This window comes from Nelumbo lutea, chromosome 1, assembly GCF_056320005.1.
Source record: "Nelumbo lutea isolate HS-2025 chromosome 1, American lotus-T2T, whole genome shotgun sequence".
Classification (NCBI taxonomy): domain Eukaryota; kingdom Viridiplantae; phylum Streptophyta; class Magnoliopsida; order Proteales; family Nelumbonaceae; genus Nelumbo; species Nelumbo lutea.
Window position 1 is genome coordinate 210,023,664 of NC_142684.1, and position 144,179 is coordinate 210,167,842.

Consider the following 144,179-nt stretch of genomic DNA (forward strand, 5'->3'; position numbering starts at 1 on the left):
CCCCTACATAATACTATGTAGGAGGATAAGATCTCCATGTGTGACTAGGATGTTATGTGGGTAGACAAGGGCAGAGTTTGTGTGGGCAAGAGATCCAGACTCTATGTATATAGACAATATGGTCATTCATGATATGCCATGTCAGCATGATGTGTAAGACCTATAAGTATAAAGTTATAAACTAATTGTGGTGTATTGTGATCGGTATTGGTCCATTATTGCAAGTATAAAACTGTGGATTCGAACTCAAGAGTTCAAAGCTCAATTTTGCTAACATGTCCATATTTCCCTAGGAGTGTTCCCTTTCCTCCATGGTTTTTGAATCGCTATTGACCTGAATGGTAGGACCATTCAACCCGGGAACTGTTCAGACAACCGGTTCTGTTTTACCCCAAGTTTGGTCATTGGCCAAAAACCGTTAAATCAGTCAATAATCCATTAACGAGGGTGGTAGAACCATCGACTTGTCGATCTGTTCAACGAATTTAATCATTTTTTTTTTTTAGTTTTTGTTATCAGAATGGACCATCCCTTTGAATTGGATGGTCAAACCGTCGACCCAGAAACGGTGGCCAGAACGGTTCCATTTCTGGTTCGTTTTTAAAACCATGCTTTCCATATACAGATCGATGGGGTGATCCCACATCAATTAATGTGTGGTCCGCATCAGATTAATATGCACTAACCATTTAACCCATCAACAAAAAACACAGTCATATCCTCGTCAAATTTAAAATTTGAAGAATTAGATTTGAGTCCAAATTTGATGGGAGGACAAGTAGACCACCCTTAATTTGATGTGGGATCACCCCAGTGGTGTGTATGAGGAAACGCTCAGATACGAAGGACCCAAATTAAGCAAACTCGTCATGTCTAACTCTAACCTTCAAACCTTCAATAGTTCAATTTCCACGTTCATTCGTTAATACTATAGTCTACAGAGAGCACAGACTACAGTCTACAGATGTCTTGTGTTGTGCATGGTGCATACATGTGAAGGAAATTCCACAACTAAAGAAGAAAGAGCTTTTTCTGATTGACTTCTACGAACCAAGAGAAGTTTTGAAGAGAAGTAAAGAAAGAAAGAAAGAAAGTAGAAAGAAAAGGAATATTAACCTAGAATCAGTTGGTGATGTCGATTCCACAGGCATTTGAAAGCGGCATAAAGGGCACAAATGGCTCTGCTTCAACCAATGAACGATACAGTCCTTGTGGAAGACATGAGAGCAAGGTAACTTCACAACCTCCATCTCTTCCAAGAAGTCCTCCAGACAAATTGTGCAGGTTTTAACCAAATCGCTTTCGATATCAAACCTCTTTCTCTTCAGTGCTTTGATTGAAACGCTTGATGCCGGTGTCATGCGATGTCCTACCTCTTCAAATGCATCATCATCATCGTATGCCTCTATCTCTTGAAACAGATCAGTTAAGCCCACTTGTTGAAATCGTTGTATTAACTCTCTCATAACAGGAGAACCCTCTTCTTCATCACAGACTTCTATCGTCGCCACCATTATACGTACAATAAAATCCACCCTCTTTGCCTTCATCTGCCAAATGCTCGGCATATGATCACAACTAAAACTGGAGATATCTTTAAGGAGAGACTCGCATGTCTGTGTGTGCAGATTGTTTATGGAACGGAGCTTTTCCAGAACAAGTGAGTCCATCGTTTGTTGGCATCCGAAATCTTCAAACTTGACAGACAGCTCTTCATATGCAGGTTCTAAAGTATGGCCTAAGCCCTCGAATTCACCCGCATCCGTGGGAACAAGCTTCAGAAATTCCTGTACAATGAAAAACTTGAAGAACACCTCCGGTCTTTCTCTGACCACCGGAGTTTCCGTCGTATCTCCTGATGGTGAAAGATACATTACTGGTGGATCGGCCAGTTGAATCAAAACCATGATTGATGATTATTAGGAACACAGAAACCGAATAAGATTTAGTTGTATGAATTGGAACGACGGCAGCGGCAGTGTCTACTATGTATCTAGAGAAGGATCGTAATTATGTATATATCCATATCGGAATGGGAATAGAAATCGTAATTATCACAACTTCTACTAGTTTTGCAATTCGAAAAGCGCGTAAACGGCTCATTCAATAATCAATATGTTCTGGCATTCCACTTCCACCTGGGAGTTTGGTTGCCGTTTATCGGAAAATCGGTGTCAATTCAGCCCACATAGGCATTTTCCTGAAATACTGTTAATTTGAGTTTGCAACAATAGTTAAAAACGTTTCTTTTCGTTGTTTTACTGTTTAGCTTATGTGCCTATGTGCCACGTAATGATCACCTGCCAACAAAATACATCCCAACAGCTTACCAACATAATCTGTTACATGGTGGGTCCCAATCACATAATGAGATAGATCAAGTTGGTAAAGGGTTGGAACGTGTTTTGCTGGAGATCCCAGCTCTCTAATCACACCTACTAGTGCTTAACTGTCAAAAAAAAAAAAAAAATCAACAAATAAACGTTTTGTCCTGATTTTCAAGAGTAAAATAGTATAAAACGTTTTACAGATAAACGGCAACGCAACTAAACATGGTTATTGGGTAACGGTCTTTAGTAGCCACAAGGCCCACAACCCACAACCCACAACCCACAACCAGTCGGTCTGGCCCAAGCGATCCAAGCAAGCCTTTACTTTCCCGATAATTTTGGTTTGGGAAAAGAAATCCTTGCCATAAAATGGGTCTGGGCCTCCATAACCTTTGCCCACTTGTACATGTGGTAAGAAATATGATGGCCCTGAAAAAGCCTACAAAAGTGAAATTAGAAACCAAGGTAAATAAAGCCATAAAGGGGAGGCTTGACATTTGGGCGGGTCATGTGAACCAACCATCTACCTCTAAATCCAGCCAAACCTAATCTATACCTTAACAAAATTTGGGCTGGGCTTAGGCCTAGGTGAGTTACTCAGTTGCACATGTTTGAGCATTTTCAATTTTGCTCATTCTTTGTTAGTTATATAGCCAATTAGCCAAATTAACTTATTATTAGTTAGGTTGTGTTTTGTAGCAGTATGAATTTTATTTGCACTACTTGTTTTGATGCATGGGAGTGCAAATAGGTTAAGTGTAAATTCTACTTTAGTTTTGCTTCATATTTTATCTTGTCTTATTTGTTTGTGAGAAGTAAAACCGTGGTTCCACCTGATATGAAATCAAATGGAGGTAAGAAAAGGGTTATTTGTCATTATTTTAACTTTTAAAAGGGCGTGAGGCGTACGCCTTGAGGCGAGGCACACAAATTTTGCCTCAAGGTTCTTTGATGTGAGGTTTTTGTCAGAATGAAGCTTAAGCCTCAAGCCTCAAGGTGTGAGGCATGTCCTAAGGTACAAAAAGGTGTAAGCCTCAAATATCAATAATTACTTAGTAAATTATTGCGAAAACATATATTTTTATAATTTAAAACATATAGAAAAAGCAGAAAAATAACTTAATAATTATAGCCCAAATAAAAAAGGAAAATTTCTTAAACTATCCTTACTGTTTAGCTAATTGACCAACTCTATCCTTACTATTTATATATTATCTTAGAGTACATCTAAATTTTCTGAAAATTGACTAAAACCTCCTCTAAGTTTTCTGATTATTTGCGTTTCAGTTTTGTTCAATCAAAGTCGAAGTTTCAAAGTATGTCACGGTGAATTCCAACTTTGTAAGTTGTATTGTATCTTTCTCTCCTTGTTAGGGTTTCATTTTTGGATAGAGCTTCGGTTTTAGACTTTGAAAGTTGTAGATTTCACTCGTTTGACTATTTGGAGAGTTCGTATGGTTTGGGTTTTATAATTTAGGGCTTGATCGAGGAGGTTTTGATTGTTATTTTGACGATTGAATGCTTGTGGATACGGTTTTAGTGCAAGTGATATTTCATTTCATTGTGGGTTTTTGGTTTTCGTTTTCGATGTAAAGATAGAATTTTGAGCTTCGGGTTTTGTGGGAGAAATCCAGTTTGATTAGGTCTCTTTTATTTTTGGCATAAAGTAGTTTTCACTAGGTTTGAGCTGGGTTTATGAGGTTTTCAATTTGTATTTTCCTTGTGTGGGTTTGATTGCACTGATGTTGGAAGATCGGTTGTAGTATTATAACTTTTTGTATTCCTTGAAGCTTCTTTTGATTCTTGCGTTGAGGGTTTAGAAATGTACGGGTTGGTGTTCGTAGGTGTTGTATTTGATTGAAGAAGATCGATTTTGTTGTTGCCTGGAATGGGCGAAGGGAAATAATATAATTACATTTATGAGATGAGGGCTGGCTGATGTGTCGAAGGGCTATTAGAGCCGGGGGCTTGTAAGTCCGACCTGTAGAGGAAGAAGTACATTAGAGGCCTCGGGTGTTATCACAGGGGCGAAGACTCTGACGGTTAACTTAGTAAGGGCATAACAAGGAAGGTAGGACGAGGCCTAAGAGAAGAGAGCTTAGACGAGGTCATCATGAGGCTAGAGAGGTGGGAGCAATAAATGCCAAGATGTCTTACCTCATTGTGACACTACTTATTTATACTTGAACCTACCTAGAGTTAGTTACGAGTGGACAGCTAGGATGCGATCTACCCTATGCCATGCGTCGCCTTCTGAGGATGCCACGTGTGTGCGCGCAATTGGGCTTGCCATGTGCTCCTACGTCATTTGCCCCCCACTCTTGAGGTTGTAGTGGAGGTATGTGAGGTTACCTTGACTTCGGCCAAAGAGAGTGTATCATCCTTGCTGGGAGGCACTAAGTGACTTGCATTTGTGAGGACCTCGGCTTTGGCTTGGCTAGGGAGAGCCTTGTCTTTAAGTGCAGAGGCGTCGGTCTTGGCTTTAGAGGGCTTCTCTGACTTTCCTTGGTGGCAATTGTTTTACTTGTTCCGCCTTTTGAGAGAGCTATGGAGGACCGAGAGTGTGGAGGCATCGACACTTGGTGGCAACTGTTTCTCTGACTTTCCTTGGTGGCAACTGTTTTACTTGTTCCCCCTTTAGTTATGTGCTTTGCAATTGAGTTGATGAGCCCGTGCATGGGCCACCAGGTGTTGGCCTCGGCTATTGGTTACTGTATGAGGTACAAGTGACTAGCGGGCATGCCGTGGCCATGCACGAGATGAATGCTATCATTGACAAGTTGGTGTCGTATAGGAGATGGGTCTTTGCACTGGGTGTTGACCATGCGCACTATGGGTCTCAACATCAATGGGTTAGGTCCATGCCCGAAATGGGCGTTGGGTCATGAACGTATGTGAGATGCGTTGGCGCATTGTTCCTGTACACAATATGAGCACCGGGTCAACCGGGTTGATTTGCTTCTGCCCTAGGATCGTCGGAAGAACTGTTTGACTCAGTGAGTGCACCGATAGACTCACTCGGTGTCATTTCATCTTCTTGAGGACAACAACACATGTCAGGTGTAGGTTCAGACCATTAAGGCGGTCGCTCCATTGCCATTGGACCGGAGATGATCTGAGCCGTCCATTTTCCCTTAAATAGGGAACTTAGTCGAGTGAGTCTTCACCATTTGACTTTGAGAGCTTGAACCTTCAAAGACCTTGACCTTCAACTTTGCTCACCCCTAGACTTTTTGAGACTTTGTCCTTTAGGTAAAAACATCAACCATTAGCCATGTCTTATTCCAACTCTGGTCTCGAGTTCTATGACCTCCTTGACCCCTCAGGAGCTAGCTCATCTTGTGGCACCACCTCAGCTAGTAGTAGAGAAAGTTACCCTAGCAAGTTTGAGGGCCCTGCTCTAAGGCCTAAGATCTGCGTATTGAGGGAGAGGATTGCCTCTGTAGGTGTTGAGTGTAGCCGATGGGGCGATGACTCTCTCCGGGGGAGTGCTAGGTCAACAAGGCTGAGAGATGCCGAGAGTGCCTTGGGGTCGCTCGAGGTGGTCGAGGGCGAGGAAGTCCCCGAGCCCAGTCCAAGGATGGTGGCCGAGTATGTGGTCCAAGGAGGTAGTTGTGGAGTGCCTTGCACATTCCGAATTGGATAGGGTTCTTAGCATAGATCAAGTGAATGCTCTTGCTAAGAAATACCATATATTGAAGATATTTAGGTTTAGGCTCACCAACACCAGTGATTGGCCATGGTAGCCAGAGGAGGGTGAGATCTATGTTCATCAGCATTACCTTGAGTTCGGCCTTAGGTTTCCGCTTCCTCCACTCATCCCCGAGCTTCTAAGGTGGTATAACATCACCCTAAGCCAGCTAACCCCCAACGGGTAAGAACCATAATCACTATATTGGTGATGGCTCAGCCTCGAGGTGTCGAGCTGACTGAGAAAATCTTTCCTGGGATATTTGTGCCGAGGTTGTACCCCGACGAGACAGGAATATATTATTTCTAGGCCCGCCACGGTAGAGTAGGCGATAACCCATCGTTTGTGCATAACTAGAAGAAGTACTTCTTCACTTCTTGCCCTGAGGGTTGGTTGCTCAGGTCAGGCTGGGGGAGGCTGAACCTAGTGGTCAAAAGGGCATCCCCATATTTTCAAGATGAGGAGGCCAAGGTCATTACCCATATCTGGGTGTCAGGGAAGATCTGGGTCAAGCCCTTGATGGCTGGCCTTAGTCCAGCTCGCCTCGGTAGTAAAACTCCTACTGTTGGCTTAACATGTTAGTTTACTTTCCGTGCATAAGTACTAACATACTTGTTGTTCTTTTTACAGAAATGCCTCTCAACACCAAGGAGATGCTTCTAGAGAAGGCTAAGTCATTGAAGAGTACGTTGGGTGAGGGCCCATCGCGGAGACAAGCACCGAGGGATGGGGCGCCAGCCGAGAGGACGCCTTGGCTGCAAGCGCATGTTGGTGGTGAAGGGAGTCCGGTCAGAAGAGGACAGTTGACCCGCCTCAGCCCCCAAGGGGCAAGAGGCTGACTAGTAAGAACCACCAACTCGGGGGCGGTGACAAAGGCGACAGCACGCCGAGGGGGCCCTCAGCCGAGGGTGCCACTAGGGGGTCTCACCCTTCAGGACCTCACGCATCGTCCATTGGCTCGGACGATGTGCAACTAGTAATGCAGCGTACATTCCAGCCCCAGTGGAATGTAAAGGAGGGAGGCTCCATGAACAAGAAAGGGGTTGGATGTGCTCTAGTCACCGGGATGATCCCTCAAGGGGATCATCTCGTCATGACGAATTTGGGCCTGTTGGAGGTCCGAGACATTGTGATGGATCATCTGGTTGAGGTATGTTGCTTTTTTGCTTAGACATTCACTTAGGAAACTAAGTTAAGGGAGTTCAGCCGAGGCCAAGCTATGCCGTTGAGGGCTGGCTCGGCGCCCCTTTCATTAGCGGGAAGGAAATGGAGGCGAAAGCCTTAACATTTTCAGCATGTTCTCCATCCTTGTCAAGGTCGCTAAGCCGAGACCGCATTGTGCCGCCAAGGGGTCGGGGCAAGGAGCATGCCTTAGCTGGCATGGCTTGGACTATAAGGTTTTCATTCTACTAATATCAATCATATTTCACTTGTTTAAAAAGAATAATGATAAGATATATGGAAGTGCTCACTTTGAATGAGTTTGAGAGCTTAACATGTTGATCACTCATTAGCTCCAAATTTCTTTTAGTGCATTGATTTTTGAGCCAATAAGCAGCAAAAACATTGGGCTCGTATATTAATGCAACTCTTTCAATGTGAACCTTTGTGCCTTAGCCCCCTCTTAAGATGGGGACGTGGTTTTGAAAACCGGACTAGACCAGATGGCTTGGATCAATTGGCCTGGGAACTGGTCATGGGTTCGGTCTAGTTTTGAATCCCAAAACCATATGATCTAAGTTTTGATTGGATGATTAGATTGTTTGACCTAAAAACCGGTGACCAAAACAATTCCATTTTTGGTCCAGTTTCCAAAACCATGGATGGAGAACTTCTAAGTAGTGGACTTATACATGTAAGATGAATCTAAAGAAAATACAAAGCAGAGTATGAATGTTAATTATAAGGAGATTCTATCTAACATAAAAAAACCCTCAACTTTTCCTAAGCAGATCTTTGCTGCAAAAGTTAAAACATTACAAAACCCACAAATCATAACAGAGGGTAGAAGTTAAATTATGGGTTGGGTTGAGGTATGTATAGCCCTAAAAGAAGGTTTTGTTTGTATTGATATGATATTTTTTAGGATGGATCACCTACCAACAAAACACATTCCAGCCCTCTACTAATATAATCTCACACTACACATCTCATACATGGAGGGTCCCATTTTTATGGTGGGCCCCAGCCTCATAGTTAGATGTGTGGTTCTAGATTAAGTTGGTAAAGGGTTGGAACATGTTTTGTTGGCAGAAGATCTCAACTCATTTCTTATTACCAAATGGTTTGCGTCCCACCATAAACATGTTGTACAATATGGTGATATTTTCTAACTCTAAAGCTTGAAAGAGGCAATGGAAACATGAAGAGGAAGAGGAAGAAGAAGAGGATGTAGTTTAGATTCTTTTAGGGGTCAACACAAGTTGAGCTATTCACAAGTTACTCAAGCTTGGCTCGTGAAAATCTCAGCTTGGGTCGGTCCAAATCGAGCTTCGAGCCGAATTCGAGCTTTATATACACTTTGTGTGTAAATCAAGCTGAACTTGAGCATTTTGAAATTCGGCTTGTTAGGCTCGTGAGCTTTTAAGCTTATATATATTAAGAATATATATAATGTTTTAATGAATTCCATTGGTGAGGTACAAATTACAATCATGGTCCCTGCTACAGGATGGTTCTGTCTCATTTACCAAATAGAGGGAAATCGAAAAAACCCACATTCAATCAAGCTTCTCATTTCTCAAACTCTCACCTCTCAGCTCTCAGCTCTCATAGTAACAGTCACATACAATTGCAAGTGCAGAGTCCAAATCCAAACTCCGATGCTTTATTCAATCGAAGACAAGATAAATACGACACGAAGACGATGTCACTCATTCTTCTTCTCTATTCAAGCTACAAAACTTAGCAGACAAAACTCATTCTTCTTCTTTATTCAAACTACAAAACTTGTTTAACAGAGATTCAACCTACGGAAGTTGTTTAATAGAAATTCAAGGTACGAGACTTCTTCTTCTTCTTCTTCTCCTCGTTCTGCGATTCTATGGATGATTTGGGTTTGGGTTTTTTTTATAGTTGGGACTTGAAGGACCACTTTGGATTCATTCATGAACAGTAAAGAATACCACCCCATAAGGAAACAAGAGCATTTGGAAATCAGAGGTAACACCCCCGGTTCAATACAAAAATTAGTAAAGATTTGGAAGTTGTAAATAGCCATGCTATTTTAACTGTTATTATGGAGACTGTTGGAAAAACAAAGATTTGGAATTTGCAAATACCATTTCTGTTTCAGCCTTTGACCTACCTCCAACGGCAATGGCTGAAGGACTTCGTACCCATTAGAAGTATTCTATTGCAAAGATTCAAGTTGTGGTACTTGAGAGTGCACAATTGAGCATTGATACTTTGGAGGATTAGGAGTAGTGTTTTGTTTGTGTGTAGACTCAATTAGTGCCCAAGAAGAGAGAACTGTCAACTTATCGAGCTCGAGCATATGAATTATGCAATTGATCTGTACTCGAGCTTATATTTACAATTCAAATCGAGCTTGAAACTTGCATTTTTCTTTTGAGCTGAACTTGAATACTCAAATATTCGGCTCGGCTCGGCTCGAATCCACCCCTAGTTTCTTCATATAACAAAGAAGAAAACTCTAACAAAATTACCTGAATTGCTTAAATTAATAAGGAAATATGGTGATTGCAGTTAAACCATTGAACCCGTGATGGTTAGACAAAAAGGTTTCTCATGTGTAGAACATAAAATAACACAAATAAAGAATAAATTAAAAATAAAATAACCACAAATTGTATAAGTTTACTAGATAAGAAAAAAAACAACCTAGACCTGTTCCTTTTGTTATGAATTTAAATTTCAATAATATTTGTAAATTTATTTTATTTTACAAAATTTCAGCTATGATTTAGTGTTTTGAAACAACAATATCATGAAATAATAAAATACTACTAAAATAATAAAAAATATGATTAAAAACTCATTTTAGTTGTAAGATCCAAAACAACCAATATTTGGTTTTGGTAATCTGTTTGGTGTAATACCTAATTTAAAGGGAAAAGTAATTGTTAATCCTCTCAGCCCCAGTATTTGATTTTATTGTTTTATTTTAGGGAAAATTCTTGATAGGTACCCTATACTTTAGGCCGAGTGCCAATTTAGTACTCACACTTTAAATTGTGACAATCTAGTACCCAAACTTTCAATTTGCGACAATTTGGTACTCGACATTAGATTTCCGACGGTTAGAAGATAAAAAGTCTTAAATACTCCCCATTGCTATTTTGACCAATTATAATTACTAAAATAACCCACCGAGCAATGCAAGTAGAAACCACTGCTCAAACTTGATTTTGATGTACACGACACCAAAAAATTATTGCGTCGCCGAGAATCCAAGAACTTGTGTTGTTTTTGGAGGACAACTCCTGTTGCCTGTCGTCGGAACACCCACTATTTACTCAGTCGTTGCTAGAGAAGACGACTTGTTGTCGATGCCAAAGAGACAACCAAGGTTGATCTTGTTATTCAATGGAGGCCGGTTTAGAAGGGGAGAAGAAAAAGCCTCTTGAAGGAGGAGGTAGCAGAGGCAGGGGAGAATAGAAGGTGAAGCGCAAAATGAAGACAACTTCTCAATTGAACTTCTTAAGAAAACCTACGTTGGTTTGTTAAAATTTTGAAAATTTTTGGTTCTTTTTAGTTTGGTATATTTGTGTTTTTTGATTTCTTAGGGTTTTGATTTATTGGGTTTGGATGTGAACCAAAGGAGACGTATCCATTAGAGTCTCTACGAGTGGAGCTATTGGTGAAGCTGGGGCTGATGGATTAGCAGTTGTAGATGTGGTTTTGTCATAGGAGGTTAAAAGATAGGAAGGTTGCGCCGGTGAAGCGACATAGGAAGGATGTGCCAGTGTTAGTTGGGGTTGGAAATGAAATAAAGGTGGGTGGTGAGTTGAGTAATGAGCCTAGGTCAAGTGACGTCTGTTGTGCCGAGGAAGGTTGTTGCTCGAGCATCATCCACTCTGCTGAGGATTAGAGCTGATATGCTAATGATGAAGAGATATTATGAACCACCGCAGTCCATAATCGAGCTACGTGCGATTGCTTTTGTGGAATGGAAGTGCTAGGAATGAAGGCAACATGGGTTCTTCTCTTTCGTTCGTCGGCCTCTCTTCTCCTCTTTTGTTCGTTCAACCCAAAACGAAGACAACAGGGGATTAGGGAAATAAGAAGGGTAAAGGGTAATTTTGGTATTTTGAAAATTTTAACCCACATGTGAGTCTTCTAATTGATGGAAATCTAATGTCAGGTACCAAATTGTCGCAAATTGAAAGTTTGGGTACCGAATTGTCGCAAATTGAAAGTTCGGGTACTAGATTGTCATGATTTAAAGTATAGGTACTAAATTGGCACTCAACCTGAAGTACAAGGTACCTATCAGGAATTTTCCCTTTATTTTATTCTTGGAAACACAGCCACACACTCCCTCACCTTCTTTTTTTACTTCTCCCTCTCAAATTGTTTGATTTGTTTCTAAACTTGTTCAAGTTGGACTGAGCTATGGGCCCATCTTGAAGCCCAAGCTGAAAGCAGTGTAAAATGTTAATGGGCCTATCCCAAAACCCAGTCCATGTACAGATCCATTTGTTACAAACCCAAGCTCTTCTATCAATTAATTTGCTTTGCCTCTTCTTTGAAACCAAACAGCAAGTAGAGGTGATCATGAGCCAGGCCAGGCTTGGCACCTATGATAAGGGCTATAGCCTGGCTTGATTTTAGGGCCTATATTTTTTATAAACATATGCATAATATATTATATTATATGGCATATGATATAAACACAATTTATTTTATATACTATATAATGTAAAATATTGTATAAAATATATAGTGTATCATAATAAGATAGGTATATATATATAAATTATATAAAATACATAATATTAAACATATGCAGTCTAAGTCTAAACCAGACATAAAAAAACTAGGCCCAAGCCTAGAATTTCCAGGCAAGGCAGGGCTGAAAATAAGGGATGAGCATAAAAACCCGAAAAACTGAACCGACCGAAACCGAACAAAAAAATCAGTTAACCAAACCGGTCGGTTCGGTTTCGGTTAACCATTTAGAAAAACTGACGGTTAACCGAACCGACCAATATATATACAATACTATATATATTATATTTTTTAATTTTTTGAAAATCGAATAAAAAGGTTCGACAGTCTGAGAGTCTGAAACTTGTTTCAGGTTTTCAGCCTTTCTCTTCGAAAGGCTGGCAGACTAGCAACCAAACTGACTAACAAGCAAACACTACCAGACTGGCAGTCTGATCAGTGTCTAACAGTCTTTTCGTCCCTAATAAGCCTCCTACCTCCGTCGCGCCTTTCCAGTTTCCCCCTTTCTTTTCCTCTCTTGAGATTCTGAGTTTTCTTTGTCACTCTCTCAGCTCCTAGTGTCTCAGATCTCTTCTTCTCCGATGGACCAACAGCCTTTGGCGCTCCGCCTTCTGGCCGGATCACCAACGGCCTTTGACGACCGAGTCACTGTCACCGTCATCCAACCAGGCGACCAATTGTCTCAGTCTCTATTATTTCTCTTAGACTCTTCTTCTTCCCCAACGTCCTCCTCTTCTCTCTTAGTCTCAATCACTCATCTCTCTCAGTCTTAGTTCTTCACTCTATCTGAGACCATCGTGACTCTCATTCAGTCTCTTCTACAAGAGGGAATGTTTTCTTCTTCTTTTTTTAATTTTCAGTGCATAAAAAATCGAAAACCCAAGAGGTTAGTTCGGTCTAGAAAATTACTCACGGTGGCACCCCTACATAATTGAAAATGATGAACCTCTGCTCGGTCTCAACTTTCAAAGCCACAAATGATCACCTTTCTTTCTCTCTCTAAGCCTCAGGCCACCATACGAATTATATGAAAAATTAAAAATAAATTTTCCTTTGCCGGGAATCGAACCCGGGTCTCCTGGGTGAAAGTCAGATATCCTAACTGCTAGACGACGACGGAATCGTATGAAGATGGTCGAAAATAAAATTATGTAATTCTTAAAACCGAATTCCGCATAGAACAATCTATGGACTATGGGTTTTCAAAGGTTCAAATAAATCGGGACAACTGTCCAACAAATTTTATGTTTCATCATGAACAGATCAACTGTTTGTGATCGTTGGATGTGTTCATGATAAAAAAATTTCAGGCATGACGCAGCTAAGTTTATTTTTATTTGATTTTCTCTACACAAGGATAAAATGGTTATATTAAAAACAAAAACGCTAATGAAATTCCGTTGCTGGGAATCGAACCCGGGCCTCCTCGGTGAAAGCTAGATATCCAAACCGCTGGACTATAATGGAACCATTTGCAATGCTTCGGCCTATGTTTTATTTATATGAGTTTTCCTCTCCAATTCCTGTACACACGAGAAAGCTCAGAAAGCAAGGTCTAAATGTTAAAATAGTAAAATAGTGATAAGAACGTTTATGTGATATGTACAGAAACTTTATTTGTATTTGGATAAATTTTACACAAATTGTTTTTAGAGCTTTTTTAAATCTCTCTCTCTTACTTTTCAGACTTTGAATTTACTGAATGCCACATAAGCCTTGTCTTACTTATGGTTTATTAGCAAATTCATGTATATTGATGTATTTTTGGAAAGGTCACGAATACAAATTTTCGAAAGATATGGATAAATACATGAATAATTAAGGAAAAATATATTATAGTTTAATTTTTTTATAAGATATGGTTTAAAAATTTGGGATTTTTTAATTTTATATGCATCTTAAAAATTTAAAACTATCTATATTTTTACATATGAGTGATGAGTCCATATAAGCTCACACTGATGGAATTATAATTTTATAATTTTAAATATAAAATAAAATATACTAGTGGAGCTCCAAGTGATTCACAAAAAAAACTTGATGTCCAATATGATGATAGGAGGGATCAAGGGATTAAAATGAAATATAAGGTGGTATTTGATAACACTTTTCAGACCTCTGAAGTCTAAAAATGTTACTTTTCAAACGTTAGAGGTGTTTGGAAGTGTATCTGAATTTGAGTTTGAAAATTGTTTTTAGATCTAAAATAGTAAGACCTAGGCCAATGCGTTTCAAACCTGTCCAAAAAGTCCAAAATACCCTTAAAACTCGGCAAGTTCCGACCTTCTCTCTCTCTCTCATCTTTCTTCTTCTTCTTCTTCCTCTATGGTCTCGTGGCTTCTATCCATTGTTTTTTTCATTTTTGATCGCCAATACAACTCTTGATGATGGCGGCAAGTGACTCCTCCGGTGAACCAACAGCGACTCCCCCTCCGCTGCAAGTGACTCCGGCGAACCAGCAATGGCAAGTGTCTTAAGAAAGTGACTCCTCTGATGCAACTCCTCTGCCATCCATGAACAACTTTTGTCCACTGTTTTTCATCTTCTTCTTCCTTAAGACATTATTTTTTCTAATTATTAAATATTTTTATTGCTTTATGGGCTTTATTACTATTTTCATTATTATTTTAACTTTTAATAATTTATTTTTAATTTATAAATTTATATATATTTTCAAAATTTTCTTATTTTAATAAATTAAGTTTTTTATTTTTATAATTTATTGTTATTTTTCAATATTATTTTGAACTTAATAAATTATTTTCATGAAATAGTACAATTTGAAGTCAAAATTATTGAATAGTCTAATTTATGGGTAAAATAGTAAAATTAGTGAATTTCAGATGCTGAAGGTTTGATCCAACACAAACAACCTTCTTTATTCAAAACCTCTAAAAATTCAAAAAACTACTGTCTCTTTTAAGATTTCATGGTCCATTTGGTTCATGGTCGGAATCGGAATCAAAATCCTTCGAAATTGGAATCGAAATCCTTCGGAATCAGAATCGGAATCATCCATTCCCATAATCTGTTTGGTTCAGACAGGAATGGGAATGAGAATTAAAATTAGCAAGAATAGGATTTCATTGCCAAGGGAGGGGCAGAGAGTGGCCATTCCCTCAAATGGGGGAATGTCATTCCAGTAAGAATGGGAATCAAAATCCTCCGGAATTGGAATCGAAATCGGAATGATCCATTCCCATAATCTGTTTGGTTCAGATAGGAATGAGAATGAGAATTAAAATTAGCAATAATAGGATTTCATTGCTAAGGGAGGGGCAGAGAGTGGCCATTCCCTCAAATGGGGGAATACCATTCTAGCAAGAATGGGAATGGGATTCCGATTCTACCTAACCAAAGGGTTGGAATCAGAATAGCCCATTCCGATTCTGATTCCAGACCCCTATTCCTACAAACCAAATAGACCCTCAAACACTTTTAATATCTTTTTAACTTTTCAAATTTCAGATTTTAGATTTATCAAATGCCACCTAAGTTTACATCATTTGTTCAAAAAAAAAAAAAACATAATGAAAGAAATCATTAATTAATGTAAGCCAACAAATGTAATTCAAATTCTAAATTGATGTAAATAAAAAATTATTGCTCTTCGACTAATACTACAGATTAATTTTATTAAATGTTTTCAAACCGCCGTTGACCCGAACTGTTCAGTCTGGGAACTGTTCAGGCAAGCAGGTCTGTTTTACCCCAAACCCAATCCCTGGCCAAAAATTGTTGAATTGGTTAGCGGCCTACTAACTTCGGTTGTCAATCCGTCAACCCATTTGACCCATTCAACGGGTTTTGACATTTTATTTTAATTTTATTTTGTTCGCAATGTCTATATATATGAATTTTGTCTACAAATGTTGATTATATTTTGTTAAAAGCTTTGCCTCAAGGTGACTGTGATAGATCATTTGAGGCTCACCCTGAAGGCACAAAACTTCCTCATTTTATGGCTTGCCATGGCCCTTTTACAGGTTGAGTTTGACAAATCGTCAGAGTAGTGGACAGGTTCTGTGTAGAGGTGTCAATTGGATGGATTTGGTCCAACCCAATCCAGTCTAATGTGAGTCCACTTATACATGGACTAAACCCAACCCAATCCAAATTCAATACAAACCAAATCCAATCCAATCCATTAAAATGTAAATGGATTGGATTGGATCCAATCTAAATCGAATAAAATATCAAAATTTATATAAAAGCACTTTTAGCATTGAAAAAGCACTTTTGCAAAAGTAATTTGATAAAAATATTTTTGTAAAAACACTTTTCGAAAAGTACTTTCATAAACTTAATAAAGTATTTTTGTAGAAGTGCTTTTGTAAAAGTACTTTTATTAAGGTACTTTCATAAAAGTGCTTTCATAAAAGTACTTTCGTAGAAGTGTTTTTTATAAAAGTACTTCAAAAAAGTACTTTCATAGACTTTTACAGTACTTTTGTAAAAGCACTTTTCGAAAAGTACTTCCATAGACTTTTACAAAAGTACTTTTGTAGAGGTGCTTTTGTAAAAGTTCTTTTTATAAAAGTACTTTCATAAAAGTACTTTTGTAAAAGTGCTTTCGTAAAAGTTTTTTCATAAAAATGATTTTCTAAAAGTTCTTTTGCAAAAGTACTTTTATAAAAGAAGCACTTTTCGAAAAGTACTTCCATACTTTTGCAAAAGTACTTTTGTAGAAGTGCTTTTGTAAAAGTTCTTTTATAAAAGTACTTTGAAAGTAAAAGTACTTTCATAGAAGTGTTTTTATAAAAGTATTTTCATAAAAGTGCTTTCGTAAAAGTTTTTTCATAAAAGTGATTTTCTAAAAGTGCTTCCATAAAAGTGCTTTCATAAAAGTGCTTTTATAAAAGTACTTCTATAAAAGTGCTTTCATAAAAGTACTTCTGTAAAAGTTTTGTAAAAGTGCTTTCGTACAAAAGTACTTTTATAAAATACTTTTGTAAAAATGCTTTCGTAAAAGTACTTTTGTAAATGTGCTTTTGTAAAAGTGCTTTTATAAAACTACTGTAAAAGTGTTTTCATAAAAGTACTTTTATAAAAATGCTTTTATAAAAGTATTTTTATAAAAGTGCTTTCGAACAATACTTTTCATAAAAATACTCTTATAAAAGTGTTTTTATAAAAATGTTTTCGTAAAAGTACTTTCATAAAAGTGATTTTATGCTATTTTCAGTTTTGATTGATTTCAAATTGGGCAAGAGTTTGACCTCATGATTGGATTATTGGAAATTTGGTTTAAGTCAAATTCAAATCAATAAAAATATGAACCAATTTATTTTGGATTGGCTCAATCCAATAGTTATAATAGATTGTCCAAATCCGACTTAATAAGGTTTGAATCAGATTGGATCCAAGCCAAAACCGGTCAATTGACACCCTAATTATGTGAATCTACAATCCGTTTGAAATCATCCTTCAATGGCAAAAGCTTCGTTGTACGCAACTTCTCTCCAGCAAAATGAGCCATCTCCTCTCTTTCTCTCTCTTTCTCTCTCTCTCTCTCTATATATATATCGAGTCCCATATTTAGAGGATCTGGACCCGCCATTAAATAGGTCTCATATGAAAGAACACTACTTGCCTTAACAAAAAGGCAAAAAGATCATGAAACTTTAAGCCATTTGATTATTTTTTAATGGAGAAAACATTCTTCGATTCGGTTTTGAAAAGAAAAAATAAAAAATACATATGTAATGTAACCAAAAAGAGCCTGATTTGTATATTTTTATTTTAAGAATCAATTTGTTTTCAAACCAATAACTGGCTTTATTTTGTTGTTGAATCTCTCAAAATAATTAAAGAAAAATGATACACATTTCCAAACACCCCCTAAGTGGGCAATTAACAGTAGAACAAGGAAAAAACAATCAAAATATTAGAAAAAGACATAAAATAATTAAACTTCAAATCCACCGTAACGTCGATGTGGACTCTTTCCTTCTCCCACCATTGATTGGCATGATTTCCCACTTAATCTGAAGTAAAATAAGTAAATAATCATGGTTTTCAAAATTGGATCGGATCGGACAGTTGAACTGGAAAAATTGGGAATTGGTCACTTGTTTGGTTCTGTTTTTCCCTAAAACCATTGATTTTGGTTAACAAACTGCTGAACCAGTTAGTTAACCGTTCGAACTGTTTTGACCACTTTTCCATTTTTATTTTTTTTAATTTATTTATTTATTTGTCAGAACGGACTGATCGTTCAAGTCAAATGGTTGGACCATTCAAACCGATAACCGGACCCTGACCGGTTCGGTTTTAAAAACCATGTAAATAACCATTGATGCATATAAATATGAGGGTCATTGAAAGGCCAAATAAGAGGGGGGGGTGATGGTCAAAACTCTTCCGTACCGCTCCGGCATAATATATTTATCTAATTGGTTAAGAATTTTCACTCAACTTCCTATTTCTCTCTATTTCTACCAGGTATTAACCAAAGTACCAAACATAGCCTAAGCATTTCTTTACAGGTAAATTAAATTCTACAAACTACGAATTCCTTCCAAGGTTGGACTACATACTACATAAGAACCACCGGTCCTCTTTTTGAATCCTCTAGAGTAAGGTTTTCGAATTGCTATTGATTCGGATGGTTGGATCATTCAGCCTGGTTTCGTTTTAACCTAAATCTGGTATTTAGTTAAAAATTGTTGAAAAGTCAACAATTTGTTAATTCAGGTGGTAGAACCATTAACCCAATTATTCATTCAATGGTTTTTGATATTTTTATTTTTTATTTTTATTAATTTATTTGTCAGAATGGGTTATTCATTCAAACTGAACGGTCGACTTAAAAATCGGTGGCCAGAACAATTTTATTTCCAGGTCATTTTTTAAAACGTTGCTCTAGAAAAGTAAATTTAGATAATAGTTTCAAGTTGGGGATTGACAGCATAACCTGTGATTTCCAAGCTTTAACCCAAACCCACTTCAAGAAGAAAAAAAAAAAATAGACAGAATAGCTAAAATATCGCTGTAGAGCTATGTTAACAAATTGTAGCTTACCTGCAACTTTACTTACCACCAACCATCCATTACCTTTTGTTATATAAATATGTTAACTTTTTATACTTCAGAGTTTAGAGGCCGTTTGATATCCGTCCGCTGAAATGGCTGAACTGAATCCCTTATAGCTTTTGTCTTTTCAGTGAATGAAATTATTAAATAAATAAAATATTTTTTTGATAAATATTCAAGTTTATAATAATCAACCCAACTTCAATTTTAACCTTGTTCACAACTTCCTTTATAATTTATTCACTAAAGTCATGTTTGGTTTGAAGGAAAAGGTAGAGAAAAGTAAGGAAACCTTATTCCTTTCCCTACTTATATATATATATATATATATTTATTTATTTATTTATTTATTTATTAAGCAGAAATGTGTACATAAGTAGGCTTGAGAACGAGGGAAATTGAATATGATAGTATTTTTTTTCATTTTTTTCATAAAAATTACAAGAATGTCACTTTCTCTCCTACCAACTCTCTCTCTCTCTCTCTCTCTCTCTCTCCTTATAAATTACAAGAATGCCACTCTCTCTCAACAACTGAGGGAGACCTCAGTTCAGCGTCTCGGCTATTAGGGGACCTACAATCAAAAGTAGTCAAGTTCGAGCCGAGTCAAGCTCTAACTTCTGAGCTCAAGCTCAAGTCTCTAATTCGAATTGAGCTCAAGCTAGATGATACCTCGACCACTGAGGGAGACCTCAGCTTGGAACCTTAGTCACTAAGGGAGATCTTGGCTCAACACCTAGACAACTGAGGGAGACCTGTTAAACAGTGTATGCTCTTAGCTCCAATCAGAATGATGTACCTTATGACATTTAATGTAAATGAATAAAGTACATATTTGATTCATGTTATTATGGTGTGCTTATGTGTACCCTTAAACTGGACACATATGAGACTTGTGTTAGTTTAGAATGTTCATAGCCGTTGGATAAGTCTGGGGAGATTTATCTTGCTAAGGCTGACACTGGCGTGCCGCTAAGTGTTGGGGTGGCCTGTCTTAGCTGTCAGGGTGAGATCCGAGGTACATGTAGTGTAGGTTTACTTGAAACCCTAAACCGAGCCAGATTTTTAGTATTGTCCTGGACCTTGGAGATTAGTGGGCAAAACTGGAAAGTTACACCTGACCCGTAGACTCAATTATGATGTTGCATTAGGTGTTGGATTGGGATGTTTTTGATATGCCAATCAGTGAGATCCTTAGCGGGGGTCAAAACCTGGGTATGTTGGGACAGTCCGAGAATTCATCTGAGTGGGTGATCATAGTGACATGATCAGCCCCTTTGCCGGACAAAGGTAATGATCGGGGATGCACTCTCTTTGATGGAAACCAAGACTACCGGCAATCGATTTCAATCGTTGAAATTTGTTTTGCAAAATATCTTTTATATACAAATATATATATATTTGTATATATATATATATACAAATACAGATTTGGATCAGGAAACTCCTAATGAGATTAGAAGCTCTCTTTAAGGCTATAAAAGGAGGAGGGGGCGAACCATTCAGTTCATCCTCAACATCCCAAGCATCCAGAGATCTGATCTCTAGAACACCCAAAGAGAAGACAACAATAGTGTGACTGCACCATCTTCTCCCTGTGTTTCCTCCAGTTGCCACCATACTGCCAGTTCGATCTCCTTCCTTTGTAGGAGCGATCAAGAGGTGTCTTGATATCAGTCTTTGGAGAAAGGCTGATTAGAAGTCGTGCTCACTGCCTCCATTGAATTCTTGTTGAAGAATTCGGTTCATTGGACAGACCTCGCTGATTCTGCTCCACCATTCACTGAGTCATCTTCAGTGAGAATAGTCTTTGGAGTCTTTCTTTGGGCGTGAACACCTTCGTTGGAAGATATTGCATATTCGTATCAGGTATATCCCTCTCCTACAGTTTTGGTTCAGATAGGTTCTTGGTTCAAGATTGATCCTTGAAAAATGCAGTTTTTCTAAAACAGGGAATGCGGTTCCCACATGGGAGAGAGAAATTTTTGAAAATTTGCCCTACCTTCTTATAGGGTTCGGCCATCCATATGATGGTCTCTCATCCCTTCAAGACCTCAGCTCGACACCTTGTCAACTAAGGGAGACCTTAGCTCGACACCTCGCTTGCTAGGGAAACCTCGATTCGGAACCTCGACTCGGCACCTCAGTTGCTTGAGAGACCTGCAATCAAAGGTAGTCGAGCTTGAACTTTCAAACTTTGACTCGAACCGATCTTGAGCTCGAGCTTAAGTCTCTAATTTGAATCAAGCTCGAGCCTGATGGTTTATGAGCGAGAGCCCCTACAACACAGGAGCCCCTTCGCTAGTATATATATTAAGGTGAAGTGTGTACTTAAGAAGGCTTGAGGATGAGGGAAATGGAATCTAATAGTATTTTTTGCCTTTTTCTTAGAAATTACAATAATGCCACTCTCTACTCTCTCTTTTTTGCCTTCTTTTTTTCTTTCAAATTATGAGAATGTCACTCTCTCCTACCAACTCTCTCTCTCTTGCTTTGTTTTCTTTCAAATTACAAGAATGCCACTCTCCTACAAAGTCTCTCTCTCTCTCTCTCCTTAGAAACTACAAGAATGCCACTATCTCTCTAACTGAGTGAGACCTCAACTCGGCATCTTGGATGCTAGGGGACCTGCAATCAAAGGTTCTTAAGACTCAGCTCGAACTTCTAAGCTCAAGCTCAAGTCTCTAATTTGAATCGAGCTCAAGCTAGATAGCACCTCGACCACTGAGGGAGACCTCGGCTCGACACCTCGGTCAATGAGGGAGATCTCGACTCAGCACCTTGACAATTGAGAAAGACCTTAGCTCGGCACCTTGTCAACTAAGGGAGACCTTAGCTCTACACCTCGCCTGCTAGGGAAATCTCAGCTCGATACTTCAACAGTTGAGGGAGACCTCAGTTTGGCACATTGGCAATTGAGAGAGACCTTGGTTGCTTGAGAGACCAACAATCAAAGGTAGCCAAGCTCAAACTTCTGAATTTTCCACTTGAGCCGAGCTCAAGTTTCTAATTTGAATCGAGCTCGAACTTGATAGTTTATGAGCGAGCCCCTGCATCGCAGGGCCCCCTCCGCTCGTGAACCATTAAGTTCAAATGTCCAATCGCTTGACTTGTTATCAAAAGGCCTCTAAATTGATTGTACCTAGGTAGTATAAATTCCAACAACTTAGGGGGTATTCTTCAATATGAATGTTTCTGTTTTTCTTGTTTGTAGAAAGTAGAAAACATCACATAGTGAAAAATAACAAAGCATTATTGATGCTCAATTTGAGAAGAATACAAATACGAATGTGTACATCGCAAATACAAAGATTTAAAAATATTATATGCAAGGTTTTTTACACTCTCGCAAGGTATCAGCAGGTTGATAAGGTCTCTTGGTAACTATAGCGGAGACTTGGAATAAAAAAACACCATGTTGTGTGTTGCACTATATGCATTTGCAAGAAGCAACTCAATGTAATTGAGTATTGATGAATTTGAACCCCATGCAATGATTGATGAAAAGTTGTTAGTGCCGGGTGCCACCATGAGTAACGCGAAGTACAACTTGCCTTTTCACAAGGTGAAAGCACTCTTTCTCAGTATGAAGACTCGTATTAGCAACATCTTATTTTTAGAAAATGAGCCATATCCCAGGTTAAAAAAACAAAGAAAATAGTGATGAATGTATCTTGTTTATCAAAAATTAGGATGTGAACATTGTACCTGTCAGTAGAAACTGCTATAGAGATGCTCTATAATATTTTATTTTACAATTGATAGGAGGAAAGAATAAAGGACCATTGAAAGGTGGAAAGGTTGAATAGGGTTTAATTGGTTTTACAAGTAATCCAAAGATGACAGTTAATTACAATTATTTTATGTATAAAAGCCATACTTTATGCATTAAATACTAAAAACTGTTATAGACGACTTTAATTGATTTTTAGATAAAATATAAAAACCTTCCTCTCAAGTTTCTGACCCCTTTTCACTTTAGCAAAAGCCTCCCTCAATGATCAAAATGAAAAATGTGTATAATTATATTTTTACGCTTAGACGTTATGGATACAGTGATAGATTGGCCGTTAGTGAGGAATTCTCAAATCGACGTCATGTGTTTCAGTGGGGGAGAGGGAAACACTTATGAGAATTTCTCACTAACAGCTAGTCTTTGTTTTAGCGAAAATGCGATGGATGATAATCTGAACTATCAGACGTCCAACGATGGTACTGGGAATTTCCGGGGAGGTTTTTGTATTTCAGCCTTAATTTTTTATCGTTATAGTGGCCGTTATTAAATTTACAAAGTTGGGTCCTATTAAATTATGCCTTAAAAGGTGCAATTAGAGCACCCTTTGAGTGCTATTTTCAAAGTGATTGTACAGGGACAGTCATGGCATGCCACATCAGCCTGATGGGTGGGCCCTGCATTTTTTCTACTAGCTTAGTACCTTACCCCTTGAGTAAGCATTTGCGTATACATGTAGTTCTATATATTCTACAGCCTCCAATTGATTCTACCTTTTGCCTGCCGACAAAAGTTGCATCTTTGTTCAAAGCTTTTCTTTGAACCCATACAGACCCAGGGAAACTGTTGGATATTGGATTCCACACTTGTACCAGTGGATTAGTAAGCTTGCCTCAGAATGCAACCAAAATACTATAAACCATATTGTTAGATCAGAATCTTCTTAATCTTTGGGGGCTACAACCCTAGCTGTAGAGCTCCATCTAATCTACACACAAACCGAATCTCCATAAAAAGTAGTTCTACTTGGGACTTTAATTTGTTCCTTGCAAACCGTCGGTTCCCTTTTGTTATTATAAGTTAAAACCATGCTAGCATTACCATTACATTAATTCTCCACTTGGCTTTTCTAAACATCAACACAGCAAGATAGCTCAATTAGAGAACGAAATCACAGACTGAAGAAGAACACATGAATGAATGAATGAATCAAACCAGCAAAAATCTGAAAACCAAACTGAGATGTTTACAAAGACTAGTGTGTGGCTGGTATGTTGTAGGTGCTTTAAACGTTTTTCATGTCTGGAAGTAGTAAGCTAGGTAATAATTGAAGGAGGGATAGTCTCTATTGAAGAGAAGAGGAGGTGAAGGTGGCTGTTGGCTTTATGTGGCTTTAATTTGTTAAATGGTTCAGTCATTCTCATTTAATTGTAAGTATTATGGATCATTGAGCCGTCTGAGTCCCATGGCTTCTCAGTCATGGAAGACAAATGGCACAGCATTGACAAAGGGGCGGAAAGCAAGGACTTAATAGCGACAAGGATAAGGTGGCCAATCCATGCATCACAGAAAACACCAACCCAATTTCTTTCTTTCCTTTATTTTTCACATTTTGATCTGTGATTCCAAAATCAAAAATTGATATCTCATCTTTTACTTTTAATCTTTTCTACAATCTGGTTTCATACCTACTACCTTAGTCCTTAGCTTGCAATAATTCGATCTCTCTAATAAGCTTAACTAACTATTCCTCTCCTAACTCCAAAAAGAGCCGTCACAGTCGCAGTCGCAGCAACCACTCCATTGAGGTTGAGGCTTAACGCTTAAAAGAGACAAAAGCACAATTTGTCTTTTTGTTCTTACAGAGCCATGGGCGCAGCGGCTCGTAGCTTGTAATGCTATTATTCATCCTTTGGCTGTCACTTGATTACGCTTTATTTATATCACTTCCAGTCTTCCACCTTTTTGGTTTATGTACTTGGATTCTTATTTATTAAGAGTTACCTACCTTGACGGTTGACGCACTCCTGGAAGAACTAACTAGACTCAGTAGAGTAATTTTCCTCTCATATCTACAATCCAACTTCCTTTTGTGCAGGAAGGAGCCTGCATGTCCTAGTTGCAGTATGTACTTAAGTATATGGTTGAGAACATCTACATCCACTAGGACAGTAAGTAGATCGGATTTGAGTTGGAATCTTATCAATCGTACTTATATCGATTTCAGATTGATATATAGCAATGACATCTTTCCCATTTGTCGATCTCACTTTGCCTCAGCTCAGGCTTGTCAAGCTAAATGAACTAAACATTTTGAATTTTAGATATGTTTGAAGATCACATAATTGAGCACTAGCTCGGAATTTTGATTATTCAAACTATCTTTTTAGGAGCAGACTTTCTAATTCCAAACCTACCATCAGTTAAAGAAGTGTGAATAGATTTGTTTAGCCACCTCCAAATTGTAGCATAGGAATTTGCTGAATTGATATTACAGATAATTGGGTTTTCAGATTTAATATCATCAAGATGTCCAACAACTTTGTTTAATAGAAAGCTGAAATTTCCTTGGACTAAAAGCCTTGGATTCACATTTAGAGAGATGCAAAATCCGTGGCACTCAAATATAATATTTGAACAATGCAAAATGCCTTTATTGAACAAAGACTATGGGCCAAAGAAGACTAAATAAAGTACAAAATGTTTTGTCTGATTCATTGGCGGTACTTAATTATATGGCAGGGTGTAGAACTTTGGTGAAGAGCTTTTGGGGCTTTGTGGGCCTCTACTTTGGAATTTTGGTTGGCTTCAGACAGTGAAACTTTAACTTTCGGTGTTTTAGTTTTTGTACTGCTTCACCCCCCAAATCCTATATAACTCTCACCAATCCCTCATTTCTGCTCTACCAAATTGTTCTTCATAATTACACATTAACGGTCCTTCTTCAAGACTTCTTAGTGACTCAGTTTCTGAGAGTCAGCCATTCAAAATTACAAATACTATGGCATTTTGAATGGTTCTAGGCTTTTAGTTTCTGGGAATCGGAAGCAATTCCATCTTTGGAAGTACTAACTGTTCCTTTCTTAGAGTTCTGATTTAGACTTCTTGTATAGGATTGTGTTTTTGTAATTGCTTTGGGCTTCTGCTCTCCTTAAAAAATTTGTATTTTTCTTTTAAGAGTTGATTTTTTGGGTGGCGAGGGTGGGAAAAGCTTCATTGTCGGAGGGGAGTTGAATTTAGGAAGAATGATCCTGTTGCACAAAGGGTGCATTCTCTGGAAGTTCTACTCCATTCTTGATAAGAAATTCTGTGTTGACAAAAGCTTTTATTTTTGGATCTTCCAAATCTTCAATAGAAATACCTGGGTACTTGGGTGAAGATTTCAATCATCTGGTTCTTCTAGCTGTGTTCATCTTTGTTCTTTTTGCCATTTTTTTTAGATTCAGATCAGATAGTCAGGGGGTTCAGAAAATGACATGAGCAATGCTGCCACCAGGCTTTAGGTTTCACCCCACCGATGAAGAGTTAGTGGGGTATTACTTGAAGAGGAAGATGGAGGGGTTGAAGATTGAGCTTGAAGTAATCCCGGTGATTGATTTGTACAAGTTTGATCCATGGGAATTACCAGGTACTCTTTAAACCTTTTGAAAGCTCAAAAGATCATAATAGTATAAGGGCTCTCCACTCTTATTAATCCTTTTTAATGTTATGCTGGCTTGGATTGAAAATACCTGCTCATTTAGTTGTGTTAAAATCAGTGTGTTGCCAGGTCTGTCTTCATCCACTAGCTTAGCAACCACTTTCTTTCCCATCAAAAGTAGAAGCTTGGATTCTCCATATCAGTATCCTGTCAAATTTCAGGAAATTGTCAGGAGAAAACTTCACCATTGTGATCTTTTGGCAATTAAAGAACATAGGAGATGAACTTTTATAGACTGAAGCCACCGGACTGCTCTGGGATGATTAATGGTTGGATGAATCATAACTTTGAATGGATTCATCCATGACCTAAGAATAGTTTAGTCAAAGTTGATACATTAAGTTTTCTGGCTAGTCAAAGGACTGCTCCTTATGGAACCAATATTTACTCTCAAAAACAGAAATTCCCTCACAGCCTGAATTGTTTAGGCGGTACTCAATCAAAACTTACTTGTCTTGAAGTGCCATGAGTGGGAAAACTCAGTGGTGCTAGAATGGTTCTATTTATGAATTTTGTTCTCAACAGAAACTAAAACTAAACCAGTTGAAGAGTTCTATTTTTAGGGAACCTCACCTTTTTCTTTTAAAAAGTCATTTCACATAGAGTAATTTCCTTTTTCTATCAAGATAATACAATGAAAATAAAAAAGCAACCACAACACCTCCTCTGGCGTATTTTCAATTTTCACTTCACTGTTGGGGTCTTATTAAACATGAAACCTGAATTTTCTTTATGGTGTTGCAGACAAGTCATTCCTCCCAAAACGTGATATGGAGTGGTTCTTCTTCTGTCCCAGGGACCGGAAGTATCCAAATGGCTCACGCACAAATAGAGCCACAAGATCTGGATATTGGAAAGCAACTGGAAAAGACCGGAAAATAGTATGTCAGTCTGCTATGACTGGGCTTCGGAAGACCCTAGTCTTCTATCGTGGACGGGCCCCACTAGGAGATAGGACCGACTGGGTGATGCATGAATATCGACTCTGTGATGATCCTTCTCAAGGATCATCTAATTTTCAGGTATGTTTTAAATTTTCATATAGTGGAACAAAAATAAATTCTACATTTAATGCTTAATATTCAAATTTGTCAAATATTGACATAATATTTGCTTATTCCAGAAAGCTTTTGCTCTGTGCCACGTAGTTAAGAAGAATGACCAGGGACAGAAAATGGGTGATTTCCAAGAACCCAGAGGTAAGAGGGTAGGAAGAACTTCTGCCGATGGGAAAATCATGCCAACAGTTTTCTCAAGTGAGCTCTCAAGCAACTGCCACAAAGGTCCATCTCAAACTGCTAGGCTATATAATGGAAGTAATTCTTCAAACTCTGTTACTTCCCCATATGAAATTACAAGAATTTCAGACTTTGAGCCAGCTTTAACCAGGAACAACCACACGGACCTCTGGATCTCATCTGATCTTATTCTTGATTCTTCAAAGGTACTAAAGTTCTTAAAAAAACAACAATGACGACCAAATTACTGGATTTACATTCAAATCTAAAGAAAGATGTTTATGATAATTTTCCCACTTTGGATTTTTATGTTTACTATTTTTATTAAGCTTCTCTGACTCTTCCTACAGGATTACTCGCAAGGACAAGATGCTGCATCTGAATGTTTTCTGCAGAATGAGTTTCAAAATTCAGTAACTTCACAGCAACATTGTGGTTCAGCAGAAATCTCTCCCACTTCATCTTATTGCAACCTCATGGATGTTGAGCCAACAGATAATTTTGATGCAATTAGTTGTATGTCACCTTACACAGGACCCATGAACTACATGAGCTTCTATGAAGATGAAGACATGGAATACCAGAATCTTGAGCTGATGGACTTACTAAGAGATCCAAACCCATTCATCAATGGTTTGAGACTATACTAAACATTTTCTAGTGGGTGTACTTAGAACTTAGGAAGGAACCTTGAAGCTCATTTTTGCTTTAAATGCAGGGCAAGAAGCTTGGAACCTAGCCCCAATTTGCAGACAAAGCAGTGGAGATGGGTCTTTGGGGGAGTCAAGCGGACTGTGGTTGCAAGAGGACAACTTCATGGTTGTGAAGTAAAAACTGCCACTAGAAAAAGGCTAGACTACTAGTTTATCCTGGTGTCTAGTTATGGATTTACTACTATGGCAAATAATATGGAGTGGGATCTCTGAGATGTCGCCTTTTAACGATTTTTCTTGGAGAAGAGAATCCCAAGTACCACCCCTCCAAGTATCTCAAGTAGAAGATCTTCCTGTGACAATCACTTTTAACGATTGCACTTGGAATTGAACAGTACATAACCTACATTTCTGTGTAATAAACAAACTAGCTCTCTTAGAGGCTGTCCCCCATGTTTTATGTCGTAACTTCTTTAATGGTACTGGTTTTTCCCTGGTCTATATCTTGTCTCTAGATGTTTTGATAAGTGGGTTCTTGGTTTTGTAATGTGTCTGCCTGATCAGGTAGCATGCTAGATTATTCTGGTATATGGTTATGGGTTTAAATTTGTAGTTGATCATCAGGATTGTTTACATTGCATAATGTGAACATCTTGTTATCTCTGTTCTTGTGTAATGATAAAATCAGCTTTAGCAGGATAAAAAAGGATTCTCTCTATATTATTAAAGTGTATATTGGCTCTTTCCTAGTTGATATCCTTTTCTTCAGAAGATCTGACAAAACTATGAATGTGCACTACAAATATATGCAACATGGAAATGCCTATGAGATAATGACTAACAACATTGAAAATTTCCCTAAGCAAGAAAAAATAACTCATAGAATTCGAACAAAAGTACCCCAAATGGTATCACCCAGATCTCTGCTGTCCAATTACTCCAACCTGACTAGTAGCATAGCATGACAGCATATCATTTCCCTTGGACTACTGTTTACTGTGAAGATCGATTTCTAAAATTTAACTCTGGTCCATGTCTTTCCAATCCCAGCATCAGAAAATTGCTTCCTGGACATATAAATTCGTTCCTGAAGTTATTCTTATGTCAATGCTTAAACTTTTGGGTGCATCATACTTATTTTATGTAAGAAAACTTTATTTCTACAGCCAGAGGTTTGAGCCAAATGACAGACCTAAGCTGAATCTAGCAAAGTGAGTTTAAAATCTGTCTCTTTGCATTTTGCTCATACTGCTTGTGTTTGTGAATAATGGAAATGGAAGACCGTCAGAGGATACATTAATCAGACTAGCACAAATGTGCCAACTAAGGTGGTTTTCTTTGGCTTCAATATACCAAAAAGCGAACTGAAACACAAGGCACAGCCGCACAGGATGATGAGGCTCCAGCTTTGTCCCATTGATACAAAGTGGGAAAATAGCAACTCCAGATGTATGAACAGGAGTGCCATGATTAACAGAGCATTGGCCTCATGCTCAATCCAAGCCCTTAATACATAAACATAAAGAATATGGATGTTATCCTCAGTCCTCTGGACTCATTAAATTTCGTACAAATTGGCAATTAAGTTCTTTATAATAGAATGATTATCATTTTCTTTTTGTCTCTAAAACTTGTTAGAGCTTCATGCTGAATCCAAGCCCTTAATTCATAATACTTGAGCATGAAGAATATGGAAGTCGTTCCCCTCAGTTCTCTGAACAGATATCACTTTCCTAAAAATAAGCACACTTAATGTCTTTGTAATAAAAAATTATGCTTTTCTTTCCGTCTCCAATAACTATTAGCTTGGAAGACCAGACTGAATACAAGTATACAACAGTCCCACAGTGTCCACTCAAAGAATTAATTAATTGCTTTAATTTTAGTCCAAGAGAACTAATCACAGGATTGAACACTCGAGAAAGGAACAAAATCGAACTTCAAATTGCCACCAAATATTCTACTAAAAGAAACACAAAGCAGAGCCTCCTTGAAGCTACCAAAAAGGTGACAAGCACAAAGAGTCATCAAAGAAGCACAGATTGTTCTCTGCTGAAGCTTCCAAGGAAAAAACACTTATTTCTCACCACCCCACCTCCTTTTTCTATAAGAATCTCGATAAAGGAACTACACTCATGGACTTTAAGCATTTTATTAAGGTATTTGCTTCTCAAAAACACCCTTTTTGCAAAACCAGTTAACATTGTTTAAATAGATTCTTTCCCTCTACTAGACCACAACGCCTACCAGTAGGTCAAAATTACGATTAGGTTAGCAACCGCCAACCGCCCTTCTTTCCCTTCTGCTAGAAAGGTTCTCAGGTTTTCACGGAGAAAAAGGAGTTATTTGTTTATTTTAGTGGTGAGATCTAATTTACTGTATCAAGAACATTAATGGTATTCAGCTCGATCTGTCAGTTCTTCACCAGAAAAAAGCCAGACCAAGTTAATAAATACATTCATTGAAATAATGAATAACAGATATACTGGCGGAGATAATCCTGATTGCTAATGACAGAAACAGGAGAACATATACATTTAGTTCGATTTGTGGTGGTAGATACAAACTGTTATCGGATCATAATTCATAAAAAAAAATGCGTGAAACTCTGATTACCACCGGAGTTCGGGCTTGAATCCATTTACCGCTTCTCTCCATCACTTCTTGTTACCACCACCTTTTACCTTGAATCAGCTCACACCCTGAGGTGGATAACAATAACAGATAAAGAAAAGGCAAGAAGCATGAGAAGAAAGGTAAAAAAAAAAAAAAAAATCCGTTGAGCTTTGACGCCAACATTGAAAAATATTAACAACGGAGCTGATTCTGGTTTGCTGATTTTCAAGTATTGGGTAATTTTAAATTAGATTAGGATTTAAGCACGTGCGGCACGTAAGAATATTTTATTTATATTAATAACTTGAATATATAATATAATTAAAATAGAAAAAAATTACAAAAGTAATAATATGATTAAAATAAATTTAAATACTTGTAGTAAATATGTATGTGCATTGCATATGAAAATTTTAAATTATATTTACAATTATAATTATTATTATTGAATTTTTATTTTATTTATATCATAAATAAAAATATTGTTATTGAAATAATTATTTTTATTTAATATGATGAATATATAACATTAGAAATATTCCCAAATATTTTCAACAAAATTCTTTACTTTTCATTTTTGTTTCTTATACTTTTTTAAGGGTAAAATACAAAAATTCCTCTAAAGTATCTAACAATCATAAAAAAACTCTCCTTTAATCCCACTTTAACAAAAACCTCCCATCTATTTTTTAAAAATTCAATAAATATCTCCCTTCCATCAATGACCAGAAAACCTCCCATTTATGTTCAAAATAAAAATAACCCGTCTCAACAATTCCATAATTTGCTCGAACATTGTTCATCTTCTTCCTCACAATGCACAGCGGTAGAATGGCGGTGAACTCCCCCCTCCAATCTTCCCTCTTCTTTAATTTCCCTTCGATTCTCTCTCCCCCCAACGTTACGACCTCTGCTTATCTACTCCTCGCCCTGGCTATAAAAACCACACCTGTGGTTTTCCCCAGAGAACATCGTCACCGGCACTGTCTCTAGCAGCGAGCTTACAGTAGATGTGATAGCCCTTCCCTCTACGTACGGATTAAAGCCTGGCCCAATTGCTACCACCCATCACTTCCTCTTCTCGTGTGCCCCAACTCCCCTCTTGGTTCATTTAGCGAGTGGTGTCAAGGGAATGGCGGGCTTCGGTCGCAACTGAATTGGATTACCGTCGCAGCTTGCGATATCGTTTAATTTCAATCGAAAGTTCGCTATCTATTTGTCATCGTCAACCGCATCGGACGGAGTTGTTTTCTTTTACAATGGGCCTTATACAGTGGTTCCAGGCATCGACCTGTTGGAGACACTTCAGTTGGAGAAGAATCTTGTATAGTTGGATGTGGGTGCTTCGAGACTGGGGTTCAGTTCTTCGCTCTTGACCAAACAAACGACGTGCTCCGCTTCAACCTCCATCTGATTCACAGAGGTTCCTCATAGTTTTTTTTTCTCTCTTTGATTTATTAGGATTTGTATTAACAATCCTACACCGTTTTTTTGGATTAAACATGTGAATTTTAATTTACAGACGCGTAATAGGATATCCGTCACATGTGAATGAAATTTTACATTTTCCATCAAAGGAGATGAATGGGTTCAATAATTCAGAGGCAGATTCCCAAATAACAGTATTGCACTGAAAAATCTAGGAAATTCATTTGAAATTTGACATGGGTTTTTCTTATTTGGCCTAAAATAATCGAACCCATATAATTTTCTAGAGTTTTTATTTAATGCATGTGAGAGTAGAAGAATTTGCAGAAATCAGAGAAAATTTCATGTGGGGAATTTTGGATTAGTTTATCAAGGGACTCTAACAGTTTGTTGGACGACTGACAGTTTGTGAGGCCGGAGGTGGAGATTGACAATTAATCCACCATCCCAGTACCATCATTGGACAACTGACAGTTCGGATGGTTGGAGGTGGAGATCGAATTCAATCGCCATCGTGTGTGTTTTAGTGGGAGAGAGGGGAATGATGAATAGTGCTATTCTGTGTTGGTGAAGAGAGAGAGACATAGGAATATTAAAGAAGAGGGAAGATTGGAGGGGGAGTGCACTACCATTCTAACACTGTGTTGTGAGAAAGAAGATGAACAATGTTGGAGTAGATTATGGAGTTGTTGAGACAGGGCTATTATAATAAAAACATATGTACATTAATTCATAAAGGGTAAAATAAGCATTTTGAAAAAATGATCATCTCTTAAACGTTTTCTGTCTTGGTCATTGACGGAAGGGAGGTATTTGTTGAATTTTTTCAAAAATAGAGGGGAGGTTTTTGCTAAAGTGAAACTATAGGGGAGGTTTTTATGATTGATAGAAATTTCAGGGGAGGTTTTTATATTTTACCCTTTTTTTAAATATTTATTATTCAGTTATGACATCAAGGGTTTTTTTGAAAAGTTGGATCATCGACCCACCATATAGATAAGAAAATAGCTTTGCTTTCAAATCAATTTTAAATTTTATATTTCTTCTACATTATATAAATGATTTTGATTTATACTTAATTTTTGTTTTACATAATTAATATATAATTTTTATATATATTCTTATTACTACTGGTATTTTTTTAAAGATTTATTATTTAACTATCATATCATCGATTAATCCGTTTGACCCAAACCACTAACCCACCACCCAAAAAGGAAAAATAGTTTGATTTCTAAATTGACATTAAATTTTGTATTACATATCCATCATTAATAAAATTATTTCTTATGTATAATACTTACTTTTGTTTAATATAATGAATGCATAATATTAGAGATGTACCCAATATTTTTTATTTTTTATAAATATATAACGTTAGATATGTGCCCAAAAATTTTTCTATTTTTTTTATTTTTGTGATTCTTTGTATTTTTTAATTTTAGAATTTTTATTATTTGACTATGATGTCATTTTATTTCTAGATTGATTTTAAAATTGACATTCCATTTTCATCATTAATAAAAATACTTCTTACATTTCATATTTATTTTTTTTAGTATAATGTATCTACAATATTTATATATATACCCAATTCTTTTTTGTATTATATATTTTATTTATTTTAATTTTTCATTATTTAATTATGGCATTATTTATTAACTAATTTAACCCAAAATGGTTGAATTGCTTACCTAGAACTAGGAGGGAAGAAAATAGTTTTGCTTTCAAATAAATTGTCAAAATATTTATTTTTATACTATTAAAATTAATGCTATGGATTTAATTAGTAGAATTTAATGACGAGAAAAATATATCTTAAATATAGGATTTAATGAGAGAATATACCTTATATACAAGATTTAATGAATACTGAGAGAATATAAGAAAATATTTTTATTTCCAATTGATTTTAAATTTTACATTCCATTTTCATAAGAAAAACATTTCTTATTTATTATACTTATTATTGTTTAATATGAAGAATAAATAATGTTAAAAATGTTCCTAATTTTTTAATCATACATTCTTTGCATTTTATCTATTTTTGAATTTTATTATTTAATTGTGACAACATGAATTTTTATTTTAAAAATTAATTTTATTTAATATGATTAATATAGAATATTAGAAATGTTCTCAAATTTTTTTAACAAAATTTATACTTTTTCATTTTTTGTGTTCTATCTTTTTTTAATATTTATTATTCAATTATGGCATCATGAGTTTCTTTAAAAAGTTGAACCATTATAAAACCCATTATCTAAATAAGAAAATAGCTTTGCTTTCGTATCAGTTTTAAATTATATATTTCATCTACATTATATACATAACTTTTACTTATCACACTTAATTTTTGTTTGACATAATTAATTCATTCTTTTGATTATTTGTACTTTTAATCTTTTAAAGATTTATTAATTAACTATCATGTCATCAATTAATCCATTTGACCAAATACTAACCCACCACCCAAAAAAAAAAGTAGTATGCTTTCTAGGTTGACATTAAATTTTGTATTACATTTCCATCAGAATTGAAAAATTTATTTCTTATGTATAATGCTTACTTTTGTTCAATATAATGAATGTATAATATTAGAGATGTACCCAATATTTTACTTTTTATAAATATATAACATTAGATATGTGCCCAAAATTTTCTCTATTTTTTATTTGTATGATTCTTTTCATTTTCTATTTTTAAAAGTTTTATTGTTTGACTATGATATAATTTCGTTTCTAGGTTGATTTTAAATTTGGAATTTCATTTTCATCATAATAAAAGCACTTCTTATGTTTCATACTTATTTTTGTTTATTATAATGCATATACAATATTAGAGATATGCCCAATTCTTTTTTTGTATTATATATTTTAAAAATGCATTCATTTTTAATTTATTTTTATTTAATTATGGCATTAATTATTAGCCCTTTTGACCCAAAATAGTTGAATTGCTTACCCACCACTGGGAGGAAAGAAAATGGTTTTATTCTCAAATTACTTATCAAAATATTTATTTTAATAGTATTAAAATTGATTTTATGTCTTTAATGATGAGAAAATATATCTTAAATATAGGATTTAATGAGAGAATATATCCAATTGGTTTTAAATTTTACATTTCATTTCCACCATTAATAATAATATTTCTTATTTATCATACTTATTATTGTTTAATATGTCGAATATGTGATGCTAAAATGTTCCCACTTTTTTTCTTTTTTTATTTTTGAATTATATTATTTAATTGTGGTAGCATGGGTTGGCCCATTTAACCCAAAATGATTTAATTTCTTACCACCACCTAGATGAAAACACTATTTTTTTTCTGGTAGATTTTAAAAGTATAAGTTTTTATGTTATTGGAATTTTTAATTTATTATCTATGGATTTAATTAATAGAACTTAACAATGAAAAGAAACCAAGATGTTTTAAATATATGATTTAATGAAGGTGAATGTAAGTTAATTTCTTAAATGTTGGATTTGATAAGAGAGAATTGAATGCATTGAATGTCTTAACATTATCTTTTTTCAACTCATTTAATATTAATAACCGATTACCCTATTTTCCCTCATTTTTTATCAATAAATTTAAGGGTAAAATACAAAAACCTCCCCTGAAGTTTCTGACAATCATAAAAACCTCTCCTCGAGTTTCACCTTAACAAAAACCTTCCCTAAACTTTTTTCTCCCTGAAACTCCATTGAGTTCAAAGTCATGCTATCCATTTTTCTCCTTGAAACTCCATCGAGTTCAAACTCGTGCCTCCCTTTTTCTTCCTGTAGCTCCATTGGGTTTGAATTCATGCCTCCCTTTTTTCTACCTAAAACTTCACCAAGTTAAAACATATGCCATGGAGACAGTATGCAAATTAAACCCGTGATGGTAAAAGCAAGTAGTTATTACTATTGACAAATCAATTTGGTAGAGAGCACTCCATTTTTTTATCTCAACCATGCCCACTAGTTCAATGGAAATCCAACAGTTAATACACACATAATTCTTATACAAAGAAATATGGACAACAGATCTTAGATCCCGTGTTCACTTTCAATCCAGGCACTAGAATAGTCATGAAGAAAGAACTTCACACTCATGCGTGCAGAAAATGCTTTAGATCTTCCACAATTTCCTCAAACACCAAAAGAATTCTAAGGGTATCTTTAGATGAGGAGGAGAACATGGTAGAGTACTTTGGTTCCTCATGTTCTACAGTTGGCAGCCCATGTAGTGAACAAATTGTAAAAATATACAAAGTGCTATAAAATCGTCGAGTTGGAATCTTCCATTCTTCTTCTGATATAAGCTCTCACAGACTGTATAAAAAGCAAGAGAGTCAAGGGAAAACCCAACCTTTATCAAAGCCACATAAACAACATCATCAACAAGAAATCCACCACCTCTTTCTAGGTCTGAAAAAGCTTGTTGAACCTTAAGAAGAAACTTGTTAAAAGGAACAAATTCTTCAATGCTCATTGTTCCATTTCGATCAAAATCATACGTTCTGATCATCTATGGACAATGTAGAGAGGGAATTCTAGGTTTCCAATTGCTAGAGCTCTCTTGAGCTGAGGGCAATTATGCTCCCTATCTTGTCTGAATCAACCAGTTTGAACCACAAGTACTCCTTCAGAATCGTCATGTTCTCCATTTTGCACCCTTCTCCTTGGTTGTTTGGCAGTTTAATTATATGTAATAACCACTCCAATTTCATTTGCATTCGCTTGAGTTCAAGACATTATTTATCTAGTAAAATAAGTGCTTGGATGCATCTCTTGTTCAGATGGAAAGTTAATATAACACCCATGCATACTTTTGGAGGCTGCTAAAACCGACATTGCTCAAAGAGAGATAGAGAGAGAGAGAGAGAGAGAGAGAGAGAGAGAGAGATTAAGGCATGCCAGGCCACAACATCAAGGGGATATCCATCAAGAAGCTTTGCCAAGCTAGGGGCATTTGAATTTAAATCATATGTGAAAGGCCAAAAAGAACTCTCAAAACATTCACTAACAGTTGGATCTTGTTTGTCAAACGCTTCAATAGTGTTTTGAAAGCTTAGTTCACTTTGGGTTGGACGGGCTTAGAACTACTGCTGTTACCAGTAGTTGAAGATCAGAATTTGAATTTGTGGGGAGCTTGAGAACTTCATCTATTTGATTGCATCTTTTCAGGGTTGTTAGTGATGAAGAGACACCAAGTTTTCCCTTTTACTTTCTTATCCCAAGCCTCTTGCTCAAATGCGTGTTCTAATGGTTCTTCACTTGATTGTTAGTTTGACCTAGCACTCGGCCAGCGATTAGAGACCATTTATAAAAGATGCATCGAATGCCATGATTTTACCTATTTGCCACTAGCAAAAGAGCAAAATGGACATTTAAGTAAACTAATGCATCAATCAAACGTTTTTCGTCTGGGATAGTGATGGAGGGGAGGTCTATGTTGAATTTTTCAAAATTTCATGGGAGGTTTTTATTAAAGTGAAACTCAAGGGGAGGTTTTTATTATTGTCAGAAAGTTCATGGGAGGTTTTTGTATTTTACCTTAAATTTAAATGTCGATGGATAACTTTTGTCCTTCAAAAATTCCAAAAATATTCTTTGAGGCTATTCGTGCTTTTTAAAGTAGTATAGATTTAGATGGTTTTATCATGTATATAAGGTCCATTATAATCAATCAATTCTATGAAATTCTTTGCTTTGGATGGTGATCTAATAGTGGAACATGGCTTTGTACAAGATCTAAAAAAGTAGACGTCCAAGGGTCATATGGCTAAGACCCATGGAATGCTTTAGTTTATTAAGCTAGATGCTAGGGTTATCTTGTACATCCTTTTGTAATAAGTTGTGCTTTGTTATAACACTAGAGGTGTAATCCGAGTCGTGCCAACGCACAGGCCTAGTTGGGTCGAGCTTCCCACCCCTGGGATTCTTTAGGGGGTTGTCCCGGCACAGCCTATAGTTTGAGGCCGTGTGGGGCCTTGCCATATTGAGGGTCGGGCCAAACCACATTTTCTAAAATTTTTGGAAAAATAATAGAAATTTTAATATGAATTAAAAAATAGACAATAAAAAAAGATTTTAAAATTTTATTTTATATGAGTTTTGATGTATACAATTGTTTATATATGCAATAATAAAATGAACACAGCCCTCTCAGTCATGTCCATTCATATTGGCCCATGGACCTGAAACCTTAGGCCCGGCACAACCCAGACAATCATGTAATGCCCGACACGGCCCACAATCCGTCATGCCTAGCCAGCTCAAAATCGTGCGAGATCGACAAGATCTGATTTACACCTCTAGTTATAACTCATAATTCATAGCTAATGTGGGTCATATAGCTTTGTTATAAAGGGAATCAGATCTAGTAAGCACAAACACTTGATACATATTCTGACAACTGTAAAAAGTGCTTTTTAGTCTTTTTAAAGGGTAGTCGGGTTATTATTTAAGCGATAGGTATCAAAAAATTTTCTAAGTACTCATTTAACGTACTTACCATGTGCGTATCTGATCCAGACTGGTTATAAAAGTTCTTTCTTGTCATAACTCATTAGATTGCAAGCACATATGGCAGGCATTTTCTATCATTTTACATAAAAAAGGTAAATTATATAGACCCCCTATACTATGAGATCGGTGATGATTACCCCCTTACTTTCCAATAAATATTTTCTTTTGATATAGTTTTGTAAATATAAATATGTAATGTGTAAAACCTTATATTTTGTATTATTTTATATGTATTTATATTGTATATATTTGTATATGTATTCTTAATAAGTTGAGCTTAAATCTTTGAATTGTCATTTTCTTATTTATTTGAACGACTTATGATTCAACTAGTTCTTTAAATATAATATTGAAGTCCTTTTGGTTGCTCTAATAGATTTATAGATTTCTAATTAGATTCAATATTCAAATGAAATAGTAGAGGTTTCTTTTTATATATAAATTCAAGGTTTTGTTTGTTTTTCCTTGGTTTATTAGAGAATAAGTGGATAATTTTTATATTTTAAGATGAAGAGTCATTTATTTTAGTTAGATCCGATAAAAAGTTGACCCAACCCACAAACCCGATCCGACCCAACCTGAAAAAAACAGGGTAGGGTCTTATATTTAGCTACCCGAATGTGAAAATGACCCGACCTGAAAAACTGGGTTGGGTCATGGGTCAACCCACTGACCCGATTGTCAAGTCTAATTGGGATTATTTATGCATTGTTAGAAGTTTCCACTCTTTAATTTTTTTTTCTATTTAGTCTTTACTTTTCATTGTTTACTCTTTAAATTGTTAAATGTTCATGTTTTTTATTTTATATTTGGAATTTTAAGGTTAATTCTTTTAATTTTGATAATTTTCATGTATTTTATTATTTTTTAAATTTCAATTATTTTTTGGGATGACCCGAATTGACCCATGGGTCAACCCTAACCCGAACATTTAGGGTTAGGGCCTAGCATTTGACAACCCAACCCAACCCGAAATCAACCCGAAGTACCTTGACCCAACCCGAACCTGACCCACCCAACCTAATTACCAAGTCTAATTTTAGTAAAATGAAACAAGAAGTGATATAATTCTTATTATTTTAGCTGATTTTGTTTGGAGAAAATAAAGATATTTTTATTGTTTGGTCAATTAGGATTTAAGAGAAAAGAGTGGGAAAAAGAAAATAAGAAAAGTTTAGGTGAGCAATGTACTAATTTAATACAGTGCACCATTTGACTTAATGGCTAGGAGTATTTGTTGTAAAGTGAAAGCTCAAGGGGTAATTGTCACTAACCCCATAGTAAAGGAGGGTCTTTGTAATTTACCCTGAAAAGAAAAGAGCTCTCTATCTTTGTTCATTTGGGATCACCTACCAACAAAGGCAATGTAGTTATGCATGGAGACCATGAATGACAATTAAGAAGCTTGTAAGAAGGGATAGAGATAGGGGGTAGCACCCGCAATACCCATTTAAATCTCACCTATATTTTGGTCCCCTACCCATATGCTTACTAGCTTTCAACCCCCTTATCCATGTTTACTAGCTTTTGGTTCCCCTTAGGCTCAGTTTAGAAAGAGTACAAATACAAATATATAGAGTACAAAACCTTGTATTTTATATTATTTTGTATATATTTGCATTGTACATTTTTATATATATTGTATTCCTTCTAAACTAAGCCTTAAGAGAAAACCCTAGCTATGCCCCTATTTGTAGGTAATAAATAAGGATTCAACTCTTTTGCTCAGTCTCTACTTAAATGAGTTCCAATCCGCTACTTGTATTGTACCATTTGTATCCTATCATTCACGGTGAGCATTTGACTTCTTTGGTTTCCAAAACAACTAACAAACAATTGAACAAGTTTTGTTTAGTTTATAGTTATTACTAATTGGAACCTATGCGATGCACAAGATTTTTTAAACAGATTGCAAATTAGAGTTAATGGGCTTTTAAAGAACCCTAGATACTTATAAACACGTTACTAGTTGACCAAGATTTTCATGTGGGCTATTTCATTGACCAAGATATTCATTTCTTAAATGCCCTTAGTCATACTAGTTATGGACCAATCAAACTCCACCAAATGATCCAAGAGACCAATACCTCTAGAAATTCCATTGCCAACACTTGATTTTTGCTCAATTTGCTGTTGAAATGCCAATTTACCATGAACACCCAATCAAACCGTTCCAATCCTTAATCACTGTCATTAGACCTAGGACCTCCTAAAATTTCAACCCAAGATTCTCCTTCGTTTCTTCTTTTATCAAACTAAGATTCCCTTTCGAACCCTCTCGTTAACACAAAGCACCCATAACCCAAATCTCCTTGATCCTAACACCCCTAAATCAATTAGACCATACAATTGAACCCTAGACACACCAAAAACATCTACCCATGAATTTCCAACCTAAAATTCCCCCATTTGCCCCATTATTAAATAAATATTCCATTTTGGATGCTCTTGTTGACCCAAATTAGAGTTAATGGGCTTTTAAAGAACCCTAGATACTTATAAACACGTTACTAGTTGACCAAGATTTTCATGTGGGCTATTTCATTGACCAAGATATTCATTTCTTAAATGCCCTTAATCATACTAGTTATGGACCAATCAAACTCCACCAAATGATCCAAGAGACCAATACCTCTAGAAATTCCATTGCCAACACTTGATTTTTGCTCAATTTGCTGTTGAAATGCCAATTTACCATGAACACCCAATCAAACCGTTCCAATCCTTGATCACTGTCATTAGACCTAGGACCTCCTAAAATTTCAACCCAAGATTCTCCTTCGTTTCTTCTTTTATCAAACTAAGATTCCCTTTCGAACCCTCTCGTTAACACAAAGCACCCATAACCCAAATCTCCTTGATCCTAACACCCCTAAATCAATTAGACCATACAATTGAACCCTAGACACACCAAAAACATCTACCCATGAATTTTCAACCTAAAATTCCCCCATTTGCCCCATTATTAAATAAATATTCCATTTTGGATGCTCTTGTTGACCCAAATTTCAATGATTTTGGCCCTCCAAAATCAATAAGATGTTTACATAAAATCTTAGACACCCTAACAACCCTACCCACAAAAATTCAACAAAAAATACCTTTGCTTACCCCTCTAATACACCAAGATTCTATTTTCAAAGCTCTATATTAACTGAATCAAGTCCTTTCCAAATCTGTTTGATCTCAGTATAATTGGGCCAACCTGACACTATTAATCAACCCATAATGCTCAGAAACACCACCCTACCAAATTTCAACAAATAATTCCTTCATTCTCCCCTTCATCACACCAAGATTCTGTTTCAAAGTTAATAAATTAATCAAATCACTACCCCTCTAGATATGCCTAATCTAAGCTTAGGCTGATCTGGCCCCACCAATCGATTCAAAATGCCTACAAACCCCACCTTATAAAATTTGAGTCAAAATACCCTTGTTTTGGCCAATCTCATTGGCTTGTACACGTAAAACCAGCGTATAAATTAATCAAATCACTACCCCTCTAGATCTACCTAATCTAAGCTTAGGCTGATCTGGCCCCACCAATCGATTCAAAATGCCTACAAACCCCACCAATCGAATCTATCTCCACCCTTTTTTTTTAATCCAAAAAACCTACCATTAGATTATAATTTTATTTTGGCCTCCTTAGACCCAAAGTGACTAAAATACCCTTGACCTTACCAAAGTTACCAAAATACCTAAAATAAATAAATACTATGATTAATTATGGTATTATTTATGATATTTTTGTTATTAATTATGGTATTCATTTAATTGATTAATTTATTTAATTAATAAACAATATTTATGAAAATACTATAATTAATGCTATTTTGATATAATCAATTCATAATTCAAAAATTAACAATATTTTTATTAGTTATAGTATTTATTTAATTATTTAACAATATTAGATGTATTTTTTGTAATAATATTTTTTTATTATTTATGATATTTAATTAAATAAGGTATTTTTAATTAATTATGGTAATTAATTAATAAATACTATTAGATAATGTATTGCTAATACTGTTAATTAATTAAATAAATTAAATAATTCATTATAAGAGAGGGAAAAGGGAGTGAAAGGTGTTTGTGAGTTCTCAGTTGGGGTAAGGGACAAAGCTAAGCCCATGACGTGGCATGTTTCTACTCGTATATATATATATATTGAAAATTTTCTATTAAATAACAAAACAAAAAATATTCATGCATAAATGTTAAAATATATTTATCACAAAAAATACAATAAATATAAATTTTAGTATATATAAATATATATTAATATAGATTAACGTTTTAAAATTATTATTAATAAATATCAATTTTCTGAAATTTTTTCTAGAATAATAAATTGATATAAGTTAAATAATGTTTTATCATTAGTACATTAATAATTGCAATTATTACTATTATATTTTTTAATATTATTAAAATCATTTTTTTAAGTTATTACCTATTTTTGTTATTTGAAAGCTTCAATACCTCTAAATTATTTAATCTAATTTTCTTTATTTTAAAAATTTTAAAGATATTTTGAATTATTATTATAAAATATTATTAAATCTATTATAACTATTTTTGTGTTTTCAATAAAATTTGTAAGGTTATTACATAATTTCTTTATTTAACCTATTTTATTTGTTTTTAAATAACATTTAAAATATGATTTATTTATTAACTATTTTAGTATAAAAATATTTAAAATTAGTTATTTACAATACCATTCTTCTATTTAAATCATATAACTATTTAGTTATTTCAATATTACTTATTTATTGAATTTCATAATCAATAAAATTATAAGTTATACTATTATTGTATAATTTTCTTATTAATTTTGTAATATACAAAATTATTATTAATTCAAATATTATAAATCTATAAGAAACTTTTAAGTTTATTACATAATTTTGTTAATTTAAGTATTTAAAAATTTTTTATTTAGTTATTTTAACTATTTAAAATTTAGTTACATAATTTATTTATTTTAACTATTTAAAATTTATTACAGAATTTTTTTATTTAAAATTTTTCATTATTTAAATTTTATTTATTTTAAAATTATTACATAACATTAAATATTTTTCTATATAATATTTTTATATTTTTTTATTTATAATATTTAGTTATTGAAAATTTTAAATAATATTTTTTAATTTTTATTATTTGAATAATATTTAAATTGAATAATTTGTAAAATTATAATTTATATTGTTAGTACACAATTTCGTTATCAATTTCATAAAAAGTATAAAATTATGAATAGTATGAATATTATTAAATCTATGATATCTTTTGTGTTTTTAATAAATATTTTAAAGTTATTACATAATTTTATTATAATATTTAAATAATTCTTAAATTTTTTAATTCAAACTTTCTTTTGATAGATTAGATGAAAAGTGGGGGAGAGAATAAATAGGAATTAGAGATAATTTAAGAGAGAAACTCCACTGAATTTGAGATAATTTGGGAGATAGATAGGAGTTATAGATAATTTAGGAGAAAGTGGGGGATAGTGGTGCCACTTGGCTAGATTAAATTAGATTTTGGTAGAGAGATATTTTAGGAGTAGTTTTAGGAAGGGATATCCAAAGCGATAAAGATAGAGGAAAGAGGGGTGGGCCAGACATGATGAGGTGTCACTATGAGGGAAAAGGGAGTGATGAGGTGGCTTCATGAGGGAGCAAGAAAGGCTAAAATGAAGGAGCATCAATTTAGACACAATTTATAAAGGAACAAGGGTCACAGATTGATCAATTTCGGATTGACTGTGATGGTGCGCAATTCGGCCGGTCTTAGCTGTCAACGAATTCGCCTTTGAGTTGAAGCATCGGGGAGCCTGAAACGTGAAAGATGAGAGAACTCCGGGGGGAACCCGGTATGATAACTCCGAAGCTCAAGTCAGAAATCTCTCAAAGGCAAAGTATAGACCAGATAGCGCAAAGTTCACATACCTTGTTTGTTGGGGGCAGGGGGCCTTTTATAACCACTTTGCACACTCGCTCTGAGGCCCTTGTCAAGTCGGGTATGATTACCCTTGTGTCTGTCAATTTGGTCGTCGTCCTTTCTACTGGGACAGAACCGCCACTGCCTAACCATCTCTCTAACGGGAAATGGCGGTGTTCGGAGGCGGTGGCAGGTGGCCATTTAGAGTGCGACCGTCAAGCATCAGATCCTAAGTCAGTCAGGGGCGGTGCCCTCGGGTATGGACTTCCTCAGTGTCAGGCATAGTATGGTTTGTTTGGTTTTGGTGCCCTGAAGTTGTAGTGGAGTGGTGAGCGAGGTGAAGTCTTGAGTTCGGAGGTATGTATAGGGCCGGTTCGGTTCGACGAGGGGTGTCCCGAGCTGTTACAAGGCAGGCCAGTTCGGTGAGGTGTATTTCGAACTGTTACAAGGCAGGCCAGTTCGGCGGTGTATCCCGAACTGTCGCAAGGCGGGCCAGTTCGACGAAGTATGTCCCGAACTATTGCAAGGCGAGCCAGTTTGGATTACTTTTTGGTTTGGGGCCAAGGGTGAGTTTGGGCCCCTAGTGGGGAGTTCGGACCGCTGGTTTCTCCCCTTGGTGCTCACGCCTTAGGCTTGATTTTGTGCCGAGCTGTTGCTTTTGCCATGTGCCGCATAACCGTGAGGTCGGGCCAAATCTTCCTTCATCAATTGCCCCCCCACTCCTCGCGCCAAGGGTCTTGCCCTGGTGTAGGGAGTTTTGCGAGGTGGTAGGTGGATTTGTCCCGTTCTTTGAATCTTGACTGCGCGAGTTGCTTTCTCCAGGGTTCTCTAGTTCCGAGAAGACGGGAAACGTGCCTACTGCTCAATTGTTGATGGTCGTGACAGCGCGCGTTTAAATTTCAAAAATTCGCGCCGCTGGGACGTGACAGCGGGTCATTTAAATTTGAAAAAAGCGTGCCACTGCCGTTTTGAAGGGACGTGCGCTGGCGGTTTTGTCAGTTGCAGGGAGACGTGCGGCGCGGTTAGTTTCAGAAAGACGTGCGCTGGCAAGACGTTGGTTTCAAAAAGACGTGCACTGACGTTTCGTTCTTTTCGGAAAGATGTGCACCAATCATGTCCCGACCTCAGGGGACGTGCGATCAACGCGAATGTGGGTCGTCAGATCGCCTTTGATCTGCACGGTCAGTTCTTGGTTACTGTAGCTATAAATAGCGGGGGACCCCAGTCGATTTGTCACTTCTACAGTTTGCCTCTTGAGCTCGCGTCCAACTTTTCAGCTCACGTCCAGGTTTTTCAGCTCGCGTCTAGGCTGGTTACTTAGCCTTCAAAGTTTTTTTGCTTGTTCCCATCTCCGAAGAATTCAAAACTTTCCAGTGAGTACCTTCCTGAATCCACATCTTTTCCTCGATGTCTAGCTTTGATAGCTCAGACGACTCTTTAAGTAGGACTGGTGTAGGTTCTACAAACTGAGCTGTATCCCCCGACTGCCTTAGTGATCCCGAGGTGGAACTTGAGGATGACTATGAACCCGTAGGCCGAGCCTCTTCGGGTAGTTTGGCGTCTACCTCTCGCCGAGGTCGGATGCTAGACAGGTTTGGTCCCTCGACTATGACGCCCGAGGGGCTCCAATCTATACTCATGTCTTACAATCTGCCTAGGGGATATACGTATTTCATTCCCTTGGGTAGTTTTCCTTGGGAACACGGTCCTGACGAGAGCAGCTTACCGCGGGGCTGTGACTGGCTTTCCACCCCCTTTTAGTCGAAGTCATAAACCACTTTGGTGTTACCATTGGCCAGCTTCATCCGAACTCTATTCGGAACCTAGTGGGGATAGTCTCCCTTTTTTGCGAGCAGAATTTCCCTTTAGACTTGGAGATATTCTCCTCCTCGCCCGGGCTTTAAGCTTCTGCACGATCTTCCTAATAAGGTCCCGGCATGGAAGCGGGACTACTTCGGCGTGCAAAGTGCGCAAGGATGACCCTTTCAGACCAGGTGGGGTGAGGCCGCTCCTGATTCTGGTGTCACTCTCGACAAAGAGACGGTGAAGGGCCTCCGGCAATGGGCACGACAAGGTTTAAAGTGCCATGAGTACTTGACGGAGGTTGAGCTTATTGCAGCCAGCCTGAGTTCGGGTAGGTTTCTAGTTCTACAGTTTCTTGCTTGCTTTGTTCCTTCATTTTTTCTGATGTCGAACTCGTTTCTACAGTTGTTATGCATGCGGAGAGAACTTGTGGGGGGCGCCTGTTCCAGGGCATGAAGAGGAGGAAGCGGGTCGCCAAGCGAACTCGTACCGAGCTGCCCCTGGATGAGGAGCCTCAAGTTCCAGGCAACACGCCGGAGGATCCGCCCAGGGAGCCTGAGGTGACTCCGCCAATGTATGAAACTACCGAGGCACCTTATGCTGAGACCACTCATACGGGTGCTCCTGCATACTCCAGTACTCCTGCTCACTCTGGGTCCACTCATACGCAAATTGGGCCCTCGGGCTCGGGAGCTAAAGGGGAGTTCAGGAGCATGTTGACATCGAACTACGCTCTTCAGAAGAGTAGGGAGGCTACTTTCCCCGAGAAGATCGCGGCGTGGACTGATCTCCCTTTGAATCAGGTCGCCTGTCGCGCCGTAACACACGCTATGGTGGTAAGTCAGATTTCGTCTGCCTTCATTTTCTATCGCTTTTGTTGTTGCTCACTTGTTTCTTTTGGTAGGTGAATTCTTCAATTCATGCCTTAGCAGCCCAAGTGGAGAGGAGCTCGCGACAGGCGCGAGCTACTGAGGTTGCCGCCCATGCTGCTGAAGAGGCTTTCCGTGCCGCCGAGGTGAATACCCGAGCTGCTGAGGCGGCCGCTTATGCTGCCGAAGAAGCTGTTCGCATCACCATGGCCAGGCAGACGATGTCTCTGCATGATGCCGAGGCCATGGGGGTAGTCGTCAAACACATGGCGGACTTGAAGTTGGACTTGCAGCATCAAGTCGAATATCTTCAAGAGGACATCAGGGAGAAAACGCAGATTTTTTTCCCAAGGCATTGAAGACGCCAAGAAGAAGACCATTGAAGACTATATTGCCTCTCCGCGTTTTGACGATCTGATGGTGGATTCTTACAAAAGGGGGTTCAAGCTGAGCCGGTGGATGTACTTTTTCCCGAACTGATTCTTTGTCGATCTGATAATATGCCTCTCGTCCGGGTTATTGTACTTACGCGACCTGTTTCGGCGCTAAGGATTTTGTAGCGAACTGATAATATGCCTGACGTTTCTTTTCTTGCTTACGTCAAGGTTCCTCTTGGCTCTGCATCATGGCCCTTAGGCCCTTGAAGCGATTTTATCCACTCCGCTTGGTGGTTTATAGGTAGTATCGCCTTAAGTTCACAATGTTCCACGCTCGAGGTACTTGTTTGCCTTCTAAGGTTTCGAGCTCGTATGCCCCCCCGAGCGCTCTCTTTACTTTATAGGGCCCTTCCCAGTTTGGTCCAAGTTTTCCTACGCCGGGTTCAGGCACCATAATCTTACGAATGACCAGGTTGTCGGCCCGGAAGCTTCGCTGCTTTACTATGGAATTGTAGTAGCGAGCTACCTGCTGCTGATAGGCCAGTGTCCGGATGTGCGCGAGGTCCCTTACCTCGTCCGGTAAGTCAAGGTTGGTCCATAACTCATCTCCGTTTGTCCAATCATCGTATGTTTGTAGTCGCAATGTTGGTACTTTGATTTCTGCCGGGATCACTGCTTCAATGTCGTAGGTGAGGTTGAAGGGGGTTTCTCCGGTGGTGGTTTTTTCTGTAGTTTGGTGGGCCCATAAAACGCTTGGTAGCTCTCCTGCCCACAATCCCTTAGCTCGATCTAGACGTGCATTCAGTCCGCGCAGGATGGCTCTATTCATAACTTCGGTCTGACCATTTTCCTGCGGGTGCACGAATGATGTGAAGTTCTGCTGAATCCCCATGTTCTGGCACCACTCTTGGAACTTTATGTCCTTGAACTGCTTGCCGTTGTCGGAAATTAGTACTCGAGGTAACCCGAAACGACATACTATGTTCTTCCAAAAGAAGTTCTGTATGTTTCGGGCCGTAACTGTTGCCAGAGGTTCGACTTCTATCCACTTCGTGAAGTAATCCACTGCCACAACTAGGGATTTTCTCCCTCCTGTTGCTGGCGGGAATGGCCCCTGGAGGTTGATGCCCCATTGTGCAAAGGGCCACGGGCTGGCGAGGTATTTGAGGTCGAAAGCAGGCTGATGGTGGATATTGGCGTGCTTCTGGCATTTGTCGCATTTTCTGACGAGCTCAACTGCTTCTGCCTTCATCGTTGGCCAGTAGTATCCTTGTCGAAGTGCTTTTTGGGCGAGTGCTCTGCCATCCAGGTGTTCGCCGCATAGGCCTTCATGAGTGTCGCGAAGTACGAACTCGGCTTCGGCAGGTCGCAGGCAACGCAAGTAGGGGAGCGTGTAAGACCGTCGGTACAACCGTTCGTCAATTATGACGTATTTGGCTGCCTGGTGCTACACCCTCTTGGCCGCATTGCGTTCTACAGGGAGGGTTCTGTCTATCAAGAAGCTCGCGAGTGGGTCAATCCAGCTCGGTTCTGCTTCGAGGATAGGAGCGACCTCCTCTGCCCCCCCGAGAATACTAGGCCGAGGTAAATTCTCTATGTACACGGTTCTCATGTTGTTGTGACTTGTGCTGGCTAGCCGGGATAGAGCGTCGGCCTCAGTGTTCTCTGACCTCAGGATTTGCCTAATGAAGTGTGACTGGAAGTTGAGCAGGGCCTCTTTTACTTCCGCCAAGTATGCGATCATAGAGAGCTCGCGTGCTTCATACTCGCCCGTGACTTGGTTGACCACGAGTTGGGAATCGCTGTAGATGACCAAGTGCTTTGCTCTTACTTTTTGCGCTAAGTTCAGCCCGGCTATCAGTGTTTCGTACTCGGCCTCGTTGTTAGATGCCGCGAACTCAAAGCGTAGTGCGTATTCCAATTTTGTGTCGTCAGGGCTGCATAAGACTATTCCAGCCCCACTGTATTGCTGGTTCGAGGAACCATCTACGTGAAGGATCCAAGGCTCCTCATCCTAGTTCGCGTTTCGCCTGACCAAGAGAGATGCCACACTGGCTACTACTTCACGGGGTTTAGACTCTATTGGCTCGGGAGTTCCGGGTTCACCCAAACTGGGGACCTCAGACTCGACCTGTTGGGCTTCGTGGCTGAAAGTGCACTCGGCGATAAAATCTGCCAAAGCTTGGGCTTTAATTGCAGTCCGTGGTTTGTACTGGAGATCGTACTCACTGAGTTCAATGGCCCACTTCGCCAGCCTACCGGAGACCTCGGGCTTTAGCAAGACTTGCCTTAGGGGTTTGTCGGTTAAGACGACGAATGTATGAGCTTGGAAGTACGGGCGGAGTTTTTTGAGCTGATATCACTAGTGTGTAGGCTATTTTCTCTATCTGCGGGTACCTCGTCTCTGCTCCCTGCAGAATTTTACTAACATAATAGATGGGCCGCTAGACCCGGTCTACTTGTTTTACTAATACCGAACTGACCACCTCGTCGCTCACTGAGAGATACAGTTCTAAGACCTCACCCTCCTCGGGTCTGGCTAAGGTTGGTACTGTGGCGAGGTAAGTCTTTAGCTCGTCGAACGCGAGCTGGCAATCTCGAGTCCATTCGAACCCTTTGCCTTTGATTGCCTTAAAGAAAGGCAGACAGCGGTATGCTGACTTGGACATGAAGCGGCTCAGAGCAGCTATGCGGCCGTTTAGCCTTTGAACTTCTTTTACTTTCCGAGGTGGTATCATATCAAGGATGGTCTTTATTTTGTCAGGGTTGGCCTTAATACCGCGCCGGTTGACAATGTACCCTAGAAACTTACCCGAGGTGACACCGAAGACACACCTGTTTGGGTTTAGTCTCATGTTATATTGACGCAGAATTTGAAAGACAGAATCCAAGCCTTTTATTAATTCTCGCAAAAACTGTGTTTTGACGACCATGTCGTCTATATAACATTCGATTTTTGTGCCAATTAAAGGCCGAAAAAGTTTATTTACAAGTCTTTGAAAGGTCGCACCAGCATTCTTTAGCCCGAAGGCCATGACCTTGTAACATTACAGGCCAAACTCGGTAACGAAGCTGGTTTTTTCTTGGTCAGACTGGTCCATCTTGATCTGGTTATAGCCTGAGTAGGCGTCTAGGAAGCTTAGCAGCTCATGTTCCGATGTTGCGTCCAGTAGGCGGTCAATTCGGGGCAAGGGGAAGCAGTCTTTTGGGCAAGCTCGGTTCAGGTCGGTGTAGTCGACGCACATGCGTCACTTGCCGTTGGCCTTTTTCACCAGCACTGGTAATGAACTTCCCTTATGAAGTCCGATGCGAGGAGCTTTTCAACTTCTTTGTCGACCGCCCTCCAGTGCTCCAGGGCTAAGTTGCATTTCTTCTGTCTAATGGGTCTGACTACAGGGTCAGTGTTAAGCTTGTGAGTTATAAGGCCAGGGTCAATACCGGGCATATCTACCGCGAACCATGCAAAAATATCTAAATTTTGGAGTAAGAAACTTACCAGTTTAATTCGCAAAGGCTCCTTGATGGAGGCACCGATTTGGAGTGTTCGCATCGGATCTGTAGCCGAGGTCGGGACTGTGATTGTTTCCTCAGTGAGCGAAGCTCGTTCCTCGCCCTACTCCGCAAGCCGCTCCAGTTCGAGGTCGTCGGCTGCCTTGGTTTTTCCCTTTAGGGCAGCGACATAGCATTTGCGGGACTCAAGTTGGTCACCCCGCGCTACCCCCACACCGAAGTCCATTGGGAACTTCATTGCCAGATAATAGGTGGAGACTATAGCATGCAGAATATGCGTAATTGGTTGCCCTATTATGGCGTTGTATGGGGAGGGTGTCGCGACCACCAGAAAATCATGGTTGAGTCTTACCGCGCATGGCCATGTGCCGACTTCCACAGGTACTGTTATCTTCCCCAGGGGCCTGACTTCCTCTCCACTGAAGCCCACCAGAGGAGTGTGTGCGGGTTTCAATTCGCTTTTCTGCAATTGCAATTAGTCGAACGCCGATTTGAGTAGGATGTTCGCCGAACTGTCTGATCCTACCATACACGCTGGACTTCGAAGTCGCTGATCCTTGGCTTTATAATGAGCGCATCGTCGTGGGGGTAGTGAACACCTCGCGCGTCATCTTCTGTAAAAAAGATTGGTTCTTCCTTCTTCAGCCTCTTGGAAGGGTTTTGCTCCTCTCGGGTTGCTTCGTGAACTGACGTCCTTGCCGCCATCGAAGTGCATCTGGCCACCACCGAACCGCCCACTATCATGTGGATGGTTCCCCGGACTGGCCTTTCTTCTAGGGGAGGTCACTGCAAGGTTTCGACCGGTCTGTTGCTCGGCTCGGGGACATCCTTCCCGTGTTCCCCTTGCCGACCTGCTTTATTACTATTGTCATAATGTACAAAATTTCTTAAGTACCCGCGACGGATGAGTCCTTCTATCTCGCCGCGGAGATTATTACATTGCTCGGTGCTATGACCGTGATCTTTATGAAAACTACAATATAAATTTTTGTTCCTCTCGTTGGGGTTGCTCTTCAGGCGAGGTGGCCACTTTATGTAAGGGGCATCCTTGATCGTCATCAGGATCTTGGTCCGCTTTGTGTTCAATGGCGTGTAATCCGTCCGAACTGCTAAGGGAGCTCGGGACGGCTAGCTTGGCTTCGCCTCTCGGTTCTAGCCTCTTCTGTCGCCAGGGTTGGAGGGCTCGCCTTCTCTTTTTCTTTTTTCAACCTCGCCTTCGTTTCTCTGGTTGATCCCTTCCTCTGTTCTCATAAACTTGTCCGCGAGCTTGAGGAAGTCGGCCACGGTTGCTGGCTGGCTGGCCACCATTTGCCACTTGAACTCTTTGTGCATCACCCCTCTTTTGGCCGCGGTGAGCTGTACCGTGGGGTCTAACCGAGGGATCTGCAAACATGCTTCATTGAACCGTTTGATGTAGATCCGGATGGATTCTCCCTCTCTTTGGATTATCCCGAAGATACTTTCCTCGGTTCTGGGACACCTTTTGCTGGTAACAAAGTGCACAGTGAAGATCTGCACGAACTGGGGCTAGCTTCTTATTGACCTGGAAGCTAGGTTCCGGTACCAGGTGCGGACCACCCCTCTGAAGGTGGTGGTGAAGGCCACGCACATGCACGACTCGCTTGCCCTAGCGAGGTGCATTTGCGACTGGAACGCGTCGACGTGGTCGTTGGGGTCAAAGGACCCATCATACTTGTCCAAAGAAGGGAGTTTGAAATGTCTAGGCAAGGGGACTGCCAAAAGTTCTGCTGAAAGGGGGGAAGGAACTGAGAGAATGGGTACGGTTTTTACCTCGCCCGAGGTTGTTTCTTCCTTGCCTTTGAGCTCGGGTAGCACAAGGGTAGCAGTTCGACGACTTCGCCGGTGCCTTCTTTGAGTGGGCCTGGTGCTGGCGCTGCTGGCCTCCGTGTTGCCGAGCTCGACGGGCCCGGAATGTTGGCCTGCTGCTAAGGCACTGAAGCAGTTCTCCGTGAGTGGGAATTCGAGCTTGGAGCGCCGGGGTGACTTCGTGGGTGAGGTTCCTGACTCACCTGCGAGCTGCGAGGCGGGGGTGATCTTTCTTTGCTTCCAGCCCGGGGATGAGGCTTGACTATTAGGGGGGTTCTATGGTCGGGATGCCTCTCCTTGGTGAGGTCGTCCACTTTGAGGAGAGGCATTGACCGGCTTTGAAACGGGGTGCCGGGGTGGAAGCAGTGGTTGGTTCAAGGGTAGCTGAGGGAACTGTTGTTGATAATGGTGTTGGGAGAGGTGATGCAACACATGGTGTTGCTGGAGTTGGTGCTGCTGGAATTGCTGCATTTGGACCTGCATTGCCCGCATGCATTGCATGAGGTCATCTAGCTGGTTTTGGCGGGCTGCTAGTGGGACATCAATTGGTTCCGCGAAGTTCGTTTCGATGGGGAGTGGAAGGGGAACGTTCAGCGAGGGAGTGTTCAGAGGTGCCACCACTTCTGGCACATTCAGACTTGGGATCCCATCCACTGAAAGGGGGATGGTGAACTGCCCAATGGACACCGCCGAAACATGAAGTTGTTCTCTGGTAGTGGCTGTTTCGGTTCCACGTCCGACATTGCTGGAGGAGGCCATTTTGGTGTTGGAGTTTTTGAAAGAAGGGTAGGTAAAAGAGATTTAGAGGGAGGCTTTTAGAAGCTTTCCCATAGACGATGCCAATTGATGGTGCGCAATTCGGCCGGTCTTAGCTGTCAACGAATTCGCCTCTGAGCTAGAGCGTCGGGGAGCCTAAAACATGAAAGATGAGAGAACTCCAGGGGGAACCCGATATGATAACTCCGAAGCTCAAGTCAGTAATCTCTCAAAGGCAAAGTGTAGACCAAATAGCGCAAAGTTCACATACCTTGTTTGTTGGGGGCAGGGGGCCTTTTATAACCGCTTCGCGCACTCGCTTCGAGGCCCTTGTCAGGTCGGGTATGATTACCCTTGCGTCTGTCAATTCCGCCGCCGTCCTTTCTGCTGGGACATAAGCGCCACTGCCTAACCGTCTCTCTAACGGGAGATGGCGGTGTTCGGAGGTGGTGGCAGGTGGCCGTTTAGAGTACGGTCGTCAAGCATCAGATCCTAAGTCAGTCAGGGGTGGCGCCCTCGGGTACGGACTTCCTCAGTGTCAGGCATAGTACGGTTTGTTTGGTTTTGGTGCCCTGAAGGTGTAGCGGAGTGGTGAGCGAGGCGAAGTCTTGAGTTCGAAGCTATGTATAGGGCCAGTTCAGTTCGGCGAGGGGTGTCCCGAGCTGTTACAAGGCAGGGCAGTTCGACGAGGTGTATTCCGAACTGTTACAAGGAAGGCTAGTTCGGCGGTGTATCCCGAACTGTTAGGCAGGCCAGTTCGGCGAAGTATACCCCAAATTGTTGCAAGGCAGGCCAGTTTGGATTACTTTCTGGTTTGGGGCCAAGGGTGAGTTCGGGCCCCTAGTGGGGAGTACGGACCGCTGGTTTCTCCCCTTGGTGCTCGCGCCTTAGGCTTGTTTTTGTGTCGAGCTATTGCTTTTGCCACGTGTCGCATAACCGTGAGGTCGGGCCAAATCTTCCTTCATCGGACTGGTCTAACTGTGGCAAAATTCACAAGTTTGTAACTACATAGAATGATAACATAGACAAATGAATGGTGATCATCAAACTAGTCATCTTAATATATTAGAAAATAGACAAAGACGTGCAGATCTTCACCGATTGATTAGTTAGGCCCATTCAGTAGACCTTTAACCTAGTTTGCTGTTTTGTTCTCCAACCATCACTGCTACTCTCGACCAATGTTCAAAATTTTGATACATATTGTATCAGTGGCTTCCCAATATGCCCCTATAGTGGGTGTTTTGGGTTGTTTTGGGAAGAGGGGCTTTAAACTGACCCCTCTGAACTAGATTGAAAAAAAAAAAAGCTAAAAAAAGGGCCTAGAGTGAATGTATCGATATTTTGAACCTTGCTCTCAATGATGCGTGCAAAAGCATCAAAGAAAACTAAAATTGAAAGGTAAGAACACAGTGCATGTTAGAGTAAGGGTTTGAAGAGCCCATCAAAGCTGCTAGGCGCCAACTCAACCACATGCATGTAAGTCAGAAGTCATAAAAAAATTGAGAAAAGCACAGAGACACACGATGCAGGATTCTGAATTCCAGCCCCCCTACAACTAGCCCTATCCCCCTTATAAACCACATCCTGCCCGTGAATTTGACATCAATTCACGGTCAGGATGCATTCCCCTTGTACTTTGGGCCTAGTAAATTCTAAGCTGGGCTGATTTGTACTTCTCCCTAAAAAATTCTGGTTGGACCGCTGAATTGATTCGAAATAATTAGAGATCTGTTAGGGACAACTCCCAACTTGAGAACATGGGTCGAGTTAGACTCATGGGTAGGGTAGCCAAGCTTAATCATCCACTTTATATAATTTTAATTTTAGGGTCAATTGCTGAAACCTCCCCTAAAGTTTTGGATTATTGTTAAAACTTAAAACCTCCCCTCAAGTTTGGTAATTACAATCACTTCTCCTTGCTCAAAGGTAAAGCTACAACTTTAAATTCTCTCTCTCTCTCTCTCTCTCTCTCTCTCTCTCTCTCTCTCTCTTATAATTTTAATAAAGTTTGTATTATTTTTTTTAGAAAACAACCTCACTAGTAATTGTATGGGTATTTTGGACATTTTTGTGCCTCTTTTTAGAGAATTCTAATAGGGGGGGTCTACTTGCAATTGTTTCAAAAAGTTTAGGAGAGGTAATTGCTATTGCCAAACTTCATGGGAGGTTTCATCAATAATGCAAAATTTTAAGGGAGATTTCAGAAATTTACCCTTAATTTATATTGAACCAGACCAAGCCCATTCAAATTTAACGAAATGCCAAATCTGAACCCGCCCAACTTGAATTACACCCCTAGATGAGGTATCCTTGCCTCAAGTTTGACCTGAACCCAACTTAACCCAACCCAAGTTTCACCCCTATAATGAGTTGACTCATTTTTCACATCATTACCTTTTCATGTAACAAGTTATAGATCAATAAAAATTTTGCCACATAGCAAAAGTCATATTGTTTTTTTTAGGGCAAATTTCTTAAACTTTCCTTATGGTTTAGTTAATTGACTAAGTATACTCTTATTGTTTCACTATTGATAATTGATGAAAAAGATACAGACAAAAACTAAACAAAATAAAAAGGGAAAAACAAGTTTCTTTTCCTCGAAATAAGCCTTATTTCACCCCCAAATGACTCAAACACCATACTTCATTCATAGAGTGCTAGATTTGCAAAAGTTTCCAAGAAACAAATGTGAATCGTTATTTTTTTTAAAGATTTTTCAAAATTTGAAAAAATATGGCAAAAATAGGTAAATTTTTTCAAATTTTCATAATATCTTGTGATTTCTTTTTTTTTCTTTAATGTTTAAATTTAAGTTGATCTACATTTCTTACATTCAAAATCACAATTTTTTTTTGTGTTATCGGTAAATTTATGGAAATTTCATGAAGATATTTGGGGAAAATCTAAATTAACAAAAAATTTGAAAATGCAATATTTTCTTTGCATATAAAGACTAAATATGTTTTAGATCTATGGATTTATCTATCATATCCATAGAGCAATTGAAATTTCTTCTTTAATATTTTTTATATTTTTAGAATTAAAAAATAAATATTAATTAATTATATTTTATCATTTGATCACAATTGAATATATTATAAATCTATGGATGATCTATCATATCCATAGATTAATTGAAATTTCTTCTTTAATAATTATTATTTTCACATAGAAGTTGTACCAATGTATGTTTTATGGTTGAATAGGAGAATTGAATTTTTCCCATCCTATAAAATGTTAAAACTTAAGAATTATAATTAAGCATAGGATTTTTAATTAAATTATAATTAGCTACAATATATTTTTTCGTAAAACCATTAAAATATATTAATTTAATGTATATAGACATTATTGAAATCTTATACTTAATATCGTTGATATATTTTTATAATTTATTAAAGTATTTATACTTTAAACTTTTCGATACTTTGAAACACTATGGGGCTAGAAGGTAACCAAAGTTCAAAAGTATTTATTAAAGTATCTTGTCTCAGTGAGAGGCAGAAGCATCGAGACTAGAATACCTTCGGCTACCTTCGACCAATACCTAAAGAACTACGTGCCTCCACTCTCTCTCCAGGTGCAGCGGCTGCGGTATCTCAACCAATTCGGGAAGATCGTCCACACCCAAATGTGCCCCTTCTTCGGCCATACGAATCCCCTTGCACCGTGTCCACGCCCACTTCGTCATGCTTGGGGAAGCCTCGATCCTCTCATCGGACGTCTCCGAGCTGCCTTTGAGGAGCACGGTGGAAAGCCGGAAGCCATGCCCGAGCAGTGAGGCTCTACTTATGTGAGGCTCGTGAGTTGCAAGCCAAGGGAAGGGGGATCAGCTATGAGAAGAAGAAGCGGAAGCTCTCGCAGCAGAGGAGAAAGAAAAAATCAGTTCTGTGTTGCAATGCTAATGCCCGCTTCTGAGTATCTGTCAGATTTGAGTATCTTTCAAATCTCAAATCTGGGCTTTTTTTTCAGATCTTAGAGATTCCAAATTCTTGAACTGCTCGGACTTCTCTCCGCCGATCTTGGGAAGCTTCTTCTTGGCCTTCTTCTCTTCTTCTGCTGCCTTTTTCCTCTCTCCGTTACACCGCCGTCCGAAAATTACAGCGTCACAGGCGAAGGATGGTCCTTGCGTGTAAATTGAATGTAAGGGCAAAACAGACATTTTAGTCCTTCCGTCAATATATAGTTAGTCCTTAATTTGCCCTTTTTTTACTCTGGAATAATCAATAATCAGACTCAGTTGTGCTCCTTGCATGAGGTGGTATTAACATCCACCGTGAAAAAAGTGACTGTACATATATAATTTAGAAAAATTACAGAGAGGTATCTATGCTTTGAGGGCACTCAGGGCAGTGACACTTTTCAACTTTCATTTGACACCATCTTCCCATGTCTTGCTAACAAATAAAATTAAATAAGTTTTGTTTAATTTAGTGTTCACATGTAATACAAATAAATAATAGTATATATTTATGTTCAACTAAAAATTAAAAAGAATAATCTTCAAAATTAGGATTTTATAAATATATTATTTTGACAGGGACGAGGACAAATTAATCACCTCAAATGCCAATTAAGGCTCCTCTGGAGCCTATGGTGCATTACTAAGCCCCATATCAGACTGTTCCCTTGGCACTCAAATGTGTCTGCAATTCCACAGCCTTCCCTGCTTGCAGTTTCTCACGAGTCACAGTAATCTGTTCTTCACCAGGTTTTAATTCTCTGAAGCTTGCTTTCCTGCCCAGTTCTTCAACTTCTTCGATAACAAGATCAAGCCTTGCCACTGTCTCTACCAGCAAAGAAGCAAAGGCAGCAAATGGAAGTGCTTCAGAGAATTGAAGACTAGTAATGTCGATCTTACTCAAAGTTCGCCCCAAAGATTTGCTCTCTGATTCCTCTGAATGATCAGTGACCTGTTTGGTTCGCCAATCTGGCAATGCTGATGAGTCAGTCTTGACAGAAGATAAGGGGATCCCATAGTCCTTGAAGGACTTCTGACTGAATCTTTTATGTTTGGATGCAATGAAGAGTCTAGGATGGGACTTGATGGCATTATTGAGGTCATGTAAAGCTTCCTGAAGTTGATCAGCCAGCACCTCTGGAGAGCAGCAATGATGGTTCCTAATGCTATCAGCTAGTTCCATTAATACCTTTGAAACTTCCGTGGCTACTCTGATGCATGGGTCCTTGAATAAAGCAAGAACAGATTGTGGGGTCTAAACAAAATCATCGAAATATATCAGTAGTGTATCAAAATTCTGTCATATCAAAACTAGGCAAAGTTTTTTCCAGAGGTGAGGTTAAGTTCATTTTTTTTCTTGCAAAGGAATGCTAATTATCTATTGATCGAAATTTTTACAATAAATTGGAGAATCTATTAGGTTAATAGATTCTTCATCTCTTTTGAGTGAATGACATCCCAGGATGATCACACTAACTTGATATCTCCATTACAGATAGAATTCCCTTATTAAATGGATTAATATCTACCCAGAGCATAGCTATAGATACTTCATTAATAAAAAATTAACAGTTTGTGATGAAATGGTGCTTATTCTTTTGGTTTGTAAGGTGAGTGATAAAGGAAAATTTGGCCCGACCTCTTTATTATGAGACACGTGGCAGAAACGACGGCTCGGCAAAAGGGGTCAAGCCTAGGCGGCAACAAGGGCACACTCCGCCGAACTAACCCACCTTGTAACAGCTCGGGATAGACTTCGCCAAACTACCACCTTGTAACAGCTCGGGGTAGACTTCGCCCAACTGCGCCTTGTAACAGCTCAGGATAGACTTCGCCGAACTACCATCTTGTAACAACTCGGGATAGGCTTCGCCGAACTGCCACCTTGTAACAGCTCGGGGTAGACTTCGCCGAACTGACCGCCTTGTAACAGTTCGGGATAGACTTCGCCGAACTACCTTGTAACAGCTCGGGATAGACTTCGCCGAACTACCACCTTGTAACAGCTCGGGATAGACTTCGCCGAACTACCACCTTGTAACAGTTCGGGGTAGACTTCGCCGAATTGCCACCTTGTAACAGCTCGGGATAGACTTTGCCGAACTACCTTGTAATAGCTCGGGATAGACTTCGCCGAACTACCACCTTGTAACAGCTCGGGGTAGACTTCGCCGAACTGACCCACCTTGTTACAGTTCGGGATACCTCCGAGCTCAAGACCGCCTCGCTCAGCACTTCGCATCATCTTCTAGGCACCAAAGCCAAACAAGTCGTACCATGCCTGGCACCAGGGAATTCCGTGCCCGAGGGCACCACGCCTGACTGACTTGGGATATGACGTTTTGGCAGCCGCACTCTAAACGGCCACCTACCACCGCCACTGACGCCGCCATCTCCAGTTAGACGGTTAGGCAGTGACGGTTCTGTCTCAACAGAATGGATGACAGCCGAGTTGACAAGCGCCAGAGTAATCATACCCGATCTGACAAGGGCCTCGGGACGAGTACGCGAAGCGACTATAAGAGCCCCCTGCCCCCCCGATAAGAGAGGTATGCAAAAACTTTGCGCTATCTGGTATTACCTTGCTTTTGAAAGATTCTAACTTGAGCTTCGGAGCCTCTACACTGGGTTCCCCCCGGAGCTTTCCCATCTCTCCCGTTTCAGGATCCCTGCTACCTCGTTCGAAAGCAAGGCAGCGGATAGCTAAGACCAGCCGGATCGCGCTCCATCAGTGAGGATGAAACAAAAACCCTTGGAAGCCACGTGGCTATGTTATTAGGTTAAATGCTTAAAATACAAGAACCTTGTGACAGAGTTCCCAACATACTTTTTCACTTGGTACAAAGATTGCAGGTTAAGACTAATGGGTCTCACATGCCATCACTATCCCTCAGCTTGAAGAGATAAAATCACAATGTATTATTGTTATTGAACAGTGGTAAGATGATAATGAAACTGATGATGATATGTAAGCTAAAATACACAAAAATTAAAGACTCAAGTGAATGATTCTTTACCTGAATCTCAGATTGCAGACATCCATGTAAAGTCACAGCTGTGTATCCAAAATGTCTAAGAGCAGCTCCCACTTTTACATATTGTTGCCACGGGTCCCTGTAACAATGAAATGAACGCCTTGGCTCCCAACTAGCATGTTGTGCCTGATGCATAATGTCATTGCCCCTATCAATAACTTAACTGTTCAATCATCAAAACATTCAGTCTAATATGTTTTCCTATGAAGAGAAAAGCAATAGAAAATTAATGATACAGAATTCAACAAGATACAGCAACCTTTGTATTAGGCATTGTTCAATTGAAACTATAATTAAAACCAGACAATAGTGAGAAAGATTAATTACCAGGGTCTCTTCACTAGATTTGGAGTCCAAAACTGCCTTGTAGCCCTTGAAAATGTGGTTGTCTGGTGATTTAGTTTTAATTTTCTCATCTTGAAAGTATTCATTAACACAAGCTGCATCATTCACCCTCATAAGCTAACAAAGAATGGTCTATACTGATGGTAATAGAAGGATGTACAAACACACTTCAGTTGAAAGACTGGATGAATCCAAGCTGCCTAGCTTCAGATTCAAGCATACATGACCACCTGAATGTGAGATCCTGAATATTGGAATAATGATATGATATTCAATGGATGACATTTAGGTGGTAATGCAATGGTGTCAGCATCCTTCAAGAAGTAAAATCTGCTTAGAATGGTATTCTATTTGCTCTTATAAAGAAATTCCATTAAACAGCCAAGTTCTTGTTGACTCTGTTGAGTCACCTGCTCATGAGAAAAAAACTTGTCTAACTTAACTGAGTAATGGAAAAACCAGTTAACTTGACTCTGGTGAAATATTTTCAAATTTGAGTCATTCATTTTTCTTTTGTGATTTTGTTATTCACATACCTTCTATTGATCTTGCTAGCCCTTCAAACTTGGAGACAATGGACTTATGGAGGTCTTCCCCAGACCAATTTGGAAAAACCAGTAGACTCATGAGAAGGCAGAGACCACAACCAATCGCAATGGTATAAATGCGTTCATGTGCGATATGTATTATGTTGTGGACACGGTAACTTGAAACAGTTATCAGATTGAAGGTTAAGAGGAAAATGACAACACCGTATTCATATTTTTTTCTTTATATATGGAAAGAATCTCACGTATGTAGCTGAAGCACCTGTACAAGTTCAAACTCTACACTGAGTTGAGAAAGTTATGAGGGAGAAGAACGAAGTTCACACAGTGATGTAGCATTAAATAAAAAACGACTGTATATTTATTCTAAAGAATAAACTTTCTTTTTGTAATTAAAAGTAAAAGGAAATCAATTAAATAAATGGAGATAGAATAGTACCTATCAGAAAGACAGAAAATGAAATGAAAATAGTTCGAAATATTTGACCCGTCTCATTTGCAATATACTCAATGAAAAATGCCAGTGACCCAGCACATAGAGTCCCAAATCCTCTATTCAATCCTTTGCACAGAGTTGCCCCTGAAATACCAGCAAGTATGGGTAAGTGAAAAGGAGGAAACATAGATCACATATCTCTTCCAAGAAAAGCTTGTGCTTATGTACACCGTTGTCTCTTATTCCCATTTAAGATCGAAAGCCATCTCATGGAGACTCTTACCCGCAGTAAACTCAAACACCACAACCACAGTTATGACAGCCCACATTGCATTTTGTCCAATTCCTTTAAAGAGTGGCTCCAATAAATACAATAGGGAGACAATTGTCAATGCAAACCCAACTTTCAAAGAGTGAATGACTCTTCGTGGATCTTCTTGACCAACCGTCCATATCTTTTTCCACACCAAACCAGGCAATCTTCTCATCTTTGCCACAACATTTCCTAAATGCATCTGTTTCTTCACTTCATTTCCGGCTTTCTCCATTCCTGTATCACTAGGGAGCATTTCCTGACAGAAAAACAATGGGCCTACGGCTTATGGCTTTCTCCAAACAATGGGCCTACGGCTTATGGCTCATAAGCTAATTTCAGTACAGAAATCAGTTTTAATGTCTCTTGAAGGTGTTTGTTACTCGGTTCTATAACTCTGTTGGTGGCCAGTAGGGGCTGTAGAGTTTGGGCTATTATGTGAATCCCCCTCTTCTAACTGAGAGGCCGGTGTTCCTTCATATATCTCACTCAGCTTCAAGTGAAGAAATACCAGAAACCTTGCATCATTCGCATGCCTTCCATTAAAGCGATGTTGGATGTTAAAGTCTGTTGCTTTCAGAAAGAGTCGTTGGAAGCCGACAGGAGAAAGAGAAACCCCCTTCACCAAGAAATAGTTAAAATTAGGTGAGAACAAATAGATTAAGGGTAAAAAACTTAGGGAAGCCTTCCTTACAAGTTTCTCTTAAATACTGAAACCTCCCCTCTCTTTTCACATTTCCAAATCGACGAACAGAGCTTTTTAAGACTCTGTCAAGGCTAACCCCAACACACCTTTCTAACATTTTGCCATGAGGACGCTGATGCCGTCTTCTTCGTTACCTGGGGACAAGGTCATGACCCTCCTGTGGCATGGCATGAAACAGAGAGAGAGTCCTTCAAGAGGAGATCTGATAAAGATTCCGGCAGGGACTTCAGTCTACTTCATCAAGAACGACAACCCTGAGAAGCTCTTTATCTCAAAGCTTCTTCTAACCATGCATCTCTACTCCCGAGTTCCGGCCATTTCGAGGCATTCTTCGGCCACCCAGAAGGCGAAAATCCTGAATCGTTTTACAGGGCCCTCAGCAGCTTGAAGAGGTTGCTTGGGCGACAAAACAAAACGAGGGTGCCATCGTCAAAAGCCTCGTTCGAAGAACAACAGATCAAAGCCCTGAGCCGACAAGCTTCGTCCCCAAAGGTGGACAGTAATGGCGTTTCGACAAAAGCAACTCAAAGGGTCCCTTCAAGGCTTCAACCCCTTCAACAAACGCTCTTCCCCTCGGCCTGGATTAGCTATTTTGATTTTGATGGTTCAGGGAGCAGGTGATACGTGGAAAACAAAAAGAGAAGATTATGGTTCGTTTGTTAAGAGAAAAAGATCTCTTCAGTCACAATGCCGTTTATAATCTCACTGGTTTCACTTGTATTAACGTTACAACAAGGACGATCTTCTCTCCTATTTTCTAGCAACAAATAACTAATCAAATCACGCGGACAACTCTACCAAGTTAGGTCCAATCATGACTTCGATCAGCTACCAGACCTTGGCATTGCCATCTCCTTGGCAAACACCTCTAATGGTGAATGAATGGTCCTTACTACAAATCTAGAGCAACCAAGGTGGCTGTCCATCAGAGGCTCAGAGCGGATCAGGGAGTGGTAGCAGCTCAAGGTTTGCATCACCAGATCAAGGTAGCGTGTATAAGTTGGTGGACACTGTACCTGGTCCCAGTCAAGCCAAGGATCAAAGTATATGATGTGAAAAAATATAGATACATTCGGATACATTAGAAAAATTATTATAAATCCCACAAAATGTTATTAATATTAAATTTAAGTGTAAAATAATCACACAAATAAGGTATATATACATGGAAAATGTATAATTTAATCACATATATAAATATCATTCAATTTTATTTATAATGCATCGACAAATCATATACAACTATTATATTTTAATTATTAAATCAATAATTTTATATTTTATTATTTTTACCACATTAACAAAAAAATTAACTAAATATTAAACTCTCCAATGTGTGGTAGACAGTATTGTTTAAAGATAAAAAGAGTTTATGTATTATAAATAAAAAAGAGTTTATATCATCTCTACTAAAATTTCTATTCCATTATTATTATTTTTATAAACTTAAAAAAAAATCATTCTTTGATATAAATGCATGTTAATGATTTTGATAGATTCAATTTAATATTAAATACTCGAATATTTATAAACAAAATCTTTATTATCGTAAATAATAATTATGTTGTTATTTAATGTAAGTTAAAATATTAATAATAATTTATAAAAATATGTAAAAATTTTCTAAGACACATATCATGTGAAAATTCATAAATTTTAATTACTAAAATAATTATTTTATTATTAGTTTTTTTATAAATTTGTTGAGATTAAGGATCATTTTTTGATATCAATGTGAATTTGATAGATATTTATTCCATTGTCATTTATAAAATATTAATTTTGAATATTATTCTTTTTTAATTTTTAATTGAACATAAATGTATATTATTGTTTGTTTAATTGGACTACATGTAGATCAGATACTAAAGTAAATAAAAGTTAATTTACTTCATTTTAAGGACAAAATGGGAAGATGGCTTAGTGGTTTAAGGCTGCATTTAAGGTTTGGGCAATGTGTTTCAACCCATGCTGTTTCGACTCAATACACGTATACCTAATACACTTCCATAGTTCTAAAGGCGAAGGGACCATAAATGGGCAAAGAAGGGTTAATTATTTATATATACTTTGAACTTTTAAAATCAACTTAAGCATGCCTTATTGTTATTGACCTTTCAATGGTTAAATCTAACAAATAAAATTTAAAAGACAAAAATGACCTTAACTGTTCATTAAATTTTTAAAACATACTCTACTCTTCCTGTACAAGAAAAACAGCCACGATGGTGTTGATGTTGAACACCCTCTGAAGAACTGAAACTTGCGAGTTCAAACATACCCCACTCTTTGAAGAAACTGAGACTTGCGACTTCAAACTCCAAACGAATAGAAATACAAAACAGAGGGAGGGAAATTCATGAAACCTTAACGGTTACATTTTGCAGTGAAAATGATATCCAAAGTGCTGAGAGTGAAAGGTATTAGGAGAGGGAGAAAAGGAAGAAAAATATTTAATTGGAGAATGAGAAATACTGTTTGATTGCACTGCTTGAGTTTTTATCTTTGGACAGGATTCTTCAGCCTTCAGGCCCCAAAGTCCACTGACGAGATTCATGCCTTTTGGGTTTTCATATACCGAGTACGCAATATCCACAACTAATTGAATTCTTGCCTATTTTTGGGTTTTTATAGGAGTTTCGTATCCGTGTTCTCGGAACATTGTATCATAAAAACGGTGCTGTTTGCGTTTTCAAAGAAAATAATATTGATTTTGTTTGGTATTAATGCTGGGAATAAGGTTTTTAACATTGATATATATAACTTCAATTGTCATTGAGAGAGTTTGGGAGTTGGTGCTAATATCTATTAACGGTGTATGAATGGTGGTCCTATGTTGTGTGGGGCCAGTCAACAATTGTTCAGGGTATATATAAATGATTTTCCAAATATATAGGGTATAAAAGTAATTAACCCTTAAAAAAATCATCCTCATATAAGGTCATATACAAATGAATCTTGACGAATTGCCAACCGCTAAGTGCTAACAAACGGGAGGGTTTTGGTCAGTGACATCATCCAATAGAGGAGGTTTTACAACATTTTGAAAAAAAGAGGGGAGGTTTCAGTATTTTTCTCAAGGGAGATTTTAGATATTTAGCCATATATTAAAGGGTTTCCATGATGGATCCCCAAATTTTCCCAAACTCCTTCACTATTATTCACAGTACTTTGAAAGTGTATTGGATGTATTACTTTGTTTACAACATGATCTGTAAAGAGGTTGCAACATATTATGCCTGTGAAAATACTTGGACTCGACCCGACCCATTTATCAACCAGGTTGAAACTGTACAATGAAGGGGAAAAGCAACCAAACCCAGAAACTATGGAGCGGGTTAGTTGGTGGGGTCAAACTTCAATTGCCCTCCCCCATATAAAAACTAGGGTCTCCAGCAATTTGAATGCTAGTACCAAGTAACCACCCGATTTAATGGGTTACCTTTCTAGGATTAATTGGAGTTACCCAAATACCAAAATCAATCCGATTGTCTGATTGTAACAACCACCCAGTTTAACACTTAACAGCTTACCTTCCTAGGGTTCTTACTTCTTACCCGAATAAAAAACATCTGGAAATTCTCCATGTCAGTCATTTATACGCTTAAAAACCCTTCTACTTAGGCTCCATTACATTTCTTTTAGCAATTCCTTCTTTTCTTGCCTTTGGAGTTTGTGAGCTGATACATGGGTCCAAACTAACAGATCATACCAACAAAAAAATCAGAATGATCTGATCATTTCAACCATCTATTCAACTCCATATAGAATGTTAAATGTATGATGGTTGAAAATGATCTCATCATGTTGATATTCTTCTTCCTGTTATTTGGGATCCATCCACCATTACTGTACTTTCTCTTGCCTTTTCTTTTCTTAGCGCTGCTTTCTATGGAGCAGCCAGGGGGATCCTATGCTGTGTTTGGTTTGATAGAAAATAAGAGAGAAACAGAAAGCTGAAGGGAAAGTTGTTGAGCGATTCTCTTATTATTATTAATTTTTTTTTTCTTTCAAACCAAACAAATCCTATCTAAATAGCTTTTGGTGAATTTAGATCACTGCATACTCAGGGCTATTTGGTCAATATAAAGAAAATAGTGGGGCAACTAAGATCAAAAAGTGTGTCTCATTGACTCCAAATAAAATAGCACAATTCAATGTACATATGATCACCTTGGTGAAACCCACATACTAAAATAACCCAAGTATTTTTTTTTTTAATTTTGATCGAGAAATTAATCAATACTGAGTTGTTTCAATTCCTGTAGTTTGACTTCAATTCTCAATGACAATTATTTTCAAGAGGAATCATAGATATCCTTCTTTACTACATATTATTTTAGCAGGGACAAGGACAAATTAGTCACCCCAAATGCTAATTAAGGTTCCAGAGCCTATGGTGCATTACTATAAGCATCATATCAGACTGTTCCCTCAGTACCCAAATTTGTCTGCAAATCCACAGCATTCCCTCCTGCCCGCGGTTTCTCACAAGTCACATTAATCTGTTCTTCACCAGGTTTTAATTCCCTGAAGCTTGCTTTCCTCCCCAGTTCTTCAACTTCTTCAATAACAAAGTCGAGCCTCGCCACAGTCTCTACCAGCAAAGAAGCAAAGGCAGCAAATGGAAGTGCTTCAGAGAATTCAAGGCTAGTAATGGCGATCTTACTCAAAGTTGGCCTTAAGGATTTGCTCTCTGATTCCCCTGAATGATCACTGACCCGTTTGGTTCTCCATTCTAGCAATGCTGATGTGTCAGTCTTGACAGAAGATAAGGAGACCCCAGAGTCCTTGGAAGACTTTTGATTGGCAACTGCAGCAGCTGCAGCAATCATGTTCCTGGACTTCTTATGGTTGGAGCTGAGGAAGAGTCTAGGCTGGGAGTTGATGGCATTATTGAGGTCTTGTAAAGCTTCATGAAGATGATCAGACAGCACCTCTGGAGAGCAGCGACGATGATTCCTAATGCTGTCTCCTAGTTCCATTAATACCTTTGATACTTCTTTGGCTACTCGGATGCATGGGTCCTTGAAGAAAGCAAGGACAGACTGTGGGGTCTAAACAAAATCATCCAAATATCAGTAGAGGATCAAAATTCTACCATGTCTAAAACAGGAAAAATTTGTGCAAAGGTGAGATCAAAATCTTTTTTTCTTTTTTGTTTTAATTGCAAAGGAATGCTAAAAATCTTATTGATTGAAATGCTTACAATAAATTGGAGAATCTCTTCACTTCTCCATCTTTTTTGAGTGAATGGCATTCCTTATTAAATGTATTAATATCTACCTAGAGCTTATGTATAGCTACTTTATTAATAAAATTTACTACAGCTTGTGATAATATTGGAGCTTATGCTTTTGGAGCCACATGACCATATATGTTATTAGAATAAATGTTTAGAATACAAGAACCTTGTGACAGAGTTCCCAACATGCTTTTTCACTTGGTACAGAGGTTGCAGATTAAAGACTAATGGGCCTCACCCCTCTGTTAGAACTTAGAAGAGATATAGTCACAGTGTATCCTATTTTTATTGAAAAGTGGTAGGATGATAATGATTCTGATAAATGATGTATATGCTAAAATAAACCAAAATTAAAGACTAAAATGAATGATTCTTTACCTGAATTTCAGATTGCACACAACCATGTAAAGCCACAGCTGTGTATCCAAAATGTCGAAGAGCAGCTCCCAATTTTACATACTGTTGCCATGGATACCTGTAACAGTGTCTTGAATGCCTTGGCTCCCAACTCGCATGTAGTGCCTGATCAATGCAAAATTGTCATTCCCCCTATCAATAACTCAACTCTTCAACCATCAAAGTGTTTAGTTTATTATATTTTCCTATGAAGAGTAAAGCAATAGAAAACTAATGATACAGAATTGAACAGGGTGTAGCACCTTGGTGTAAGGCATTGTCCAATTGAAATGGTAATTAAAACCAGACAATAGTGAGAGAGATTGATTACCAGGGTCTCTTCAGTGGATTTGGAGTCCAAAACTGCCTTGTAGCCCTTGTAGATGTGATTGTCTGGTGAGTGAGTTTTGTTTCCCCCATCTTGAAAGTATTCATTAACACAATCTGCATCATTCACCCTCATAAGCTAACAAAGAATGGTTTATAACGATGGTAACACAAGGATGCACAAATAGACACACAGAAGTTGGAAAACTGGTGGGTGAACTCAAACTGCCTAGCTTCAAATTCATGAATGAAAAAATTTGAATCAACTCAGTGACATGGATGTACAATTAACTCATTTGAAATACTAACAAAAGGATTTCTGATGCCACAGCTCCCAGAGCTAAGTTAATACAAGACCACCTGAATCTCAGATCCCGTATATAGGAATAATGATGTGTTATCTCCAATTGATGACATTTAATTTGAACTAGTACTAGTGAATGTAAGTGCAAATGAAAAGAATTCAATTTCTGATTTTGCTTTTGCTTTGAATTTTACCTTGTTTTTATTTCAGGTTTTATTTTACTTCATTGGCAATGTAAACGGGTAAGATAAGGCAAAATCTGAAACAGAAATAAATCATAATTTGCACTCAAATGATATGCACTCTCATATTTTTACATCAGTGAAAATAAAATTGCATTGCAAAAAAAAAAAAAAAGGAAAAAAAAACTAGGTCTTAACAAATCAAATCTGCACAGAATGACATTCTATTAGCTCTTAAGCCAACTTCTTGTTGACTCTGTTGAGTCACCTGCTCATAAAAAAAAAAAGAAGTTTTCAAGCTGAACTGAGTAATGAAAAATTTCAGGCCGAACATTGAAGCTGAATTTTAGCTATTATGTCCTAATTTTGAAGCATGCATGGTGACTTATTTTGCTGAAAGATTTCAAACTTGAGTCGTTCAGTTATGTGTGGTTTTGTTATTCACATACCTTCTATTGATCCTGCTAGCCCTTCAAGCTTGAAGATTATGGAATTATGGAGATCTTCCCCAGACCAATTTGGAAAAACCAGCAGACTCATGAGAAGGCAGATGCCACAACCAATCGCAATGGTATAAAAGCGTTCATGTGCAATTTTCAATACATTGTGGACGCGATAACTTGAAACAGTAATCAGATTGAAGGTTAAGAGGAAAATTACAATGCCATAGTCATAGTTCTTCTTTATATATGGAAAGAACCTCATGTATGTAGCTGAAGCACCTGTACAAGTTCAAACTCTTCTCTTAGTTTGGAAAGATTATGAGAGGAAGTAAAAGTGAGAATCTCAGACAGTGAACCAGCATTAAATAAATGAAAATCACTGTATATTTATTCTAAACAGAATTCAAGAATCAAAATTTCCTTCTGTAAAATGAAAGGAAACCAATTAAGCAGATGGAGATAAAAATTGTACCAATCAGAAAGACAGCAAATGCAATAAAAATAGCTCGAAATATGTGACCCGACTCATTTGCAATATACTCAATGAAAAATGCCAGTGACCCAGCACATAGAGTCCCAACTCCTCTATTCAATCCTTTGCACAGAGTTGCCCCTGAAATACCAGCAAATATGAGTAAGTGAAAAAGAGGAACCATCAGATCACATATTTCTTCAATGAAAAGCTTGTGGTTATGCACACCAAAGTCTCCTTTGCCCATTTAGGGCCAGTAAAGCTATCTGAGGGAGACTCTTACCTGCAGTAAACTCAAGCACCACAACCACAGTCATGACAGCCCAAATGGCATTTTGTCCAATTCCTTGAAAGAGTGGCTCCATCAGATACAATAGGGAGACTAGTGTTAATGCCAACCCAACTTTCAAAGAGTGAATGGCTCTTCGCGGATCTTCCCGACCAACTGTCCATATCTTTTTCCACACCAAACCAGGCAATCTTCTCATCTTTGCCACAACATTTCCTAAATGCATCTGTTTCTTCACTTCATTTCCGGCTTTCTCCATTCCTGTATCACTAGGGAGCATTTCTTGACAGAAAAACAAAACTATGGGCCTATGGTTTATGGCTGAAGCTAATTTCAGTATAGAAATCAGTTTTAATGGTTCTTGAAGGTGTTTGTTATTCAGTTCAGGCAATGTACTGTGAAATAGGAAGTGATAAACAAATTATGATTCTGCTGTGGCCAGTGGGGACTGGGGACTGGAGAGTTTGGGCTGTTATGTGAATCCCTCCTCTCATCACTGAGAGGCTGGTGTTGCTTCATATATTTCAGCTTCAAGTGAAGAAAGACAAAAAATCTTGCATCATTCACATGCCTTCCATTAAAGCGATGGTAGATGTTAAAGTCTGTTGCTTTCCAGAAAGTGTTGAAAGTCAACAGGAGAAACCCTACTCACCAAGAAATAGTTAAACGTAAACTACTGAATTAGATGTCAACAAATAGAACAAAGGTTTCTATACTCAACAATTAGTGATGATTTCCTGTATACTTAGTGAGATTTTCTCCAACTTTTCTCTAATTCCTTCACTATTATTAACTGAGAAAGTCTTCTGGATGTATTACTTTGTTAAGAGCATGATCTGTAAAGAGGTTGCAACATATTATGCATGTGAAAATGCTCGGATTCGACCCGATCCATTTGTCCACCAGGTTGAAACTGCTGTACTATGAAAGGGAAAGCAACCAAAGCCAGAAACTATGGAGCGGGTCAGTTGGTCGGGTCAAACTTCAGTTGTCCTCCATATAAAAAAAAAGGTCTATAGCGATTTGAGTACGAGTTACCAAGTAACCACCCGATTTAATAGCTTACCTTCCTAGGATTACATGGAGTTGGAGATGCCCCAAGTACCAAAACCAAAATAATTTCAAAATTCAAAATGTTGTTGATATATGGGGCCGGGGGTCGAACCGTTAGACCCGGAAATCAGATTTCATTCGGGTCGATTTTTAAAAGATTGATTATAGCAAACTAGCAACCACCCAATTTAACAGCTTTCCTATTCCTGAGGTCCTTACTTATTGGTTAAGTAATTAAGCACAAGTAGTAATTAAGCCTAACCCGTTTTGGATGTTTTGACCTGAGAAGGAAAAATGGGTTTTATTGGTTAGCCTAACCTCTTCACATGCATGAAAATGAGGGAGAGGGTAGTTACTGCTTTCACACAGCTCAGGGTGATTGGACGGTAAGTCTGTGTGCAGTGCTTTCTCCCGTGCACTCCAACCAACGCCTCAACGTGAGGTCCAGGGTCTCTCCATGTGGCCAATCTTTGCCCGCAATTGACATGTGGCAAGAACTTGCCATGTTGCCTTCCCGAGGAGAATTTGTGGTGCCCAACTCAGGGCTGATATTCTTGACACGTATCTCGTCTCATTAAATGGGAATATTGCGAGACCCACCAGTCAGGCAGTCATCATGCCAAATTGGCAACATTTCATGAGATGAGGCCACCTAAGCCATGTTTTAGAAATATTAGTTAGTTTGATGAGAAGGTAAAAAAGCTAATTAATTAAAGAAGTATAAATTCTATACACCCATACTCTCTCAAGGATTCATGTAAAAGATAGGGATCCCATATAATTGCCATTAGACTTTAGGTGACGAGAATCCCAATCTACCCACGCTTATCCACTGGACACTATATCTGTATATTGGGAGATCCGATGGGTTTGGAGGATGGGCTAGTCCCATGTAGCCCCGATGAGTATTGATACACCCTGATACAGTGCAACGGGTGTATCAGTACTTTGAAGTTTGAAAGAGGTCAAACCACCCAAACTTCTTTATTTAATACATTGATGATTCATTGACCAACAGAGACCGGTACGTGATGAAATTTTGATCCTTTCATCCTATGAAACCCCTTCTTATATGTATAATTATTAAAATGTCTTCTATTTGATTTGGCAGTGTATCCCCACTTCATCATTCTCAATAAAGTTAAATATGTCATCCATTGACTTGTTTACTACCAAAAGAGGCTTAAGGCAAGGGGACTCTATCATCATACCTCTTCATTAACGGAATGCATACTCTCTCAGTCTTGCTTCATAGAGAAGAGCGTCTATCAAAACTTCAAGGAATAAAATTAGTTATAAATTCCGAGCCCATCACCCACCTTTTATTTGCAAATGATTACTTCTTATTCTGCAAGGCCAACCCTGAATCCTTCCATTAGATTAAAACTACCCTCAAACTCTTTGAGCAAATTTTAGGCCAACATATAAATTTTGCATAATCTAGTTCCATGTTTAACAAAAATATGCACGGAACCCACCAAAAGCTGTTGAGCAGAATAGTCAAAATGAAGATAATATACTGTAGCTCCAAATATCTTGGAACCTAGCTAGTAGATGGAGAAAATGGTTTGAATCACACCAAAAAACATCTGGTAGACTACACCACTCAGAGGGTAGAACACTAGCAAGCAAAAACTCTCTCCCAAGCAAGCTGTACCACCCTCATTAAAGCAGTTACCCAAAGCACCCCTGTGTATGCTATGCAAACAAGCCTCCTTCCTTCAGCTCTATGTAGAAGCCTAGATAGATTGTAGATGAACTTTTGGTGGGCAGAGAATTCCAACACAGCAAAAAGCTGTAACATGAAATGGACTACAATCTTCTCTCCAAAGTCCTTGGGGGGACTAGGGATAAGGAAGTTCTCTTTGATGAATAAAGCCTTAATGCTAAAGTCAATCTGGAGACTCCTAAACCTTAGGAGTAGCCTTTAGACCCAGTAACTATAAGCAAAATACATCAAAGGGTAGCGTTTCCTTGATTTGAAAGCAAAAGCCATAGACTCTACTTGGTGGAAATGCATTATTAAATTAAAAAAAATGAACTAAAAGCTCATTTTTTTTGGAAGTTTGGAGATGGCAAATCTATCTCAACATTCGTGAACCCATGGGTGCTTCAACTAGGGTGCAACATATCGGCCAAAAGAACTGAGAATCCAAAACTTTTACACATAAAAGTGTGTGATTTAATCACAGATCATCAAACCTAGAATGTTGATCTTCTCAACAACCTATTTGAAGAAAGAAGTGTTGAAGCAATCCTAAGCATCCCCTTAAGGACTCTACAACAGCCCAATAGACTCCTTTGGAAGAACACAAACAATGGGGAATTCACTATGAATTCAGCTTATCACTCACTCCTAGAGATCCCACCTCAAATACAACCAAGTATAGTGAGTTGGTCCAGAATCTGGAAAAGCCCATACTCCCACAAATGTCAAATCTTTATGTGGAACTTCCTCCATAAGGTTGTTCGAACAAAGACAGAAATATAGATCTGCAGAACAAGAGAAGACACTTGGTGCACATTTTATAAGGAATCTCTAGAAACCCAAGAGCACATTTTCTTGGAATGCCATCTCTCAAGGGTTGTTTGGATGCAGGCCTAGGTTGGTTTTGTTCCAAAATTTTTTCTGAACTTTGCCAAAAAGGTTCTAACCCAATGGTAATGGCAACATAATTCTCACTTACAGAATAAATTTCTAAAGTATAACTACATTGCAAAGATATGTGCCACTTTTAGAAGTTTATGAGATGCAAGAAATGATCAAATTTTTAACAAAGTGAACCCAAACCCTTTCCAAATTCTAAGAAAGGCTTAAAATTACTACAGCTATAAAGAAACTGAGCTCAGAATTCGAATCCACCACAATTGCAATCAGATTGGAATTTGCAAGAAGCTCTCCTCACAGACCTCCCAATCATCTTAGTGGATGGTTCTTGGGGTGTCACCACACAAACTACAGGCGGTGATTAGAGGTTTACAAAAGCTTTTTTGTATGGGTATTAAAATAGGTTTTTTGCTCTTGGACACCAAGGAGGTTTTAATGAAACTGAAGGGAACTGATAAGCATATTACGTGGGACCTGCAGGCCTTATATGCTTATATATATGAACTTCTCTCTTCTTTTGAAAATATTACAATTCTGTATGTAAACATAAACTTAATAATGACAGCCCATGATCTGACAAAACGAGTTAGGCATAAAAACTCTTTTGTAAATAGTAATGCCAGTTGGGTGAACTTAATTCACTTTTTGGAATCTTGTAAGAAAGGGACCCAAATGTTCCTTTAATTTCCTTGAATGAATCTTTAAAAAAAAAAAACTCTTCTAAGCACTTGAACTTTGTAACATTTCAACCTTCTGAAATGGAAAAATGCACAAATTGCTCTTCATACTCAATAGTATATAGGGTTTGACGGGGTGACAATTCACCCAACCCAGTTTTGTATTTCCCGTCCAGCCCCCCTCTTTACTAACCTTCACACGAGTCTTCTACTTTGTACAGAAGAACAACAAGACAGAAGGCAAGGGATGACTCAAATAAAGCCAGCGATTGTACTCTTTAAAGGCCATTCATGGGAATCACGTCACCACTCACCAGTAGCCCAATAGGATTGCAAATGGGTCGGGTCAATCCGTTAACCCTTAAGATCAATACCGAAATGATTCTAGGTACATAGCACTATGACTAGACCAGTTGCCAGTTCAGAATCTCTCTAGGGATGTAAACGGATCGGATTGGATTCGAATTAGGATATATTCGAATTCAATCTGACATTGTTCATGTCGGTTTCAATCTGATAGGACTCTATCTGAATTCGAATCCTATTGGATCTTTGGATCTGATTTGATTTTTTTAATTAATAAATTATTAAAAGAAAAAAATAAAATATGTCAATTTAAACAAATAAAAAACAAAAAATACAAGTATTTTTTTTATTATTTTCATTATATATACATGCTTTTTATAGAAAAAAATAAATAGTATAATAAATTTATAAAAATACAATATTAGGGATGGCAATTTTCCCCATCCTCGTGGGATCTGCCCCAAATGGGGCGGGGATGGGGATGATTTCCCCCCACATTGATGGGGATGGGGAAATTTTCGTCCCCATTAGTGAGGACAGGGTGGGGATGGGGAGAGCACTCCCCGCCCCGCCGGGACCTCGATCTCTGTTCTGTGAGATCCCCATTGATAGGGGTGAGCATTATTTGGTTAAAACCGAAATACCGAACCAAAAATTTTGGTTTCTGTTTTTTCAGTTTTTAGGTAATTCGGTTATGTTAATTTGGTTTTTAAGAATTTCGGTTCTCAGATTTAGAAATTTGGTTAACCGAAAAAACCAAATTAATTAAAATTTATTACATAATATGTAATATATAATATACAATATACAAAATTTAATATAATATACTATATATTTATATATTAAAATTTTATTTATAACGTATTATAATGAAATTCAATTTCATAATATATTATAATATATATATATATATATATATATATTATAGATTATAATATATAATATTATATATATTAATTAAATTTGGTTTTTAACCAAAAACCGAACCAAAAATTTTGGCTTGGTTATTTTAGTTTGATTGTAATTCAGTTTCGGATTTAAAATTTAGGGTTTATTTGGTTCGATTTTTAACCGAATAAACTAAATGCTCACCCCTACCCACTAATATATATGTATATATGTATGCATACGTTATATATGTATATATGTACACATACATCTATATATTAATATTTTTAAAAATATGGTTGAATCTTTTATAATAGGATTGTAAATTTTAATTATTTTAATTTATTTATTTTTAAATAAAATAAAATAAATAAATAAAATATTAACATTATAAAAAATCATGGGAAATAGAAATCCTCATGGGAACGGGGGTGGGGATAGCCTTGTCCCCGTTAGTGGGGACGGTGATAGGGACAGGGATGGGAATTTTTGTGAGGGCAAGAATGGGGAGAGACTCTCCGTCACCACCCCGCCTCATTCTCATTCCTATACAATATAAATAATATATTTCTATATATATATATAACACATGAGAACGGATCTTCTCGGATCGAATAGCGGCGATCCAAATCCGATCCGATCTGAAGATCCCACCAAGGATTATCCGAATTCGACAAAATAGGATCGAATATCGGATCCATTTCCATCCCTATCTCTCTCATTCTCTCTCCAACTAATGTTGAGAGCTGATGAGTGATGATGATATGGCTAATCCCAACAGTGGTTAATTTGGTAAAAATTGCCGCGTCCACGGCACATTCATCTAATCAACCCCACGTAAGTTTTCTCGTGCCGAAAACAGCCTGAAGGGGACACTTGGGAGGAATTAGGGGACCAAACTAAACTTCTCAACCTTTTTGTTTGCCACTTGCAAAAAAATAGTGGTTCAGACTTCAGAGGCAATTTGACATTTTAGATAGAAAGAGCAATCTGTAACTTTGTATTGATCGTTAGCTTAAAACATTTTCAAAACCTTTCTCCCTAATACAAATTGTATTGAGAGGTTCGGTTGAGGTAGTCGGATTCGACTCAAGTTTCCATTACAACCAGCCATAGACCATGCCAACTAGCCAGTTGGCACTTGCAATACTACCCGGGACTTTGGTTATCACGTTGGTGATCACCATTCACAATGTAGGCATAGACTTGTTACGTGGCATATTCAGAAGATCAGGACCCCACAAGATCTGTCCCTCTTAAGTGTCAACTTGAGGGTAGGGGTGTCAATATGGACCAGTTTTGGATTGAACCCATCCAAACTAAAATTAATTTGGATGGATTGGATGGACCAACAAAGATATATTGAATTGGACCACTTCAGACTCAATGGTTCAAAATATTTATGAATTGGATTAGACCTGGTTCATCCATTATGAATTTAGGTGTCAATAGACGACCAGGTTTGAGTCAAAATTAATCTAAATTAAAACATATTGGAACAGTTTGAATCGTCCAAACATTAAATTGGACTGGTCTAAAATATCCATTGAATTGGGTTGGACCTGATCCATTTGCAATGAACTCACATTAAACTGGATCGGAGTGAACCAAATCCAGTCCAAATGTCTCAAGAATTTAATACAATGTTACTGTGTATATAGGAAGGTCTTTTTGTTATGTAAATATTAATATCCCAGCCCATTTAGTGGCCCTGAGAGCTAAGAAAAAAAGAATTGAATTTTTTACTCGTAATCATGCTTTAAGTTTTTTCTAATGGTATTAGTAAGTAAAAATGCTTTATGCTAAATGATCTTTCAGGCCCAATCATATATTCTTCTTGTCACCACTCCATGGTGGATTTTGAACCAGGGGTGTTCATTATACGCAAAATCAAACTGAATCAAACCGAACTTGCAGTTTAATTCAATTTATACCCATAAACGGTTTGGTTCAATTTGACAATTTTCTAAATTGTGGTTTGTTTTTTCGGTTTGATTTATTAAATTTTATAAACTGAACCAAATCATAAATCATAAATCAAAATTTTATATACAAAAATATATATAATATGAATATATGATATATAAATATTATATTATTACAGTTTGGGGACTTTGGACCATTCAATGATTCTTTTGAGCTTAACCCAATTAAAAAGCCCAAATAATTCCCCTAAAAATTAAAACTTAAAACTTTTATTTATTATTTTATTATAAAATAAAAAAAATCATTATATATTTATAATTTTATGCATTCCATTTAGATATATTAAAAATGGTTTGGTTTGGTTTGATTTTCATACAAAAACAATTTGATTCAGTTTAAAAATTTCTCAAAACGTTAATTACTGGTTTGGTCTGAGATCTTCTCCAACCACATTGAACCGGACCGTAAACACCCATATTTGGAACCTCATAAATATATGACTCATGGGCTAAAAAATGTTATAGGCCCATCAATGAAACAGGAGAAAAAATTATTAGATTTCAAAGTTCAAAGTGTTTCCCAGCGGTAGAGATATGCTATCAAAAGGCTCCTAATACTGTCCCAACATGCACTGCAGCGGTACATTGGAAACATTTCCATATAATTGATGGACCGTGTTTTGGTATCTGATCTGAACTCGAACTTGTTTTTCAGTACGTTCAAAACTCGTACGGTCATACCCAAACTTACTGGTTCTATTCTACCACTCCCTTCCTGAAGAAAATATGAAAAAATGCAAGCAGGTCCAATGCAGATTTTTTATTTCCGCTGTAGAGTTATAAATATTCAAAATGTTAATAATCCACACTATATGCACCAATATCCGCCTTCAATTCACATCAACTTTCCAGCTGGCACCTACCCTAAAGTCCTCAACAGTATTTTGGGTTTATAAATTCTGACCTTAGGCTGAACCGTTATTTTCCCAACAAAATATTACAAATAAAAAAAAAAAGTTTGAGTTCAAAACATTAATTAAAAAAAATGGCAAAAGTATAAAAAAAAAGTCTTAAATGTCGAAAGAGTCGTGACTTGCAAATGTATGACCTACCTACTTAACATCAAAATTTCCAGAATTCTGCAGTGTGAAGTGGGATATGAGCAACCTACGCTTCAGTCTCCCAACCACTTTAATTTCTTCTTAAAATGCATAGTCCTATGATGTTGGAATGCACGGATGACTTTACTAGGAAAGACCCAGAAAACAAGAAAAAAAAGTGTGAAGCCGAGGGGCGATGACTTCCTCCTATTTGTGACAAAAAAAAAAAAAAATCTAAATCACGATTCCTTAATCAGCGTAGAGAGATTTTATGGATCTTTAGGTTTAGTTTGTTGGCGGTGTGATTTTCATTTGTACTAATTTGCAAAAAAAAAAAAAAAAAAAATTCATTTGCACTAGTGCAAATGCATGACAGTGCAAATGAACATAGCATCAAAAAGAACCAAATAAGGAAACAGGATTCATGTTGCCGTTCCCATATAGTTGAGAAAAAGCTTGATGAAGATGATTAAATGCATGGCAGTGTAAATAGATTTAATATAAATTATGGTTTACTTTCTGTGCATAGTAAAATAATGTAGCAAGGTTTTAAAAATCAAAAGAGAACCGGAATTGCTTTGGTCACTAATTCTTGGGTCAGCAGTTCGACTATCCGATTTGAATGAACAGCTTATTCTAACTTAAAAAATACAAAAATGATCAAAAATCATTGTTCAAGTAAAAGGGATTGACAATTTGACCACCTGGACCAATTGGTCACTGACCAAATCAATGATTTTTTACTAAAGACTGGTTTAAGGATGAAATGGAATCAATTGTCTAGATGGTTCCTGAGCTGAATGATCCAACTGTCCAAGTCAACAACAATTCGAAAACACTGTAATGTATATTCCCAATTAATACCAAAGAGAATCAAGGTAAAACTAAAGAGAAAGGTGACAAATTTTTCATCAAGTTTTTAGATTTAAAAGTTACACTACCAATGAGTGCAAATGAAATAAGGACTAAGACCGCAATCACCCCGAGAATGATGAAGCTGAGGATCATTTTCTAAATGATAGATAACGAAAACTAAGTGGAGTAGTTGGCCTTTGTTCCAGATGTGTGGTATTCAATGCACCTGCATCCAGTACGAGACCAATAATTACTGTACCAATAGCATCCCTCTCTAAGAAAAGAATTAGAAAGATTGTGTGCCCTTCTCTCCAATATTTTATGTTCATGAGACTCCACAGGGATAGCTCATCCCCCAAACCCTGGTGACAGCGGTATTTGATCCCAAGTCCCACCATCAGTTGCTCCTCCCTAAGTTCCAATCTTTTGAAATAAAAACCTATTTTACAACTGTGGAAAACTAAAATCAAGATAACGAAATCATTTTCTATGACAAACATATGCGAAATGCCCAAGGGTCAGAACTCAGAAGTATGTCTTGTAGCATGTCTTGTCAGGGATTCAGGGGTATCCAACTTATTTGAAACACATATCCCCTGGAGCCGAACTGCTTGAGAGATTGTCCTACTAAACCTAGTATGATATTTCTTTCCTCAAGTTCATGCACAGACCTACAACTTCAATGAACAAGGGGAAAATACCATTATTCAGTCTGAACTCTGATTTTCCTAGGATCCAAGCATGCAGTTTTTCAGATTCAATAAAACCTGATGGTCTCTCAGCCAACTCAACCGCCGTTAGAAGACTCATCCCATCAAAATCCTGAAGTCTTACTTTGATCTACGGACTAAAGCAAGGAAAACATATAGCTTTCCAAGAACAGGGCAAAGTGATTTTCTTTCACTACAGTCATGATCATGGCCTTCAATATAAACCTGAAGGCCATATCTACTGCTGATTATCAAACACCAAAAACTTTGCCTCTCCATAGGAAACTTCCAAAAACCAGTCACAAAGAAAGGGCCAAATTTCTTTTGCCCAATGTTCCATTTTATGAAACATGTTAACCAATGATAGTTACAGTGTAATCAATTATAGTTTGTTCTCTCCATACTGCAGGATATGGAACTGCACACAACAACCAAAATACTAATGGATTCCAGTTCAATAGCAAAAAACAAATGTAAACATGCACAGAACTCAGTAGTTCTTGCATCAAAAGTGAAAAAGTATAAAATGATTTAAGTAATGTTATACAAAAATGAAAATCGCATGTATATCTCAACAACATTTACAGAAGGTGGCACATTAGACTCTATACAACATAATATTTGTGTTTTATTATCAGCATAGTTTTTCCCCAAAATGCATTGGAAGTATGGGACTAAGAGAAAATCTGATGTTACGGAAGCATTTGCTAAAATATAAAGATAATGGCAACCAACAATTTGTTCACCAAGTAATGAGCATTCCTTTTACTCATATCAAAGTACAACCTGAGACAAGGCATACTTTATTTGCAGATAATGATGTTGATGCACCCGGATATGTCCTTAAAGTGCAAGATAGCAACAAAACCATCAATGCCATTGATAGTGAGGGATTATAATGTATAGTTTTTAACCCACCAAGTTTATTACTCATCCACAGAACTTATTTAACCAAACTAGGAGCTTGCACCGAAGACACGGATTCTTTGTTCGATCTTGACCCGGCAACATGGACAAGTAGCTTTTGCCTTCTTGTTGTAATCCTCATTGCAATTAGCACACAGAACTTGATGGGCACATGGAAGGAAAACAACTGAGACTTCATCCTTCATACAGATCAAGCATTCCCTCTCAATGTTTGTTTCTGTATCAGAAGAATCTTCCAATTTATATAGTTCTTCAATCAACTTCAAATTTGTTTCTTTCTGGATCTTTGCTTCTGCAGACATGGTATTAGATGGGTTACTTAGTTGAGTAGATTCTGCGGTTGCTTTGAGATGAGACAGTTCCTGTTCCAGCCTTTGGATATCATCCTTGTGCCTCTGGAAGTCTATCTCTATCTTCCGACGTAAGGCCTCCTGCTTTCTTTTAGCAGTTGCCTCAGCTGCTTCCTTTGATCTTCTATCCTCCTCTACCTGTGCAATGGCTAGATCTTTAGCTTTCAGTTCCTGCCTCCACTTTCCCTGTGATCAGAAGATCCCCCAAAGATGACAATTTTATAATTTTTACGAGTCAAATAAAGAGAAAATAAAGTGGGGAAAGGAAGTTTAGCCCATTGTCCAAGATAAAGAACAAGGAAATGGGATATGCAGTCATAGACCAGATTAAGGCAAGTACTTACAATAGAAGGACAATGAACCTAAGATCACCATACTCCACTGAAAACTATATGGAGGGACACCGCATAAAATTTTGTCCAATCTGATCATCTAAGCATTTAATAAAGAAATAATTTGTGGAGCTAATCAAAACAAATGAAGTTAAACAGCCAGGAAGAGTATCTATATTACCATACAAGTGCAATAAACAACATTTATAATTAAATCTAGGAGTATATCCAATTCCAAAGCTGGCCCACCAGTCAATTTGGATTAAATAAATTCAGGGTTTGGAGGCCATAATTCATTAAGGACAATAGACCTAAAGTACATAATATATTTTCTCAGGAATGATGATCATTTAGAATGCAAATATAACCACTAGATTTCCTTGGCTTCATGGTAATTTGCAGCAGTAGAGATGAGAAATGAGAAAAATATGTTAGAACCCATTAAGAAGTTTTGCTTAGCACACCTCAGTTTCCCTTTGAGATTCATTGATCAAGGTTAACTGTTGTTGCAGCTGAGCAATCTTCTGCTTCTCCTCGGCTACCTCCTCCTGCAACTTAGCTTTCTGTTTCTCCCAAGCCAGAAGCCTCTTAAGGCACTTCTTCTCTCTCTTTGCAACTTCCAAACAGGTTGTAACTGATTCTGATGCACTTAACTTGGAAGCTTCCATCTCTGCCCGTATCTCTGCATTCTCAGTTTCAAGCCTTCTCACAGCTGCATTTGCACGGTCAACTTGGCCACTTGCCTTTCTTAGGGCATTCTCCATCTCTGAGAGCCTCTTCATGGTTGTGTCCTCAAAAGCCTGCTTACCCTTCTTAAGCCGTTGAGTTTCCTCCCTCTCCATTCTTAGCATCTTAAGTTCTGTTAGATCACTGCTCAGTTTTCTAGCAGCTTGCATTGCTTTCTGGTGGGCCCACTCCTTGCGATCCTTAACTTGTCCTTCAAGCTCCCTAATCTGATGGATCAGATTCAAGATTATCTCATTCTTCATGTCAGTTGTGCCACCATCTTGCTTCTCTTCAAGACTCAAACTACCCAAGCTACTCAAAACAGAGGTCACAACATCAGAAGGCTGTGAATCTCGAGGCTCCTCATGCTGAACAGCTTGAACTTCTGATCCAGATGCTACTCCCGAGGGTGGTTCATCACCAGATAAAGAGCTTGGACAAACCTGTGGTTGTGCCTGAGATTGTACTACAACTGTTTTTGCATTTGCCCGGAATCCCGCAGCAAACATTGCCACATTTCTTTTCAACAGAGACTTCATTGACGGTGTGAGGTTGAACCTCTTTGGACACTCAATGTCTTTGGTCAATGTAGTTTCAAAACATGATGAGAACCCACCATAAATAGGGACATCCGATGGAATTCCATTTCCAAATCCCCAACCACCATGAAATTTGCATAGTCCGGGAGCAAGACCAACTGGGTTGTTGCTTGTAGGTTCACCATTGCCAGCAGTAGGACCAGGACCAGGAACAGGACCAGTACCACCAGCACTACCAGCACCACCATTGGTGGGGGGAAGGACTGGGATCTCCATTGTGCTGGCTCGGCCCACATGCAGATCACTCATGAGAAGACACCACATAGCATCTCCTTTACTCAAATGGGGCCGAACCTGCTGGAGTAAGCAGACCATGCCTGCCAGTGAGTACTCCTCCAGTTGCCTCAGATCCCCAAAAACTGGTTCAGGTTCCTCAGAATTCCCATTGTGCAGATTATTTACAAACGTACTATTAAGGTAAGCGAGTGAATTCTGCAGGATATTCGTGAGAACATCCATGCTACCGTAGCAATGCCCATTTCTTAAGATCGATTTTAAGGCAACGTCTTCGTCATATCCAAGCGCTACGAGTTTAGAGATTGCTTCATTATACAAATACTCGAGGTTCTTTAGCAATAACTCTTCCAATTGATCTTCAGTACAGTATCCCCAACCACTCTCATCATAATTAGGGTTAACGTTAGGATTCCCGGAACCATTCTGATCATCGTCATCGGAACTCCGATGATCGGATGGCTTCAAGCAGAATTCATGAAATGAAGAGGGGATTCCGGTTCTATCCGAGAGGTTGCAATCTATATCAAGTTTTATTGATCGAGTTTTCCGACTGCTTCGGATATGCTTTTCTCTTACGGTCCAACCCATAGTACGGAAGAATCAAGATCGAGAGAAAGAAATAGAAACGGTGATTGGATTGAAATCAAGAACCCTAAAAGAACAAGCAATCGAGACAATCAATTGAATGAGTTCAATCAATCATGCGAAAGCGTATATGATATCGAAAATTAAAATGAGATTGAGAGAAAACTTACCAATACGATGCAGAACCCGTTTGGTTTTCGTCTTGAGTTGCAGGAAAAAGATCGAGTGGGTCGAACAGGGAAAATTAGGGAGAGAGAGAGAGAGAGAGAGAGAGAGAGAAAGAGAGGTTGGAAGGAGAAAATTATATAGGAAATGGCTCTTACTGCAACGTGCCAATATCTCGTTAAGTTAGGCCTGTGGTATGGGCGTTCACATCCGCCCCCCACAAAGTTGCCCCCCAAATTCATCCCACACGTTGTGGGCGCGCCACGTGTCCGATCACACGCGAAATAAAGAGACTCGTGCGAAGCTCATAAGACGGCCGTTAATTCCGCCCCGTTAGCTCCCTCTCGCCCAAAAGGGCATCATCCACTTCGCTTTCTCCAATTTCAGACCTGAAACTCTCTATCTTCCGTAATCCACCGGAGATTGCTCTCTTCTAGTTCCACCGAACAACGTCGATGACCGTTCCGGCAGGAGGTAAGTATCCCTCGACCTTCCGTAATCCGTTCTCTTTCTCCAATTTCAGACCTGAAACCCTCCACATCTATGTTTGATGTTTATGAGACGACTGAAACTGCATGTACACACTAGTGTGATTTCAGGCTTTTATATATTTCAGTCAATCCACTTGGGATGCTGCTGCTAATTATTTATTGGGATACACAAACGTTAGATTAGTCGTCTTCAAGCAAGTAAGCACAGTTACAGCCAGCACCCGCACCTTCAGTCTCCTCACTCTCTCGGTTTTCGTAGTGAAGGGCGGCCTTGATCTTCTGCACCGTGCAAGATATGAGGTTGTTGACGGTCTCAACCGACTCCACGGTGAGCTTAGCCGTCGGCAGATTATTGACTAGTATCTAAAACGTCACCGTCGTAGTCCGATTTTCAAAAGTTTGGCATGCATGTGGAGTAGTCCGGCAGAGAAGCGCCATTAACTCAGAGATGTCTTTGCTAAACAGGTGCGGGTCTGCGGCAACTGAATCTTGATCTTCTCTATAGAAGCAGAGAGGATCAAGATCTTACAGTTTGACGGATCCCATTAGGGAAATACCAATTCATACTTTCAAAGGAAATGCCAGTTGAACCTTTATTCAGACTTCAAGAGTGTTCAGACATCAGACTACTCCACATGCATGCCAAATTTTTTAAGCAGGTGCAGAGAGAGAGTTCACAATCCACATGGTGCTTCTCGGCCGGCGGAACTCGACCGGGTTAATTTCCGTGGGTGGGTTAAGAAAGGGCAATGGTTTCAGGGTTCCAGTTCGAAGTGAATGGAGAAGATCGGGAGAAGAAACCCTTTGGGCAAGAGAGGTATTAACGGGGGAGCCTGAAACGGCGTCAAATTGATTTCGCACGCGTCTCGCCCAGTGTGCGTGTTTCATGACACGCGTCGCGTTCTGGTTTTGTGGGACGTTTTTGGGGGGGGGGCGGGGGGAGAGATGCGAACCCGTGGTATGATAGTCCCAAAATGCCCATGTACGACAACGTTGAGGCAATTCGTTGAATGTTACGTGCTAAAAAGAGAGAGAGAGAGGGGTAGGGCTGTTAACGGACCGGGTATGGGTCGGGTCCATGAAGAACCGCAACCGACCCGACAACAAATTTTAAGGATTCAAAATCGAACCAGATTCAGTAGAGTTTATAATTTTAGACCCAGTTTGGTCGGTTTTCAGGACAATCGGATCTAATTCGATGGATCCGATTATAATGAACTTATTAAAAATATTATATATTATTAATTTATTTAATATTATATATATAGCTCGAATTGAGTCTAAGTCAGTTTGAAATTGGAATTGAGTTATTGGTTCCAGTCCTTAGAACTAGAACTGATCCGATCGGTTCGAGTCATCGGGTCAGACCCAACCCATTAACAATCCTAAGAGAGAGAATAATGGAGAGGGGAGGAGAAAAGACCCAACCCATTAACAATCCTAAGATAGAGAGAATAATGGAGAGGGGAGAAGAAAGAAAAATAAGTGGTAACGATGTTGTGAGGCCAAAGACAAATATCAACTACCACATTATATTATAATCAATGATCAGTGATATTGTATTATTTTATTAATTTTAATGAAAAATACCTAGTATAAATATAATTATGTACAGTGCAAATATATACAAAATAATACAAATTACATGGTTTTACATTCTATACATTTGTATTTGTATTCCTTCTAAATAAGTTTTTTGGAACTTTTTCCCTATAAATTTAACATACATGTACCCAAGATATTTCTAATTATATGTAGTTGGATTTCGTATGCATAGACTATTATTTTTGTTTGTAAGAGATTTGGGTTCATAGAAATAGCCTCTTTTCTTTGAGTTTGGATTTATTGACCACAAAAACATCGGCCACATATTGTGCATAAGACATTACAGTCATACATTGTGAACATCTCCCATGAATAACAACAAGAGATGTTCATGATGCCTGGCTATGGGGTCTTTGTGGCAATGTTTTGTAATTGGCACATGAAATAAATAAAATAAAGAAAGTAGGCAATGGTAGGGGCATCCATGAAAAACTAAAAAACCGAATTGAACCAAAAAAACTGAATCGCAAAGTGCGGTTAATCGAACCGATCGGTTCGGTTTTGGTTAACCTACAAAGGTTCACAATTTTTGAAAAACCGAAGGATTGGTTCGGTTTTCGATTAACCTACAAAAAATCGGTGGTTAACTAAATCGATCGATATATATTCATATGTATATTTTATATATCTTTTTATTATGTCACGTATTTTCTATATAATAATATATAATATATATTCATTATATATATAAATATATACTTATATTATATTTATAATGATCTATTTTATAAATATATTATATATTATATATTTTTAAAATATTTATAATATATTATATATTTTTATTATTTATAATATAATATTATGTTTACATAATATATACTATAAATATAAAAACTGAAGAACTGAACCGATCAAAAACCAAAACCGATGGATTGGTTAACTGGTGGTACTGATTCAGTTTTGGCTTGGAGAAATAGAAAAACCGGTACCACTGGTTCGATTTACAAAAAAAGGCCATGGTTCGATTAACCAAATCATAGACACCTGTAGGCAATGGTAATGGTGACTAGCAACCACAAATGAAATGGTAGTAGGGCAGTTGTTGTCACTAGTTATCCCCCCATGCCCACTTAGATCTCACTAAGGGTGTCAATGTTTTTCTAAAATCTGATTTCAAATTTGAGATTTGACATAATCAAATTGAATTTGAATATGGCTTGTTTCAATTCGATTGATTATTTAATTCTTACATATAAAATATAAAATATATAAATGTTTTATATAAGTTATATAATAATTAAATCATATAAATAATTTATATATTTTATATAAATAAAATATTTACATTATATATTTATTAATTACCTAAAATAATTAATCGTTTGAATTTGAATTAAATTGAATATTCGAGTATTTAATCAAATTCAAATCCGATAATTTTCTAATCAGATTCAAATTCAAATATTACTTGATTAAATTCGTTTACACCCATAGATCTCACTATATTATGTTAAATCTGAATGATCACCAATATAATTCTTGGGTCAAATGGTTTGGCCACCCCAATCAACAATAGTTTTAAAACCATCGTTTAACCTACAAACAAGGTAGCCGGAGGACCACCCTTAGGCTGTGGATTGGGCACTATATCTTATCATCCGATCCAAATCAGCCATGTACTCCACCTTTTACTAGCTACTCGTTCCACAATATTTTATATTAAGTTTGCCGAAAACAAGCGGTGATTATCATTGCTACTGCTAGGGTTTTGAGCAACCATCTACCTGGTATTGAGAAACTAGGCTCCATTAATTTGTTTGCATTCTACTTGTACGGGAACAAATACATGAGAGTGAAATTATGTACATTATGCATGAGAATTAATGAATATAGGAATCTCATACTCAACCATATGGATAACCGTGCCAGAAAAAACACTAACCAGGGATTTCTACCCCAGCAAAAGCAAAATCAAGAAGAAGATCTAAGAAGAAGACCCAATGTTATTCCGACAATCGTGTAAGCAGAAATATATGAAGAATTCCGGCCGGCAATCGTCTAATTAGCAGAAGACCCATTATTGGAAACCTTGAGGGCAACTTCAGTACGACAAATGGGGCAGGTCGACGCCTTCAAAAACCAGACGTCGATACATTTGGCATGGAATAGATGTTGACAGTTAGGCAGAAGGCGGCAGCATTGGCCTTGCAGAAATCCTTCCAAGCAAACAGCACATTCATCGCCCTCCCACTCCCTGCAGGAGCCATAGATGATGGACGATAATGGCGTTTTGCTTACTTCGCTTATTGGAGATGGAGATAACTCATCATCCTCTTCATCCTGGCCATATATATCAAGACAGCAGAAAGAAGCAATCGCCAAGAGACCACACACATAATTTATCGCGGTAACGATGAGCACCACTGTCAACCAGCTCATTTGCTTTACTTCCACAGTTGAAAGTTGAAACGCGAGACGAGATCGAGATCGAGATCAAACAACGTAAAGGGAATCGAAGAAAAGAGATGTGGGAAGTGGGATGTCATGTCCAATTATATAAGCTGTGGTTGGAGACGGAGTGCAAGACGATTTTCCTTCTGTGTGAGAGTCCTAGTACTAGTTTCAAACTTACCAACAATAGGATTATAGGAATGCACCGATCAAGTTCGAGTGTGCATGTAACTACTATCTACTGAGGTGCTTTCCTATTGGGCCCACGTGTAACCAGAAGATTCAGATGGAATCAATTAAGACCATTGGATTTGTTGACTTCCTGACTAAGATATTACTATTGTAATTGGTCTCATGAATATGTTAATTATATGATGAGCCGTAGAGGCTGCAGGGTCACTGAGCCCAAACCTTGGGGTTAGGTTGGATTGGGCCATTCTGTTCAATTTGGGCCCAAACTAAAAATCCCAACTTGAGCTTAAACTCTGGATGGATTGGGCTATGCTGTAGCCTGTAGCCCCTTTCACCATTCACCAAGGATGAAGCCCTGGCTTATGGGAACGGGCTACCCCTGTTGTATTGTGAAGCTGTAACCCATAAAGCCAACATACAACGCAAGGTTCTTCGGTTCACAACACAAACGGATGAAAACAAAAAAAGAGGCACAAAAAACTAATGAACTAAAAACAGGAAGTTCTTTAGTAGAAATAGAGCAGAGCAGAAACTTCTACCCCCAAAAATGCAGAGGAGAAATGAATGATTACATTATAAAGACAAAAAGAAACACTTCACCAGCCAAATAAAATTGAACTAATCAACCTTAGACAACAATGGTTGAGAGAAAGATAAGAGAAGAGAGGGTTTCATGGACCTTGACGAAACTAGAAGGAGGCAACAGAGAAACGGCCACGCAAAACAAAAAGGAAGGAAGAATAAAAAACAAAAGTGAATAGAAAAAGCTGGTATGCGACCAAACTCACCGTCGGCCGCCGCTGCAATTTCGCCTATCGCCACTGCTTCTTGTTGCTCCTGCTAATTACAAAAAGAGATCCGCCGTAGATGAAATTCATCGCTGTCGCCTAGTCGTCGTGATTCACCTTGATTGCCATCGGTCATGACTATCGCAGGTCGTCGGTCGTGGCTGTTGCAGATCATCTGAGAGGAAGGAACTCAAGGAACGTTTAGAAGTAAGAACGAAAATGAACTTTCATTCTGAACTTCTAACCTTAACTCGTAAGATTTGGGAATCGGGGACATGAGTGTCCTTTTTTTTATTTTTTTTAATCTAACAAAAATTTATTTCGTAACCCGCGAACCACTGCCCGGGTCGAACAGTTTAGTGGTTCGATCACCCGAGTCAGCGGTTTTTTTACGTTTTCAACGGTTATTAGGCATTAACGGTTTATGGTATAACCGGACCTGGGGGCTGAGTGCTTACCGGTTTTTTCGGTCCGACCATCCGGTTCGGTCTAATTTAGAAAACCATGGTACAATGTACAAATTCCTAACCCAACCTGACCCAAGTTACACTACTACGAATAAGGTAAAATACAAAAAATCTTTGCTGAATTTTCTGATAATCTTAAAAACCTCTATAATTTCACTTTAGCAATCCTTATTTTCGAAGAAATCGACAAATACCTCTCTTCCATTAATGACTAAGACAAAAAATATTAAACTAATGATTTTTTTTCAGAATACTTATTTTACCCTTTTATGAATTAAAGTACATCTATTTTTACTAAAATACCCCCCCTGTTTATATGTCATTGCCCTTTCCTATCAATTTTAGCTTTTTCTATCTGAAGAGGAACAAACCAAGAGAACAAACCCAAAAAGAACGAATGCATAAGGATTCATTTTCATTTTAATTCACAAGGATTTCGGTCATGTGTGTTTTCTAATTTCATTTTCACGAACAAAGGTTTTGCCCTGTATCCCTCTTCATTTTAACTCTCTAGGGGTTTTACCGGTAGATAGATGAATCATTGTAGTTTTTTTTTTTTTTTTTTTTTTATAGATTTTTAACAGTATAAATTACTTATTCGACTGTCCTCGTTATCTTTGTATATCTTTTGTAGATTTTTAACAGTATGTAGAGGGTTTTGAGCCAGGTGGGGTGAATATCACCAATCCATCATTTCCGATTCTTGTAGTTACAGGTCATCAAGAAATGGGCGCTTATGGAACGGATAACAACAGTTTAATCCTCACCAAGTTCTTACTCCACTACCTCAATACTGCTGTCCAAGGAAAGGTGGAATTGGGTCCAAGTTTGAATATGGTGCACTTGTAGACACGACTGTTTATGGGGTGATTTTGAGGGGCAAAACCGCTTTCTCTTGCAGAGGGCTGTTTTGGGTATTGAGAGTGATTTGTGGTTTGGATTTGAGCAGAGAATACAGAGTTCGGTTGGAGAGATTGATTGGTGGAATGCTTGACCAGGCAACGTCGGATGATTTTGGTCATGAAAGTGGTAGGGGTGATCATGGGCCGAGCCAGGCCGGTCCGCACTGGGCTTTGCCTTCATAACAATGGGCTTAGGCTAGGCTCAGGCCCGGTCTAGCCCGCATTATGGGCCTAAAAATAAAAGTCCGGGCTTGATCCTACATGGGCCTGGGTTGGGCTGAGCTAAGATTTCAGACCTAATTATTGTATTTCAGTTCTAAAATTTAACAATTATACTTTTTTTTTTCATTTATTGTCGTAGAGACTATAGTAACTGTAAGAAACTTTAAACTAAATATGTATAAAAAAAGCTTCTAATATAAAAAAGTAAAATAATTATACCTTATAATTTATAAGTTTCAATTGGTGGTTTTGTGAAATTGGATAGTGGTTTTGTGAAATTGGTGAGAAAGATATCTGACAATGGGAAGATTAGGATTTAGTAATTTCTATATTTCATTAAATACAAAATTAGAATTTGGTAAGATCTAGGACCCTAGGATTAAAATCTTTAATTTTCTATAAATCTCTATTAATATCTATTTAATATATAAAACATCAATTATCAAATATTTTTAAATAATATATATATATATATATATATATATATAGAGAGAGAGAGAGAGAGAGAGATTATTTATAAATATCCGGGCTAGGTCGGACCTAAAAAATTAAGCCCAAACCCGATCCTAAATTTTACAGGCTTGATGCAGGCCTTAACAAAAAACCTAAGCCTAAGCCCGGATTTTCTGGACTGGGTTGAAATGATCACCCCTACCGGTAGTGGTTATGATGTGAATCTGGTCTTGAGATTGGTTAAGGTGTTTGTTAATGATGATGGGCTGATAGTGCAGAAGATGAAAAAAGTTGACTGAGATTGGAGTACTCCGAATGCTATTGCCGCTGCAAAATAAATGCCCGGTGAAAAATCGAAGTCTAGGGTGAAGACCGGTCATCGTCTGATGAAAAATCGTTGACGAGAAACGGATGGAATATTTCGGGAAATAGAACATTCGGAATACCATCGCCGCTGCAACTGTTAAGGTTAGGATTCGAGTGTTCTGTCAAAAGTATGGAAATTGTAATGAGTTGCTCGAGTGAGGGAAAAATGGTATTTTGCAAATAACTCATATAACGTTTAAGGGTAATAAGGTAATTTAAACGTTATTCATCTTGATCATTGATGACAGGGAGGTATTTATCGATTTTTTAAAAAATAAAAGAAAGGCTTTTGCTAAAATAAAATTATAAGAGAGATTTTTATAATTATCAAAAATTTTTGGAGAGGTTTTTGTATTTTACCTTAGGAATATCTCCCCTGTCATTCGATCAAAGGCGAGATATTCCCAATATATGGTCTGTGGGTTGTGTTGCCCATTTTCCCATCAAATACCAAACTGCTCCCTGCCTGCATTTTGTATGTTTTTTTTTTTCAACTTGCACAAAGGGGGAGGGGGCGGGGGGTGTTTGGTAATTACATCTCTCTTGAAGACCTACTCAACAGAGTCCAAAAATACCCAACGTCTAACTTTTCTCTTTGAAAATTTCAGGACCGTGATTCGTGGGAGAGGTAACTAGTAGAGAAGAGAAGCCTTTTTCTGTATCCAAAACCCAACAGCGATTGTGAAACAGGCGATGTGCGCACGGTGCTTCAACACTATCCGCTTTAGAAACATATGCAGCACCAGCTCATTATTCCGCGACTCGAAATCAAATCTACGTCTCACAAAAAATGTTTCTTTACGGAGCTCGAATAAAGGCAGCTCCAAGAACCCATCTTCCATTTCAGACGCAGAGGTTGTAAAATGGAACATGGCCATCAGTGAACACATGCGGAATGGACAATGCGATTCGGCCCTCCATATGTTCCAAACCATGCCCCGCCGAACTTCGGTTTCCTGGAACGCCATGATCTCTGGTTACCTGATGAATGATAGATTTGACCTTGCTCGTCATTTTTTTGATAAAATGCCTAGTAGAGATCTTGTTTCTTGGAACGTTATGCTAAGTGGGTTTGTAAAGAATCGCAACCTTAGTGGGGCTAGATTGCTGTTCGACAAAATGCCTAAACGAGACGTTGTTTCATGGAATACCATGTTGTCGGGTTATGCCCAGAATGGATATGTCGATGAAGCAAGGGAGATTTTTGACCGGATGCCGAATAAGAATTCCATCTCATGGAACGGGATTCTTGCTGCGTATATACAGAATGGGGGAATTGATTCTGCTTGTCAACTTTTTGCATCGAAATCAGATTGGGAGGTTGTTTCCTGGAATTCAATGATGGCAGGTTATGTGCGCAAGAAGAGACTGGTTGATGCACGGAACCTTTTTGATAGAATGCCTGAGCGAGATGAAGTTTCTTGGAATACCATGATCACAGGTTATGCGCAGAATGGAGAATTATCAGAAGCACAGAAATTGTTCGAACAGTCTCCAATTAGGGATGTCTTCACGTGGACAGCAATGGTGTCTGGGTATGTACAGAATGGGATGTTGGAGGAAGCCAGGAAAATTTTTGATGAAATGCCTGAGAAAAACGCTGTTTCATGGAATGCAATGATTGCAGGGTACGCACAGTGCAAGAGGATGGACTTAGCTAGGGAATTGTTTGAGGCAATGCCATGTCGGAATATTAGTTCTTGGAATACTATGATTACTGGATATGCCCAGAGTGGAGAGATTGATCATGCTCAGAGTTTGTTCGATGAGATGCCTCGGCATGATTCCATTTCTTGGGCAGCTATTATTTCTGGTTATTCTCAGAATGGTCTTAGTGAAGAGGCTTTACGCCTTTTCATAGAGATGAAGAGAGATGGAGAGAGGATGAATAGGTCCACATTCACCTGTGCCCTAAGCACATGTGCGGATATTGCAGCTTTGGAATTTGGGAAGCAAGTTCATGGGCGGCTTGTTAAGGCTGGATACGAGACGGGTTGCTATGTTGGGAATGCACTTCTTGCAATGTATTGCAAGTGTGGTAGCATAGATGAAGCATACGATGTCTTTCATGGAATGCCAGAGAAAGATTTAGTTACATGGAACACAATCATAATGGGTTATGCCAGGCATGGATTTGGCAAGGAGGCTTTGAAAGTTTTTGACTCAATGAGAGAGATGGGTATCAAACCAGATGATGTCACCATGGTAATGCATATGATATTTTTTCTAATTCGTTATTTTTTTCTTTTTTAGTCTTTGTATTTGTGAATTCTAGTATGGAAGTAATACAATGAACCATTCTCAATTAAACCAATAAACTAGACTGGATATGGCTAATTAACTGATTGATTTGGATCTTTCTATTGCTAATCCACTAATGGATTGACAATGATTCACAAGAAACTTTAAATGACCAAAAGATATCAATTATTTGATCTAAAGGTAAACCTTGACCAACGACGCTTAGGTATGGATATTGGAAATGGGAATGTGACTCTCTGTTTCCTATAATCGTGGACACACAATATGTACCCATTTGATGTGCTTATGCTTTTATATCTAGTTTTTGAATCTAAGTTTGACATCTCAATATTTATGTCTTGTCAAATTCAGTTAAGTTTCTAATATGATTTGTTAAAATATACCATTTTGCACATTTAGAAGTTTTAACACTGTGTGTATCTTGCGAAGATTCTTACCATAGACCACCTGATACTTAGGGGCAGCAACTAGTAAAATGTCTGTTCATTTTGTGATATGCATGAGTCTGTAGAGCACCTTATCATATAGTGGCATTTTGTAAATCTATTTGAGCAATAAGGGCCATTCTGGAACTTAACACTATTTGCAACATATTTGTATGTATGGAAGGAAATGAACAAAGCAAATTAGCCAATGCGGTTTTAACCATGTCTTACATTTATTCTGCTGTTTCCATTTTAATCCTCTACCCTGCTTCCACTTTTAAGTTGCAATCATCCATGATCAGGGAAGGGGCTTTGAGGAGGAGCATGGACATCCGAAAGTTTTGAAAACACCCCTATATACATTGGGGGTGATGCAGTGTTGTCAAACATGTGTTGGGTTCTTAGATTCCATGGATTCTTTTGTTGTTTGCTTATTTGGTATAAATGAACAGATAATGTACATTATGAATGCCAATCTTCCTACAGAATGTTACTTAGTAACAAAAATAAAACAGATTTTAGATATGTATATGATGTTAGAACAATATTATATAAACTCTACTTTAGGCACGTCCCTCAATCCATGTTTTTTTCACCTTGTCAAGCCACTCCTAGACATGTGTCAGATTATGATTCTCTTGTCTGGTGTCCATGTAACAACTCTAGGGGCAATGGAGGTGGCTCCATCTTAATTAAGTACTTCGTTATTATCTTGATTTTTTTATCGGTTTTTCCCCACTATACAGGTAATATGGGTGGAGTCTGATGAAGCCAACTTATGGTCTGAATTCATTGATTTTTATTTGTTGAGAAATACAGATACTGTGTCCCATCCATCTAATGTTCTTTTCTTCTCAACTCTGTTTTATATTTGCTCAGGTTGGTGTTCTGTCAGCGTGTAGTCATACTGGCCTACTAGATAAAGGTACAGAGTACTTTTACTCAATGGAAACAACCTATGGTATAACACCAAAGGCACAACATTATACCTGCATGATTGACCTTCTCGGCAGAGCAGGACAACTGGAAGATGCTCAAGCTCTTATGAGAAACATGCCTTTTGAACCAGATGCTGCAACATGGGGTGCTCTACTTGGTGCAAGCAGGATTCATGGAAATACCAAATTAGGTGAAGAGGCTGCTGAAAAAATTTTTCAGATGGAGCCTGAAAATTCTGGGATGTATGTTCTCCTCTCAAATTTATATGCAGCTACAGGTAGATGGGGTGATGTAGGTAAGATGAGATTGATTATGAGGGACAAAGGAGTGAAGAAGGTTCCAGGATACAGTTGGATAGAGGTTCAGAACAAGGTTCACACATTCTCAGTTGGGGATTCAGTGCACCCTGAGAAAGCCAGAATTTATGCTTTTCTGGAAGAATTAGATCTGAGGATGAAGAGAGAAGGATATGTTTCCAGAACAAAGCTGGTTTTACATGATGTGGAAGAAGAGGAGAAGGAGCATATGCTTAGGTATCACAGTGAAAAACTAGCTGTTGCATTTGGGATTTTGACTGTACCACCAGGACGACCAATTCGTGTGATCAAGAACTTACGGGTGTGTGAGGATTGCCACATTTTTGTCAAGTACATATCAAAGCTTATGGGGAGGTTAATAATCTTGAGGGATTCTAACCGCTTTCATCATTTTGATGGAGGTTTGTGTTCTTGTGGGGATTACTGGTGAAGTTGAAGTGAATGGCTGATATAATGTTGAAGATTGTTGCAAAAGATCTTAATTGCTGATCCATTCGTGAAAGCCACAGGGATTGCATTCATGCACCTTGGAATGGTAAAAGATTCCTTTTACAGAGAGTTGACGACTCCTGGAAGTACAAAATCAAGGTGGACTATGTTTTTCCTGTAAGTTGGAGCTATGAAGGACTCCTTTTTGTTTGGGACATTGTTAAATTGTTAACAAGCATGGGTCAGTATGTTGTAACCCTCTTTGAGAGGGAAAAAAGGATCATTAATGTTGGATGGCTGTTCTTCAAGGCAATTAGGAAAAGCAGAATGGATCAGGTCCAAGGTTACTTTAATTATTTGCCATAGGAACTAACAATCTGGAGAGACAATTGGCATAGAAAGGTATTCTTTTCTTTTGGTTAGAACAAAATGTTCTGCATTTTAGCTGACAGTTTGGGGTATTTTTGCACTTTGCAATAACTCAGGAGAAAATTTAATGACTGTGATTTGTGAAACGTTGTCTGATGTAGGACGGGAAGGAGAAAGTCCTACTAGGATGAAGATGGTAGTAAAAGAAGCTAAGAGGAAGAGATTCAAATCTGAAAAGAGAAGAAAAGGTAAAGAAAGTGAAGAAACATTGTGCCTTTGGAAGAAAAAGATGGACAAAGAGAGAAAGTATCATACAATTATCTACAGGTAACTTCAGAACAAACTCTTTATTCCATTAATCCAACTCTGAAATTTTAATCATAATGACTATCTATAGATTAAACATTAAAGCTCGGTTCTCCCTCTACATTTTTTTATTGGAAACAGTAATTTTCATTAGACTTTATAGTTAATAATGTACACTGTCAACCATTCAGAATATGAGTGTTGATCCCAAACAACTTTAATTCTTACAGCACAGCCCAAAAAAGGTTTTCCCTGAAGGTCCCCTGCTTTGCTAGCATATCAGCCACAGAATTGGCTGACCTTCTTACCCACAGAATTGTCTAATAGTTCATACACCCAAGCTTTTTGTCTGCAGCCATTCCATTAGTAGTTTAGAGTCTCCTTCCACCTCAAAATTTTGAAAGCCCCATTGCTTCGCCAGCCTTAGTCCTTTCAGCCCTCAAAGAATCTCCTTCATCTATGGGGCCAGAGTACAATGGGTTCTCCCTCTACTTTCTCCAATTTAGACTAAAAAAATGACCCAAAATAGCTTCTAACTATTTCAAAATAAGATGACTCCACAAGTAAACCATTAGGGGCACTCAAATAAGGATTCTTAGCTCCTATAATAACTCTAACAATAGCACTTTAATAATCCTATTAGGCTATTATAGCTAAACAGACCGAAAAGAACTCTAAAATTGAACCAAAGAAATAGAAAGGTTCAAACCCTGTTATAGACATCCTGTCACTAAAATGACCACAATTCTCTCGAAACATGTCATTTACAAGTTCTTGGTCTTGTTAGATAGACAACTCAATTACTTATCTAATTGCACTACATCATGCAAAATGGATAAGTTTTGACCCCTGAAAAATAATCTGAAAGAAAATAACATGATTCCAGCTTTGACTTTTCAAAATTCTAGAAGCTCCTTAGTAGGAATCTATAAACCATTTTGATCATTTAAAATGTCTAATCCTGTTCCTAAGACAGTTATAAACTAGGAAATAAATTTGAAAAAAATACTCAGAGAATACTAAAATCTTTTTATAATGCTAATAAGAGTCAACCATTCAATTAAATTAAGGGGGAAAATGAGTTATGGTCAATATGAATACTTAGCCACCAATAAGGCAAAGGCTTGTTTAGCCAGCTCATGTGTTGCACTATTAGCCTCCCTCTGAGCATGGATGAAACTGAAGTCAGTCCAACTTCTGCTAAGAAGATGGGTATCAGCGATGATGTTCCTTCTTGGGGAGTTGGGCAGTGAATCCAGCATCCTGATTTCAGTGATGATAAAGAATACTTAAAATCCAAATAACCAAAAAGTTACAACATTGCTACTCAACAAGAAACTAGGAGAAGGCATCATAGTAGCTTACATTCTTGTGTTATGACTTGTGTACCTTCCTTTCCATGATTACAGAGTTCCATTATTCTCTATATGAAGCGCCTGCAGCCATTTGTATTTTGTAAATTTTGGGTATGTCCTTTTCCTTGAGCATACTTTAATTGTTAGTTTTATTATTTTCTTTTAGATTATTCTTTGCTATCATTCTTAATTGAAACTCAAATTTCTCTCCCTCTCTTTTTAATATCTCTCACAGAAAAGATCTAATTCATACAATTATTCTCTTTTTGGGTAAATATAAGCTCTCTTTTTCAATTATTTATTTCTTATTTCTTGTTTTTAGGCCATTTCTCAATTATGGTACTGGCTATCAAGGGTCTTGGCAGGATAGATTGGATAGGGATCTGCCAATCTAATCTTTGGTATTCTTCTCTTTTGCATGGAATGCTGTCAGGCGTGATGGATGTTCTCATGCTTGTCAGCCAAAGATTTAATAGACATTGCCCCAAGAAATGGCTACTTATTTCTTCTTATTGATGCACAAGAAATAAATTATACAACAAGAGTGGAATTGAACACAAAGAGGATCACCTTGTTATGGAGAAAGTGAAAGCAACAAAAATACAACTTATTACAATGAAAAAAATGTGTTTTCTCCAATACATTTTCATCTATACATATATTCATTGGCAAGAATCTGCCAATTTAGCTCTAACTAAATTAAACTCATCATAATCTGTCAATGTATTGTTTACTTTTGTTTTTTTCTTGACTCTCTTTTCATACATCTGAACCAAGGTTCAAAATATCGTTGTTTGCACTTGATTGTTCCCAAAATGTCTTTGTTTGCAATACTATGTTTTGATAAATTACAAAAATAAAATAGAGTTTTTCTCAATATTAGGCCAGCATACTGCTATCTGTAGTTTTTTTTTGTAGGGGCGAAACCATTTTCCTCCTCCCAGTGTCACTGATGATTTATTGGTTAGTGTGAAGAACTAGACTTGGCAACTTCAGAAGAAACTAAAAGTTTTCAAGAGTTTACCTTTGTTTCAATTAGTATCAGCAAAGTAAAAGGCAGTATTTTGAAGGAATCTGGTGAGTACAAAATGAAGTAAGCTAAGGTGCTGTTTGGTAAGTCTTTTCAGGAAGGTTTTTTTTTTTTTTTTTTTTTTTTCTTTTGAAGGGCTACACAAGATGGGGTAGCCTATCCCCAACCCAAGTGCAAGCGGGATTTGATCCCAAGTCTCCACTATAATCAGCAGGAGGCCTTACCAACCAGTGGGTTGGCACCTTGCGTCTTTTCAAGAAAATTTTCTAACAGCCTAAATGGCCAAAAGGTGTAATGAGCTTTTGGGGTTTCTTTGCCGGAGGCGGTGGTGGCAGCGGTGGCGCTGGTGGTCATTTCTTTGCCCAACGTCACTACCTCCACCTCCAACAGCGTTATCGGAGGTGGGTGGAGACAGAGGTGGCGGTAGTGGCGGACGGGGTGCTAGTGAACAAATGGTAAGAAGAAGATGATGAACAGTGTTTTTACCCTTTATTTATATTATTTTTAAAAAGTTAACATATTTTTGAAAATTTTTTAAAAATATTACTTTTATTGATATTAAACCCCAAAGGTTGCCCTTATATGTTATTACCCCAAAGTTATTTACCCACCTAGGAGATAACTATCGCAGGAAATAAACTTTCTTTGGTCCACATAAATATGAAAAAAGAACATGAGATTCTTGGTCAATGAGAACCAAAATCTCATTGACCAACTTCCCCCCTCTTAAAACCGAAAAAAAGAACACCCCCTAATAGTCCGTTGATATCAGTAGAAAAGTTATGGGTCATTTATGGTGAATCAAACGCCCCCTCCCGGATTTGCAAGACCCAGCTGAAGATGATTATAGGGAATTCAAATCCTCAATGGTGAGAACTGAGGACTAGGGAAATCCGCAAGGAATGGTACATGAACTGGGTCTGGGCCGAAAGATTTTGAAATTCTGAACAAGGCCAAACCCATGTATGGTCCCATATGGTTGAAGCTTGAAAGTTGGAAATTCAGCCTGACATCTTCACTACGGCCCAACAGTTATTGGCTCACCAAAAATTGAAGATATTAATTAAGTCAAGTTTGGAGGGCCTGCCTGGAACAAGTGAACAACATTTATTTTATCCGCATCACCCTCTGTTTTTGGTCAAATCTTAACCAAATAGACCACCGCCACCCGGTAAAGATAATCTATCTGCTTTTTTAAATCTTAGGGATAATTTCTGCCTGTACTTTGGGTCTAATGCCACTTTGGTCCCTAAACTTTAAAATGCAATAATTCAGTATCCAAACTTTTAAATTATGATAATTCAGTATCTGACATTAATTAACTGTTGATCAGTCATTAAGTGGCATTTGAAAAAGACACAAATGCCTTTAGAGTGTCATCTAATTTTTTTTATCAACCATCCAAACATTGACAAAAATTAACAGTACCAAATCTTTGCCTTTTCCATTCAAGAAAGTTAGAGTCATATTTGAATGGGCATTTTGGTGACCCCAACTTTTTTGAATAGAAGAGGCAAGGATTTGAGACTGTTAATTTTTGTCAATGTTTGGATGGTTGATAAAGAAAATTAAATGACACTCGAAGGACATTTGTGTCCTTTTCAAATGCCACTTAATGGCTGGTAAACAGCTAGTTAACGGCAGGTACTGAATTATCACGTTTTAAAAATTTGAGTAGGACCAAAGTAACACTAGGCCCAAAATACAGAATACTAATCGGGAATTTTCCCTAAATCTTATATTAAACAAAGAATCATTATTGTGAATTATTTTTCTTGTACCAACTGATGGTCGTTCAATTGATAAGTTCTCTAGTTTAATTAAACAAATCTTATATTAAACAAAAAATCAAATCTTGTTACCACCAAAGTTGAGGGTATGGACTACCCTGTTGTGTTGCATACAACAAGAGAGTCTGTAATATTTTTATAATATTTTTCAGCATTTAAAAAACAGCATATTCACTAGTTTAATTAAATGTTGAGAAACACAACTTACCACATTTCAAAGTGAACAAATCTATACGTAACTATTTCTCGCAAAACTCAGTAATTGTGCAATGGTTTGTATGAAGAGCTTTAAATTGAACTCCACTGCAAATCTGCAATTAGCCCAACATGCATGCAAGTCTGACAAATGCTGGTGTCTTCAGCTCTAATCTTTTTGACATCAATGACATCTCAACATATGTTTAGCAAGTAGATCCTTGCAAGCTGCGAGAGAAACCGCAATAATAAAGCATTTGTCAAAAAGCTAATCAGCCACATCGTGAAAATGTCAGTAGTCAATTTGACTGATAAATAGGAGAAAACAAATTGGGGAACCCTTCCCTCTTCTTCCTTTCGAAAGCTCTTCAATGAAAAGCTGCTCCCTCTCAAGTCATGGAATTACAGGATGTGAAAAAACTTGCTAATACCCACCATTGTTTGAAGAAAGTTCATTAAATGGAATGACTTTTTTTTTTTTTATTTGATGTCGCAAGTTAATGTAAGTATGATCTTATTTCCTTATATCTTTTATATCTATTATATTATTTCAAATCTCTTCTTCCAACCATTTAAAGATTATAGGACCTTTTTCTTTCTCTTGCTAAATACATCACATAGCAACCATCATGGTCCACAACTTCACCAATATATGTTTTATAAGTGGGGAAAATTTCAGGGGTATTTAACTAATTTTGCTAAGATATTTGGAAATTTTAAAGATGGTCATTCACTTGTTATTTTTGTTTGTTAAGACCCAAGAATGGGGGTAAATTGGGTATAGCTTATGATTTTACACAATTCTTGAAAACCTCTAAGCCTTCTTGAGTGGTTAGAACTAAATTCAATGGAATGAAAGCTCGATGTGTGCATTTGAGAGCCTTAGTTGCATAGGTAGTCGATCATACATTTGGAAATAGTCAATTACATCTCTCAAATTGGCAATCCATGCCTCTACTATCACAGGTAGTCGACTATACATTTTGGATGGTCAAATAACTGTATAGATAAGTGCAAAATGAAGTAAGTCATATATATATATATATATATATATATATATATATATAGATAGATAGAGAGAGAGAGAGAGCACATATTTTTATAGAGGTTTGCCCAACCTTGCCCATGTCCTCTACCTTGGACCACCACTTAGGATAGACTTCCAAGTGCTACCCAAACTCAACAAAACTTCACGGGTGCCAACCCAACATAAATAAGAAGGTTTACAGGTGCCTGCAAGACCTTATAGTTGGGCTTTAACAAAGGCACAAACAAGAACTTAATGGTGTTCAAAACTTTGAACACTTACCTACTCATAGATATCGCTTTTATAGTACAATAACAGATTTAAAACAAGAAAATCCTTTAAATAGGCAGATATAGAAGCTCAAAGTTTAGCCCAAGATGCAAGATACTACCTTGAAAGGTTAGGGATGAAATGGGGCTTTCTTTAACCTTGAATTATGTGCATTTTCTCTCTTTCATCTCGTGGGAAACCAATAGATGAAATCTCGTAATAGTAGAGGGTTCCCATTCATCTTCTGCACCAAAAATCCTTGAGATCTACATTGAAGCCTGCACATTCTTCTTGTTATAGATTTTTATAGTTACAACATTTAACCATTTTTTTACTATTATTTAATCGTTGAAGCTCATTAATCCTCCGTTAGCAAATTTCAAAATATTTAAAAACTTGTTTGAATCATTTCCTAAGGGAGGATATAGTCGTTGGAGCTTAAATGGTTGAATAGAAATCACCTTAGAAGTTTTTTTCTTCATGTATTGATCAATTAATATAACTATCGGTCAACTACAATACTCCCAAGTCACTATTATTAAGGGTAGTTGACTATGCAATGATTTTAGTCTTCTACTTTTTCATACTAGTCAACTATTTTAACAGTTTCAACCTTAGAACACTTACAGATTTTTATTTCAAATGCTCGGGAATCAATCTCTTAGGCTTTCAAACATGATTTTTCAAATTCTTAACTCAAGTCTAATAAAGCCCAAGAACCCAACTCAACTTTGGTCATTTGGTCTCCAAGAACCCAATTCAAATTCTTAACTCAAGTCACTATTATTAAGGGTAGTTGACTATGCAATGATTTTAGTCTTCTACTTTTTCATACTAGTCAAATACTTTAACAGTTTCAACCTTAGAACACTTACAGATTTTTATTTCAAATGCTCGGGAATCAATCTCTTAGGCTTTCAAACATGATTTTTCAAATTCTTAACTCAAGTCTAATAAAGCCCAAGAACCCAACTCAACTTTGGTCATTTGGTCTCCAAGAACCCAATTCAAATTCTTAACTCAAGTCACTATTATTAAGGGTAGTTGACTATGCAATGATTTTAGTCTTCTACTTTTTCATACTAGTCAAATACTTTAACAGTTTCAACCTTAGAACACTTACAAATTTTTATTTCAAATGCTCGGGAATCAATCTCTTAGGCTTTCAAACATGATTTTTCAAATTCTTAACTCAAGTCTAATAAAGCCCAAGAACCCAATTCAACTTTAGTTAATTGAATATGTTTTCATTTCAAACCCTGTTGTATATCTTGCACCTGATTTACATCAAGTCTTAAAAAGATGAAAACATGCACATTGAAGCTTGATAACTTATTTTTCTTCTTCCTTCGGTGGCATGTTTTCCTTTGTAGATGGTGCTTGATATCTTCATCTGTCATTGCCTCATATAAATGACTTTTTATTTCTTTATCTTTGTCAAGTTGAAATGAAAATCATTAGTTGTCCTTTTTTGCCTCTTGAAAATAGTCTACTCTTTATGCTTATTCAGCAAAATAAGGGTTGTTTCTCTACAACTACACACTTACTTTTCAAACCATTAGTATCCTTAATGAGTTTGCGATCATCATATAGGGTCAATAATTTTGATTTGAGTTTTTTTTTTAGTTTTAATATGTTTCGATTAGATTCAAAATCCTTTATTCCATTGTGTCTTTTTTTCTTTTTCATTTTTGAATTATAATGACTTAGTAGGTGAATTACATTTAGATAATAAGGCAATCATCCAACCACAGAAAACTTTAGTAGTATTTAAAAATTTAAATTTTAGATGTTTAATTTATCAATGAAATTTCTCCCATTCTCTTCTGTTCTTATTTCCTATTTCCTATTTCTCTTATTTTCTTTAATCCATTAAATTGCAAATGAATCAAATTAACTAGGTGAAACCCAAGGTATTTGAGAAGCTACTCTGAAGTATATAACCTATGACTTGAATTTATGTTATAAACATTCTTAGAAAAGTAAAAAAGACAAGTTCATATTAAAGCTAGATGTCAACACTCAATTTTTGCTCAATCCCCTTTTCAACCCCTTGAAAAACCAAAAAAAAAAAAATGAAAAAATGCCAAAAATCCAAAATTTTCAAAAAGATAGACCAAGACTTGATAGAAAACCTACCAAATCTAATCAGACCATGCCAATTCCCCTAAAACACCTAAAAGCTCTAAGAAACCGAATTCTAGCATAAAGTCCTCCAAATTCATCGTTAAACCTTTTCAATCCCGATCTAATAGCCCTAATCAAACCCCACCCACATTGTGACCATCAAATCAAACCTAATCATTCAAATCAAAACCCAAAGACAACCATTTAGATTATATTTTATCTCTGAGATCCATGATCTCACTCTCTACTAATCAAAGGTTTCATTTCAACAATTTTGATTAGTCGGGGCCTTTAAAATGTGAAACTACTCAACCACATCTCATTAATCACATCAAACCCTATCTTTAAGTCCAAAAGCCCATACTCAACCAGCCCACTAAATTTCATGACAAAACTTCCTCATTTACAATATAAATATTCTATGATTTTATTCTGTGATCCTATATTGGCCAACCCAATGCGACCTAAGGTGCTTTCGGATGTTAGATCTCATATTGCACCTATCTGATTGAAAACTTGGCCTTTCCTTTAAGTCCCAAACACCTTCAAACACCTACCTAAAGAATTTTCACCTTTGGTTTTCACTACATCTAGTCTTCCATCAAACCTAAATCCATTTCAACCTATCTCATTGGCTGGAAGCTTTAAGTCCCAGATCTATCCCTTTGACCCTATTCCAGACACATCCAAACATCTTAAAACACTTGCTCACCAAATTACAACCTCAAATTCCTATGTTTACCCCTCCATTAAACCAAGATTCCATTTTGGGCTTTTTATTGGTTGAAATACTTGTACCTTAGACGACTCTTGATCTAAACACATTTGAATTGATCAAACCATGTCAGCTCATCCAAAGCACTTAGAAACCCTATATAGTAAAATTTCAGCCCAAATTTCCTTTATCTACTTCTCCATCAGATAGATTTTATTATAGGGTCTTTCATTGATCGATTCATCCACCATCTAGATCCCTTTTATCCCAACACCTTTGGACTGATCAAACCCCACTAATTTATCTAAAACACTCAAAAACCCCACCTTATCAATTTTCACCCAAAGTACCCCTAAGTACACTCTAAACTAGAAAGATATTGTCTTCAGTAATCTTGTTGGCTCGTTCCTTTGAGACTGTATTAAACCTTCAGACCCACCATGGCCCTTTACACAACATCCTAAAATTGAGGCCCTCCAAACAGTATCTTGGTCCAATCATTCACCCTACCAAAATCACCAAAAGTACCCCAAAAATTACCAAAATGCCCTTAAGTTTATCTATTTAAATCTCTTAAAGTTTTAAATTAAACCTAATCAAGAGACTACTGTTCACCCTATCCACTTCCAATAATAGACCCACACCAACAAACAATGAACAAATTTCCAATAGAACCCCTCTCTCTTTCTTTCTTGTTATTCTTTTCCTTTCTCCTCTTCTTCTTTCCATATTTTCTCCACCATTGTGATCCTTGGATCAAGTGAGCTACGACAATAACTTCTCCCCCGATGCCCTCCTTGTTTTCCCTTTCTTCTCCCTCCTCTTCTTCTTACTTTATTTCTTCTCATCCTTTATGTCACCACTTTGTCAAACCACCGCTCTCTCTCTCTCTTTTATTGTTTCTTCCTTCTTCTTTTTCTTCTTTTTTCTTCTTTTCTCCAATATTCTTTTCATTTTCTATCCCTCTTACCACAACTAAATTAGCCACAACTCTACTTCTCCTCTTTTTCGAACATCAATCTTGAATCCAACAAATTAGCCACAACTACAAAGTTTTACCAATTAAGGAATCTTATGCTAGGTAGATAAGTAAGTATTATTTCTTACAATACTTGAATAAATTATACATATACTAATTGGATTGAATATATATGGTAATGATAATTGTTTGTTGTAGTTTAGGCCCAAAATGCTGAAAAGGTTCCTTTGTATTCTCCATACCAAGTGCGTTCATCTACTAGTAACTATAATGTAGTGGTAACCCCATATAAGGTAAATGTATGGTTATAAAATATTAATTTATTTTGAGTAAAAAATATTTAGTATTTATGTTATCAATTGCTAAGTAATACAAGCTAGGAACATTCCTTCACATATGGGCAACAATCATTCCATTCAACATGTAAATGAAAATTTTGATGAGGTATTCTTAGTATGATATAATAAATGTTATTTTTCTTGAAAACTATGATTATAATCATAAAATCATTTAATGTGCAAGCATTAAAACATGTGAAGCTCCTTTACCCAATATATGATAAGAAAGAGGTGACAAGAGGTATAGTTGTTAGTGAAGATCCTAAAAAGGTAGTAGGTGATGAAGCACTCGGTCATGGATGGTGTGAAATATCCTTAAAAAATTGGTAATGATTAATGACTTAGTTTTGTTGAGGAAATGTAGTAATATGGTAACTCCTGGAGATGCAGTTGGATCTCACATCGCTTGGTTTAATTCAATGGTAAGTGTATAATGCTTGTAAAACTCTTACATTATTTAATTTATATAGCTAAGTATTGATACCAATCCTTATGTATTTATTTTTGTTGAGCTTGAAAGACCAATGTTTATGATCTAAAGCAAAGGTCTTGAGTGAGAAACATGGATATAAGTAATTGTTTATATTTGATGAGGGCAATTTTGTTAATTCTCTTTTTTGTGTGATGAAAAGAATTGATTAAATATGTATATTGAACAAACACTACTATGGATATTTTGTGTAAATATGTAAGGTTTTATTTGTAAAAACTTCCTTTATCATATAAGTATAGGTGAAAGTAAACTTTGTTTCTAATGGCATTCATCCAAAATTTAAATGAAAAAAAAAAAATTTAGTAACAATTTTAGCAACGATTATATGTTTTTTCTATTACTATAAGAGTTATATAGTATCAATTTTTCTATCCTAATTGATGGTGCGCAATCCGGCCGGTCCTAGCTCTCAACGACTTTGCCTCTGACTAGAGCAACAGGTGCCTGAAATGGAAAAGAAGGTGAGGAATCTCCGGGTAGGAACCCGGTGAGATCGCTCTGAAGCTCAAGTTAGTATCAAAAGCAAGATCAAAACCAGATAGCGCAAAGTTATCACGTACCTCTCTTCTTGGGGGGAAGGGGGCCTTTTATAACCACCTTGCGCACTCACTGCCAAGCTTCTGTTAGGTCGGGTATGATTATCTTTGTGCTTCTGCCAGTTCAGGGGTCATCACCTCTGTTGGGGCAGAACCGCCACTGCTCTCCTTGTCGGAGCCGTCTCTGTAACTGGAGATGGCGGTGACAGGTGGCGGTGGCAGGTGGCCATTGAAGTGCGGCTGTCAAGCGTCAGATCCCAAGTCAGTCAAGTGTGTCGCCTTAGGATATGGACTCCTTTGGTGTCAGGTACGGTACGGTTGTTCAGTTCGGCATCCTGGAGGTGAAGTGCTAGAGTGGTGTGCGAGGTGAAGCCTTGAGTTCAAATAAGGGTGTGGCTCGAACTGCCCTGGGGCGAGCCAGTTTGGGTTGTTGCCCTTTGTGCTCGTAAGGCCCGGGGTCAAAGGGAGAGTTCAGGCTCCTTGTGGGGAGTTCGGACCACTGGTTCCTCCTTTCGGAGCTCGCGCCTTGGGCGTACTATTGTGTCGAGCTGTTGCCTTTGCCACGTGTTGAGTGGTAAGAAGGTCGGGCCAAATCTTCCTTCATCAACTGCCCCCCACTCCTTGCGCAAAGGGGCTTGACCTGGCGCAGGGAGTTCACGAGCTGGCGGGTGGATTTGACCCGTACTTTGGACTGGTTTGACTGATAGCGCGAAGTGCGCGTTCGTCAGGATTTTTTTGGGTTTCTCGAGCACCAAAAAGTTAGGAAACGCGCCAATCCGTCTATAAATGTTGACAGACGTGACAACGCGTGTTTATTTCAAAATTTAAAAAATGCGCTATTGGGAGACGTGATAGTGGGCGTTATTTCAAATTTGAAAAAATGCGTCGATGCTGCCTTTAACGCGGGGAGACGTGTGCCGACGCTCTTTTAGTTTCAAAAGACGTGCGGCTAGTCACGTCTCGGTCTCAGGAGACGTGCGATTAGCGCGATTGCGGGCCATTGGACTTGCCTTGATCAGAGCCGTTGATTTTCGATTACTGTGAGTATAAATAGTGGGGGACCCCAGTCGCTTTCTATTGCCATTCTCCTGCATTTTGCTTCTTGAGCTCGCGTCCAAGTTTTTTAGCTCACGTCCAAGTTTCTGTAGTTCGTTTGCCTTTTCCGAGTGAGTTTACTTTCTTCCTGGTATCTTTTTCCTCCTGATGTCTAGCTCGGACAGCTCAAACGATTCTTTGAGGGGTTCAGATGCAGATTCTACGAATCGAGTTGCATCCCCCGACAGCCTTAGTGAACCCGAGGTAGAGCTCGAGGAGGAGCTTGAACTTGTAGGTCGAGTCACCTCTGGTAGTTTAGCATCCTCCTCCCGTCGAGGTCGGACGTTAGACAAGTTTGGGCCCTCGACCATGACGCCTGAAGGGCTTCACTCCCTTATTACCCAGTTTAACTTGCCTAGGGAGTACACTTACTTAATACCCTCAGGCAATTTCCCTTGGGAACACGGTCCCAATGAGATCGTGATGTTCCGGGAGCAGCTCGTCACTGGGTTGTGCTTGCCTTTCCACCCCCTCATTGTCGAGGTTATGAACCACTTTGGCGTTACTATCGGCTAGCTTCACCTGAATTCTATTCGTAACTTGGTGGGGACTATCTCCCTATTTTGCGAGCAGATCTTGCCTTTAGACCTGGAGATCTTTTCTTCCATTCAAATGCTTAAGAAGCAAGCGGGTCCCCTTCCCAGGCATAGGCAGGCGTATTACCTATCTCCTCACCCGGGGTTTAAGCTTTTACACGATCTTCCCAACAAGGTCTTGGTGTGGAAATGATACTACTTCGGGGTGCGAAGTGCATTGGGATGGCCGTTCCAAACCGGGTGGGGGATGGCTGCCCCTGATGCCAGTGTTACGCTTGATAAGGAGACGGCGAAGGGCCTCCAGGAATGGGCACGGCTTGGGCTAAAATGCCACCATTATCTGACGGAGGCCAAGCTCATCGAGGCCGGTCTGAATTCGGGTAGGTTCTTTACTCAGAGGCTTGCCTTTTGTTTTGCTCTGTTCTTTCATTTTTCTAATGCCGAACTTTTTTTGCAGGTGCGATGGACGTAGAGAAGACTCGTGGCGGGAACCTGTTTCACGTCATGAAGAGGAGGAAGCGAGTCGCCAAACGAACTCGTGCCGAGCTGCCCCGAGATGCAGAGCCCGAGGTACCAAGCTACCCGCCAGTGGATCCTCTCAGGGAGCCCGAGATGGCCCCTCTAGTACAAGAAACGGTAGGGGCTCCTTATGCCGAGGCTGCTTATACGGGGGCTCCTTACACTGGGTCTGCTTATATGCGAGCTGGACCTTCAAGCTCGGGAGGCCAAGGCGAGTTCAGGAGCATGTTGTCGCCGAACCACGCTCTTGAAAAAAGTAGGGAGGCCATTTACCCTGAGGAGGTCGCAGCATGGACCGAGCTTCCTTTGAACCAGGTAGCTTGTCGTGCTGCCACTCATGCCATGGTGGTAAGTCAGCGATTTCTTGTCGGGCTCTTTGTCATTATCTTTCTTGCTATTACTCTTTTGAACATTTGTTATTTTTCCTTTTGGTAGGTGAATTCTTCTATCCATGCCTTGGTGGCCCAAGCGGAAAGGAGCTCGAGGCGGGCACGGGCTGCCGAAGAGGCTTCCTGCGCTGCCGAGGCGGCTTCTCGAGTTGCTGAGGTGGCTTCTCGTGCTGCACAGGCCAGGATGGTGAGGTCTCAAAGAGATACCGAGGCCATGGGAGTGGTGGTGAAGCATATGGCAGACATGAGGCTGGACTTGCAGCATCAGGTTGAGTACCTTCAAGAGGATATTTGGGAGAGGACAGAGATCATTTCTCAAGTTATCGAGGATGCCAAGAAGAAGGCCGTCGATGAATATATCGCCTCGTCGCACTTTGACGACCTGATGGTGGGCTCGTACAGAAGGGGCTTTAAACTGAGCTGGTGGATGATCCGGAATACGTACCCCGAGCTCGATATTAGCGCCATAACCACTTCACGCATTACTCAGGAGATGGCCAACACTGCTGATGGTGAGCCAGATGTATGTGAGGTCTCTTACCTCATCTAGTAGGTCGAGGTTGGTACGTAACTCATCTTCGTTTGTCTGATTGTCGTATGCTTCTAGTCGTAGTGTAGGTATTTCGATCTCCACCGGGATTACCGCTTCAGTGCCGTAGGTGAGGTTAAAGGGGGTCTCTCCCGTGGTGTTTTTTTTCATAGTTTGGTGAGCCCATAGAACACTCGGTATCTCATCCGCCCACAACCCTTTAGCTCAGTCTAGTCGCGCTTTTAGTTCGCGGAGGATAGCTCTATTCATTACTTTTGTTTGACTGTTTGCCTACGGGTGCGCGACCGATGTGAAGTTCTGCCGAATCCCCATATCTTGGCACCATTCCTAAAACTTGATATCCTCGAATTGCTTGACATTGTCGGAGATCAGTACCTGAGATAACCCGAAGTGACATACTATGTTATTTCAAAAGAAGTTCTGTATGTTTTGAGCTGTAACTGTTGCAAGAGGTTTAGCTTCTATCCACTTTGTGAAGTAATCTATTGCCACCACTAGGAGCTTCCTCCCACCTATTGCTGGCGGGAATGGTCCCAGGAGGTCGATGCCCCATTGCGCAAAGGGCCATGGGCTGGTGAGATACTTGAGGTCGGCGGTAGGCTGATGGTGGATATTGGCATGCTTCTGACATTTGTCACATTTTCTGACGAGCTCAACGGCCTCTGCCTTCATCATTGGCCAGTAGTACCCTTGTCGAAGTGCCTTTTGGGAGAGGGCTCTGCCCCCCGTGTCCGCTGCACAGCCCTTCATGAATGTCACGAAGTACGAGCTCAGCTTCGGCAGGTCGCAAGCAACGCAGGTAGGGGAGCGTGTAGGACCGTTGGTACAACCGTTCGTCTATTATGACATATTTGGCTGCCTGGCGCTGCACCCTCCTGGTTGCATTGCAGTCCGCAAGGAGGGTTCCATCTAGCAAGAAGCTCGTGAGTGGGTCGATCCAGCTTGGCTCTGCTTCAAGGACGGGACCAACCTTCTCTGCCCCACCGAGAATGCTAGGCCGAGGTAAGTCCTCTATGTACATGGTTCTCATGGCATTGTGACTGATGTTGGCTAACCGAGACAGGGCATCGGCCTCAGTGTTCTCTGACCTCGGGATTTGCCTGATGAAGTGTGACTGGAAGTTGAGCAAAGCCTCCTTTACTTTTTCCAAGTAGGCGATCATAATTAGCTCGCGTGCTTTGTATTCACCCGTAACCTGGTTGACCACAAGCTAGGAATCGCTGCAGATAACTATGTGTTTTGCTCTTAGCTTTTGCGATAGGTTTAGCCCAGCTATCAATGCCTCATACTCTGCCTCGTTGTTGGATGCCGCAAACTCAAAGCGTAGTGCGTATTCCAATTTCGTGCCACCCAGGCCACGCAGGACTATTCTAGCCCCACTGCCCTGTTGGTTCGAGGAGCCATCTACGTGAAGGATCTAGGGCTCCTCATCCCAGTTCGCGTTTGGCCTAACTAGGAGAGATGCCACCCTGGCTACTACTTCATGGGGTTCAGACTCTATTGGCTTGGGAGCTCTGGGCTCACCCGAACTGGGGATCTTGGGCTCAACTAGCCTAGGGACTTCAAGGCTGAACGTGCACTCGACGATGAAATCTACTAAGGCTTGGGCCTTAATAGTAGTTCGTGGCTTATATTGGAGGTGTACTCGCTGAGCTCGATGGCCCACTTCGTCAGTCGAATGGAAACCTCGGGCTTGAGTAAGACTTGGCTCAGAGGTTTGTTAGTCAAGACGATGATAGTGTGAGCCTGGAAATATGGGCGGAGTTTCCCAGCTGCAATTATCAGTGTGTTTGCCAGCCTTTTTATCTGCAGGTATCTCGTCTTTGCTCCCTATAGAATTTTACTAACATAATAGATGGGTCGTTGGATCCGATCTACTTCTTTTTTTAGTACTGAACTGACCACCTCGTCGCTTGCCGAGAGGTACAATTCTAAGACCTCGCCCTCCTCGGGCTTGGTTAAGATTGGAACACTAGCAAGGTAGTTTTTTAGTTCATCGAATGTGAGCTGACAGTGTTGGGTCCATTCGAACCCTTTGCCTTTGATTGCTTTAAAGAAAGGCAGATAGCGGTCTACCGACTTGGACATGAAGCGACTCAGAACGGCTATGCGGTCGTTTAGCCTCTGAACTTCTTTTACTTTTTGGGGCGGTCTTATATCTAGGATGGCCTTTATCTTGTCCGGGTTGGCCTCAATACCGCGCCGGTTGACGATGTACCCTAGGAACTTAACCGAGGTGACACCGAAGACACACTTGTTTGGGTTCAGTTTTATGCTAAATTGACGCAGAATTTGGAAGACAAGTTCTAAGTCTTGTATTAATTCCTGTGAAAATTGTGTCTTGACACCCATGTCGTCTACATAACATTCTATTTTCGTGCCAATTAAGGGCTGAAACAGCTTATTCACAAGTCTTTGGAAGGTCGCCCCAGCATTCTTCAGTCCGAAGGGCATGACCTTGTAGCAGTACAATCCGAACTCGGTTGTGAAGGTGGTTTTTTTCTCATCGAACTGGTCCATCCTGATTTGGTTGTAGCCTGAGTAGGCGTCCAAGAAGCTTAGCAACTCATGTCTCGAGGTCGCGTCCACTAGGCAGTCAATTCTAGAGAGAGGGAAGCAATCTTTCGGGCAAGCTCGGTTCAGGTCGATGTAGTCGACGCACATGCGCCACTTGACTTTTGCTTTTTGCCTTTTTTACTAGTACTGGGTTGGCTACCCAGCTCGTGTAATGAACTTCCCTTATGAAGTCTGCTACAGGAGATTTTCGACCTCCTCGTCGATCGCCCTCCAGCACTCTAGGGCTAAGTTGCGTTTCTTCTGTCTAATGGGTTTGACTACAGGGTCAGTATTAAGTTTGTGAATTATAAGGCTGGGGTCAATGCCGGGCATATCGGTCGCGAACCATGCAAAAATATCTAAATTTTGAAGTAAGAAACTTACCAGTTCGGATCGTAGAGGTTCCTGGACAGAAGCACCGGTCTGTAGCGTCCGTGTTGGGTCCGTAGTTGAAGTTGGGATCGCGATCGTTTCTTCTATGGGCGTAGCTAGTTCTTCGCCTTGCTTCGTAGGCCACTCCAGTTCGAGGTCGTCGGCCACCTTGGTTTTTCCCTTCAGGGCAGAAACATAACACTTGCATGACTCAAACTGGTTGCCCCGCACTACCCCCACACTGAAGTTTGTAGGGAACTTCATTGCCAAGTCGTAGGTGGAGACCACTGCCCGTAGGACATGCGTGATTGGCCACCCTATTATGACATTGTATGGGGAGGGGGTCGTGACCACCAGGAAATCGTGGTTGAGTCTGATCGCACAAGGCCATGTGCTGACTTCCATAGGTACTGTTATTTTCTCGAGGGGCTTGACTTCTTCTCCGATGAAGCCCACTAGAGGAGTGTTCGTGGGCTTCAACTCACTTCTCTGCAACTGAAGTTGGTCAAACGTCGACTTGAAGAGAATGTCCGCCGAGCTGCCCGAATTGACAAGTACGCGCCTGACTTCGAAGTCGTTGATCTTTAGTTTTATGACAAGCGCATCATCGTGAAGGTAATGGACCCCTTGCGCATCGTCTTCCATGAAGAAAATTGGCTCCTCCGTCTTCGACCTCTTCGGAGGGTTCTGTTCTTCTCGGGCAGCTTCGCGAACTGACGCCTGGGCCGCCGCCGAAGTACAACCTGCTACCACTGAACCTCCCACTATCACATGGATGGTTCCCCGAACTGGCCTCTCTTTCGGAGGCTGTCTTTGCAACGGTACGGCCGGCCTACTACTGGATTCGGGGACGTCCCTATCGTGCTCCCCTTGCCGACATGTCTTATTATTATTATTATTATTATTATTATTATTATTATTATTATTATGTACAAAATTTCTCAAGTACCCACGATGGATGAGTCCCTCTATCTCGTCCCGGAGATTATTACACTGTTCGGTACTATGACCGTGATCTCTATGGAAACTGCAGTACAAGTTTTTGTTTCTCTCGTTTGGGTTCCCTTTTAGGCAAGGTGGCCATTTTACGTATGGGGCATCTTTGATTGTCATCAAGATCTCGGCCCGCCTCGTGTTTAAGGGTGTGTAGTCCGTCCGAGCTGCTAAGGGAGCTCGGAACGGCTGGCTCGGCTTCGTCTCCCAGGCCGAGTTTTTTCTTTTGTCGTCTGGGTTAGAGGGCCTGCCTTCCCTCTTCCTTTTCTCGATCCCGCTTTTAGTCCTTTGGTTGATCTCTTCCTCTATTCTCATGTCCGCGAGCTTGAGGAATTCGGCTATGGTCGCGGGCTGCCTAGCTACCATGTGCCATTTGAACTCCTTGTGTGTTACTCCTCTCTTGGCCGCCACGAGCTGCACCACGGGGTCTAGTCACGGTATCTGCAAGCACGCGTCATTGAACCGCTTGATGTAGCCCTGGATGGACTCTCCTTCCCTTTGGACTACTCCAAAGATGCTTTCCTCGGTTTTGGGGCACCGCTTGCTGGTAACGAAGTGTGCAGTGAAGACCTGCACGAACTGGGTCCAGTTTCTTATTGACCTGGGGGCCAGGTTCCTGTACTAGGTGTGGGCCACCCCCCTAAAGGTGGTGGTGAAGGCCACGCACATGCACGATTCACTGGCCCTTGCTAGGTGCATTTGGGACTGGAAGGCATCGACGTGGTCGTTGTGGTCGAAGGACCCATCATACTTGTCTAAAGGGGGGAGTTTGAAGTCTCTGGGCATGGGGACTACAAGGAGTTCTGATGAGAGGGGGGAAGGAATTGAGAGAATAGGGGCAGCTTTTACCTTGTTTGAGCTTGTCTCTTCTTTACCTCTAAGCTCAGGCAGGACACGGGTGGCAGTTCGACGACTTCGCCGGCGTCTTCGTTGCTGATTGGGCCTGGTACTGGTGTTGTTGGCCTCTGTGTTGCCGAGCTCGATGGGCCCAGAATGTTGGTAGTCCGCCGCTAGGATGCTGAATCGGTTCTTTGTGGGCGGGAGCTCAGACTTGGAGTGCCGAGGTACTGACTTGGCGGGCGAGGTTCCCGACCCGCCGGTGAGCTGCAAGGCGGGGGTGGTTTTTCTTTCCCCTCAACCCGGGGATGAGGCTTGGCTCTTGGGGGGTTCTGAAGTTGGGAGGCTTCTCCTCGGTGATGGCGTCCACTCTGAGGGGAGGGATTAACCGGCTTTGGAGCAGGGTGCCGAGGTGGAAGCTGTGGTTGGTTCAGCGGAGGCAGTTGGGGGAACTGTTGCTGATAGTGATACTGAGAGAGGTGGTGCAGTACTTGGTGCTACTGGAACTGATGCTGCTGGAACTGCTGCATTTGGGCTTGCATTGCCCACATGCACTGCATCAGGTCGTCAAACTGGCTCTGGCTAGTCGCCAGGGGGACAGAAGTTGGTTCGGTAAAGGTTGTCTCGACAGGTAGAGGAAGGGGGACATTCACGGCGGGAAGGTCCACTGGCGCCACTGTTCGTGGCGCATTCACGCTGGGGATCCCATCCACTGGAAGGGGGATGGTGAACTATCTGATGCACACCACGGGGACTTAAAGTTGTTCCCCGGGGGCATTCATCTCCGTGCTACGCCCAACATTGCTGGAAGAAGCCATGAGTGTTGGGGTTTCTTGGAAAAAAAGGGGTTATAAGAGTTTTAGAGGAAAGCTTTTAGAAGTGTTTCCCATAGACGACGCCAATTGATGGTGCGCAATCCGGCCGGTCCTAGCTGTCAACGACCTTGCCTCTGACTGGAGCAACAGGTGCCTGAAATGGAGAAGAAGGTGAGGAATCTCCGAGGAGGAACCCGGTGAGATCGCTCCAAAGCTCAATTTAGTATACTCTCGAAGGCAAGATCAAAACTAGATAGCGCAAAGTTATCACATACCTCTCTTCTTGGGGGGAAGGGGGCCTTTTATAACCACCTCGCGCACTCACTCCTAAGCTTCTGTCAGGTCGGGTATGATTACCTCTATGCTTCTGCCAGTTTGGGTGTCATCACCTCTGCTGGGGCAGAACCGCCACTGCTCTCATAGTCGGAGCCGTCTCTGTAACTGGAGATGGCGGTGGCAGGTGGCCGTTGAAGTGCAGCTGTCAAGCGTCAGATTCCAAGTCAGTCAGGTGCACCGCCTCAGGATACGGACTCCTTTGGTGTCAGGTACGGTACGGTTGTTCAGTTCAGCGTCCTGGGGGCGAAGTGCTGGAGTGGTGTGCGAGGTGAAGCCTTGAGTTCGAATAGGGGTGTGGCCCGAACTGCCCTGGGGCAGGCCAGTTCAGGTTGTTGCCCTTTGTGCTCGTAAGGCCCGGGGTCAAAGGTTGAGTTCAGGCTCCTTGTGGGGAGTTCGAACTGCTGGTTCCTCCTTTCGGAGCTCACGCCTTGGGTATATTATTATGCCGAGCTATTGCCTTTGCCACGTGTTGAGTAGTTACGAGGTCGGACCAAATCTTCCTTCATCACTAACCATTTCTATAAGAGTTTTATAGCAACCATTAATACAAAAAAAAAATGGCGATATATAAGAACAGTTGATGTTTTTAGCAACAATTTTTATTTAAAACTATTACTATTGCTAATTATTCGTCTATTCCCCCTTTTCTATAGCCACGGTTTTGACCATGCTATTATCAATGTATGGAAATGTTCCGGTATAAACCGTTGCAATAGATTATACATGCTATATCAATTTGTAACAATGGTAGATAATAAAATCATTGTAGTAAAATTTTCAATTAGCAATGGTTAAAACCACGGCTATACGAATACTTGAAGCCATGATGTGCAATATTCGTTGCTATAGTTTTTAGCAATGCCAATATCCTCTACAAACAAAAAATCATGGCTAAATTGTTGCTATAGTTTTTAGCAATGCCAATATCCTCTACAAACAAAAAATCCTAACGTACCATGTACAAACTTAACAAATTTTACAATACATAATCCCCGCATGCCTAGTCATATATGTAAAAAAACTTATACTAATCAAAATCTTCAACATTCTATAATGAAAGTTTAACTTTTCAAAACTTAGTCCGCATTTGGGAGATTCATTAACCTGCTTTAGTTGAGTCACTACCGAGAAGTTGCTTTAGTTGAGCAGATTGTCAAAAAGTTGCATAAGTCAAGTTTGGTAAAACCATGTTCAATAGCTAAAGAGATTAGTTAATTGACAAAAGTAGCCTTCATACTAACTGTAACTAGTATTGTGCACAAAACTTGTTTGGTAAGATCTTAAATGTAGAAGGGCAAATTTCTTAAACTATCCTACTATTTGTGTAATTGAATAACTGTACCCTTATTATTTGACTATTATCTAAGGGTATTATTTGACTATTAATATCCATTAATATTCGGTCAAAACTAATACACACATGATGTATATTTTTTTAAACCCCAATTTTACCCTTACCCCCTTCTTCCTTTCAACAACGGAAAATTGAGCTAGTTGGTCCTTAACTAGCCCCCTTCACATCCTCTCTCTCTCTCCTTCCCCATCGTTTGCCCCAAACCTCGCAGACTCGGCCTCTTGAATCATGCCATCAATGACTCAATCAAACCTTTGAGATGACACTTCAGCTACTTATTTTTCCTTTCTAAATCTTTTTCGTGTCACTTGGTCTTGAAGATAGAAGATGGCACTTCCATCTTCAGTTTGTCACTTGCTTCATGTTGCCGTTGAAGGTAGAGAAATAATTCATATTCTGTGGGCGAGTTATGTCGCAGAAGATCAGGTTAGTTATGGAGTAGAGCAATCGTTAGCTCAGGTGGCCTCGTCACCCCCATATTTCTATGGATCTCCACCGACTTGGGCAACTAACCCACTAATCTAAAACGTTCATTTTAGGGAGGAGAAGCTGACCTCGCTTGCATCGGTTCTGATCCCAACTCCATTGGGTCTTTCTTCTTCCCCGTCCTTGTCCACCCGCAAGGGAGGATGCGTTTGCACGACGTTCAAGAACAATCCGATGGTGAGAATCGAGCGTTTTGATTGCCTCGACAGGGACAGATGGAGGTGGAGAGGGTCAATGCCGGTTCGCCTCCGCTACACCCATTTTCGTTGTAGTAGCGATGGACTGACTATCACAAGAGAGAAGGGGAGAAAGAGGGAGAGGGAGAGAGAGAAAGGCTAGAGAGGGAGAGGAAGAATGAGAGAGAGGGAGAGGAAGAATGAGAGAAGAGAGATGCATTTGAGCCGCCGCTACTAGAAGTTGCCACAACAGTTCTCTGTTCACCGTCAAGACAGAGATGAAGATGGAGGAAGGAAAAGAAGAGGAAGAAGGAGAAAGAGAAGAAGAGGGTGAAAGAGAGAGGGAAGAGGAGAGAGAGAGAGAGAGAGAGAGATCGGGTCGGTGATGGGTTATGGCACTAATAGAATTGTCGTTGGTTGTTAGAGTCATCATTGCCGGTGAAAATAATTTCACTGGCATGGGCTCACCCCCTCTGGTTCGAATTGGGCTCGCTTGGGTCGAAGCTCCAAATTCATGGCGGAGGAAAAGAAGAGAGGGTCAATTCTACTTTCTCGTCGGATGGGGAGTATTCCTTCCTCTTTCTCATCGGGATTGTAAGAAGGAAGAAATAGAGAAAGAGAAAGGAAGAAACCGGGCTGTATATAATGCAGAATTCAAAACAAAATCCAAGACTTTCAAATAATGTAGGTCTATTTCGATTGATACCGATAAAATATTAATGTCTCGATGTTGAAATGATAGGCTCAAATGATTGTTTTGTGATTTGGAGGATTTTTGATTGCGCTGACTTTTGGAAGTGTTGTGAAGGCTCGAATGCCTCAAAGGGGGTATGAACGGTTCTTTGGAGCTGCAATGATGGGTTGGAAATGGCCAGTATCTGACTTGGATAAACTTCGATTTAATGTGACCTTTTTTTATTACCTTAATGCTCCGTCGAAAGAAGAAGGGTGACAACAACGCTCTGTTTCACATCAGTTGCAGTGGCGAGCATAGATGATCAGGGTGAACGTTGAAGATTGTAATTGGTCAATGGTTTCTGATGTTGCCTTCAATGAGATTGAAGTTGTTAAACGAGAAGCCATGCTGTTATAGTTTTCAAACATACGAGAGGCAACTTGTTTGACATTAATTATGCTCTACTCGTGCTTGGAAAGATTTAGGGGAAGACATCATTGGAAAGCTTGAAGGAAGGACAACCGGAATTAGAGGAACAGCGGTGGAGTAGCGGTACCACTCTTTCGTGATCATAAGAATCTGAGGAACTTCAGATTTGATTTAAGGGTAAAATGGGCATTTCAACCCTTCTATTAATATTTTAGTTGTAATGGTAATTTTTCAAAACAGTAGGGGTACTGTTAGACAATAGTCAAATAATAAGGCTGCAGTTAGATACTGTTACCCAATATAGAATATAGTTAGAAGATTATTTTTATTAAAATAATACAAAATCAAAGTTGATTGGGCATTGTTATAAATAAATGTCTAAACATGTCAAATTTGGACTATAAAACCATTAACATGACATTTTGAATATGATATTTTATATTAAGCACCCCAAATTAATGTCACGTTGTATTCTAATTAAATGCAACTAAACATGTATTTCTCTACCCACACTCTTTAGCCTTTATTTTTTTCCAAAAGCCAATGTCATATATATATATATATATATATATATATAATAGAAATAAAAGTTGGGTTGCCAATGCATTGAATTAGAATAGATATGAGTTGGAACAAAAATTCATTTGTTTATATTGAACTTAAATTGAATCTTATCCATTGGATTGTATCAAATTTTCACATTTCAATTGTATATTGAATAGTATTAACAAATTATCAAAATTTAATATATTATTAATAAAATGAAATAAAAATGACTTTTATATTGAAAATAAAATATTTTATAAAAGTTTTACTAATAACTCTTTAGTAAATTTGAACCAATAATTCTTTAGTAAAAATGCAAACACCCAAAATAATTGTATTAGTAGATAGAATATAAATTTTAGGGTAAAATACATCACACATACCCTGACTTTTTAGAAATTGATTTAAATATACCTTGAGTTTTTTTGTTCAGCACACGGATGACAACACTAAATCAGATGAGCATTTCATTCAAGAATCTACTTAATGAGTTGCACTTGAAATTGTGCATGTTAAGTCTTCTATTCTCGATTAAAGATATGGGAAATGATTTTAGAGCCTTAATTCTTATAACAATTAGTGACAACAATTGGAGATTTTATGGAATAATAGCTATTTGTAAAAAGGAAACAGAACAATATGTATCTAGGAAGACAATGAAAAAAAAAAAAAGTAATAAAATGCTTTAATATGAAAATAGATAATGTCAATTATGAAGAGTTACAAAACTATATGTGGAGTGCTCAAAACTAGAACTGTACATTGAATATTTGAAATCGAATATTCTCAACCTAAAACCGTAGTTGAGAGAAATGAATCCATTGATGATGAAGACCCTGAAAAAGAGAAAGAATATGTTGTTGGAGGAAATTAGTGTTTCATACTTTTTTTTTTTTTGTTTATGGTTGTTGGATAAAGATCTACAAAACGATGATCACATAAAGAGGTTTTGCTATTTTCTTTATTCTCTAAGCAAATTTCCATATCCGATCCTAAGTTCTTCAACTAAAATGATTCAATGTAAAGAACTAATCAATTATGTATAGGAAAAAAATAAGCATGCACTATTTTTATCCACTTTTTCAGCTTCTCTAGTTGTTCCCACACCCAAGGGATCATAAATATCCTTTGGAATGCATTTATCATAATATGGAATAATTAATTGTTAAGTTCTTTGTAGATTAAAGTGTTATACTTGGATTAATAAAATGTTATTTATGCAGCTTTTTTTTTTTGTTTTTACATTTTCTCAATATTAAGGCTGGCCTGAAATTGACATGACTGCATAACTGTTTTGCTTACAGTGACAACAACCTTCAAAGGATACGATCACTTACTGGCTCTTCAGTCTTTTACTTAAAAAAAAACAATACGTAAAGTACTAAATCTGAACCATATTTAGCTGTAATATATAGTTATTTTCACCCTTAAAATCCATATTTCTCATTCAACAATGATTTATTGAATCTGAATTTGTTTAATTAATGTAGTGCTTACTGATAGGATACTAATATGTAGTTATTTACTATATGGGGAACTTTCTCCCTTTTAGAGAAAATTCACTTTAGCACCCAAAATGGATTATCCATGTGAGTGTAAAACAAATTTGAAAGTAAGTTTCAGCCACAAAATTTTAGGCAATATATGCGTCTCTATGTTAGGTGAAAGAATCTATTTTAGTCCCTACAATATAGAAAATCAGAGAAAACAATCTATTTAGCTCATAAAATAGAGGATCTCTAAAAATGGAAGATGGTGGTAAATAATTTGTATGAACTGCTCTTTTGGCATCAACAATCACTTCCAAACAAGATTAGAACTTACTTCACAACAGTCATCAACAACCACATTCTAAAAACACAAAGTGAACATAATCCATTCTAGATATTTTCATTTAGTCAGCCACACCCTACCGTTGTTGATAGTAGGGCTTGCATATGCTAACAATATATGTGTTTGTAGGTATCATAGGAAGAAAGAAATGTAGATTCTTTGAAGGGATGAGATATTCATCATATGGATGACCGAACCATGCAAGTAGGTTGGGCGAAATTTCAAAAATTTCTCTCTTTCCCTATTTTAGAAAACTGCATTTTCAATGATCAATCTTGAACCTAAACCAGAACAAATCTGAAACCAAAAGGGAGTAGAGAGTTATACTTGATACAAAGTAACAATAACCTCCAATGAAGGTGTTCATGCCCAAGGAAAGATCCAAAGACTACTTCCACCGAAGATGATACGGTGCAGGATGAAGCAGAATCAGTAGGATGGTTCTTTAACAAGAACTTGATTATTTAGTAAGAATCTGATGGAGGGATAGTGAGCACGACTTCTGATTACCTTTTTTGCCAAAAGGTAATATCATGAACACTTCTTGATTGCTCCCACAGGTGGAAATCGAACTGGTATGGCGGCAAGAGCAGGGGAGAAGGAGACAGTGCAATCTAACTGTGTTGTCTCTCTCTAAATTCAGCAGTCAGATTGGTTTCTGTTGTGTATTGAGGGTTCGCCCTGCTCTCCTATTTATAGTCTTAAAGAGAGGTTCTCCTAGTCCCATTGGGAGTTTCCTAATCAAAATCTTGCATTTGGATCTAGACTCTCTTTAAGAGATAAGGATAATCCCTTATCTTATCTGCAGATAAAGATCAACCCACCTAATCTAATTAGGAGTTTCTTGATCCAAATCTTTATTTGGATCTGGACTCTCTGAGTGGATAGGGATAATCCCTTATCTTATCTACTGATCTAAATCCTAGAACCACCCTCCTTTAATTAATCTCATTAAGCCAATTCGAATTGGGCTTTAGGTCCATTAAGTCTATTTGCTCATTTACCCTCCAAACTGCTGCCCAGTTGGATATCCTTATATGGCATGGGACCTAAATATTGATCTACACATCAGCCACATAGGTTCAAGCCAGCCTCTGTTACAAGGCCTAGCCAAATTCACTATAGAAGACAGTGAATCCCTGAGTCCATCACCATGGGCTCTTAATGGGCCCAACATTTACACTAAATGGTCCCTGGGTCAAGCCACCTTATAAAAACCCAAGGACTGTGGGCAGATGCAAGATTAGCCCATCAGGTATTACCCTCAACGGTCTTACACTTAACCTCTCAACCCTTAATGATCAAATGCTACCCGACAAGAGAGGACCTCTCTCTCGGCTGCAAGGTATAGTGCTACACTCTCTACTCACATGGATCCCGGGAATTAAAACCTTTTGCAAACATTTCGAAACCATTATATGTGTGTGTGTGTGTGTGTGTGTGTGTATCTCTATATAAATATATTTTGCAAAACAAATTTCAACGGTTGAAATCAACTGCCGGCAGTTTTGGTTTCCATTAGAGAGAGTGCATCCCCGATCATTCACTTTGTCTGACAAAGGAGCTGATCCTATTACTATGATCATCCACTCAGATGAATTCTTAGACTGTCCCAACATACCAAAGTTTTGACCCCCTCTAAGGATCTCATTGATTGGCATATCAAAGACAGCCCAATCCGACACCTAGTGTAATATCATAATCGAGTCTAGGGGTCAGGTGTAACATTCCAGTTTTGTCCATCTATCTCCAAGGTCTAGGGCAATACTGGAATTCTGGTCTGATTCAGGGTTTTAAGAAAACTCACACTGTATGTACCTCAGGTCTCACCCTGGCAGCTGAGACAAGTCACCCCAACCAACTTGGCGGCACATCAGTGTCGGCCTTGGCAGGATAAATCTCCCCAGATCTATCAAACAGTTGTGAAGATTCTAAATTAACACGAATCTCATATGCGTCCAGTTTAAGGATATTACACAGAAACACACCATCATAACATGAATCAAATATGTATTTTATTCATTTATATTAAATGTTATAATATACATCATTTTGATTGGAGCTAAGGGCGTATACTGTCTAACACTCTTTTAATATAATAGATAAATTTCACTTATCTAATGAAGGATATATTATGGAGAAGATGAACATTTAGTACCATCAACATAATAGGTACTATTCATCACTATCAACATGGAGAGGTAGAGTAGTATTTATTACTGTCAACATAATATGTATATTTTATTTTTTTGAAATATGTGCACATATTTCAAATATGCAACCAGTCTATGCATATTCCCTTTTAGATGATTTTTGTATTCTCATATATGTCAATTTGCATATAAACCTCAAATTCTCTTTGTATTGTTACAAAGCAAATTATGAAGAAAACAATAATTTCCTCGTGTTAAATTAACCAATCCGACTACTAATTTCCAATTTTGCAACAATATGGATGACCACGCATTGCATTACCCCTATAAATCAGGTCAACTCTCTTCTGCAAACCCTCATACCTAGAATTTTTTTTTTTCCAAAAGGAAATCTTGGACTCAATCCTCTTAAATTTTCACGTCTCAACATCTTTTGAAACTCTAGATTTTGGTAGAATTGTTCAGCATTCACCTTCATCAGTTCTCAAGCCCAACCACCCTGAAGACATTTCTGTTTTGCTAAAATCCATATCTTCATCCTCATGCTACAACAGTCTTACAGTTGTTGCAAGAGGTGTAGGCCATGATTTTCTTTCAAGGGTATGCTCTTGCATAACAGTTTAAATGTTCATTTCTGTTGAAATTATTGCAATATAATAAATACTAAGCATTTTCCTTGAAAATTTATGCAAAGCTGCCAAGGGTACGGTGGGTTCTTCCTGATTCTTACTTGGATGTTAAAAACAAAGACTATGGAGGTACGATACTGTTTTATCTTTCATGTTTAATTTTCTCCTGTTTTGAGTTTGAAAATATGTCAGACAGGCTGAGTTTGGAAGGAGTGCAAAACCTTATATTTTATATACAATTATGCTGTACATATTTGCATTTGTATGTATTTAGGCTGTGCATACCTTATTTTGGAAAACTGAAACAAGGTACTTTATGCATGCATTTGTGAAGTATTGCATATTCTCACCCATATTAGTAAATGCTTCTACTTTTTAATCCTTGTATATTTATCTTTGGGATGCTCCTTCAACATTTGAACCCAAAATCCAAACAGTAGAGACATTACCATTATGTTTGAATTTTCTAGAAATAGACAAATTTGATAAACCCATAGCTTTTGGTATTGCCTTTTCTGTCCTTCTTGATAATTGGATTCTACCAATAATAAGTCAATTGTAAAATTAAAAGTGTATCACTCTGGTTCCTTAGTAGATGTATTAGGGCATTATAGTTCGATTTCCGATTTTTTATTATATTGGCGGTGCTTGCCAATGTGCTTAATTTTATTTTTGAAATCAAAACCTACTCTCACATGGTGAACACTACCTCCTTAATAGATGTATTAGGGGAAATTGCACTTAACAGATGTTATTAAAATGATTTTTCAGTCAAAAGCATCAGCGATATTCCCAGGCATAAATTGATTTCTGGGCATATTTTTGTTAATGTGAAGGGTAATTCAAAGAAATATATTCTGCACATATCATTTTTTGAATAATTAATTTTTTTTACATTTCTGCACATATCATTTCTTTTACCAAATGTTGGTCCTATTAGGTTGTGCTTGGACTATTGCTCTTTCTTGTCTGAAATGTTTTCGCTTAATCAAAACAACTGCCTTGCAAACTGTTTTATTTAGACTAAATTGCTTCTTTGTAATTGATTAATCAAAGGATATATAAGTAGGGGTGTAAACGGATCGAATTCAAATCGGATCAAGTGCAATATCCAAATTCGATTCCAATTAGAAAATCTGATATCCGAATTCAATTCGATATCTGACGGATATTGAAAATTAATAACTGAATTTGAATCCGATTAAATATTTGAATATTCGATTCGAATTCGAATTCAATTAATTACTTATTTTAGATAATTAATAAATATATAAAATAAATATTTTATTGATATAAAATATATAAATATATAAATTATTTATATACCTTAATTATTATATATAAATTATATAAAATATTATATATATATTATATATAAGAATTAAATAATCAATCGAATTCGGATATTTATCGAATCAAATCAGGTCATATCCAAATTCGACCGACTAGACATTTGAATTATCCGAGTTCAATTTGATTATGCCGAATATCGAATTCGAAATCGGATTTTCGAATACAAGTCTAAACTTCAAGCCAAAACCTCCCTTTTTCATAGTAAAGTTACATTGCAAAATGATTTAGTTGCACTTATTTTAATTTACAATAAAATTTATGAGGAACCTTTAGTTCTTGTTTTTCTTCTTCCCAAGTAGATTTCTTGACGTGAATAGGTATATGTAGTGTACCTCCAATTTTGGAATTGGAATCTGTATACAGAGGTTCCATATTGCCATGTACATTCTTGGTAACAAAAACCATACCTTAGTTGGAATCTGCATTTTTCATCTAGATATCTGAGGGCCAAATAATGGATCTTCGGATAATGCTGGAATCTCCTCCTCACTTGTCCAATTCTTACTTTAATTAAGCAAGGAGTGTCGCTGCCTTTTTTTTTGTTTTAGATTACTTAGAGTGATATGATGCTCACATTTTTCTTATTTGATGTGCAAAATTTTCCAATATTGATTTCTATCTTTCAATTCTTATTAGGAAGGGGAAACAGGGAAAATGATTTATTATTTTGTTGAGTAACAGAGAAAATGACCACACTTAACTAGTTATTCTTAATATATGATATTACAGATGTTTTGAAATCTTTTTTTTTTTTACTTTTTTTTTAATTTTTAATACTTTAATCATTATCATGACAATCTCCCACGTGTAATGCATGTACACTTTTACTATTATATATAAAGAGACTCAATCCACCTGAATTTCTTTCTCTTCTTCAAAACACACCCAAAAGACCCTACAGAATTTTCTAATTTTTTTGAATTTTTGGATTTTTATTTCCATGTAATACCCACATTCAACCACTCACGTTTTAGACTCTCTCACCCCAACTAAAAGTTTTCCTAAAATCTCTCTCTCTCTCTCTCTCTCTCTCTCTCTCCCAATCCACACACATCGTGGTATGGAAGGGAAGCTTAATCTCCTATAATCTCTCTACTTTCTCCCTTACTCAGCCCTTCCATATAGCCATGTGGCAGCCTTCTATTCTTCACTCCAACTCTCTCTCTCTCTCTCTCTCGTGTTCCCAAAAACATAGCCCAACCCCCTCCCAAAATTTCTCCTAAACTATGTCTCCCACCTAGAAGTCCCCCTAAAACACCTCTTTATCTATAATACATGCCCAATAAACGGATTTTGGCTTCAATCAAGACAAAGCCCGTCCGAACAGCCTTTACTGCCTTGCATTGAGAATATCCCTTATATGCTTTATTTCAGGAGAGATATTCTCAATGCAAGGTTCGGAAAGGTTGTTAGAATGGTGTGGGCACAGGTTTACCCTGATGGAAGACGATCTCCAATAAACCATCTAAAAACCAAACTTTGGTTAAATTAATTAGTTAAAATTAATTTGGGTATTTGAATTTATTTGTGAAATATCTTTGATATTCTCAATAGTTACTGATATTATTGAATATTATTCAGTAAATATAAACACCTAAAATATAATTTTTCATAATTTTGGTAAATTGGAAAATTTAATTACTAAAAACTGCTTGTTCAAAATTACTGATTTTGTAATTTAATTTTAGGAATTTTTTAAAATTAATTATTGAAATCAATAATTACTGAAAAAGTAATAATTAATTAAAATATTAATAAATACAAATTTAATAATAAAATTTATTGGTCATTTTTCATTGGAAAATTTCTTTGATAATTTAATTACTTAAAATTACTAACTTTGGTAATTTAATTTAGTGAAAGTTAAATTATAAAACTTCCAATTATTTAAGTAAATAAGTGAAAAATTATAATAATTTCCATAAGTATTGGATTCTATATTTATAATTACCATAATTATAGGAACTATATTTATGGGTTTGGGGGATGGGTTCGGGGTGGGATCATACTCCCCATTACTAAAAATTGCCTACATTAGTCCCCACGAAGACGAGTTCCCCATCGAGGACTTGAATCCCTGAATTTTTATAATTAAAAGTTTGTTTTTAAATAGGTATTTATTTAAAGTAAAGGAAAATAGGTATTTTGATAGATATTTTACAAATGATATTATAAATAACATAAATAATATTAAATATTTCATATATATATAAAATTGGGGTTGGAGTGAGGTGTGGACTTTACTCCTTGTCCCCAGTCGGGTATTCCTATTAATCTCATCCCCTCCCTATTCCCACTAAGCCAGTCTCCATTCCCAGCCTCGCCTAGTCAGAAAGGCCAGATACTCGGTGATTGATGGGGAAAATTGCCATCCCTACCCCCAGGTTGTGTAGTCCCATAGAACAATAGAAGAATAAGTTAAGCCCAATATGTTTAATTTATATTTCTAATTTTTATTAGTAAAAAATGCTAAAAACTTCCATTTGAAGCCAAAAAGGGTTTTTGGTGAAATTAGTGGGAAAAGACACATTAGAACATATAGATCTCGAAAAGTTACCCAAATAAAAAAAGAAATCATCTTAATCGAACATCCAAAACAATGTTATGGTCTCTAAAAATTTACATACACATTTAGTATGCAATCTAACTTATAACCCATTCGACAAATTTTTACTAAAATCCAAATTTTAGAAGAACAAAACCCAAAATCATGGTCAGGTGATTATCAACCAGACCCTGTTAAGCAATCTATTGAATTAACAAATCTATTGAAAAGGTAAGCCATGTGATAATCTAGACTTTGGCGTCATTAGACCATCACATGAAAACCTAATGTATTTAATGATACCTCCTTGATTACTAAAACAAGTAAAGTAATAAGTCATGATTTTCATGAATGGCGTATAAAGTATAACACTAGTTTTTGACAACTTATAAGCTTTGGAATAATCTAGTTTTTGACAACTTATAAGCTTTGCAATAATCAAACTAACCTTAATTAATCACAATATCGCCATCATTTTATTTTTTGATGTTCGTGGACAATGTCAAATTAGGGATGGATTTGATAACAGAGTAAGAAACCATTCATCATCAAATCTATTTGATTTTATTAAAATTAAAGTTTTGATGGATAATTAATTAGATGGTTTCAGTTATCACCCTAGCTTGTTCCCACATATATAGTGCCCGGCCGTGTGGGAGGACTTTTCAACGCATTGCAGCTTATGGTGTTAAATGAGCTATGATAAATCTAAAATGCCATGAAGCCATGTTTGGTAAATTTGGAAAGTTGAAAATAGACTTACAAAAGCCATAAAATAGGCTTTCCGGTGAAGATATTTCAGATAACTTCTTCAATGTGGCTCAGTCAATGCAGCAAAATCAACGTAAGAGTCCTCTTAAATGGAGACCACATTAGTGCACAGAATGTCGTCGGTGACTCGAAGAGGCCGAAGGTATATTAATCGGAGAAGCGGGACTAATCGAAGGGAGGCTTTGAGTTTGTGTTTCATTACTACATGGCCTGTCTATCTGATCAGTGATCACCACAGAGGTCTAGGTTACTTGAGAACGATGAAAAGTTGAACCGAATGAGAGAAGGGGTTATCAGAATCTCACCAGAGAGTTTATTGTTTGATACATTGAAGAATCTGAGACTGGTTTGATTCAAAGGTGGAAGTTCTCCGGTTAACCGATTGTCTTGCAAGTAAAGAACGCACAATCACTGGAGCTTGAGAAGGGACGATGGAACATATTATCATTTAGGAAGACTGACTTGAGATTGGTGAGGCCAGAGAGGTCGGGGATTTTGCCAGAAATTGAGTTCCCTTTGAAGCTCAGTACTCGGAGCTGATTGAGCCGGTTTAAGTTGGTCGCATCCAGGGTTCTTGTCAAGTTTAAGTACTCGATAGCCATCTTTGTCGAGTACTTAAACCAAAAAATGAAAGGAGAAAACCAAAAGGTGCTGATGAGCTTCGTCGTTCACGGGGGCACTGCCTAGTGCTGCTAGGGTAAGATCAGAAACCAACAAATGAAAGGAGAAAACCAAAAGGCGCCATCGTTCACGGGGGAACTTCCCGGTGTCGACAGTGGCTTCATCGTTCATGGGGGCGCCGATGTGGAGTGAAACCTGTGCTAGAGTTCGAAATGAAAAGCAGACAACAAATGAAAGGAGAAAACCAAAAGCACCGATGAGCTTCGTTGTTCACGGGGGCACTTCCCAGTGCCGCCGGTGGCTTCGTCGTTCACGGGGGCGCCGGTGTGGAGTGAAGCCTATGCTATAGTTCGAAATGAAGAGTGGATAAGGAGGGGGAGTTTGAAATATTTTTGTTTCCAGGGGCGTATCACATCGGCTCGTAATGTATCGGAACGATACGCACCGATACGGCCGATACGGATCGGCATTTTCTAAGTGCATGTGTTTATTTTCAAAAGGATGTACCTAGCGTGATTCAAACACAAACCACCCAACACTAAACCTTAAACGCGGGCATAAACTATTAAGCCACCTTTAATCTTTTGTAATCCAATAAAATAAAATAATTTCTTTATATTCTAGTATCCAAATGTAATACAAAAAAATTACATTTATGTTTAATAATTCCAAAAAAATAAAAAATAATATTCAAAACTAATATTTTATAAACTAATAGAATAAATAATTTCTTAAATTCACATTTATATAAAAAAATTGTTTAATCTCAAGAAATTTATACAAAAAAAGATATTAATAATAGAATAATTATTTTGGTACTTAATATTTATAAATTTTAACATGGCATGTATCTTAAAATTTTATAAATTATTAATTAATATTTTAATGTGAACTAAATAAAATTATATATTTTTTTATAAAAATAAAAATATTATTTACAGAAACCTCGAGAATATAATATAAATTGAATTTGTCAAGTCCATTAATCTACATTTATATCAAAAAATGATTTTTTATCTCAAAATTTATGAAAACAAAAATACTAATAATGGAAAAATTATTTTAAAAGTTAAAAATTATGAATTTGCATATGATGTGTATATTAGAAAATTTAATATATTTGATATATTTTAAGTTAATATTATATATTATTATAATTTTTTAATTTATATTTTAATTACATTTTATAATAATATTTTTATTGTTTACAAAGACAAAAATATTGTTAACTAAACATTTGAGAATTAATTTTTAGTTAATATTAAAAATTAAAAATAGTAAAATAGAAAATAATCGATATAACAATTCACATATAATAGTTGCATATGTTTTGTGCCTTGAAATTCAATACAAAATAACATAATAATAGTTTTGTGCATGCATTAATTTTTAATATATATATGTTCCAAGATTCTTGATTGATACAATATCAATAAAATTTTATGATTTCTATGCATCATTTCTTCACATATAACTTTAGAATATACATTTTTTATGTATCTATACATTAATTTTGGCTATTTTGATCTTAAAAATAATGTTATTAATATGTTTATGAAATTTATATACATTTTTTGGCATATCCATACTTTTTCGTCCGTATTCATGCGTTTTCAAGGCGTATTCATATCTGAATTGTCCGATACGATGCCCGATACCTATACTTTGATCCTTGGTCCAAGCAGAATTGATATACACACAGTTCGTGCAGCATGAATACGTGCCACGCATCCTTAAAATGTGTGCATCATAAAAATGTGCAAGGTGCTTCCCTCTCACCACTCTTCTCTCGCCCATACGGAATCGAACTCACGCTGCATGCTGGTTCTCGAATTTGCATACATGGACCAGTCTGCCACGTCTCTCTCTCCTCCGCAGTCCTCCCTCTCCCTCTCACTCCCGTCCAGCGTCAGGTTCCTCCCTAATCTAGATAGACCATTTTCAGCATTAAGGTTAACTTTTTTTTTGGTAATTCGGAATTTCATTGTTTGGCAACTTGTACAATTCTTTATTACACCACATAGGATAAGACTTTTTGAGCAAATAGGATTCACATCGGAGAAGACCCGACCCCTTAGGCTCAGTTTGGAAATAGTACAAATACAAATATGTATAGTATAAATTCATAAAAAATGATATAAAATACAATATTTTGCACCAAGGTTTTAAATATTGATACGGGCTGATATATTGATATCGGTAGGGCGTATCAACCTATATTGGTATTTTTTTAAGATTTATTTATTTTTTTGAATCCAGTTCGAATCAATTTAAAGCCAACCACCCTCTGAACCAATTTTTGCACTCTACAAATTTGTAAATACAGTAAAAGTGAAGATGTTTAAATAATTATATCAATCTTTTCTTTTTAATTTTTTATATCAAAATACCCATGCCAATTTTTTTTTCCAATTGTCCCAGGTCTAACTTCGATTTCCTACGTAGACAAATTTTTTATTCCTCCACACTTTTCAATACACAGTACCATCGGCATTTATATCCTATTAAATATTGCACAGTACTAACTATGGGCGCTGACATTTTACATGTCCGCCATTTTCTACTTGATTGATGATGCCCATTTTTCGTTTCACTATTTACGTTCAATGAATCGAATTCAGCAATGACGAAAAGTATTAAAAAGAGATTAGTCTCTTAATATTAATATTAGTAATACTCTCTCAGAGTTACTCTAACGATATCATCTGATTAGTTCTAACAATATATCCATTGATTTTTATCAATAAAAAATAAATTCCTTGATCTTGTGGTTGTGATAGTTAAAACTTAAAACTGAAAGGGAAATTTTTATTTTAGTACCCTAAACTTTGGGTAGTGTCAAATTATTATTCAAATTTTTAAATGTGTTACGACAGTATCTAAATTTTCGAAAAGTGTTAAGTTAGTCCCTGCTGCTAATTGATCGTTACTTATCTGTTGAAAATATCTAAACTACCATTCAAAAGAAGACACTGTTCATTGTCTTTTACTTTGAAACTGAACCGGTTATCTTTAAAGAAAAAGAGAGAGAAAAAAAACATGAAATATGATAGAGGGAAATAATAGCTGAAAGCAAAGAAAAAACTAGACAAGAATGTGCTTCAAATCTAAATGTAGAAGATAATGACTTTATTAGTCTAGAATCTCAAACACTTCAACCGGTTCAATTTCAAGGTATAAGACAATGAACAGTGTCTTCTTTTGAAGGGTAATTTTGACATTTTCAACAAATAACTAATGGTCCGTTAACGGCAAGAATCAACTTGACACTTTTTGAAAGTTTAAGTACTCTAGTGACACATTTGAAAGTTAGGGTTGACACTACCCCCAAAGTTCAAAGTACTAAAGCAGAATTTTTCCAAAATGAAAAGAGAAAGAAATAGCTGGTTTTATTTTTGTAATTAATTTAAGGAATTTTTTCACTTTAATATCTTGAGCATCGGGGGTAGTATCAAGTTAGCACCCAAACTTTCAAAAGTGTCACTGCAATACTTAAACTTTCAAAAAGTGTCAAGTTGGTTCCTGCTATTAACCAACAGTCAGTTATCTATTGAAAATGTCAAAATTACCCTTCAAAATGTTCATTATCTTCTACCTTGAGACTGAATTGGTTGAGGTGTTTGATATTGTAGAACACATTATCTTCTAGCTTTAGGTCTAAAACACATTTTTGTCTAATTATTTCTTTGCTTTCAGTTATTGTTTCCCTATATCATATTTTATGTTTTTTCTCTTTCTCTCTCTCTCTCTCTCTTTTTTAAGATAAACGGTTCAGTCTCAAGGCAAAAGTTAATGAAGAATATCTTATTTTGAAGGATAGTTTTGACATTTCCAACAGATAAATAACGATCAATTAACAACAGGGATCAACTTAATACTTTTTGAACACGTTTAAAAGTTGGGATACTAACTTACCACTACCCCAAAATTGAGGGTCCTAAACTAGTGAAGTGAATTAAGTTTTCCTTTAATTTAAAACAAATTTAATATATCAAAACATGTTGTCACGCTAACATCACCATTCACGTATAGAGAGATCCCTTCAACCTGGCTAGGAGTTAAATATGTTGGACTTGGACTTGGATATATGGTGGCAAAAAACAGAAACGGTAGAGCTTTAAGTCTGCCATTTTTAACTTGTCTCAGCTTTCACGCTTTCTGGCTTCTGCACCCAATGAACTCCGCTGGCGCCAGATGGGAACTAGAAAAGGCATCTGTTTTCGGGCCTTAGAAGCTTTGATTATCGGAACTTGAACACGTTATGTTGCTTGGTTTTGCAGTAGTACACCATTGGCCTTCTGGGTTTCCTTAATTAATTCCTCTATAGTATAAGATCACCATTTTATTTACACGGAATAGGCCAGCATTTTTTTAAAAAAAACAAAAGAAAGAAAAATAATATTCCAACAATTAATGATCAAGTAGTCCACGCTTCTTGTTACTGCATTACCCCTGTATGGACGTTGAACTTGGACCTCCAGAAAACGTATGGATAGAGCAATCTCGCTCATATCATCTGATCATATCCCAACTGATGAGCTTAATTAATCTTCATAAAAAAAATAAGCTTCATTGAACCACGACCGTGGAAGATTAACTTTCTCCTTTCAAAATAAAAATATATATATATATATAAAACTTGAGGTCGGCTCCTTATTGACCCAAAAGATGGCTGACAAACCTATACGCGGTTATCCAGTATGGCTGACAAACTTGAGGTCGGCTCCTTAATATAGTTTACTGTCTACCCGTCATTGATTGGAAATTTTCAAAATAAAGACAAGCCATGAATTTTCATGATTCAGAAAACTAGCAGTATTTTAAGTGGTCCCTCATGAATTAATTGCAACTCATTTCCTTCTTCAAAGCCTCAGCCGATTGATAAAAATAGAAGATGGTCTTCCACTCTTCTTGTTCATCTATCATATAGCAACGCCACGAAAGGTATCATTCTAATTACTTCAATGATTCCATATATATTATAACAAAGCTAGCTTGGGAAGATGAAATTAAGTAGTTCTCAAGATAAGAAAGAAACCCAGCAACAATTAATTAAGAAAATTTCAATGTAATTCAATTAAGTCCATTGGATTTAAACCTTTTTTTTTTCCTTTTTTTTTCTCTTATCTTTTTTAGTCATGGTGATGGTGTTATACTCCTATGGGATGTTATTAGTTATTACTATATATTTCCTAATTTATCATATCATACATAGCTCATCATCATCCCAGATGCCAGACTTACGTACTGAATTTTGCTATACTGCTGGCTCCAATGGATTTCATAGACAAGTTGAACAAGTTACAGGAAACCCTTCTTAAGTTTTATCAATCAACACATCCTAATCACTTAGGCTGTGTTTGGATTCGCAGAAAATAAAAGAATCAGAAAGTTGAGAAAAGGATCCGGCCGTTTCACATTTATTGTCAAACCAAAACCATAGATTTGGAGTAATCCCCTATTAATTAAGACTAAAATCATATAAAATAATACATTTGTATCCAATAACATCCATGCATTTAGTCCTTGATGATCATGACCTTGTATGTTGACCTATCTTAAATAAAAGATCCCCTACTATTAACAATTGCCATCACCTTCTTTGTACTATATATGTCCAAATCTCAGTCTTAATTTAGAACTGGGGTAGCCATTAGACCAATGGAACTAATCCAGACACTAGTACAGTTATATAGAATGTTTTAATCATTTAAACCATTAAAAATACGGCATTATTATTTAGAACTGGAAGTGGTCCACAGATTTTGATGCTCTAGAGTTATTTAATTGATTATGTTTTTTTTTTATTTGTTTTTCAATATTAGAGTAGCTCTACAGGCTAAGCTTTGGTCCCTGCTGCTCAGGCCTTTCAACAAAATGTGGTCCAAATTTCATTACTCAGACATGTTGTCAGGGTACAGTTAGGTATTACCCTGGATATATACTATGGGTCTTAGCTTGAAGCTTCTTTCAAACCATGGACAAACAAACCTTGGTTTGATGCTACCTCACATCCATCCCCCTTAGCTTTCTGTAGCTTCAACAGCGAAAGGCAGCCTTAATTGTTGGTGCATGTATCATTTTTAAGGTATCTTTTGTCAATTGCCTTTACTTACTACATGTATGGGAGGGATTTCATGCAGTGACTCCTCAGGTTAGATGAGTTGAAAAACCCAAAACACCTGTTTCAAGCAACGCATCTCAATCAATGCAGAAGCCCTCCCAAAATAGTAATGTAATTTAACATCTTTGGCTACCAAAATCCTCACTAGCAAAAGACATGAATTAAAAATAGGAATGGTTTAAAATTTTTAATTATATATTAAAGGGATATTATCTAAAACTTGTCATGATTTACATTTAGATCTTTGTTAGATCACCAATTGTGATGATCATAAATAAAAGTTGTCCATATAAGCATTTAAGTATTTTACATGACCAAACTATACCTGAATGATCAGTCAACCATATTAAATATTTTTATAACAAAATTACCCCCAATTGCTGCAGGCCAAGTCTGGATTTGGGCTCAGGTCAAGGATAATTTTGTCATGAAAAATATTTAATAAACTTAACCAGCCATTTACGGGTAATTTGGTTATATAAATACTTAAATGCTTACATGGACAACTTCTATTAATAATCACTAATGGTGATCTAAGGGAAATCTTAACCTAATGTGAGTTTTGTACAATAAAACTTTCTACTAAATTCTCTCTCCCACCTAAAATTTAATGGCTTACATGGACTCTCATGTTCCCAATCACTCAGCTAATCCCTCTCTTAAAATTTCTACTAAATTCTCTCTCCCAGCTAAAGTTTTTCCTAAAACATCTCTTAATCTATATTACATGCCCAATAAATCATCTAAAAAACAAAAATGTAGTTAAATTTATTTTGGAAAATATTTTTGATATTTTCAATAATTACTGATATATTGAATATTATTCAGTAACTATCAACACCTAAACTATAATTTTTTGTAATTTTGGTAAATTGAAAACTTTAATTACTAATAATTAATTGCTGAAAATTAATTTCAGAAATTTTCAAAATCAATAATTACTGAAAATTAATAAATAATTAAAAATTATTGGTAATTTTTTATTGGAAAATTTATTTCAATTTTTGTACATTTTCAATTATTTTGATATTTTTGCAATTGTTTAGAAATGAATAGTTATTGATATTTTCAGTAATTTTGGTCAATATATTAATATTTAATGATATTATCAATTAATAATAGATAATTTTCAGTAATTTTTTCAATGAAAATTTAATTTCAATAAATATATATATATTTTTTTATATTTTTCAGTAATTTTGATAGTTACTATAATTTTTGAGCAATAATTAGTGATTTTGGTAATTTAATTTAGCAAAAGTTAAATTATAAAACTTCCGATTATTCAAATAAATAAATAATTGGAAAATTTTAATAATTTCCACAAGTATTGAATACTACATTTATAATTACCATAATTATTGGAACTATATTTATGGGTTTAGGGGGTGATCCCCTAGATAGGAATGGTAGTGGACGGGTTCGGGGCAGGGATCATATTCCATCCCGACCTCAAGTTTTAAATTATTTCCCGTCTCTAGCCCTGATCCTCAATGGAGATGGGTTCTCCATGGGAACCTAAATCCATGAATTTTTTAATTAAAAGTTTGTTTTCAGAAAGGTATTTATTTAAAATAAATGAAAATTTAAAATTGCAAATTTCAAATGTATTTTGATATATATATATATATATATATAATATAAATAATATTATATATTTAATATAATATATATATATATTTAAAATATATAATTAGGGCAGGGTGTGGATTTCACTCCCTATCCCCATCTGCGCCCCCAATCAGGTATTCCTATTAATCCCATTCCTATCCTGTCCCCGCTAAGGCAATCTCCATCCCCATTCCCGCTTGGTTGGGGAAGCCAAGTACTCAACGGAAAAGAGGAATATTGCCATCCCTGCCCCCGGATTGTGTAGTACCATAAAGCAATTAGTTTTTAGCTCAATAAGCCCTACATCTTTTTTCCATACATCACACTAGGACCAACTAGTAACGAGTATAACATTAAATAGAACACAATGGCCAAACATGATTCATATAACTAACCCCAGATGGTTAAGAATTGGAATAAGGTTAAGATAACGATGATGATGCTGATGCAATGGTTTGCGGGCTCCTTCAAAATTCAAATGTGAGAAACCAAACTAACCAAAGTTGCACCCTTAGAGTGAACCCCACGACTATTCTAAACTTAAAGATTGCCCTCTCCAAACATCTCTATTTTTTGGCTTCACCACTGAACTTTATCATTTGATGATGGGATAGTAATCAACCACACGACTATTAAGAACTGTTATTTATTATCCAATGACTACATTAATCTAAATGATTTAGGGAAACCCTTAAATTGATCCATATTAACAATTCAATTCTCTATCAATTAAGGAAAAAAATAACAAAAAAAAAAAGTATGAAAGCTTCGGCAGATAGAACCGTCGTCTACATAGCTGGCCCCCAACCAAGGCCAAATAATACCCACTTCGCCTCGTGATAAAGCTGGCTAATTTTAAGTTTGTAACACAGTGAGAGAGAGAGAGAGAGACAACGAGGCCGCTCAAGTAGACCGGTTGTTTAATTTTATAAATAATATTTAATGTTGGGTAAGCGCTCAACAAAGCCGTTCAACTGCCCACAAAAACAGAGAAAAGGAAGCCTTCCAAAGACTGTTGAATTAATATACTTGGTTTAGATTTTGAGTTCCCTAAATTTGACAATTTCCATGCAGGCGTTGCGTTTGCTTTAATCTTTTAAAAGTCAAACACCAAAAGGTCAGTTCTGTTACATTTGCACAAAATTAAGAAACCCCTCCGATCCCCCCCCCCCCCCCCATAAAATAAAAAAATAAAAAAAAAGATTTCAACTCTTTGATCGCTTTGGTTGTGAGCTGCCATGTTCCACAGCTTGCAAGAGCATCTTCTGTATTTTGACTTTGATCTCTCTCCCTCTCCCCCACATATAATAAGTTGGATGATCTGATCTCCCCATCTCGATCGCTGCTGATCAGTGCGATCTCTTCTTCAAATGAATGCCATGGCGAAAGAAAAGCAACATGATCAATCCATGGAAATTCCTCTGTATTTCAGGTGCCCCATTTCAATGGAAATCATGAAAGACCCAGTTACCATCTCCACCGGCGTCACCTATGAAAAGAAGAACATCGAGACATGGTTCTTCAAGTACAACAAGAAGACCTGCCCGGCTACGATGCAATGCATTCAGAGATTCGACCTCACCCCAAACCTCACGTTAAAGAGCCTCATCCTCGCATGGCAGGATCGCGAGTCTCAGTCTCGTCTGTCGTCGTCTCCCATCTCGACCAAGCACACCGAGTTGGTATCTTTACTCACCACAATGGAGTCCACGCCATTCAAGGTGAGTTCACTAAAGAAACTCAGAGCAATTATCGAATTCAACGACGACGCCGTGATGGGTGATTTTGTTCAATCAGGAGGGGTCGATGTGCTTAGTCAAATCATTGTCCAGATTCTAGTCGACAGCTCCGATTTCATGGCATTCCGAGCTTGCGAGGAAGCTCTGGGTGTTCTGCATCAACTGCCATTATCCGATGAATCATCGATTCAATTGTTATCGAAGCCGGAATGCATGAAATCCATGGCAATTATGCTTCAACGTGGAAGTGCCGAGGCCAGATTGCACACAGTCTCCATGTTCAGAAAGATGGCCAAAGTCGAGTACAATTGGAGTTGGGTTGTGGAAGATCAGGGTATGGATCTGTTTAAGTCTCTGTTAGAGCTCTTATCGGATGAGCTCAGCACCAAGGCGAGCTCATCTGCATTGGATATTCTGATCGAGATATTGAATGCATCAAAAAAGAATAGATTGAAGGCCATTGAAGCAGGCGCTGTCTGCGTCCTGATCGAGCTTCTCCCTGATGCAAACCGATCCAAATGCGAAAAGATGTTGGTGATCATCAAATTGCTGTGTGAATGTGCTGAGGGGAGACTGGCCTTGGTCGAGCATTGCTTGGGGATCGCTGCAATCACTAAGAAGATATTGCGGGTCTCCGATCTTGTAACCAAATATGGAGTGAAGATTTTCTGGTTGATTTGTAATTTCCATCCCACAGAAAAGGTTCTGGAGGAGATGTTGGTTTACGGGTCGGTGAAGAAACTTGTGGCGCTGCTGCACATGGATGGCCTTTCCTCGACCAAGGATAAGGCATTGAAGATCATCAAGCTGCATGGGAATTCATGGAGGCAATACCCCTGTTTCCCTTCTGAGTTGAAGGAATATTTGAAATTGTTGAATGATTCAAGGTAACAGCTAGCGCTTGTTTAATTAGAACTAATATACATATAAACGCGATTTGTACAAGAAATTTGTATTATTTAATGACTGGTCTATGCTGTTCTTGGTCTCATATCTCGATTTTTTATTTATGTTCTGTGTAGTGGGAAATTCTTTATAGTTTAATCGCAATAAAGTTAATTTGGGTTGTAAGAGTAGAGATGATAGACACATTTAATATTCTTCTAATTAACCTGCTGTTACTTCGTTTATTGGAAATCATATTTGAAGATAAAAGACTATTAGCTTAAGAAGTAGTTTCAACTTTCAAGAGTAGATATTTATAGGGAACTAGACCCCCAACCCAATATATATGTAAACCCAGAAATTAATCAAATCTAGATGATCAAAGAAAACAAAAATAATGGGAAGCTTTCATTTTCTACTGCTGCGATGTAAGGGAAAACGAAATGCAATTTTTGACAAATTATTGTAATTTATTTAGGTTCATATTATTTGATAATTTGAAGTAATTATCATCCTAAATTCTAATAATTTTGAAATTAATGGTTATTTTTACAAAGTTATACTAATTTCATCTATTTTATCATATTTTATGGAAATTAGTGGTTATTTTTCCCTAAGTTTTACTAATTTCTGGTAATTTCTATTATATAATAATTTATTATAATTCCTGGTAAATATAATATTCTATGGAAATTAGTGGTTATTTTTTGCTAAGTTCTACTACTTTCTGGTAATTAATATTATACTAATTTATGAGAATTCTTGGTCAATATATACTTATTTTTTCTACTTATTATATGATAGTTTATTGGTAAATTAGTGGAAATTAGTTCTATTATATGATTTCTACTAAATTCTGGTAAATTCTATTATATACTAATTTCTTGGTAAATATTTACTAATGTATTATATTTATTATATGATAGTTTATTGGTAAATTATAGTAATTTATCAATTTTATGGAATTTAGTGGCTATTTTTGGACATTTCTACTAATTTATGATAACTTTTGGAAAACTATTTTAATGTACTTAGGATTATATTATTTGATAATTTCAAGTAATTTTCATCCTAAAGTCTACTAATTTGTGATAATTTCTTTTGATTTATTTTTAGTAATTTATTATAAATATTGGTAATTTATGTCTAATAATGGTAATTTCTTTTAATTTATATTTGATAATTTTTATAATTATTTGACAATTTTTATTGTTACATTATTTGACAATTTTAGGCATAACAGTTATCAAATTTCAAAAAAAAAATCAAATAGAAATATTTTTAACTTACAATATGTAACAATTTTCAAAGCACAAAATCTATAAATGTAAACCATAACAATTCAAGGTTCAAAGTGTCGACACATATCGGCCTGTACCGACCGATACTTATCATGCTGATGGCTTCCCGATACGCCTCTACAGGGGTTGTATCGGGTTAGCCACTGGTTCAGAGAGTATCGACCCATGTCGATATTTAGAAGCTTGAAGCAATTCATTAAGCTAAATGCAAATAGCATTTTTAATTAACATTATGTAACAATCTTCAAAGCACAAAACCCAAAAATTCAAACCAAAGAAATTCAATAAGCAAAAAGATAAACTTTATTTTTGCTAAATTTTGTTAACATTATTTATTAAACATTTAATTATTAACAACATTTATCAATAATAGTAAGTAATTATAATATTTTATTAAATAATAAGTAATGATAGTTTTAATAATATTATTTAGTTATTTTTAATATAACAGTAATTATTAAATTTATGAATAGGTTTTATTAACAATATTCATTAAATTAATAATTACCAAAATTAAATTAAATTAATAGTATTTATCAGTAATAGTCAGTAGTTATAATATTTTATTAAATAATCAATAACTATACTTTTAATAACATTTTTAATTCTTTTTAATATAACAATAATTACTAAATTTATTAACAGTATTTATAATTTTAATTTAAAGTAAAATTAAAATAAATATCTATTTATTAACAATATTTATAATAATAGTAATTATTAAAACTGGGTTAAAATAAATAATAAATAAATAACAGTATTATAATTAATCAGAAATGGCGAAAGGGGAGACCACCCCTTTCGTATTAATGTATATATATATAAGATGTGTGATCCGAAATCGATATAATTAGATCTAATATCGATATCGATCCGAGTTTGGATTACCTATCCACGACAATTCTACCCACACCTACCCACATAACATCGCAATCACATATGGGAACATCTCATCCTCTTACATGTTATTATGCACTGGGAGATTCTCAATGCATGGAGGTAGTGTTTTGTGGGTAGGCATGGACAGAGTTCATGTGGGCAAGAAACCCAAAGCCTATCGATCCACAACTATCCAATACCATATAATGCAATTTTTTTTATGGAAACAAAGCTTTAATATAATGCAATAATCACTTGCTGCTAATGTCAAATCTC

At 37.8% G+C, this 144,179-nt stretch overlaps 5 protein-coding genes, 2 long non-coding RNA genes and 1 pseudogene across 8 annotated transcripts; 4 read left to right on the forward strand and 4 right to left on the reverse strand.

Moving 5' to 3' along the window:
- The first annotated feature begins 25,905 nt into the window (after positions 1–25,905).
- Positions 25,906–29,021, forward strand: LOC148880753 (NAC domain-containing protein 71-like). The gene is made up of 5 exons (XM_088978639.1): positions 25,906–26,330; positions 27,147–27,424; positions 27,526–27,846; positions 27,991–28,273; positions 28,359–29,021. Exons 1-5 carry the CDS (start codon positions 26,186–26,188, stop codon positions 28,469–28,471), a joined length of 1,140 nt encoding a protein of 379 aa, XP_088834765.1. The 5' UTR covers positions 25,906–26,185; the 3' UTR covers positions 28,472–29,021.
- A 28,408-nt stretch (positions 29,022–57,429) lies between these two features.
- LOC148880754 (uncharacterized) lies at positions 57,430–61,021 on the forward strand. The gene is made up of 3 exons (XR_016104647.1): positions 57,430–58,110; positions 58,679–59,261; positions 59,539–61,021. It is a non-coding gene; the product is annotated as an uncharacterized LOC148880754 (long non-coding RNA).
- LOC148880755 (aluminum-activated malate transporter 12-like) lies at positions 58,502–63,174 on the reverse strand (annotated as a pseudogene).
- Positions 63,175–67,418: 4,244 nt separating this feature from the next.
- LOC148880756 (aluminum-activated malate transporter 12-like) lies at positions 67,419–71,464 on the reverse strand. The gene is made up of 6 exons (XM_088962772.1): positions 70,964–71,464; positions 70,681–70,821; positions 70,215–70,487; positions 69,284–69,396; positions 68,935–69,078; positions 67,419–68,368 (listed from the first exon to the last, which is right to left on the reverse strand). Exons 1-6 carry the CDS (start codon positions 71,247–71,249, stop codon positions 67,733–67,735), a joined length of 1,593 nt encoding a protein of 530 aa, XP_088818898.1. The 5' UTR covers positions 71,250–71,464; the 3' UTR covers positions 67,419–67,732.
- Positions 71,465–81,828: 10,364 nt separating this feature from the next.
- On the reverse strand, positions 81,829–86,297 carry LOC148880757 (MND1-interacting protein 1-like). Its single transcript, XM_088962773.1, has 3 exons — positions 85,018–86,297; positions 83,165–84,914; positions 81,829–82,554 (listed from the first exon to the last, which is right to left on the reverse strand). The coding sequence occupies exons 2-3, from the start codon at positions 84,848–84,850 to the stop codon at positions 82,048–82,050; spliced, it is 2,193 nt and encodes a 730-aa protein (XP_088818899.1). The 5' UTR covers positions 84,851–84,914; positions 85,018–86,297; the 3' UTR covers positions 81,829–82,047.
- Positions 86,298–88,841: 2,544 nt separating this feature from the next.
- Positions 88,842–90,713, reverse strand: LOC148880758 (uncharacterized). The gene is made up of 2 exons (XR_016104648.1): positions 90,483–90,713; positions 88,842–89,474 (listed from the first exon to the last, which is right to left on the reverse strand). It is a non-coding gene; the product is annotated as an uncharacterized LOC148880758 (long non-coding RNA).
- A 2,713-nt stretch (positions 90,714–93,426) lies between these two features.
- Positions 93,427–100,093, forward strand: LOC148880759 (Tetratricopeptide repeat (TPR)-like superfamily protein). The gene is made up of 5 exons (XM_088962774.1): positions 93,427–95,097; positions 96,459–97,666; positions 97,795–97,960; positions 99,349–99,405; positions 99,617–100,093. The coding sequence occupies exons 1-2, from the start codon at positions 93,586–93,588 to the stop codon at positions 97,263–97,265; spliced, it is 2,319 nt and encodes a 772-aa protein (XP_088818900.1). The 5' UTR covers positions 93,427–93,585; the 3' UTR covers positions 97,266–97,666; positions 97,795–97,960; positions 99,349–99,405; positions 99,617–100,093.
- A 40,197-nt stretch (positions 100,094–140,290) lies between these two features.
- LOC148880760 (E3 ubiquitin-protein ligase PUB22-like) lies at positions 140,291–141,829 on the forward strand. Of its 2 annotated transcripts, XM_088979130.1 has the most exons (2): positions 140,701–140,820; positions 140,897–141,829. In XM_088979130.1, exons 1-2 carry the CDS (start codon positions 140,715–140,717, stop codon positions 141,727–141,729), a joined length of 939 nt encoding a protein of 312 aa, XP_088835256.1. In that variant the 5' UTR covers positions 140,701–140,714; the 3' UTR covers positions 141,730–141,829. The 2 variants fall into 2 exon arrangements, with proteins under 2 accessions (XP_088835190.1, XP_088835256.1); XM_088979064.1 differs by having other exon boundaries at positions 140,291–141,829.
- Positions 141,830–144,179: the final 2,350 nt, after the last annotated feature.

Excerpts from the sequence above, each read along its gene's own strand:
- LOC148880757 (XM_088962773.1), bottom strand. The coding sequence starts at position 84,850 with ATGGGTTGGACCGTAAGAGAAAAGCATATCCGAAGCAGTCGGAAAACT. Across the intron at positions 82,555-83,164 it reads AATCTCAAAGGGAAACTGAG|GGAAAGTGGAGGCAGGAACT; the intron begins GTGTGCTAAGCA and ends TTCTGATCACAG.
- LOC148880760 (XM_088979064.1), top strand. The coding sequence starts at position 140,470 with ATGAATGCCATGGCGAAAGAAAAGCAACATGATCAATCCATGGAAATT.
- LOC148880756 (XM_088962772.1), bottom strand. The coding sequence starts at position 71,249 with ATGCTCCCTAGTGATACAGGAATGGAGAAAGCCGGAAATGAAGTGAAG. Across the intron at positions 69,079-69,283 it reads AATCCACTGAAGAGACCCTG|GCACTACATGCGAGTTGGGA; the intron begins GTAATCAATCTC and ends TGCATTGATCAG. Across the intron at positions 68,369-68,934 it reads GTGTGCAATCTGAAATTCAG|ACCCCACAGTCTGTCCTTGC; the intron begins GTAAAGAATCAT and ends GATTTTGTTTAG.
- LOC148880759 (XM_088962774.1), top strand. The coding sequence starts at position 93,586 with ATGTGCGCACGGTGCTTCAACACTATCCGCTTTAGAAACATATGCAGC. Across the intron at positions 95,098-96,458 it reads AACCAGATGATGTCACCATG|GTTGGTGTTCTGTCAGCGTG; the intron begins GTAATGCATATG and ends ATATTTGCTCAG.
- LOC148880753 (XM_088978639.1), top strand. The coding sequence starts at position 26,186 with ATGCTGCCACCAGGCTTTAGGTTTCACCCCACCGATGAAGAGTTAGTG. Across the intron at positions 27,425-27,525 it reads AAGGATCATCTAATTTTCAG|AAAGCTTTTGCTCTGTGCCA; the intron begins GTATGTTTTAAA and ends TGCTTATTCCAG. Across the intron at positions 28,274-28,358 it reads TCCAAACCCATTCATCAATG|GGCAAGAAGCTTGGAACCTA; the intron begins GTTTGAGACTAT and ends CTTTAAATGCAG.